Source organism: Molossus molossus, unplaced genomic scaffold (assembly GCF_014108415.1).
Source record: "Molossus molossus isolate mMolMol1 unplaced genomic scaffold, mMolMol1.p scaffold_m16_p_18, whole genome shotgun sequence".
NCBI lineage: Eukaryota > Metazoa > Chordata > Mammalia > Chiroptera > Molossidae > Molossus > Molossus molossus.
Window position 1 is genome coordinate 29,198,056 of NW_023425353.1, and position 143,614 is coordinate 29,341,669.

The window sequence follows — 143,614 nt, forward strand, 5'->3', positions numbered from 1 at the left end:
TCTCTCATTTGTGTTTCTATTTCTCTCGAAAATCAATATAGAAAAAATATTAAAAGAAAAAAAAGAGGATTTGTGGGACAAGCTATAGGCTGCTCCTCTGCAAGTGGTTCCAAGATCATAAATGGTGTTCATCATCTTGTATCACTACTCATTCCAGACAAATCTCACCTGCATATTGAGGTTGCTAATCTAGTGGGGTAACTGGACCTTTGTCCCTGGGATATCTGAGCCTCTGTGTACTGGTCAGACTACACTGGCTGCTGTCACTTAAGACAAATGATAATAGTTGGTTCAAACTATAGAAAAATTAAGAAAGGATTAAAGCTGGGAAGAAAGTTTGGAGATTGAAACATTTTGGGCAATAAGATTTTTAAAAAGCTCCCACAGATTGCTGGGAATGTAGAAGGCCACCTGCGTGTCCAGGCCTGGGTGTACGCTTAGGAAAAAACAGAGAAGACACTAAGCTATCAACCTCTGGATGACTTTGGGGCTCTTCACAAACAAGAAGTGAAGACTAAGGCATAGTTATGAAATGCCTGGCTGAGAATTGAAGGTATGACCCAATACACACATAGAATTTGCATACACTGGGAGATTTTGTTGCACACAATGGGAGATTTTGTTCTTGTTCCAGGAAAAGAATACAAATCTGTAATTTTTTTGTCATATATGTTCACTGAAATCTCTGTCAAATCATTATCTGAGCCCTGGCCAGTTTGGCTCAGTGGTTAGAGCGTCGGACTGCGGTCCGGAGAGACCCGGGTTTGGTTCCCGCTAAGGGCGCGTACTTCGGTTGCAGTTTGTCCCCGGCCCTGGTTGGTTGTGCGGGTGGCAGCCACTCGATGTGTCCCTTCACGTCGATGTTTTTCTCTCTCTCTCTCTCCCTCCCACTCTATCTGAATAAAAAATGGAAAAATGTCCTCGGGTAAGGATAAAAAAAACAAACAAACAAAAATAAAAAATAAATTAAAACTTTCTCAGATAAACAAAAACAGAGAATTTATTGCTAGTAGACCAATTCTATGAGAAGGGCTAAAGGTACTGTTTTAGGCTGAAATGAAAGAATACTAAATAGTACCTTGAATCCACATGAAGAAATAAAAAACACCAGTAAAGGTAATTACAAAGGTAAATATAAAAGTCAGTATTAAGACATTTGTGGTTCGTAACTCCTCTTTTTTTCTATATAATTTAAAGGACAACTACAAAAAACAATGATTATCAATATATTGATGGGCACAAAATGTATAAAGATGTAATTTCTGGTAACAGCAATATAAGTTATTATGGGAGGACAAAGCAATATAGGAGCAATATTTAGTATAATATTGAAATTTGTTGGTATCAACTTGAACTAGACTATTTTATTTTCATTTTTTTTGTAATAAAATTTATTTACTTTGTTACAAAGATATAGACTTATAAATACATCTTTATATGATTGTTATGACAATAATAGTAAAAATAATTTTTATAATTGCTCTAAATTGGTAATATTAAACAATGTTAATTGAACTGTGAAGAAAATATGCTTTATGTCATTTATCTTGTTAAATACAAGTGAACTACTGGTAATGTACTTTTTTTTTTAATCCTCACCTGAGGATATTTTTCCATTTATCTTCAGATAGAGTGGGAGGAAGGGAGGGAGAAAGAGAGAGAGAGAGAAACATCAATGTGAGAGAGACATATCGATTGGTTGACTCCAGCATGACCCCAACCAGAGTCTAAATCAAACTGCAACCAAGGTACATGCCCTTGGCCAGAATCGAACTAGGGACTCCTTGGTCTACAGGCTGATGCTCCAACCACTGAGCCAAATCAGCAAGGGTGGTAATGTACTTTTATTATTATTATTATTATTATTATTTATTTATTTATTTTTGTTACATGTTTCTCCTTTTTCCCCGAATGACACCCTCCTCCCGACCCCCCCCCCCCATACAGCATTGTTGTCTATGTCCACTGATTATGCATATATGCATATAAGTTCTTTGGTTTATCTCTTCCCTCTCCCCAACCCCATCCTCTGAGGTTTGTCAGTATGTACCCTACTTCTATGTCTCTGGGTCTACTTTGTGAACTACACTGTTTTAAAATAGGATGTTAATGTAATTCACAGGCAAGCACAAAGACAATAAATAAAAAACATATAGTTAAATAAAGAAAAGAATCAAAATGATACACTAGAAAATAATCGAACATAAATGAAGATAATAATGTAATGGATAAAATGAAGAATATAAAAGATGTAAGACATATAAAAAATAGCAAAATGGCAGAAGTAAGGCTCTCCTCATCAATTTTTACATTAAATGTAAATGGTTTAAACACTACAATTAAAAAACACATATAAGCAGAATGGGTTTTTTATTTCTGTTGTTTTTTTTTGTTTTGTTAATCCTTACCTGAGGATATTTTTTCATAGATTTTTTTAGATAGAGTGGAAGGAAGGGATGGAGAGAGAGAAACATCAATGTGAGAGAGACACATCAATTGGTTGCCTTCTGCATGACCCTGACCAGGGCCAGGGATCAAACCTGCAACCCAGCTACATGCCCTTGATCAGGAATTGAACCCGAGAACCCTCCAGTCCATGGGCTAAGGCTCTAACTGCTGAGAAAAACTGACTAGGGCCATAATGGATTTTTAAAACTGATCACACTATATGCTGTCTACAGAAAACCCATTTTAGATTCAACAATACAAATAGGTTAAAAGTGAAAAGTTGAAAAAATATTCCACATAAACAATAACCAAAAGAGAGTTGGAGTAACTATACTGATTTCAGACAAAATAGACTTTAATATATAAATTATAATAAGAGACAAATAAGGACATTATATAATGATAAAAGAGTCAATCTGTCAAGAAGATATAACAACTATAAACTCATATGCACCTAACAAAAGAACACCAAAATATATGAAGCAGAAACTGACAAAAATAAAGGGAGTAATAAACTGTTCTACACTAATTCTTGGAAAATTTCACATTTTACTTTCAATAATGGATAGAACTAAAGAAAAGATAAATAACATCCTCCAGGAAGGACCATAGGTTAGGCCACAAAGCAAGTCTCAATACATTTTATTTAAACATTTTTTTATTATTTTTCAGTTACCATTGACATTCAATATCAATTAATTTTAAGACTGAATTCATACAATGTATCTTCTCTGACCACAATTAAATGGAGTTAGAAATTAATAACAGAAGGAAAACTGGAAAATTCACAAATATCTGGGTGTTAAACAACGTGCTCTTAAATAACCAATGGCTCAAAGAAGAACCAAAACTTATGTGATGCAGTGAAAACAGTGCTCAGAGGGAAATGTATACCTGTATGTGCTTACATTAAAGAAGAAAAAATACCTCAAATAATATAATTTTTCAAGGGATTAAAAAATAAATAAATAAATAAAAACTAAATTAAAGCAAGCAGAAGGAAGAAGCCAATGAAGAATAAAAGCAGATAGAAAATTATAAAGATTAGAAAAACATTAGTGATAATCCATAAAATCGAAAGTTAGTTCTTTGAAGAAATAAAAAATGATTGACAAGCGTTTTAGTTAGACTGTGAAAAAAGAGAGAAGACTCAAATTACCAAAAGCAGGAATGGTAGAGACAACATAGCATAGTGGTTAAAAGTCTGGATTGTGGAGTCAGACTGCCAAAAGCAGGAATGAAAATGAGGACATCACTAAAGACCTTACCAAAATTAAAAAGATTATAAGAGGGTACTGTGAATAATTGCACACCAACAAATTTGATAACCTCAATGAAGTGGACAAATTTCTATAAACAAACTACCAAAACTGACTCAAGAAGAAATAGAAACTCTTAACAGACCTATAACAAATAATGAAATCAGTAGTCAAAAGTTCCAACAAGAAAAGTGCAGGACCAGATCGTCTCATTGATGAATTCTACCAAACATTTTTTAAAAATTAAAACTAATATTTCTCATCTTTTCTAAAGAATAGAAGCGGAAACACTTCTCATGGACATCTAAGAAAACTAAAGACCAATATCCCTATGAATACAGATGCAAAAAGCCCTAAAATAGCCCTGGCCGGTTTGGTTCAGCGGTTGGAGCGTCCGCCTGCGGTCCGGAGAGACCCGGGTTCGGTTCCCGCTAAGGGCATGTACCTCGGTTGCAGTTTGTCCCCGGCCCTGGTTGGTCGTGCGGGTGGCGGCCACTCGATGTGTCCCTTTCACATCGATGTTTCCCTCTCTCTCTCTCTCCCTCTCTCTCCCTCCCACTCTATCTGTGCAAAAAATGGAAAAAATGTCCTCGGGTGAGGATTAAAAAAAAAAAAAATTAAAAAAAAAAAAAGCCCTAAAATATATATATATATACTAGCAAATAGATTCTAGCAGCATATTTTAAAAATTATGCAATGCATCCAAGTTGAATTTATCTCAAGAATGCAAGGGTGGTTCAACATATAAAAATTAATAAATGTAATATGCCACATTAATAGAACAAAGGAAAAAACACCTGTTATCATCTCAATTGATGCAGAAAAAGGATTTGACAAAATCCAACGTCCTTTCATGATTTAAAAAATGTTCAACAAAGTAGAAATAGAAGGAAAATTTCTCATCATTATAAGGGCATCTGAAAAACCCACAGTTAACATCATACTTAACGTGAAAGGCTGAATGCTTTCTCTCTAAGATCACGAACAACATGGTAATGTCTGTGCTTATCACTTTTATTTGACATTGTATTAAATGAAAAAAAAAAAAAAGTCACCCAAAATGGTAATACCCCTCAAAGTGATCAACAGACTCAGTTCAATCTCTATCAAAATTCCAACCACTGCCTGGTCAGTGTGGCTCACTGGTTGAACCTTGACCCGTGCACCAAGAAGTCGCCGGTTTGATTCCCAGTCAGGGCACATGCCCAGGTTGTGGGCCCAATCCCCAGTGAGGGGCATGATGTTCTCTCTTATCAATGTTTCTATCTCTCTCTCTCTCTCTTCCTCTCTAAAATCAATAAAGAAAAATATTTCAACCACCTATTTTGCAGAAATGATTGAGCTGATCTTAAAATTCATATATAACTGCAAGGGACCACAAATAGCCAAGCAATCTTGAAAAGGGTACAAAGTTGGAGGACTCATAACTCCCAATTTCAAAAGTTACTACAATGCTACAGTAGTTTTAAAAAGTATGCTATTGGCATAACAATAGACCTAAAGATGAGTGGAACAGAATCTAGAAATAAATCTATACATCAATGGTAAAGATTTTTAATAAGGGTTCCAAGACCCTTTGGAAAGAATAGTCTTTTCCACAAGCAACAATAGGACAACTAGATAACCACATGCAAAAAAATTAAGTTAGATCTTTAACTCATATTATATTAAAAAATTAACTAAAAATGAATCACAGACTTAAACATAAGAGCTAAAACTAGAATAGTTTTATAAGTAAACATAGGGGTTAATTTTCATAACCTTGAATTGGCAATAAATTCTTAGATATAGCACCAAAGCATGAGCAACAAAAGAAAAATAGATAACTTTAACTAGATCAAAATTAAAACTTTTATGTATCAAAGGATAACATTAAAAAAAAAATGAAAACCTATAGAATGGAAAAAAATGTCAAACCATATATTTGATAAGGGATTGATATCTAGAATACATAAAGCATTCCTTCAACTCAACAACAAAAAACCCAATTAAAAAATAGGCAAAAAAAGTTGATTAGACATTTCTCCAAGGAATATATAGAAATGGCCAATACACCTGAAAATATGCTCATCATTAGTTATTAGAGAAATGTTAATCAAAACCATAATAAGATACTACTTCACACCCACAAAGATGGCTATGATTTTTTAAAAGTGAAAAATAACAAGTGTTATCCAGTCAGTGCAGCTCAGTGGTTGAGCATCAACCCATGCACCAAGAGGTCACCAGTTTGATTTCCGGTCAGGACAAATGCCCAGGTTGTGAACCCTATCCCCAGTGGCATACAGGAGGCGGCCAATCGATGTTCTCTCTTATCAATGTTTCTATCTCTCTCTCCCTCTCCCTTTCTCTCTCTAAAATCAGTAAAGAAAAAATATTTTTAAAAATAAATAAACAAAATAAAAGGGCAAAATGGTGAATTTTGTTATATAACTTTTACCACATTAAAAAGTATAGCACCCCGCCTAGGCCAGTTTGGCTCAGCGGTTAGAGTGTCGGCCTGTGGTCCGGAGAGACCCGGGTTCGGTTCCCGCTAAGGGCATGTACCTCGGTTGCAGTTTGTCCCCGGCCCCGGTTGGGTCGTGCGGGTGGCAACCACTCGATGTGTCCCTTTCACGTCGATGTTTCTCTCTCTCTCTCTCCCTCCCACTCTATCTGAACAAAATACAAAAAAATGTCCTTGGGTGAGGATTTAAAAAAAAGTATAGCACCCCAATCTTGCAGGATATTACCCCTATGTTGGCACCTTAATTTTGCTTCTAAGAGGCCAATAGTAGCTTCTAGGCATGCATCCCATGAGCAATCATATTGTGATCATGTGCCCATTGTCATACATCCTTTGCCATTAAGTGAGTCCGTTGGTGGAAGAGATGGTAGGTGGAACCTTAAGAAGATAGGTTACCCTTTGTAAGTTCTCAAATGAGGGTGCTGGCTAAGGCACTATTGGCAGGGAAGGCAACAAGAAGCAGATGCTGGCTGCTAGAAGCTGGGCCTGGATACAATGAACTATTAAGACCTGATGGAATAAGGGTGAGAAACCAACTGTGCATCTTTCAAAAAAAAAAAGACGTTCAAAGCCATAAAAATCATCCTAACTGGGATATCCTAGGGCACTCTAACACTTTTGGGAAGGGGTCACTGGAAAAATGAGATGACTTTCTACCTCTGTTTAAAACCAAAGCCTCCGTTTATAGTGTAATGTGGTCAGCACCTTATGTGCTCTGTCTCCACTGAATCTTTTAGACGCTCTTCAGGATGGATGTCCTCAATGTGCAAATGGAGAAACCCTTGTCTACACGGCCACGCCACTGCACTGTGGTGGGGGTGACCATGAACAGAGAGCTGGCTTTCATGAGGCTTGGAAAATACATGTCAGTTCTCCGGGCAGACATTATTAATCAATCATGGCTTCCTTTCCCATCAAGTCTGGACTCAGCTTTACCATCCTCTGCAAGACAGCCGCTCTTAATCATAATTGGTGCGTAAGATGCAAACTCCTCTGCCATCCCAGCATCACACACCACACTGCCTCCCTCTATCGGACAGAGTCTATCTAAACTGCCATCTCCTGAGTCTGCTTTTCAGCCAATACCAACAGAAAGGCCTAAGTCAATTGAGAAAACAACCCCCCACCCCAGCCCAGCCCAGATGATGTGGTCATTTCTTACCTGGAGCCAGAATGAGGTGTGGCTGTGAAGCCTGGGAAGCAGTGGGTAACCTGAAGACAAAGCAAGGTCAGTGAATGGAAAGAAACAGGCAGGAGGCAGGGTTCCAGCATTTTTCACTTCAGAAGGAAGTAAGTGACTTCCCTAACCGATTGAAAGGGGTACATGACCTCGGCCAGACCCGTCATAATGAATCCTGGGACTTTGGTTGAAATTTTGGGAATGAGGCAGGATGGCTAGGCTGTAGAATGTCCACTTTGTGCTGCTGTGGCCATCTTGTCACATGAAGGGAGCTCCTGGCTGAGAACAGTTTCAACATCAAGTAGAAGCAAGGGATGAGCAAGACAGACTCTTGGTGATTATCGCTTGAGCTCTTGGATGCGGCCATATCTACAGTCAGCTCTCCCTGCTCATTTTTCCCCCCTAAGCAAGTTGGAATTTGGGGGATTTTTTATTGAGGGGAGATCAATTGCCAATAAAATATTCCCAATTAGCCCTGGCCAGTTTGGCTCAGTGGTTAGAGTGTTGGCCTGCGGACCAAAGAGTCCCGGGTTCTATTCTGGCCAAGTGCACGTACCTTGGTTGTGATTTGTCCCCGGCCCCAGAAGGGGTTGTGCGGGTGGCAACCAATCGATGTGTCTCTCTCACATTATTGTTTCTCTCTCTTTCTCTCTCTCTCTCACCCTCCCATTCTGTCTGAAGATAAATGTAAAAATATCCTCGGATGAGGATTAAAAAAAAAATCCTAATTAATAGAATCTATTTGTCTTTCGTAACTGCTCTTTGTTTCAATTATAATTAAACAATATGCACTTTATCTTCTTTGTGGATTGAGCATCCCTTACCTTTGCACAAATGACTACCCCCTTCCCACTTACTGCTGTATACCGACCTACATGCACCTCCTGGGATGTCTGCTCAAACTCCCCAGGGTCTATGAGAGAGCAGCCAGGCGAGCCTCTGTGTGTCCTTTGGAAAACCTCCTCCTTCTAGGACAGGAACTAGTAGGCTTGTTACCCAGTGTTCACTGTGGAGAAATCATGACATAAAATCCTCTTAGAGTGCAGTGCCAGGAAAATGTAGGTCCTATTTTTATCCCCCTTTCACAATGAAAAACAGGGGCCCTGAGAGATAAAGTTTCTTGTCCAAGATCACACAACTAATCTGTGACGGGGCCAGGATTCAAACCCAGGGTGTGCAGCTCCTGGGCTCAATGTCACCCCTGAAGGAGCTTGTCCCTATTCAATAAGTGGAATGACTGTTGTTACTGACAATATTAGTCACTCCAACAAAGTTGATGACATGATGGCCTTCTTATCCCTGACCACTGGTTCTTCCCCATCTTCCAACTACTCCAAACTTACTTTATAAGAAGTCATCTACAGCTGGGTAAGGGGTAAGCAGCCCTGTTAGGGTCCTGTACTCTCAAATGAAGAAAAGTCGCCTGGGACCAGCTCAGAGTTATCTTGTTCTATAGTTATCTCTTTCAATACAATAAGCTTCAGAATCAGCTTATTTTGTACAATAAAAGCTGGTCAATACACACTTTATTACCTGTCTATCTCTGTTCCAGACATTTGCCAATCTTATGTGGGCACTGTAGCTGATAAGAACCTGCCCAGCCAGTGTGGCTCAGGATTGAGCATCATCCCGTGGACTGAGAGGTCCCAGTTCAATTCCTGATCAGGGCACATGCCGGGGTTGCAAGCTCGATCCCGAGAGAGGGGCTTGCAGGAGGCAGCCGAATGATGTTTCTATCTCTCTCTCCCTTCTTCTCTCTCTAAAAAATCAATAAAAACCTATTTTAAAAAAAGAGTAGTGAACCTAGGAGTTAAGAAATGTGGGGATCCCAGGCCTAGCTCTGCCATTAACTATGTACAACGTCAGGTCACTTTTTTCCCTTCTCTGAACCTCACTTTCCACATCTGTGAAATTGGTAGGTATGAGTGGGGTGTCTGACTAGAGGGGTTTTTCCCAAATTTTTTCCAGTCGGCATTTTTTCAGAAGTTAAAGTTAAAAGTATATTTAACTTCAGGACTTCCTGGAAACTTTAGTCGGGTCTTGTGCACTGTGACTCCCGAACAGGGAGAGAGAGCACACCGCAGTCTCCAAACTAACTGCACAAGGAAAACCTTTCCTGGTGCACCGTCTTGGGGGAGTGGCCCTGTGAAACAGAATTTGGGAATAGTTAGATTAGGAGGTCTATAGGAGGAGCCCTTTCAGCTCTGAAAAGTTTTCATTCAAAATCCATGCCCCGGCCAGTTTGGCTCAGCGGTTGGAGCATCTGCCTTCGGACCAGAGAGTCCCAGGTTCAGTTCCCACTAGGGGCACGTACCAAAAAAAAAAAAAAAATTCATTACGTACTTTGACTTAGGGCTCTGAGATGCCAAACGAATCCTGAATCATGACAGAACAAACGATTCTGATCAGTAAAGTTTAGATAGAGTTCAGTTACAATTTATAGAATTCAAGTTGCTGAAAATGAGAATTCTTGAATAAATGGTAATGATCCAATAAACAGAACAAGCAATGGACTTTAAATATGTTGGACAAAAGAGGGAGCTATATGGTAAGCTGACCTTGTTATGAGTTTCCCCTTTGGAGGTTCAAGGACACACAGGTTACCCTTTCTGTATCACCAGTGTCTGGGTTGAATATAAAGTCAGAAACTCATGGCTTGAGGAAAGCGACTTAGAGATTCTGAGTTGTAAAATCAAAATGGCTTTGAACTTTTGGAGAGAGCAAAAGCAAATACCAGTGGGTGTACATGTTATTTGCAGGAAAGCAAAAAAGCAAAATGAGCCTGGCCAGTGTGGCTCAGTGGTTGAGCGTCGACCCATATATCAAGAGGTCGCTGGTTTGATTCCTAGTCAGGGCACATGCCCAGGTTACGGGCTTAATCCTCACTGGGGACACGCAGGAGGCAGCCAGTGGATGTTCTCTCTCATTGATGTTTCTCTCTCTTACTCCCTCTCCCTTCCTTTCTCTCTAAAATCAATAAAGAAAAAATTTTTTTTTTTACAAAGCAGAATGAACTCACAAGCATTTCATTGAACCTGCCCAGGAAGAAATTCCACAGCAGCCCTCATTACTAATTGTAAAAATGTACACAATGCAATTGACATTCTATTCAGGAAAGCTGCTTTATTCTCTTACTTTGATGAGTATAAAAAGTCCCCATAGAAAAGAACTTCATGTATTCATTCTTGACTAAAGTGTTCACTCAAAATGGAATTTTCCCATCATGGGGGTTTTTAAGAGCAGAGTGGTGTAGGACAATAGGCATAGCATGAGAATCAGACATTTACTCGATGAATATGTATTGGGTGGCTGTTCTGTGTTGAGTGTTGGGAACACAGCAGTGAATGAAGGAGACAGAATTCCCTATCCTAATAGAGCTGCCATCCTGGCTCTGTTATAACACTTACCAACCTCATGAGCGTGGGCAAGTCATTTAACCTCTGAGCCTTATTAGCTCATGGTCACAGGATTGCTGGGAAAACTAAATATCAGATTTTGCATGTATAGTGTCAGGCCCCGGGCCTGGTGACTCAGTGCTTCTAGAAACAGCAGGCAGGATTATGGCTCTTGCAGCCTGAGGGGAAGAAGAGCATTCAGATACATTCAGGGAGGCTTTGCACTACAGACAGAGCCTTTTTTTAAAATATACTTTTTATTGACTTTTTTAGAGAGAGAGGAAGGGAGAGAGAGAAACATCGATGTGAGAGAAACATCAATTGGCTGCGTCCTACACGTCCCCTACTGGGGATCCAGCCTGCACGCCGGACATGTGCCCTGACTGTTCTCTGACCAGGACCTCTCAATGGGATGACACTCAATCACTGAGCCACACAGGCCAGGCTACAGACAGAGACTTTAAAGACCAGGATGAGCAGGGGCCATCAGAGAACAATGGCTTACCTCCCCAATGAAAGCCCTGTTTTTGTTCCTTGCCCCTCACTAAATCTCCTACCTTTCCCAGGTTCCCAAGCATGGGCATCTGCTGGGTTGCTGCCTCCTTGGCCCGAGTCCTCCCTGCTAGTCCACATTCTCATACTGGTGGTCAAGTTCCCTGTCAGAAGTTCAGCTCCCACTGCCCTGGTCTTTTGGGTTTCCTACAAGGTCACAGCCATGCCTTCATCCCAGCCTCGGGGCAGGGGATCCATGCCAGGCCCAAAGGCATCCAGAAGGTGTCTCACTCTACCCAAAAGCAATTCACTCAGCACATCTGGAAGTCTGGAGACAGGGGCTCGGCCCAGCCTACCACTGTCTTTGAGCTGCTCACTTCCCGCCTCTGAGTCAGGTTCTCTCCTGTCGATCGAAAGGATTTAATCAGATGACCCTGTGGGCAGTTCCCCAGCTTTGGCATTGTACAAAGCACAGCTATTCCTCTCACAGGATACCTGGCAGAGATTTGGAGTCAGCCAAACTCCAGTTTTCCCAATATTACCTTCACTTTCTGAGCACAGTTTTTCTATCTGCAAAATTGGGTTAATGAGCCCTGCCTTTAAATAAGACTACTGACATAATGCAAAGACCATGGATCTCCAGACAGACTTGTTTGAATACTGGCTTTGCCATTTTTCAAGGAAAATGCTTAGAAAATCTCTCTAGAAGCCTCAGTTTCTTCACCTATGAAATAGGCAGATAGCACATATCTTAAAGCAGGGTAGAGGCGAGGCAAATCATCATCATAGCTGCACATAGTAGATGATCAATAATGGGCAGCTTTTATTATTGTGATTGTTATTTGTTCTAAAATACGTGTTTGATTAAGCTGTGCTCACCGTCTCTGGGTCTTTGACTCTGGGGTTCCTCCTGAGTGTCTAATGGAGCTTCTGTGACTGAAAGCCACATCCAGAGGGATCTCAGCAGCTGCCCCAAATTCCTTTTAGGCTGCAGAGTCCATGGTCTATGCAACTGCTCCTGTTGAAAGGCATGTCCTCAAATACACAACACCCTGGGAGGACAATGAATAGTATACTTAGTTGAAGCCCTCTTCTGGTGCTGGAACTTTCTCTACCCCACCCTCTGCTGAGGGTTCACTTAGCCTGATCTTACTTACCTCCAAAGGTGTGGAACTCACTAACTACAAAGGTGGGTCATCCACCCAGTGCCAGTTAGCTGCATGGCTTACTTGAAAAAATATCACTTAACAGCAACAAAAAGCTTCTCTCATGGGTAAGCCATCTGTGAATCATTGATTCCAAAAAACAATACTGTTTTCTAGTTCACCCTACCCCCCAACTCTGAACTTTGTGTCCACAAAAAAAAAAAAAAAAAATAGAGATTTGACATTTTTCTCTAGAATAACAAAACTGTTAATGTGTCTCTTTCATTCACCCACCCACTAGACATTCCCATAAGGAATCTACTTTAGATGCCCACGAGAATGCATTTACAATTCTAAACATAATAAGCGAGCTTCCAGAGGAGGAGAAGCATTTTATGGGCATAGATAAATCATATCCTTGGCCAAACACCCCCTTCTACTTTCCAGTAGAGATCCCAGAGCAATTTCAGGACACGACTCAGGGGGTAACATTGTTTTCCTTGTGTAGCTTCAGAAACCAAGACACAGAAAATCGAAGGTCACCCAACAAATCAAGAGCAAAGACATGCACTAAATCCCAGGAATCTAAGACCTCCCAGCGTAGTAATTGATCCTCTAAAATAAATGTTTGTCTTGCTAACCAGGGATTAACTGTGGTCCTTACAGAGGGATTCTTGAGGCTCAAAATTATAAACAGGGAAACAGGGCCTGGTAATAAGTTGAGTGATTAATTGGCAGAGAAAGCTTTCAAGGAGAAAAAGGATCAATGAGCTGAAGCAAAATTAAACATTTTTGAGAAAGTTTTCCCACTCCCTTACATTGTTTTAATTCTTCATGCTCAGTGTCTTCATCAAACATTTTTAAAGTGGGTTTTTGTTTCTTCGTTTTTGCCTTTTCAATTATTTTTCTGGAGAGGCTATTTGATCACATCTCTAACTTAGATTATTTCTCAGGCTGAACTGAACTTGACCTTTGCCCAGTGAAACAGAACAGCCTCTTGCTTATCTGAAGTAAATGGGACCAAGAGGCCATGGAATAATCAAAATATAATCAGAAATGGCTGAGATATAGAACATTACGTTTCTCTGCTGAGGAAAGGGACACAGTAAGAATTAGTGTCAAGGTCACAGGACACAGGTGGTGTGACGGCTCTGAGGGAGCCACCTGAGCAGTGGACCAACTCATAGCAGCTTCCTCCTTTGAGCCAACTTGTCACCAGCAATGGGAGAGCCTGGGCTTTGGACTGAGATTGTTAGCTTCCCAACTCTGCCGTGTATATGCTGTGCAACTTCAGCTAATCGAGCAACCTTTCTGAGTCCAGGTTTTCTCAACCAGCTCTTGCTAACCTGGCAAGCTCCATGTGGGTAGGGGCTGTGTCTGTTGTGTTACATAGTGTTTTCTTTAGTGCCTAGTAGAACAGGCACTCAGTACATTCTGCTAAATGAATGAATGAAATAATTGTACCATCACCATTGTTGCAGGATCATTGTGAAGATTAAATGAGAAATTACAAATCAAAGCCTGGGACATTTTAGATGATCATTAAACAGTAGTTCTTACGGTGCCAGACTCTTTCAGTGTCAGGACTCGGAAGGCGTCGGGCGTTACACTGGAGAGCCCCTTGTCCTGCTGTTGAGAAAACTGAGACTCAGTTATGTAGATCTATTTGTTTGTTCATTCATTTAACATATATACCGGAGGTGCCTCCTACATGTTAGGCACTGTACTAGGGATATATCAAGACAGAAAACAATATCTATGCTAATGAAGTTTACGTTCTAGTGGGAGGAGACAGTATAGTACACAGATATGAGAAGGATGATTTGACATGCTAAGAAAGTACAATGAGAATAAGAAAGCGGGTAACTTGATAGAGAGGGTCGGACAATGGTAGTGGGGGCTATGTTAGATGGGGTGACCAGCTAGGGCCTCTCTGTTGGGGTAACAGAGGAACAGAGACCTGAATGACTGGGTGGAGAGCCATACTAAATATGGAAGCAAGAAGGCTCTGGAATACCGCTTCCTCCTTGATTTATTTTAGTGTTGTTCTCATTGGTCTATTTTGAGGGGAGGGGGCATGACTTTTTTTTTTATCCTCACCCAAGGACATTTTGTTTTTCCACTTTTTGTTCAGATAGAGTGGGAGGGGGAGAGAGGATGGGAGAGAGAGAAACATTGATGTGAAAGGGACACATCGAGTGGCTGCCACCCGCACGACCCAACCAGGGCCAGGGACAAATGGCAACCCAGGTACATGCCCTTAGCGGGAACGGAACCCGGGTCTCTCTGGACTGCAGGCCGACGCTCTAACCGCTGAGCCAAACCGGCCAGGGCTTGACTTTTATTTTTATATAATTACAAACTTATTAAAAAGTTCCAAAATAGTACAAGGAACTCTTATCTTCTAGATTCACCAACTGCTTGTGTCTCCATTCTCTTTCTCTGTCTCTCTCTCTCAATACATACATATATATAATATATATATATACATATTTTACACATATACACACATACTTTTCTCAGAACCATTTGAGCATATACACTGCCCCATTTTACCCTACACTTCGGTGTGCATTTCCTAAAATAATAACATTCTCTTACACAACCATGGTCCATATTTTAAAAAGTACTCCAACGATAACCTTTTAAAATTACATATAGTTTTTCAGGTCCAGGATCACATACTGTATTTAGTCCTCCTGTCTCTTTAGTCTCCTTTAATCGGGAAAAATTCCTTAGCCACTCTTTGTCTCTCTTGACCTTAGTATTCCTTAAGCGCATGGGCCAGTCGTTTCATGGGACGTTCCTCTGTGTGGGTTTCCTGATGCTTCCTGAGGAGGAGTCGGGTAGTGCCTTTTTGGCGGGAATGCCACAGAAGTGATGTTGTATCCTTCCCAGGCATTGTAGCAGAAGGCACCTGGTATTGGTCTGTCCCAATATAGGTGATGGTAACTCTGTTGGGTGAAGGTGGTCTCCTCCAGGTTTCTCCACAATAAAGTTACTATTTCTCTTTTGTAACTTACTAAGTCCCTTGTAGGAAGGTACTTTTAAAATATAAATATTCTGTCTCTCAAACTTTCACCCATTAGTTTTAGCATTCATAGATGACTTTCTTACTCCATCTTTCCTTCTATACTTGTTAGTTGGCATTAAGCTACAAGGAAGAGTTTTTCCTTCTCTTTCGTTTATTTATACAATCATTTATTCCTTTATAGCACTATGAATGCATCGGTTTTTACTTTGCTCATAAAGGTTATAATCCACTACTATCAGATTTGTCTTAGACTCGGCCAGTGAGAGCCCCTTTAAACTGGCCCGTATCACCCTGGCTGGTTTGGCTCAGCGGTTAGAGCGTCGGCCTGCGGTCCTGAGAGACCCGGGTTCGGTTCCCGCTAACGGCATGTACCTCGGTTGCAGTTTGTCCCCGGCCCTGGTTAGTCGTGCAGGTGGCAGCCACTCGACGTGTCCCTTTCACGTCGATGTTTCTCTCTCTCTCTCCCTCCCACTCTATCTGAACAAAATATCAAAAAATGTCTTCAGGTGAGGATAAAAAGTAAATTAGTAAATAAAATAAACTGGCCTGTATCTTTCTGACACATCCCATCATTCTTCTAGCATTATCTTACGCTTGCCCTACACTCGCCCTGGAATCAGCAACCTTTTCTCCAAGAAGCCTTATTCCTTTTGGTGTTAAAAGATCATTAGCATCCATGATGTAGGTGCTAGGTGGGGTCCTGCTACCAATGTAGTATTGCTTCTACGCCAGCGGTTCTCAACCTGTGGGTCGCGACCCCTTTGGGGGTCGAACGACCCTTTCACAGGGCTCGCCTAAGACATAACAGTAGCAAAATTACAGTTATGAAGTAGCAACAAAAATAATTTTACGGTTGGGGGTCACTACAACATGACGAACTGTATTAAAGGGTCGTGGCATTAGGAAGGTTGAGAACCACTGTTTTAGGCTCTCAGGGGACAGAGCTAGAAAGCTTCTCAAACTTAATGTGCATGTGAGTCACTGGGGACATTATTAAAGTGCAGATTCCAATTCAGCTGTCAGATTCACCTGCTGGGATAGAGTCATAGCCTCTGCTTTTCTAACAAGCTTCCATGCTGACACTGGTCCACAAGCCACATCTTAAGCATCAAGGACATAGGACAATGGTTCTCAAATTTAGGCATGCATTCAAATCACCTGGAAGATGGGTTAAAATACACATTCCGGGGTTTTCTCTCAAAGCTTCTGATTCAGTAAGTGGGGACTAAGAATGGGCATTTCTAACAAGTTCCCAGGTGACGGTGCTGTTGCTGATCTGGGACCACACCTGCACCTTTTCCTCCCCCTTCTGCTTCCCCCCAGGTGTGTTACCTTTGCCTTTGTCTCCAAGAGCCAAGGGCCCTTCTTTTGCTTCTGTAACTTGTTCCCTGAGCCTACACAGCCCAGCTGCCTCACTTCTACTACTCCTATAACTTTCTAAATAAACTTTCTCTTATAATTGGAAAAAAAATATTAAAGAATTTATACCAAGAATTATAAAATGTATAAAACCATGAACTTGGGAAATAAATAAAACTGGGGATAACCACTCACTTGAACAAAAGAATACTTTATGTGAGGATTTTTGCATCAGGTTCACCTAAGTCATAGTGTCCCGCTAGGGCACTAAAAACATGATTCACTTGACATGTAACACTGCAGAAACAACTAGCCTGGAGAGAGAGGCCAACCAGAGGCCTTCTGCAATGTCCATTCCAACAAAGTGATAATAACTTTGAGATTTTGCTTATCTGCACTATCCCCTCAAGGCCATTGCTCAATAGGAGTGTGCTTGGATTGGACAGCATTCCTGTAACACGATTAACATACTATTTTGATTCTGGCAGATAGTATCCTTTCTTCTAGGAAATGGGGGAAAAATCTCATTGGTGATATTCTGTTGCTCTGAGCACACGAGGGCTGCAAGGCTGCCCAGGGCAAACTGAGCAGAGGCAGGTGTGGCACCTGGGTAATTTTTAGCAACACTCCCAGGCCTGATATTTGATGGCAGCCTGCCATAAAGATGACCTGCCCTTTCTCTGTTATTTGAGCCCTGGGTTTTTCCTGGGCAGGAGCTGACAGTGATGTCATCATCTTGTGATGCTGTTGGGTGACCTTTTTCACTGAGCTGGTTCCACTCATTACTCTTGTACCCTAAAGTTGAAGTGAGAAAAACATTGCCAAGAACTAAGGAGGGGAAGGGTTGAGACTGCAACAGGGAAGTCCCCCGGGCCCCTTCATCTGATTTCCAAATCCTTATCATAAGTTTTTATCTGACTCAACTTCTAGGAGTCCTCAGATTGGAAAAGTCATAAAGGAAAAATGGTGCAAGAAGAGATCAATGAGATTTTTTTTTTTTAATGTTGTAGTAGAATCAGTAAGGCAGAAATTATGAACTCATAAAGAACAGCTTTGATCCTTGTCATAAAGACAGATGAATATTTACAAGTGGCCTTTCATACTAAGGACAAAATACAGAGGCCAGTATGTAGAGCTGGTTTAATTAAGGGAAACAAAGATACACTGAGCTCCTCCTGCACACCAGGCCCTGAGCTAGATCCTATAAGATGTCACTTAATCCTCTGCCCTTCTTCATGAGATGGGCACCGCCACTATCCCCATTTTATGGAGGAGGAAACTGAGGATCAGAGAGGCTGTTTGGTATTCAACCAGGAAGCCCTGGTGCTGGGATATGAACATGAGACTTTTTTATTCAAGTCTGTATTCTTTACCTAGTACATACAATCATTGGCTTTCACATACTATAACCAAGAGTTTTTTAAGAACTCCAAATTTAGACTCTTTTACACAGTAACAGAAGGATCCCAGGCCTTTTCTCCACCACATTTAAACTGACAGGACATTATACACATGACGACACTGAGGTCACGGGCAGGTAGAAGGATCTGCTCAACGAAATGGTAGAATCTGGCCTCAAACCCTGAGAAAAGCTCCAGCCGACCACCAGTCAACTACCGGCACGGGGCGGAGTGCTGACAAAAGCCGTCTTGTCTGGAATGTGGCCTTGTTGACAATCTCATTTTAGTTCAACGGAATATGAACAAAATTAGATGGGCATTTTACCTTACAACTTGCTCCCTAAACAACACATTCTTTTTTCTTTCCTTCTTTTCCCCTGGCAGCAATTGATATTGTTGGGTTGGAGTTTCACAAACTGTTTGGATTTAAGGAAATAAATGACCCAGCCTTTGCTGGCCAACATTAATATCCTGTTTGTTGACTACAAACCAAGAAAAACTGAAGTTGAAAAGCAAAGAGCACAGCACCACCTGGTGTTGACAATTAGGACAAACAAGGTTAGGTGCACTCTCTCCCAAGCACAGATTAGCAGCTCAAGCCCCTTGAGGTAAAACTCCCTACATTTCCCTTCAAGTGAAGAATTGAGGCTCAGAAACGGTGAAAGATTTGACAAAATTCACAAACCATGGGGGAGAGAGCTGAATCTTGAGTGTTTTATTTCCAATTCTGGGCTTTTTCCATGAGACCCAACTGAGAAGAGGAGAGTATAGTCATTATCCTATGAACATGGAGCACCAGCTTATATAGGATCCAATGGCAGCCGGTTTTCACAAGGAACACCCCTTCCTTTGAAAGGAAAATGTTAACTTGCTCCCTAAACAACACAGAAGGGACTGTGCAGCAGCACAAACACACACTGCACAGCTCCGGGGACACAGTGTGAGCAGTGAACTGGAGCTGAGTCAGTCACATGATGGCTCCAAATTAGATTTTGGACTAGATTTGCTTGAATTTACAAGTCTCTTTCACTCCCCTGGCCTGTTCCTCCCCATCTGTGCCAGGAAGGTGCTGGATTACACCTGGACCTCTGAAATCTCTATGATCTATCTGGCCTCTCTCTAATCTCATCTCTACTGCCCTCCCTTGGCTCACTCCTCCAGCCCACTGGTCTCCTGCTGACCCTTCACCAGGCAAAACTGTTCTTGCCTCAGAGCCTCTGCACGGGTTCCAGCTGCCTGAACTAATGCCACTTTGCCAAATCCCCAGAGGGCTGGGTCCCTCCTGCTGTTTCGGTGTTGGCTCAAAAGTGACCTCTTTAGACAAACTCCCTCTGAGCTTCTCTGATGTGTCCTGCCCCCCTGTCAACTTACCCTCCATTTCCTTCTGAGCACGTAGTATTGCGTTCTGTTTCTTTTGTTCAGTCCTCTGTTAACAGAGCCTACACTCAATAGACATTTGAAAGTTTTTGACTGGATTAAATTATTTCATGATCCTCCTGAAAACTATGTGGGGAGAGAACGAGTGCGGATAATTGGAATAAGATCAATGAATGACCTTAGCAAACTTAACTGGCCTCCCAATACTGCCTCCACTTCCGTGACTTCTGAACCGAGACTTCGTGATGTGCCAGTAACATTCCAGGCACCGTCCTAGGTGTCCTTCCAGCTGAACCTAGGGCATAAGTAACTTGCCCAATGGGTACGTGGCACAGTGGGGATTTGAAGCCAGGTTTACCTGACTACACCACATTTCCAGAATCTAATGGTCAGTTTGCAACCCAAGGGCAACAAACTCTAGGGGTCCTGTCAACACCCAGAGCCCAGATCCCCACAGTACTGTAGACGGGTGCCAAGAAAACAATTCCTCTGGAGTAATCAATCCCAGAAACCGCAGTGGGGCATGTTGCTTCCACATCCAGGAAGCTTCTAGAAGCAGACAAGAAAATAAGAATCTACATGATCCAGCTATTAAAAGTGAGCAATGGATCTAAAAGGAATTTAAAACACTTGACCTTGGCCTCCTCATTTCTTGGTGTTAATTTTCCATTTAAATTGATAACTAGTTATCTACATTTGTCACATACTGCTATTCTCAAGTATACGGTAATGGGGACAAGTAAGTGAGAAAAGCAAAAAAAAGTGGAAAGCATTGTCCCATTGTGGGAGGACATTACAAGTACCTGGAAAACAATGTGCAAAGTTCACCTTTGACAGCACCATTTGCACTAATATATACAATGGAGTATTATTCAGCCATGAGAAAGAAGGAAATCCTGCCATTTGCAATAACATAGATGAAACCTGAGGGCATTATGCTAAGTAAAATAAGTCAGACGGAGACAAATACTGTATGATATCACATGTAGAATCTGAATTTTTTTTTTTAAAGAGAGGAAGTCCAACTCTTAGAAACACAGTAGGGGGGGGCAGTGAGGAAGAGGTTGGTAAAAGGATACAAACCTTCAAGATGAATAAGGTCTGAGGATCTAATGTAAAAAACATAGTGATTGCCCTGGCCGGTTTGGCTCAGCGGTTGGAGCGTCGGCCTGCGGTACAGAGAGACCCAGGTTCGGTTCCCGCTAAGGGCATGTACCTCGGTTGCAGTTTGTCCCCGGCCTTGGTTGGTCGTGCGGGTGGCAGCCACTCGATGTGCCCCTTCACATCGATGTTTCTCTCTCTCTCTTCCTCTCTCTCCCTCCCGCTCTATCTGAACAAAAAATGGAAAAATGTCCTCGGTTGAGGATTAAAAAAAAAAAACAGTGATTATAGTTGACAACACTATATTATACCAGTTGCCATTTGGTGAGAACTTAAATGCGCTCTCTCTCTCTCTCTCTCTCTCTCTCTCTCTCTCTCTCTCTCACACACACACACACACACACGCACACACACACAGTATGTGAGTTGATGAATGTATTAACTAGATTAGATGGTTAGATGGTGGGAATCTTTTCATAATGTATATCAAATCACCACAATGTGTACTTTAAATATCTTACACTTTTGTCAATTATACCTCAATGAAGCTGGGGAAAAAAAAGTACCATTTACCCCTTATATCCACATTGTTGTTGCTGGTTTTCTCACAGCTTAATTACTCAGTTATTCAGCATTTACTAAGGACAAACTCTTGGCCAGGCTCCATGCCAGGGGCTGTGAATACTGTACCTGTTCATAAGCAGCAACTTGTCTGGAGTTCAGTGCTATTGATTCACACCATGCAAGTATCCTGCCCTCAATGGCTCCCAGGACCCCAATACCTACTCTCAGCCTCCCCTCCTGTGTTGCAGGTTCCCCAGCCTAGACCCCCCAAGCCTCCACCCTCAGAGGATTCCAGCTACCATCAGGCCCAGTCAACTTAACAAATCTAAACTCTATTCACACGGATTACCTCTCAAGGTGCTCCAGGGCCTCCTACTAGATTCCAGAGCAATGGCTTTCAGTCACTGTGCTTCCACTATGAGGTGTGTTCCAAGAAATGTGTTACTAATAATCAAATACCTACAAGTTAGCCTTACATAACAGGCATTCTTTATCTCCAGCTCCCATCCATCTTTTTCTCCAGCTCCCTTTGGAGAGCTACCCCTCTCCAAACTCAGACCATATGGCTCAATGGAAATAATCTTGCTCTTAGTTCCAGAATGGGCATGTGGCCCATCAGAGCCCGACAGTCACATGGCTATAATGACTATAGACATGAACTGGCACATGAACCAGTCAAGGACAGAGACCATTACAGCTGGCAGACAGATAGACTGAAAAATCAGGCAGGGCTAGCCCAAGGGTGAAATCCACATAATTCAGCAGAGCAGAGTTACAGAAACATCAAGCCTCTTGATCCTGCCAGGATGGCTCCCGGAATTTTCAGTTACTTTCCTGGTCCAAGGCAGGTGAGCATTGCTCACAGCTGGCAAATGCTCACACAATAGAACATTCCTCTCCTTCTGACTTCAGGCTGAAAGCAGTGTGGGCAACACAGGTAATATTATACGTAATAAAAGGTGTGTGAAACCAATTTCATAGTGTGCAGAAAGATACTTCTAATTTGGGAAGATCTTCAAAAATCACTATTTGAAATTTGTGAAAATTGTCTATTTGTAGGGAATGATTTTAGTCTTAACTTAGGATGCTCAAATTACTTGGGTTTCAATTTGGGCACATTTCATCTTAAAGATGGATGGGTGTTGTCCTACACCTTGCCCGTCCATCTTCCTCTGTGGAAGACAAGGACTATTCATAACCATCTCTTTCAGGAAACCAGCAAGACAGAAATCCAGGCACGGCATCTGCTTCAGAGGCTTCCAAAGGAAAGATGGTCAAAAGGATCCTCTTGCCCTGTGTGACACCACATTGCAGAAACCACGTCACCAGCTCTAATGACCACTGGCTATCCAGGTGGACAGAGCTCAGTACTGTGCAGCCTCAAAGTCCAAGGGATAGTTCCCAGGGACCCTCTGATTGCTTAACCCCTGACGGAAAGACCCCTACAGACCTGCAGAGAAAGCCTTGACGCAGAGGACTGTGGCAGGACACTACTTGAGCTGCCCCTGTTGTGGACTGAGTCCCAGCTCCAACCCTCCACAGCAGGTAGCCCGAGCTCCAAAAGGGCTCACAAAACCCCCTCCTTTCTATTGGTAATACAGGTTTTTCTGCAGTTAATCCTTTATTGCCCATGTCCCTGTACCTCAGCAGCCAAGAATTAAGTGGATGCTTGTATGCTGCAGCTGAGTTTTTTGTTTTTTTTTAATCCTCACCCGAGGACATTTTTCCAATTTTGTTCAGATAGAGCGGGAGGGAAAGAGAGGGAAAGAGAAACATCGACATGAAAGGGACACATCGAGTGGCCGCCACACACACAACCCAACCAGGGCTGGGGACAAACTGCAACCGAGGTATATGCCCTTAGTTGGAACCAAACCCAGGTCTCTCCAGACCACAGGCCAATGCTCCAACTGCTGAGCCAAACTGACCAAGGCACAGTTGAGTTTTATATGCACATGAAGGTAACTGTTAAATTTTAAGACCATGGTTTGAGAAACGTGTGTAAACAGTCCTCGCAGCCAAAAGTTCTAGAGGATGTCAGGTCAAGGCTGTGGTGGACATCAGGAGCCATAGCCAGGGTCTCCACAGCACGCCTCCACACCACACACACACAGAGTCTGACAGATTCACATCCTATTGCCTTGTACTAGCTATGTGACCACACACACACGAGTCTGACAGATTCACATCTTATTGCCTTGTACTAGCTATGTGACCACATGCAAGCAACCGAAGCTCTTTGAGCTTCGGTTTCTTGTAACATTTCTGTTTAAAAAAAAAAAAAAGTTGTAAGGATTAAACAGGAATATGTATACAAATTGCTTTTGCCTAGTGCACTTTGTTCGACAAATGATGGTAATTATCATTGTGTATCATCATCATCATCTAAGCAAGAGTCCTACTCAGAAAGGATGATCCAAAGGATTGACCACTTGCTACCATCCGAACAAGTCATGTTTTACAATAGTGAACAGGATGCTATAAAACAGGTCACCTTCTGGGACTACTAAAGCCTAAAAACAAAGTGTGGAGGGAGCAGAAGTGAAGGGAGGTTCTCTCCTGTCTACTCACATTAGATAGAACCCTGTCAGCTCGCCCACACTTGTTTTTCCCTTCTCCTTTAACTTGCAGGGACAGGTACAATAACTAATGAACACAAAACCTTCCTCATGTCTACCGAAAGCATTTTTGCACATGGCTTAACATAGTGTGCATGTTAGCACATCATGCCGGATGATGAATTAACACACACACACTCGCCATACTTATAGACAAACCATCCACATACCAAACTTTCTGTATTTCAAAATGGTACGACCTACTTAATGAAGGATGTCAAGTTCTAAACCCGGTCTTAATCAAGGTTTAGAGATTGTAACACATATGTATACGTTCCCCTTTATTTTTGAGCATTAAGTGCTGACTGACTGAAGCTAGAAATAAAAATAGCTCTGCTTTTTTAGCCACTTTGTTTTATTGTGCCGCCAAGACAGGTTGTTTTAGCCCTCCCATCATTAATGGCCTATGATCCAAGAATGGAAAAATGGTTTCTTTGAGTCACAAAATATGTGTAGCATTGGTAGATATGACAAAGCTGAACCACACAGGTATATAACCACTGAAGTTTAACCTTGGAAATAAATCAGGCCAGACAGAAGTAACAGAAATTATATTTCATCCTTCACCGCAACGTTAATGTTTACAATGACCTATCACCTCCCCTACCCCCTTCTGATTTGGGTGCTCTTGTGTCTTACGGCATCCTATAAATGCGTTACTCTAGCAGCACTAATCACACTGTCCTGCAATTACTGGTTTAAACAACTGCCTTCCCAGAAGACTTGAGGGAAAGCAGCACAGTACTCAACCTGGTGCCTCAAACATAGTAGATGTATTACATGCGTACAAATGCAGTGAATGTAAGATGTGTGCTTACTTTAAAGAATTCACAAGAGACTGCATTTTTTTAAAAATCAAAAAAGAAAACATCAAATTTAATTTTAAAAATCAGAAATTGTCTGAAAAAAAATGAATGGAACAATCAACTCCTAAAAAAAGAGGGCTGCATCTTGGTGGTCACATTTATAAGGAGGGTTGGAGAAAAATAAAAATGCCATTTAGCTTAAGAACTTGTGAGTTATGTGCAAATCAACTCATTTCAGGAGTGGAAGAATCCTTGGCCATTTCTTAATGTCAAAATTCACGCAGGTTTCTCTTTGAACATCTTCTGCATTTAAAGACGCAATCACATAAAGTCTCCTCATTTCCACACAGAATAAATTCTTTGTTTCAGCCAACTCTCAACGGAGGGGCAACTAGCACCACACCATCTCCCCGGACAAAGAGCATTGGAATATTCCGCTTTGTTGACTGGAAAAGGAAGAAATAAAAAGAATACATTTATATAAATAGGTAGTATTTTTTTGTTTTGTTTTTCACAAGAGAAATTTGAAACAATAAACCACACATAGATTCATCATAATACAAACTGATTTAAAAAACTGATCACTTACCTTTGTAGCACAAAAAAACAATCTATTAACTGTTTACTTTTCCTGGATATCAGTAACTGGGGCAGAGACTGGACTATCCACCAATATCTACTCTCTTCCTGGCACACAGCTAGACTATATTTCTCATACTCCCTTCCAACCAGATTTAGCCATGAGATTAAGTTTTAACTAATGAGAAATAAACAGACATGACCGACTTATCCATAAACTTACTATAAATTTCCCTCTATGGTCTTCCTCCCACTGCTGGAGAACCCACAGGATGGCAGAACCCTAAGACAGAGGAAGCCTGGGCCCCTAACTGAGCATCTGGAAAAAAGCTATTGCTGCTGACCTAAAACCCCACTCAGGATGGTTATGTGGGGAGAAATAAAATTCTATTGTGCTGAGTCATTACATATTGCTACTGCACTCATGCATATGAAATGGATACCTTAGGGTATTAGCCTAAGTGTCAAGCCTTAGGCAGTAATTAAACAGATATGGAATGTTTGAAATCCTCTTATGCCTTGGCAAACACATGGTCCAACTGTCTGCAATGACTTGGAGAGTAGCCAAAGGACCTCCCAAACCTATAGGTTCTGGGGGAAGGTTGGAAGTCAAATGTTGGTAGGTGTTGGTGTTAACCTGATGCACTCAGCAAAGAGTATAAGAAAGAGATGAGCTCAGGAAAGAACTAGCTGGTTTTCAAGCCGAGATGACAAGAAATAGAATTCAAAGGGTCAGAAAAGCCAAACTATAGACATAAGCAGGAAAAAAAGCTTTAAGGAACTAAGCCCAGTAAAACAAACTCAGCTCTGAGACAAAGATCAGATTAAGGGTATTGTCTTTCCATCTAAACTCACTTTAGCAAATGGTCTCAAGGTAGTGAACATTAATTTGAGGGACAGAAATACAGGTGAGACAGTAAATAAATAAAGGCATCTACAAGCTACATCTAGGAAAGAACACTGACTGGGGATAGTAGCCCACAGAATTGCTTGGAAGTAACCATACTGGAAACATGAAGTTCTTAATTTTCAAAGAAACTGCACTGCCAAAGAAACTATAGCCTGGCTAAAAAAAGCCTTTGACTATTTGAATCTTCCAGCATAAGCAAGAAGTTGGCTGTGAAAGCTCGGCACCCCAATTTAGGGTTTCCAGATTTAGCCAACAAAAATACAAGTCACTGGTTGCAGTTTGTCCCCGCCCTGCTTGGGTCGTGCGGGTGGCAGCCACTCGATGTGTACCTTTCATGTTTCTCTCTCTCTCCTTCCTCTCCCTCCCTCCCACTCTATCTGAATAAAAAATGAAAAAAAAACAAAAACTGTCCTCAGATGAGGATAAAAAAAAAAATACAAGTCACCCACCCTAGCCGGTATGGCTCAGTGGTTAAAGTGTCAACCTGAGCACTGAAGGGTTGTGGATTAGATTCCTAGCCAAGGGCACATACCTGGGTTGCAGGTTCAATCCCCGGCTCCAGTCAGGGCACATATGGGAGGCAACCAATCAATGTGTCTCTCTCACATCGATGTTTCTCTCTCTCTCCCCCTGCCCCCACCCTCTCCCTCCCTCCCACTCTCTCTAAAAAATTCAATGAAAAAATATCCTCAGGTGAGGATTAACAAAATAAATAAACAGGTCATCCAATTAAATTTGAATTCTAGATAAAAAAGAATTGTTTTAGTATAAGTATGTCCCAAATATTGCATGAAACATACTTAACCTAACCAAGGGATTTCTTCTACTACTGGGACAGAGAACAGACATACCTCCCCAGGGGATTGTCAATGCTAAGGATCAGTAACTGCTCTATGTTCCCATTCTTTTGTTTGTTTGTTTGTTTGTTTGTTTGTTTGTTTTTTGTGGTACGTTCCCCTAGCAGGAACCAAACCCAGGACTCCCTGGTCCGAAGGCCAACGCTCAACCGCTGAGCCAAACTGGCCAGGGCTGTTCCCATCCTTTCCTTTACTAAAAGGGAGTTTTTATGGTGAATATTTTGTCCCTGCTCTGCTTTGGTGGATGTGGGAGAGCAATGGAAAGTAATTCATCCTTTATAATTTATAGTAATTGGTACCACAAGTGACCACATGTAGATCTGAAAACTCCAAATCATGTGGTGATCCCAGACTCTGAGCTGGATGTCCCTGCTTGCCTTTTCTGGGGTAGAGGTGAGTGTGTTCTGTGTGTGGGAAACAAGGTTCTGTAATACCCATTCTTGTTGGTCTTCATCGCAACTAATCGATCAAATTCACAAAATTCCATATAACCATGCTAATACCAGTATACAGAGCTTCACAAAAGGAAAGCACAATATGCCAGCCAGGCAGCATACCCAGTGGGAGCTGTTACAACATTCCAAGGACTCTTCTCTAGCTACCCAAATGACAGCTCACTTACCAGGTGGGTGAAGGAGCCACCCTGGCATAACTGCCCTAAGCTCCACAGAGGAAGCAGTATCTCTTATAACAGACACACAAATGTAGCTTCATAGTTACTAAGGAGGGCCACATGCCATTACAAGTATCACATCACATTCAGGGAAGCCTAAAGCTACGAGTTAACAGTATTTAGAGCTCATTAATAGTTCTTCCAGTTCACATACAGTTTACCAACCAGGAACCATTTTCACCATGAGCAATATTTCCTAGTAAAACAGCTGACATTCCACTTTTATCAGGTTTCTAAAGAAAGAAAATTGATAAGGAAATGCATGATCATTTTTCCATGGAGATAATATTTTTTAAATCCTTTGCTCACAGGTATACAGAGATGTTTGGTTGCTCAAGGGGCAGACTATGGCAGAAATTGCTAGCTATTCATAAAAATTCTTTTTTCTTTCCTTCTTGGGTACACAATTAAAATATATTTCCCAGGCTCCCTTGCATATTGCTGAGTTCTGGCCTAAGAACGTGAGAAGAACCCTGGCCAGTTTGGCTCAGCAGTTAGAGCGCCGGCCTGTGGTCCAGAGAGATCCGGGTGCGGTTCCTGCTAGGGGCACGTACCTCGGTTGTGGTTTGTCCCTGGTCCTGGTTGGGTCGTGCGGGTGGCAGCCACTCGATGTGTCCCTTTCTTTTTTTATTTTATCCTCACCCGAGGACATTTTTCCATTTTTTGTTCAGATAGAGTGGGAGGGAGAGAGAGAGAGAGAAACATCGATGTGAAAGGGACACATCGAGTGGCTGCCACCCGCACGACCAACCAGGGCCGGGCACAAACTGCAACCGAGGTACGTGCCCTTAGCGGGAACCGAACCTGGGTCTCTCTGGACCGCGGGCCGACGCTCCAACCGCTGAGCCAAACCGGCCAGGGCTCGATGTGTCCCTTTCATGTCAATGTTTCTCTCTCTCTCCCTCTCTCTCCCCCTCCCACACTACCTGAACAAAAAATGGAAAATGTCCTTGGGTGAGGATAAAAAACAACTGTATATTCTATATTTCATCACATTTAAGACATCATCATTTGTAAACTTCTGTTCAACTAAAAAAGGGAAAAAATGCTAATTAAACTATGACACAATTCCTTCTTATATCATCTGTGAGATACAAGTCCATTTTAAAAATGCTAAAATGTAAGAAAAAGAAATTACGTCTTAGAATTGGTACATTATGATTATGTCCATGTTAACTTAAAAAAATGAGCAGCAAGAAAGACTAAAAGGAGATATAGGAAAATATTTTCAGTGGATCCTTCTGGTTGGTATGATGGAAATTTTTTATTTTCCTTGCATTGTTTTTGTCTATAAATTTCTAAAGTCTTTTAATGAATACACATTCCTTTTATGCTCAGAAAAGAATACATTTTTTTTAAGTGCAAGAGATTTAAAAATTCTGAACTTCTTTCCATTGAGACCGGCAGTCTATGTGATATGTTTCAACATAAAAGGAGTTACCTTTTTTTATGGGAAAACAACTTCCCACACCAAGGTAGATGTTCAGGGAGCTTTTAAGATATCACCTAACAGGAAAAGGTTCTACTGATGAGATCTTCTCTGTTCTGAGCAGAGAAGATTGTGACTGTTACATTTTGATAACAGTTGGAGCTTTAATTTGCTCCAGATGTCTTACAAGGTGAGGTTCCTATTTTTGTCTCTGAAGCCCTACTATCATGACCTGCCACCATGACCACCCACCCTTTATCTACAAAGGATTTTCTAAAACATTTTGGCTTTGAGAGCTCTTAGAGCTTTGCCTAACAACTGAGAATCATGTTTTAGCAGTCAGAGCAGGATGTGGGGTCTTGTCTCAGCCAAGTAGAAAATATACTTTCATAGAGATAGCAATGCAGATTAGCTTTAACCCAGGCCTAGTTCACTGGGCTGTTAGAGTTAAATATGATGTATTTATAAAATGGGGTGAACAGTGCTCAACACACAGCAGGCATTCAACAAAGATTAGTCCTCGAACCTTTCCCACTTCTACTTGTCTACTATTAGAATAAGTTTACGTTATGATAAAACACTGTCTCATATCCAGTATATACTCTCTAAAATACTTTCCTAATTGTTCACCTTCAAGGTACCTGAAAGTATTCTGCACACTAGGCACTTTACAAATTAAATTTTAAAGTCCACGGTGGCAGGGACCAACCATGGCCTGCCAGATCCTATAGATTTTTGTAATAATCTCTTTATTCAGTCTACCCATGTTAGCGCAGCTATTGCTGAGCTATCCAGAAGAATTTAGTGCTACCCTAATAACTTCAAGATTTCACTGTCCACCAATTCCATCATCAATTACTCCACTCCCTAATACAAAGAGCCCTGCAGGCTTTGAAGCCAGTTAGGCCAAGGTTTGAAATCCCTACCATATTTATTCCTAGCTAAACTTGGTTTCCTCAGCTAAAAAATGGAAATAACACCACTGACCTCAGTGTTACTGGGAGAGTAAATGTGATAAAACATGCAAGGCTTTGGCGCACAGCACTTATTTAAAACATAGCAATTTCCTTCCCCCACCCCCCTCTATTCTCTTTCTGAATAAGCAAATGTGTTCTCTCAACCTTTTTTTTGTTCTGTGACAAAGTATTCCCTCCAAATTGAATTTGTGTGTGTGTGTGTGTTTCCCCTAATATTATTTTGTACAGAATCAGAACTAGAGATTTTTACTATGAATGGAATCTAAGGCCTCTCATTTTTCAGTTGAGGAAGCTACATAGAGAGGCTAACTGACCTACTGGTGCAAACCATGACACCATCAAATCTTGGAAAAAAGACATAGTACTGATATGCTCAAATAAAATTAATAAAAAGGCAAAATGTTAACAGCCTAATAAAACTGGTTAGCAAGTTATACACCAGAAGTTGAAACTTAATTCTTAGAACACTGTGATTTTTCATCTATTCATGCTATTTCCACTTCCCAGTTAATTTTAAAACTTAACTAATAACATGTACTTCATCTCTCTAACAAGACTACACTTCATTATCTCTATTCCGTCCCCTATTGCATACTCCTCTAAAACCTAACCATATACTTATCACCTACAGATAACAAGGCACTATGAGGAATAGAATGAATAATATCCTGGTCTCTGCCATCAAGTAGTTCCCAAGATGAAAAGGAATATACAAATGAAAATGTAAATAAGATCAGTGACAGCTCAGAGTGTCAAGGGTTAGAAGATCCAACCAGAAGAGGAAATGACCAAAGGAGGAAAGGTCAAGATGGTCAGAGAAAGTGTCACAGAAGAGCCCTGGCCAGTTTGGCTCAGCGGTTAGAGCATCGGCCTGCGGTCCGGAGAGACCCGGGTTCGGTTCCCGCTAAGGGCATGTACCTCGGTTGCAGTTTGTCCCCGGCCCTGGTTGGTCGTGCGGGTGGCAGCCACTTGATGTGTCCCTTCACATCGATGTTTCTCTCTCTCTCTCCCTTCCACTCTATCTGTACAAAAAATGGAAAAATATCCTCGGGTGAGGATAAAAAAAAAAAAAAAAAGTGTCACAGAAGAGATAGGGATGAGCTGGTAGGAAAGAGACAAGACATTCCAGTGAGGTAAAATATTATGGGAAAAGACAGAAGCAGAACTATATAGAGCACACTCTGAAGTCAGTGAGAAGACCTACTTGACTAGAGTCATCAGAATGAAAACTGGAAAGTTATAACCACACCGCGGAGGGTCTTAACCTAGCCTGAATGTGTGCTTTGCTCTATAGGCTACAGAAAGCCTTAAAAGTTTCTAAGCATGACTGTGACAAAGAAAAGCAGTGTTTGAGGATAACCACTTTGGCAGTCAGTCATACATGGGCTAGAATGAAGGTGGGCATGAAGAAAAGTGCCTGAGCTAAGGTCATGGCAATGGAAAAGAAAAGCATAAAACATAAACTAACATGAAGGGAGAATCAGCTAAATTAGTTACTGATCAGTGGGAGTGAAAAGGAATTCTTAGATTTATGGTCTAAATAACAGAAAAATCATAAACAGAAATATGGAATTTTTGAAGGTAAAGAACACCAAGAGTTTAGTTTTAGATTTACTAAGTTTAAGCAAACATCCAAAGTGGAAAAACCTTTAATAAGAATATTGGAAATGAGACTGAAGCTCAGCAAAGGAAAGAAACGGAAGATAGATTTATCCGTAATCACAATGGTCACCTATTACACCACACCACCAGCTTTCCATGCACCAAATTCAGTGCACCCTATAATAATCCTGGGAGGCAAACACAGGAATTACCATTTTACAAAGGGGTTCCCCACCCTGGCTGGTGTGGCTTGGTTGGGTGTCATCCAGTGCACCAAAAGGTTGCCAATTCAATTCCTGGTCATGACACATGCCCAGGTTGCAATTTGCAGGCTCAATCACCAGTAGGGGGCGTGCAGGAGGCTGCCGATAGATGTTTTGTTCTCACACAGATGTTTCTTTCTCTCCCTCTGATATCTTTCCTCTAAAAAAAAAAAAAATCAATAAACCATTCTAATACACACATACACAGAGAGGGGGTCCCTGAGGCTTAGAAAGTTTCTATAATTTGCCCAAGTGTCACCTAACTCATCATCAGGAGCCAGGATTTCACCCAGATCTATTAAGAGCCTAAACTTTTATGCTGTACTAATTACTGTTACAGACTCATGGCTTATAACATATAATAGTTACTAATGACATCTCTGGGGGGGGGGGGGGGGATGAAGATTTAAAAAAAAAATAAAGCCCATGTTCAGAGAGAGAAAGAAAACTAGCAAAGGAGTCAGGAGGGGTTGAAGACAAGAGGAAAGCCATGATTAAAGCACAACTACAAAACCAACAAAGGCTAACATTTAAACACTTACTATGTACCTGTTGCTAATGCAAAGGTTCTTCAAGTAACCTCTCGGTGAATCTTCAATAGCTGTATTAATTGGGTCCTATTACTATGCCCACTTTATAGACAAGGAAAATTAGTCACAGATAATTTGGTACAACTATATAGCTGGTCAAGATTTGAATCCAGGTTTAAGCCACTATTCTCTAGGAGGGCCAGAAACTGGCTTCCCAATACTTAAGACTTAAAGACAAATGTGATTTTCTTTTTTTATATTTGAAGAATAAAATGTGTCAACATCTGGAAGATCTGCATAACAAAGTGAACTAACATATTCCAAATGACCAGTCCTTGACGTTATAAAATTATGCATGTGTCAAAGATCCACTAGAAGTGGAAGGTAGACCAATGAATTTGCATATAACAAGAGTATGAAAAGTTCATTAACAGGGTTTCAGATTCCACACTGCAATTAACCTTTAAAAAACCACCACTCTTGCTCTGGCCAGTTTGGTTGAGCAGTTAGAGCATCGGCCTGCAGTCCAGAGAGACCCAGGTTCGGTTCCCGCTAAGGGCACGTGCCTTGGTTGCAGTTTGTCCCTGGCCCTGGTTGGATTGTGCAGGTGGCAACCACTCGATGTGTCCCTTTCATGTCAATATCTTTCTCACTCTCTCCCTCCCACTCTATCTGAACAAAAAATGGAAAAATGTCCGCAGGTGAGGATAAAAAAAAAAAAACCACCACTCTTGAATTGGGGTATAGCATCAAAGGCAAATAACCACAAAAAAATACTCATCCCTTTTCCAACTATCTATATGTGTGAGGTCCAATTTTCTTCCATTATATCAAAACATATTAAATGCAGAAAAGTGTTATGAGAAGCTAGATGTCATTAATTAAGCCATGCAATAAAGAGACTTGCAAAAATGTGAAACAAAGACTCTTCTCACTAAATATTTTGTTTTAGAAAATAGTTATTGTTCATAAAACTGTTACTTATATTAATAGGTTTATTTTTTAATGAGTTAATGTATTTTTAAAATTTCCAAATTTTAGTTTTTACTAAGTATTGCTAGATCAAATCCACATCAAACAAAAGAACATTATCCAGTATGACTGTTACATATTAGCACACAGGCATCTTACACGGTCACATTTCATTGAATCCTGGCAACTGTATGAGGTAAGTAATAGTATTCCTGCTTACCAATGAGGAAATTAAGCCTGCAAATTAATTCCCTTGCCCGAAGTACCCCAGGTAAGAAGTGGCCAAGCCAATACTGGAAACAGGCCTGTGTGACTCCAAAACTTTACTTTTAATTGCTACATTCTACTGAATCCACGAGTAGGTGTCAAAACACAACAGACTTTCCATAAACAAGCGTTAAGCTGTTGAATGTTAAGAACAATTAGCATTTTAAAAGCAATGAATAGAATTGCATGACTTACTTTATATATCTCTTCATATGTTTCTTCATCAATTTCTATAGTAGTCACTGTTTCTTCCACATCTCCCAATATCATATTTAAATGTTGATCATAAGCCTGAAGTGGGAGGGTGAGGGACCAAGAAACTTAATTAAGAAACAATGAACAGGACTTACAATATGCAAATGACTCAATTAAAAGTAACACAGGCTGGTGTGACTCAGTGGTTAAGTGTCCAAAAGGTCGCCAATTTGATTCTCGGTCAGGGCACATGCCCAGGTTGTGGGCCTGATCCCCAGAGAGGGCATGCAGGAGGCAGCCATTGATGTTCTCTCTCATCGATGTTTCTCTCTCTCTCCCTCTAAAAAATCAATAAAGAAAAAAATATTTAAAAAAGTAACCCAGAATACTTATCCCACTAACTTCTACACACAAATAAAAAATAATCTTGCTGGTCCTAGCCAGTGTGGCTCAGTTGGTTGGGCATTGTTCCATGCACTGAAAGGTTGCCAGTTCGATTCCTAGTCAGGACACATGCCCTGGTTGCAGGCTCAACCCCCAGTAAGGGGTGTGCAAGAGGCAGACAATCAATATTCTGCTCTCGCATCGATGTTTGTTTCTCTCTCTCTCTTTCTCCCCCCCCCACCGCCTCCCTTCCTCTCCGTCTAAAAAGCAATTTAAAAATCTTTTTAAAAAAAACCTATCCTGCTGTATAAATATACTTTCCTTTTTTTTTTTATCCTCAGCCAGGGACATTTTCCCCTTTTTTTTTTTTTGTTCAGACACAGTGGGGGGTGGGGGGTGGGGAGCAAGAGAAACATGGAGTGGCTGCCTCCCACATGACCCCAACCAGGGCCGGGGATGAACTGCAACCGAGGTATGTGCCCTTGACCGGAATTAAACCCGCACCTCATTGGTCCACAGGCAGATGCTCTAACTGCTGAGCCAAACTGGTCAGGGCAATATACTGTTTCTTTACAAATAATTTCCAACAATAACTGAATTGATCTGATAAAAATACAAAACTGTTTAAATGGCCAAAACTGAATTTATTCAAAATAACTTGAAATTATTTTGAGTGGTCATCTTACTTGTTATCTAAGGCACTTTACATCATTTATAATAATTATGAAAAATAGCAAATTTATCACTTTTCAGTAGACTCTTTCAATTCCATCTGTAACAGTGTGACAAGAAAAACACAGTAAAGGAAATAAAATTATTTGTTTAATTGCTAAGATGATGGCATTATAGTCTCCTAAAGGCATAAGGCACTATCATTCAATCCTCCCTATCCTAAACTAAACACCATAAGGTAATATAAGTAAAATGACATTCTGCCCATTTATAACCTAGCCAGAACTGTGTTTGGCACCTGTTGGCTCAATCAATAAATGCTCCAACTCAGATATTCAGGATGTCCTCAATCCAAGCTCCAAAGCTCATGAACCTCCAGGGGCCTTATTCAGAACCCACTTATGCTTACTTTTAACAAAGTGTTAAATGGTTCACCAACTCACATCAAAATAAAAGTGGTCAATGAGCCACATGGGGAGCTGCTGGCAGAACACACTAAAAAAAAACCTAGAGCAAAAAAAAAATCTATATTGGAGAAAACAAACAAAAGGTTGGGGGCCATTCAGTATAGAGGCAATTGAATCTATATAGAGAACTGAAGACACTTCCAAGAGTTAAGGCAACATGTCTGTCCCAGGGTGTCTCTCCATGTGCCACTGACTGGCCCATGTGATTAAGTTCAATTCCGTTTTTCTTGGCAAAGTTGCCACTATTCCATTTCCTGGGGTTCCTTTTCCCTTAAGGCTAACTGATATATTAAGACTACTGTCTCCCTAGGCCCCTACTTCCTTTCCAAGAATAGCAGGTTCTTTATCTTTAGGTTTTATGGGAGGTAGAATCATAGTACTTAGGGTGAGGCTGAAGTCAGACTGCCTAGGTTCATATTCTGGTCCTCCCTTTACTGGCTGTATCAATTTACGCAAGTAACTTCACCTTTCTGAGCCTGAGTTTCTTCAACTACAAAACAGGGATATTTAGTATCTACCCTCATAGGGTTGTTATAAAGATTAAATGAGATATGTATTATCTACAAAACACTTAGCACAATGCTCAATAAATTTTAGTCATTTTTAATCACTTTAGGGTAGAATGGCAGTAAAGGAAAACAATACACTCTGGAAAATAACATGTTATTAAGAAGAAGCAAAACTTTCAGTTACTCTCTTTATGAATAAATGTGACCACTTCAAGGGACTAATCCTATAGAAATACTTGCAGATACAAAGAAATATGTACAAACATGCTTACAGCAGCATTATTTATAGTAACATAAAATGGAAAACAATCTAAATATCACTACCAAATAAAGAATTCTATGTAGTCATTAAAAATAAAGAATTTATATTCAGTCATGATCAGTGATTTCTAAGAAAGATTAAGTGAAGGAAAAGGTACTCAAAAATATGTGTAGCAAGATCCCATGTTTTAGGGATGGCATATATAGTGCAAATATATGCATACAGACATATATATAAATATATACATGAAAAGATCTGAGAAACTCTAGACCCAATTTTTAACAGTGGTTATTAATAGACAAAATGGAATGTCACCTTTTACTCTATGTATTTCTGTGTTAAGTTTTTTCACAAGGAAACACAAATTGCCCGGGTGGTGTGGTTCAGTGGATTGGGAATCGTCCCATGGACTGAGAGGTCCCTATTCCATTCCTGGTCAGGGCACATGCCCAGGTTGTGGGCTCGATCCCCAGTAGGGGGCATGCAGGAGGCAGCCAATTAATGTTTCTCTCTCCCATTGATGTTTGTATCTCTCTCTCTAAAAAAAAATCAATAAAAATATTTTTTAAAAAACAAATTTATATATATATCAGTAATTTAAAGAACATTTAAATAAGAATGAAGAAATGTTATTTGCAAATAAACAGAACGAAAAAAATGACAGAAATGAACATATCTAATAAACATATCACTCTAATAAACATATCATTTCTGTTAAGAGAAAGAAATGTTAAAAATATGAATAAAATACACTTGTATTTGACTTACAGAAATATGGGTGACCTTCCACCTCGCTCTCCTCTACATTCAAAATGCTCTTCCACAGTGGACAGTTTTTACACTTCAAGGGAGTGAGAGAAGGGAGGTATGACAAGGAAATAATCTGATTTCAAGGTAATTTAATAAATGTACTTACATGTAATCTACCTCGAAGCTCTCTGTCATTTCTCATTTTCACATAAATTCGCTCATCCAGGCTGAGCCTGATAAGATCCAGGGGCTCTTCTACAGTGTTGGTAGTTTGTTGCTGATAAAAGAAGCAGGCTTAGTAATCTAGTTACTAGAGAGAATGCAGCACTCAAATTAATGCTATGCTGTGTGATGTGGGCAAATAACATAACTCCTCTATGTCTTAAGTTTCATAACTTGTAAAATGTGGATCACAATAGTGCTTACCTAATACCATTGTTGTGAGGCTTACATGACATATATAAACGCTTAAAACGGTACCTGGCACAAAGTAAGTGCTATACAAATGAGACCTGAAACATACATACACAGGGAGGAGTTATACAGCAATATAATCACGACTGTACTCAGTTCCTCAAAATCCCAACTGCCTGACCCAATTTCAAGGTATAAGGAGTCACTCTCAGTGACGTAAACCTTATCTCAAATATCATTCAATAATTTGAAAAGTATTCACTTAATGACTACTACACAGTAGTCACAGTGCTAATCAGAGATGAAGGTCTGAGGGAAGACTATGAGTTCAGTACAGGGCAGGCTGAATTTAGGGTGCCAAATGGCCATAAAAATAATATATTCAGCCCTGGCTGGTTTGGCTCAGCAGTTAGAGCACGGGCCCTCAGACTGAAGTGTCTCAGGTGTGATTCTGGTCAAGGGCACGTACCTCGGTTGCAATTTGGTCCCCAGCCCTGGTGAGGGTTGTGCGGGAGGTGGCTGATCGATTTGTCTCTCTCACATCAATGTTTCTCTCTCTCTCCCTCCCTCCCACTCTATCTGAAGATAAATGGAAATATGTCCTCAGGTGAGGATTTAAAAATAGTAGTAATAATAATATATTCAACAGGCAGTATAGAATACTGGCTGAAAGCCATGGTTTCGGAATCAGACAGTGTGGGTCAACTCCTGACTCTGACACTTATGAATTGAGATTAAAAATTATGCCACCTCAGCCCTGACCTGGTGCTCAGTTGATTAGAGCAAAGTCCAACACGCCAAGGTTGAGGGTTTGATTTCCGATCAGGGTACATACAAGAATAAACTAGTAAATGCAAGAGTAAGTGGAACAACAAATCAATGTTTCTCTCTAAAATCAATAAATAAATATTTGAAAAAACATTATGCCATCTCTAATTCTCAGTTTCCCTGTCATAAAACGAGGAAGCCAAAATCTTCCTTCATGATTCTTATGAGGATTAAATTAACTAACATACTGTATAGCCCTGGCCAGTGTGTGGTTCTGTTGGTTGAGCATGATCCTGTGCACCAAAAGGTCGCTAGTTCAATTCCCAGTCAGGGCACATGCCAAAATTGTGGGTTCCATCCCTAGTTGGGGTGCATATGGGAGGCAGGTGATCAATGTTTCTCTCTCTCCTTTACTCTATCTCTAAAATCAATAAAAACATATTTTTAAAAAATTAGCTAATATATTTAAAATACTATCTGGCAAACAGAAAGTACTTATAAAATGGTTGTCATTGTTTCTGTTAAAGAACCATTGGAAACAGGTCTCGGAGAGATCAGGGCTAGGATGACTTGGGGTCATCTACATGGAAGAGATGGTTGAAGCCAGGAGAGTTGATAAAATTACTCAAGGAGAGCTTCTTCATGAGCATACGAGGCCAATGGAGGAAGGTGACCGAATATTACAGGCCCTACAGCCTTAAATGGCTAGATGAGAGGAGAAAAACATCCTGAGCTCAATTGCTCCCCAACCCTAGTTCAACAGGTGTTTGTTAAGAACCAACTAACCAATTAGATTACAATGATACAGAAGTCAGTCCCTGCCTTCAAGGAGCTCATTCTAGTCAAGAGAGGCATATAATTATAATACTATAAGATATAAGAATCTACACATGACAGAGGCCTACTTTAGCCTCAGTCTGGGATGCCCGCTGTCTACCCTTTTCATCCTGTAGCTTTAAATACTGCGTTTCCAAAGAGACCTCCCAGGTCAGCCAATTCATTCATTCACTCAATCAATGTGTTGAGTGTTTCCAGCACTGTTTTAAACTCCGAGGACAGAATAATGAAAACAAAACAAAACTCCTACTCTTAAGAAATTACATTGGGGAGCAGGGGGCAGGAGACAGACATTAAACAAAACTTATACTTGATATGAACAAGTAACATGCTATGAAGAAAATAGAGAGACTGAGGAGAGTAGGCTCGTTCATGTAGGTGACCAAAGGAGGTGAGGTTTCAGTAGACGTCGTGGCCTGATCCACGACACCTGCGGAAGAGTATTTTGGGAAGGAGGAGGAGCAGCTGAGAGAGCCCGTAGGCCTCGGTTCCCTGCACACGGCTCCTTGCTTGTTTCTCGCACACCACATCACAGTTCCTATATAGCGCACATATCAATGTTTACTTTTAATCCGTCCTCCCCCGCAATACAAGCTCCAACTAGGGGCAGTGATCACGTCATGTCGATGCCGGTGTCCCCGGTGCTTTATAACGGTGTCTAACCATAGAAAGCTGATGTTCACTAAGTATTTGTTGAATGAGTAACAATAGTTGCGCTCAGTAGTGATAAAAAGTCCTGAACTTTATTATCACGCTTTCTATCAAAATTCCGACAGCTCCGTGAAGCAAGCCAAGATCATTCCCCTTCTATGAAGTTGATACTCAGAGAAAGGAAATGACGAGCGGGCGAAGTTAACTAGTTTTCCGGCGGATTTCTAAGAAGACGACTTCAAGGCCCGAGGCAAAATTCAAGCCCGTAACGACCCGGAGAGAGGCGGCATGATAGGCTCCCTTCCCGTTAGCTTGGAGGAAGCAGCCCTGGTACGCAAAGCCGTCCAGGGCTGGACATGAGAAAGCCACGCTGGAGCGAGTCCCTCAGAAGACACTCACCTGGTCCACGTCGTCCGCCATGTTTCAAACCCTGCGCCCTTTCTCGCCTCTCGCGATATCACTCGAGCCCCCTCCAGGCTCCGGAAACGCGAGGCCGCTAAGCACCGGAAGTAGAAAGTAGTCTGTTTTGCCCCTCCTGGCTTCCATTGGTCTCTGGGGCGGAGCTTCATCTTGGGGCGTGCACTTGGGGCGTGCACTTGGGGCGTGGCCATGCCTCTTCCCACCTTGGGGCGGGATCCGCGCTCGAGCTTCTCGCCGCTTGGTGCGTCACTTGCGAAGCGAGTCTTGCCCGAGCAAGATGCCTCGGAAGCCGGCCGCCGGCAAGGGTCCCCGGGGACGCGAACCACGCGGCCGGAAGGCCAAGGGTGAGGAGAAGGAGGCAGGTGAGAGTGAGGCCAAGCTGGGCTGGGGGGAGGGAGATGCTGGAGAAGAGCCGGAAGCAGGCCTCGGTGCGGGGTTTGCGGAGCGGGCAGGCCGGCCCCCTGGAGGGGGGGCGTGGAGGCCCCCTGGAGGGGGGGCGTGGAGGCTGCTCCGCGCAGGTCTGCGCTGGGGCGACGACGTTACCGGAGGCTGGTGGTTGTCCTGCTACCTGGGTCCTCCTCGACGTCGCCCCGCCTTTGTCCTCATGCGAGGAGTGATGCGCCCCGAGCAGTTGCCTGAAACTCAACCGAACCACGAGCTCCCCTGCGTAGCCTCATTTTTGCTCCCTGTTTGCGAACAGGTTAAAGTCCAACCTACTGGTAGAGGCAAGGGCTGAACAGGGAAAAGGCATTGCAGTTATTTTGTGTCCCCAGAAGACAGTGGGTTAGGACATGGAGTGCTGTATGCTGACTCCCAGAATAATATCGTCAGCGAAATCGCACCCCAAGTTCCAGATTTGGGTCCAACCTGACTTCACGTGGATATTAAGTAGGCTTCGTGTGTTTGTCATGGGCAAAGCAGAACTCTTGGTTTTCTTCTTTCCACGTGTCTCTTCCCCGCTTTTTCCCTTCTCAATAAATGATGCCTTCACCTACCAGCTACAACAAACGCCCCTTTTTCCTTAAACGCAAACAGCCGGTCCGCCAGCAAGTCCTGTCAGTTCAACCTCAGAGCTGCATCTCAGATCTCGCCACTTCTCTTTGTTTCCGTGGCCACAGCCTCTTCCCAAGCCATCACTTCTCGGTTGAACGACTGTAGTTGCTGCTTTACTGGCCTCTGTATTTCCCTTCCTCCTCCTGGAATAGTTCACCCAGCAGCCCAGGTGATCTTGAAAGGAAAAATCAGATCATTACATGCTCCTACTTCAAACCTCCATGGCTTCCCATGGCTCTTGGCATAAAATCCAAATTCCTCATCATGGTTTACAAGACCTTACATGATTTGGGTATTGATGCCTCCTCTCCTGTTGTCTCCTACCACTCTTTTCTTTGACAGGTACTCTCCTTACTGGCCTTTCCATTTCAACATGCCATGTTATTTCTTATCTCGAACCTTTGTCTTTGAGGTTCCTTCTGCCTAAAATGTTCTTCTATGGCTCTTGCCATGGCTGATCTTTTACTCCTTCAGGTCTCAACTCAGGCACTTCTTGAGTGCCCTAAAGTGGCTTTCACAGCCTCTGTCACATCTGTAATGATCTTAATTTACTTGCTTTCTTTTTAATTGCCTAGCTTACTAAAATTTAAGCTTCGTGAAAGCATCTTATTTTTTACTGTATTCTCTCTTGTCTTCCCCCCGCATATACTAAGTGTTCAATAAATATTTTTAATAATTGCAAAAATACATGCTGTAGGGATTCCTGAAAAAACTAATAGATTAGACCAGGTAACCAGTTAGGGCCTCCTATGACACAAGATTCAACAATTCTGTGATTCTGTATATATTATTACGTTTTTCATCTATTAGGAAATTGTCATGCTAACAATTTCTAAACTTAAAAGGTGATTTACTTCACAATACAATGAGTTTCATTTAATTGATTTACTCATTCAAATAACATTTGAATATTTTTGAAGTACCAACTGTGTGGTATACATGAGCTAAGTGATGTGAGAGATTGAGATTTCTTGGAGAAGCTTATAGTATTGCAGTGTTGACATTTACAGAAATATCCAAGGCAGAGTGCAATATCATGGGAGACGGTGCAGGGCTTTGTGGCTTCCAAAGGAATAATCAAGTTTGATGGAAAATGTTCTCTGAAGGAGTTGTTTGATCTGTGACTTTAGGATGGGTAGGTAATAATATTTCAGCAAGAGGCTGAGAGGGGGTTGGTATTCTAGTCAGAGGGAACATATTCTGAATATGTGACAATTCCAAAATTAAAGTTTTAATCTGATGGAACTGCCACCTGTTTGGGTAGCATTTCTTCCAGCTAAACACTTTACCTGGGCACCAGCTTGGTATATCTCCAACACTCACTCGTTATATGCACTTGGTAAATTATTTTGGACAAATAATTTAGCCTTTTTGAATCTGGTCTGTGAAACATAATACTACCTTGCAGGGAGATGTGGTTTTTCAGTGAGATAGCATATAAAGTTCCTGGCATGGTCCATGTTAGGTAGTCAATTGGGCTAGCTCATATCAGTTCAGTCTAAATGCAGGTAAGGTACCCAAGTTTAACTCAAACTGTTAGCCAGAGGAGCTAGCAATAAGTTCCCAAAGCAGTTTTTTTGGATCTGAAGAGCTAGAGTCTTTGCTGTGGTTAGGTGGAGGAACAAGTGTGGTTTGGGCTGCAGGTGATACTAATTTGGTGACTTGTTTCTAACAGCACAATAGTGTAGATTTTAACAGCACCTCAGTGCATGTAATGAAATTATAATAATGAACAGGACAGGCAAGGTTCTTGCTTTCATGATGCGTATAACCTTTGTGGAGGGGTAGGTAGGACAAACAATAAGTTAAAAATAAATTCACATGGTGATAAGAGTTATGAAGAAAGTAAAACAGGTTACTGTTATAAAACTGACATGAGGCCCTGGCCGGTTTGGCTCAGCAGTTAGAGCAGAGCATCGGCCCTCGGACCAAAGGATCACAGGTTCCATATCGGTCAAGGGCACATACCTTGGCTGCGGTTCGGTCCCCAGTCCTGGTTGGGATTGTGCGGGAGGCAACCAATTGATGTGTCTCTCTCACCCTCCCACTCTATCTGAAAATCAATGGAAAACTGTCCTCAGGTGAGGATTAAAAAATAAAACTGACATGAAACTGGGAAGAAGCAGCTAAATCAGAATCAGTGGTTAGGGAAGGCTTCTGTGAAGTGACATTTTGAGCCAGTTACTGAACGTCCTGAAGGAGCCGTTCATAGGAAGTTCGGGGGGAGGGGGAAATCCAAGCAGAGGGAACATTTAAAGAAGGGAATGAGTTTGGACAGTTAGCTGGAACGGTGAGGTGAGAGAGGTGGCCAGAGCCCTTTGTTTGGAGACCAAGATAAGGAGCAGATGTTCTTATTAAATCTCAGTAGGTAGCCAAGCAAACCACAGTGGTAATTCCTGCCCTGCTGAAATAACATTGAGCTCGAGGAGGCTAATTATCCATATTCGATAGCCCTAGATCATGGAAAGGCCTGGAAGATAGCCTCCTAGATTCTCTGGGACCAAAAAACACGGCAAAGAATAAAGAAAAAAATCATCTCTATTTCTACCATCCAGAAATAACCACCACTAAATAATGATATATTTCCTTCTAGTCTGTGTTGTTTTGTATAGGAGAAACTGCACTGTAAAATCAACTTTGTGGGCTAAACATTTTATTCTAAATCATTTTTTCTTTGTCTTAAAAGATGACTGAGTTATATTTCACTGTGTGACCATATTGGAATTAATAATCATCTCATGATCATTTGGATTTTTAAAATTTTTTGATACTATGAACATTCTCATTCAGTTTTTTGTCCCCCCACCCCCCTTTTAACTCTCTCTACCTCTTTCTTCAAAGCACAAATACATATAACTGTGCCACTTAAACAACCAAGTAAGTTTGGTGAGAAAGAAACTGTGCCTCTGCAGTTCCCCCCAGCTGCATTTTTAGATCAGTAAAAATAAAGTATTTTGCATCTTTGCTCATTAATAGAGGGCTAAAGACCGTTGTAAGACACAATATCCTGATTTTAAGGGCACCCTATTCAAACTATCAAGTTATAAACCTTTAAGCAGCTTCTTGCCTTGGAATAAGAAATCTGTTTCTTGATTCTAAATAACTAATTTCAAAATATATTGTGTTTCCATTGAAATGTTTATTTTTATTTTTATTTTTTTTATCCTCACCCGAGGACATTTTTGCATTTATCTTCAGATAGAGCGGGAGGGAGAGAGGGAGAAAGAAACATCAATGTGAGAGAAACACATCAACTGGCTGCCACCCACACAACCCCAACCGAGGCCAGGGACAAACTACAACTGAGGTACGTGCCTTTAGTGGGAACCAAACCTGGTCTCTGGACCGCAGGCCGACGCTATAACCGCTGAGCCAAAGCGCCAGGGCCCATTGAAATGTTTAAACATTTATACATGGAAATGCATAAATTCCTTCTATAAAACATGTGAAAGAAACAGAACTGAATAAGTGCTTTTTATCTAGCATTAAAACAAATGCCCCTATAACGTAAAATTTATTAAAATTAAGTTATGGCTTTATTTAGATCAAAGGGGAGTCTTCTTCCTATACAAAAGTATATTCTTGGGGAATATAAATACCCCAAGGGAGTCAGCAAGACAAACCATAAGTGAAAGGAATGGCTTCATATGATATTTTAGGTAAATACTGCATCTCCTTTGGAACCTCAGTACAAGCTAGAGTATTTTTCTTTTCCAAAATTAGTTGAAGTAGAGTCATGCAAAGGCAAGAAAATGATTTATTTTCATGAATAGATTATTTTCTAAAGAAAATAGAAAAAAATCCTCTTCTGCCAAATTACTTTAATTATTTACTCATAAAAATATTTATATGTTATAAACAGACCATCGTTTCAGATAGCCTGATTTAACTAAAACCAACAGCTAAACTAAAAAATATAAAACTAACTAAAAAAAATAAAAATTCATTTATATTTCCCTTAAACAAAAAAATATATATTATTTTAAGGAAGTAGAGGTAATTACTATTATCTTATTCCATCCCTAAGTTTGCTGAGATGGTTGGTATACCAAGTGCCATTTGGGTTAGACTGGAAAGTTTTTATAAAGTATGTGTTTTGAGCAGAGTTTTATTTTGAAGAATGGCGGAAATACATACTAATAGAAATAAGATAAAACTTGGTTGTGTTTATGAACTCGAAATATTTCACTTAGTAAGAACGGATTATCCTTATAATAAATAGTCTTGGCAGATAGTAAATAAGCCAGGGATTAATCAGTAGATTGATGTATTTTTCTTATTGGATTTAAGCAGAAATTTAAGATTTGGAAGTTAGATTTTGAGTCATATGGTGGCCTCTCTGTAGTCGTAGGAGGAGTAGAATAAAATGCCAGTAAAGGAAAGTGGTTTTTACTGTGAACACAGAGCATAGACTGGACTGTAGGTAGGAAGAGGCTGAAAGCTGATTGTTGACCGAACATGGCACGGTGAACTGGTGATGGAGATGTGTTTTGGAGGGAGGTTACAGAAGAGGAGTTTTCATGACCCTGCCCATGAAACCACTCTGCATCCACTTTTCCTATTGTCCCTTACCTGTTGCATGTGGTCATCTAGATGTCCTTGAAGATGAGAAACCCCCAAAGAAGAGTCTGCTCTCAAAGGTCTCACAAGGAAAGAGGAGGAGAGGCTGCAATGATCCTGGGGGCCCAGCAGATGGTCCGGCAAAAAAGAAAGTGGCCAAGGTGACTGTTAAATCGAAAAACCTCAAAGTTAAAAAGGATGAAGCCTTCAGTGATGGGGAAGATTTCAGGTGAGAAGTCCTGATTGTTCGTATCAGAGAATTGTGACCAATAAAACCTGCTCTTTTTGCTTGTCACTAGGATCCATGGAAAAGATTGGATTTTAAACTCTTCTTTGTAGAGCTCAGACTACTTGTAAGACCTAGAAAGAATCTTAGCGATTATGTACTTTACCTCCCAAACTTTTCAGGTGAGAACAATGACAGCTTGCAGAAAGTAATTTATTTGTGGCAAAAACCAGGATGAGATCAAGGTCTTCTGACTCCTGGTCCTATGTTCTTTCTACTACACAAAGATATTACATATAAAAAATATTTACCTGCCATTCCATCTTTTTCTCATACTGCTGTACTCTAGCATACTCTACTCCTGTCCAGCTGGACTTCTGGTCAATCACTTGACACATGCTTATCTCTTTGCTATCTCTGAGTTGTGCTCACATTCTCCTTCTACCTGAAATGTTTTCGTCTACCCTAAAGATACAGATCAGAAGCCATCTACAGACTTTTCAACTTAGGATGGGTTTGTTGGGAAGCGACCTCTTCAGTTGAGGAAGATCTGTATTACGCATTAGCAACCATTTGGTCTTAAACTGATATGTAGCTAACTACGTGTCTGTGTAGTTATCTACTTAACTAGCTAGATGTCCAAGTTTAAGTGGCTATTTATGGCATAACTGTATATAGTCACATCCCCACTTATCTTTAAGTTAGACTTCAGCTTCAGTCTTCTTGCCTCATTTCTTTCTTTTTTTTTTACACCATATGAAGGTAGAATGGACTACCTCAGTAGCTTCTGAGGCTAATACATTTCTGTCACCACAATTACTTTAGCAAACCTAGTTCCCCTCACTTCTGCAACATCATGCAGAGTTAGTGATCAAGTTTGCACACATCATATTTTTTAAAGAGGGAAGGGGGTAAGAGAATCTTCTGAGTTGGCCGGTAGTAGGATCAACAAATGTGAATTCCCTTCTCTCTTTTCTGGCGTCCAGCTGTATATACACAGATGTCACAGCTTTTACTTTTGGAACTCACATTTTTATTGTGGTTTCTTCTAGTTTTTCCTAATTCATTTCCAGACATGGCTATGTTTTCCTTCACCCAGTTCTAGGCTATAGTTTTATAGTATTTTCTGTTTTAACAGCACGTCTAGTATTAGACTGATGATCGGAGCACATCTTGAGAACTTGAGACTCATGTCGATGGAGGAAATGAGGCTTATAGCTCACAAATGATCTTTAAATAGTTGCAGCAGATTTTTCAATAAATAGGAGGAGTCCTTAAAGCTCCATTTAGTTTAAATGTGATACTAGGATGTTTGCGCCTTCTTTATCTTCCTTTCTCTGGGCTTTACATAGAGACTTTACAAGTGTGTGCAAGAAGGCACACCATCCAGAGAGAGAGTCTGCTGTGGACAAAGACAGCCATGAAGGAGACAATGAGGAAGAAAGTGAAGATGATTGGGAAGAGGTAGAAGGTAAAGCATCTTTCTTTGTTTTCAGAACTGTCTGATCCTATTTTTCTGTCTGATTCTGTTGGGAGTCATGTAACTGATTGCAGTCCTGTTGTTTTCTTTTGACACTAATGAGATCAAAGATAAGCTTGCAGTAGGGACTTGCTTTTGATATGAAACATTCAACACCAGGTTACTAGAGCAGGGAGTATATTCTCTTCCTTTGCTGGCTGTCAGTGGAGGGAGTAAATTATGAAATAGAGAGACAATCACTCATAGAAAGAGCAGAGGCTTTTAAAGAAAAAGTTCAGGCCCTGGCCAGTTTGGCTCAGCAGTTGGAGCATCAGCCCGTGGACCAAAGAGTCGCAGGTTGCATTCCAGTCAAGGGCACGTACCTCGGTTAAAGTTTGGTCCCCAACCCTGGTGAGGTTCTGTGAGAGCCAATTGATATGTCTCTGTCACGTTGATGTTTCTCTCTCTCTCTTCCTCCCTCCCACCCACTCTGTATGAAAATACATGGAAAAATATCCTCGGGTGAGGATTTGAAAAATGAAAAAGAAAAAGGTCAGGCTTTGAAAGAGTTAGACCTGGGGTCAGAGCCCAGCTTTGCCAATTCATATAGCTATGTGAGCAAGTGATTCCACCTGTCTGAGCCACTGTTTTGCATTGTTAACATTCAGTAAACACTGAATGCTTACTATAAGCAGCGCACAGTCTAGGCTCTGGGATTGTTGAGGGGGTGGGAGTTGCAAATATAATGGGCCTAGTGTATCATATGCTCACAGTAAATAGGAGCTAATGTTATCATCCCTGAATCCTGCTGCCTAGTGTGACTTTTTCCTAGCTATCTATTTTTAAATGTCCAGACCTACAAGAAAGTTGAAAATGTAGTACATGTACTCTTTTTTTGCTTTTGTTTTGATCTTCACCTGAGGATATGCTTTTATTGATTTTTAGAGAGCAAGGAAGGGAGGGAGGGGGAGAGAGAGAAACATCCATATGAAAGTGAAACATTGATCAGTTGCCTCCTACACGTGCCCTGACAAGGGATCAAACCCACAACCTGGATGTGTGTTCTGACTAGGAGTTGAATCCACGACCTTTCAGTGTAGTACATATACTCTTCATCTAGATCACTGATTTTAACATTTTACCATATTAAATGTATCTTTTAGTCAATATGCCTTGTGGAAGCATAACATTCTGACACTTCACTTCTAAATACCGCACCATGTATTTCCTCAGGTTAAGACATTCTCCTGCATTATAAAATACCATTATTATACCTAAGGAAATGAAAAATAAATCCCCTGTTGATATAAAAATATCCTTTTTAGCTGTTCTTTTTGCCTTTTTTTCTAATCCAGGATCTATTCATAGTGTAAGCCTTATATTAGTTATCTCTTTTCTCTTTTATTCTAGAACGGTACCCCCCCACCCACCTTTTTTTGTTTTGTCTTTGATAGTAGTGCCTTTTTTGAAGAGTCCTGACCTCTTGTTTTATAGTGTCTCAGGTTCTGGCTCTGTCTGATAAATAATCAGGTATCTCATGGTGTTGTTACAGTTATTTCAGTATCCCATGTATTTCTTATAAATTGTAAATTAAATTCAAAGACTTCATTGAATTTAGATTAAAATTTTTTTTTTTTTTTTTGGCAAGCATGCTGCATACTTCATATCACATCCATTAAGAGACACCTAGCCCTGGCCGGTTTGGCTCAGCGGTTATAACATTGGCCCGCTGACCAGAGAGTCCCGGTCTTGGTTCCCACTAAAGGCACGGACCTTGGTTGCAGTTAGTCCCCGGCCCTAGTTGGGCTCGTGTGGATGGCAACCACTCGGTATGTCTCTCTCACATTGATGTTTCTCTCTCTCCCTCTTTCTCACTATGTCTGAAGATAAATGCAAAACTGTCCTTGGGTGAGGATAAAAAAAAGAGAGAGAGACACCTAATATCAGGTTGTCCAACTAATGATGCTAAGTAAGATGGTACTGCCAGATTGTGCCAATGTAAACATACATTTCCCTTTGTAATTAACTATCTCTAGGGTTGTACTCTGATTCTGAGTGAATATCTTATTCCCCAATAATTTTTTTACTTAATGGTTTTAACATGCGTTAATGATCTTGACTGGATCAAAAAATATTACATTGAAGATTCCAAAATAGTAATAATCTGATTCTGTCATCTTATATATATTTATTAGCTGACTAATTTGTAAAGGAATTCTATTTACCTGTATTTAGCAAATGTCTAATCTTACCTCCCTTTCAGGAATTGTATTTATTTAGTCATATTCTGATGGACTTAGAGATTTTTCTTAATTACATATTATTACCAGTTATCATCATAATACTTTTTGAGCTTCAGATTGTCCCAGATTTGGCTAGTGGAAGCCCCTTTAAGCTAGCTACCCTCCTGTGTCTTTTTGACATGACCTGATTAATTTTTAGAATATTTATGTTTTCTGGCACAAGGTGTTCCAGATTTACTTTATACTTTCCTTGCTCTAGACCTGAAATCAACATTTTTTTCTCCAAAAAGCCCTGGTTCATTTTAGTGGGGACTGGTGTAGAGAAAGTAAAATCTTGGATTAGGGGTGTTCATTGCTAATTGGGTGTTGTTGCTTCTAGGCCCAAAGCTTCTTTAAATGATCTCTTTGCTAATGAAGTTCACAGTTAGATCCAGTTCAGCAAATTCAGTTTATTTCAGCTGGTGTTTACAAGCCATGTGTAGGGATAAAGTGATTAAAAAGATGCATTTCTTGTCATTACAAATTTACAGCTAAGACACAAATACCTAAATCATCACTATATATCAAGAAAATTGTGTTAAGTAGTAATAAAAAGATAGAAAATTGCCCCGGCCAGTTTGGCTCAGCAGTTAGAGTGTCGGCCCACGCACCAGAGAGACCCAGGTTCAGTTCCTGCTAAGGGCATGTACCTCAGTTGCAGTTTGTCCTGGCCCTGGTTGGCATAGTGTGGGTGGCAACCACTCAATATGTCTCTCTCACATCAATGTTTCTCTCTCTTCCTCCCTCTTTCCCTCTCCTGCTCTATCTGAAGATAAATGCAAAAATGTCCTCAGGTGAGGATTAAAAAAAATTTTTTTAAAGATAGAAAATTGTTTTCATTTGGCTTTTTTAAAAAGTAGGTTATACTAAAACACACCCGAGTTTCAGCTCCTTGATAGAAAGGGTCTGTATCTAACTTAAGTCAATATCTTTATGTCTTAGTTTACTCCTCTTCTATCAGGACAACTATTCTGGGTTTCTGTATGAGTTAAACAAGACAAATAAATGTAGCATGCTTAGCACAATGGGTTTTATTTTTTTAGGTACTAAGAGCCTAGAAGGAGTAGTTAAACCTCTGAGAGTTGTCCACCTCACATCCATTACACACTTCTTTCCCAACAGAACCTTGATTTTGTTCAATATAGTACCTATTATTGTAATTACTATTATTGATTTTTTTCTTTTTTAATTACTGTTGATAGAACTTAGTGAGCCCATGCCAGATGATATGGGAGAAAATGCAGCCTTCTCTCAATCTCTTCTGCCTGTGAAACCAGTGGAGATAGAGATTGAAACACCGGAGCAGGCGAAAGCAAGAGAAAGAAGGTAATATTAGGCACTTGTTTCTAGATTCCTGTCACATATAATTGGCAACAGCTGCTACTTAATGGAAACAGAGAAACACACAGGAGACCAGGGCTGAGTATCTAAGTGGTCGGGGACCTTGGGTGAGAGAACCCTGGGCTCACCTTTAGACTTGAATGAGAAACCTTTGTGTCCTGGCTGGGGCAGGAGATGGGGAGAGAAAACTCCGATGTATTGAACAACTTCTGTGTACCAAGGTTATCCATTATCTTACTAAATCTTTAGAACAGTATGTGAATGAGGAGCCAAAGGCTCAGAGAGATGAAATATAATTTCAGGAGTCACTCAGCCAGTAAGTGAATGAGCCACGATCTAAATCCCTGTCAGGCTGATTCGCATGCAAGTCATGCTTTTTCCTCCACGTCACTGTGCAGGACTTGAAGCAGTGCCCCACTATGGTAGAGGGCCCCCATTTTATCCCAGTATCCCCAGTACCTCTGTAGCTTCTGGTGGCTTGGGAATATGGAGCACAATGCCTGGTAGTTAATGGGTTCCATTGTGTGGTATTAGCCATGCCAAAGGAAGATAGAAAGTCATTCACGAGCAGTGAGTTTTCATAAAGATGCATGAGACACAGACATTAAAGAGATTTGACATTAGAATAGTGTAATACAAGTGAGTGTACATTAATTAAATATAAAGGCGATGGTTGCTAAGGTGGAAATCAATAGTTGGAAGGTCAGGCAGTCAGAGAAGACTTCCTGGAGGAGGTGAGTGACTCAGGTACATGAGGCATGATTTTTTGCAGATTGAGAGGAAGTCAGTCTGGGTAGAGAATGTCCTAAGCTAGGATTTGTAGGTGAGAAGGAGCAGAAAATAGGTAGCTTTTTAAAAATCTACTTGAGTCCGGCTACTGTGGCTCAGTGGTTGAGCGTCGACCCATGCACCAAGAAGTTGCTGGTTCTGTTCCCGGTCAGGACACATGCCCAGGTTGTGGGCCCAATCCCCAGTGGGGGGCGTGCAGAAGGTAGCCAGTCAGTGGTCTCTTTCATCAATGTTTCTCTCTCTCACTCCCTCTTTCTCTGAAATCAATAAAGGAAAAAAAAATTTTTTAATCTACTTGAGTAGCACAGCCTTGTGCAGGAAAAAAAGGAGAGTGATTCACAAGCCATTAGAAATAAAAGAAATTGGGGGAATGGAGTCAGGTTTCAATTTCCCAGTTCATTCTTGGATTTTTCAATATGCATTGCAGTGAAAAAATACAGATGGAGTTTGAGACAGCTCTTCGGAGGCTAATGAAACGTTTCAGTAAAGAAGTCCAGGAGGGCACACATAAGGTAAGGGCAGGGAGTGAAGGGAGAGGATAATATTCCTCTTTGTCAAGGCAGAGTGTGATGGCGGAAAGAACTTGGGTTCTCAGTCAGTTAACCCTAGGTCTTATTTCTGCCTCTCCTACTCACTGTGTGACTTTGGCAAATTTCTTACTCTCTGAGGCTTAGTTTCCTCATCTTTGAAGTAGGGGTTAATAATAGTGTCTTCCTCAGAGGGTGGTTGTGAGGTTTAAGCCTATATTATATGTAAGGTATGGAGCAGGGGCTAAATAAAAGATACTCTCCATCTCTTCTTTTAACTGTTTAATAACATTAATTCTGATCTTAAGTAAAGTTGCTGGCTTTTGACTTCAGCTGATAGTTATTGAACATGTATTATGGACCTATCAAGGTTGTTTTTTTTTTTAATCCTCACCCGAGGACATTTTTCAATATTTTGTTCAGATAGAGTGGGAGGGAGGGAGAGAGAGAGAAACATCAACATGAAAGGGACACATCGAGTGGTTGCCACCCACACGACCCAACCAGGGCTGGGGATAAACTGCAACTGAGGTACGTGCCCCTAGCGGGAACCGAACCCGGGTCTCTTCGGACCACAGGCTGACGCTCCAACTGCTGAGCCAAACTGGCCCAGGCGACCTAGCAAGGTTCTTGACATGGTGGGAGAGGGACTTGTATAAAGCTTATTTCTTTCTTCTCATTAAGGGGTTTCTAATCTCACAGATGGAATAAAAAAGACTTCAAAACAGAGAAACTCAAGACTTAGAAGAAAGAAAGAGATCAGTGTAGATTTGAGTAACTGAGGAAGGCTTTATTTAGGAGAAAGGATGACATGTTGAGAGGGGAGAGGACAGCATCTGGGAAGAGTGCTCTCTCCGAATTATGAAGGGGATGGTGGTACAACCAATTTGCCCGCATCTTGGAGTATATGTGTGTTGGAGACCAGACAAGAGTGAGGGAAGGGAGGACTTTAATTTTTCCTCTAATAGGTGGCGAGCAGCCAGAGAAGGTAGTGATGGGGTGGATGGAAGAGACACTCTGCCATGGATGGAACAGCCACAGAAATCTAGAGGTAAAATGTGCACACAGCAAAGACAGGAGATGAGACAGGAACTGGAACAAGGCCCACCTCACAGCAACCTTGGGGAGTAAATGAGATAGCAGTGTTTCTTTTACCTTCTGATGTTGGAGATGAAAGGAAGAGACCAAGATTTGTAGCTTAAATGAGGGGAGAAGGGCAGTGCCATTGACTGAAATAAGGAGGCTATAAGTGGGAAGGAAGGAAGACCAGTTTTGAAGTGAAAGTGATACATAGCTATGTATGAGAGAAGGGGAATATGGTCACATGATCATTTCAGTAGGTTGAGGAAGGGTGGGATTGGAGGTAGGTGTGGGACAGGTGTGGGATCTGAGGTAGAGGAGGTGGGTTCAAGCACACGTGGAAATGCAGACAGCAGTGCAGTGAGCCTCATGCTATCCCCCAACCTTGACAGGTACTGGCCTGTGAGCAGCATTGCTATTCTTTCCCCGGACTCACTTTTCCTCCTGAGCAAACCGCAGACATTGTAGCATTTTATTCATAGTTCCTTCAGTGTATGTCTCTAAAACAGGGCCTCTTAGAAGAAAAGAAGTTTGTGTTTTGAAGCTTTGCGATTCATGATTCTTTGCAGGAATGAGTATCTAGATAGAAGAAGAGAGGGTGAAAGACAAAATCTTGGAAAATGGCTAATGTTAATATTTTTACTTTTTTGTATTTAGAAATGGCCACATGCCCTGGCCTGTGTGGCTCAGTTGGTTGAGAGTACTCCAGTGTACCAAAAGGTCGCCGGTTCAATTTCCAATCAGGGCACATGCCCAGGTTGTGGGTTCGATCCCCGGTAAAGGTTCATACGGGAGGAAATCAATGTTTCTCTTTCTCTCTCTCTTCCTCTGTCTCTGAAATAAATAAAAACATATTTTTAAAAAAAGAAATGGCAACAAATATTTCCTGCCCACAAAATGTTTTTTAATTTGGCAGCAAAAACCACTCTAGTTTTCAGTTTTCCTTTTTCTCTTTCTTCCCAGGTTCACCTTCTGTGCCTGTTAGCAAATGGCTTCTATCGAAATAGCATCTGTAACCAGCCCGATCTGCAGGCCATTAGCCTCTCCATCATCCCAACTCACTTTACCACAGTGCTTCCTCAAGATGTGGATATCTGCTACCTTTCAAACCTGATGAAATGGTATGGCCTTCTGGCCTGTGTTGCACCACCTTGGTGTAGGATCTGTGTGTTTCTCAGAGGTTGGGTGCAGATCACTTCCACAGATATCTCCCAAGGTGATCCTGTATGCCAAGCAGTAGGCAAAGCACTGAAGATAGAGAAATGTCAGGCATGATCTCTGTCCTGGAAGAGCTCCTAGGTTGGTCGGGGTGATAAATACACCCCCAGGTAATTAGAGCAGTGTGACCGTTGCTCTGGAAGCAGTGTGCTGGATGCTGCAGGCACACAGAGCCAGGGCACTTATCTCCACTGGGGGGTCTCAGAAGGTTCCTGAGGGAGGTCAAGTCTGAATTGGGTCGTCAGTGATGAGTAGGAGTTAGCCAGAGGGGATGGGAAGAGTAGAACAAAGGCAGGCGAGGTTCACAATTTTCTTTCCAGAATCCCCCTTCTGCTTTTCTTGGCTATAAAGAACAGAGTTCCTCTTTGCTCTGACCTCTCACACAACGGAATGCCCGGCTTCTCTCCAGGTTCATTGGAACATTTACAGTAAACCCTGACCTTTCCATCAGTGAGCAAGACAGCCTACAGACTACATTGGAAAGGAGATTTGCGATTTACTCTGCACGAGATGATGAAGAATTGGTTCACGTAAGTGATTCTTCCTGGCAGCACTATTTTTATTAGTACTGTTAGCAAATGATGATGGCATTCGTGTGCCAGATACTATTCCAGGTGTTTTACATGTATTTCCTTATTCAGATCTTATAAATAATAGGTTCTAAAGCTCAAAGAGGCTAAGTAACTTTCTTAGGGTCACTCTGTTGGCAAGCATTGGAATCAGGTTTGGGACCAGTGTGTGAGCTGAAGGCCTACACTCTTTCTATTTCTTGGTGTCCTGGTATGTTAAAGCATTGAATTTTTGGTTAGGTGCCCTAGAATTGTTTCCATTAACTATTTAGAAATTGTGTTGGGAAATTCCAGGGAAATGTTTCAAATTGGCTGCCAAGATACTTAAGAAAATGTTTCCATACCTTCCAGTTTGGGTGATGGCTTTGGCAGGCAGCCATGCAATGAGGAGAGTTATATCTACCAAAAGGAGTCCTGGGGAAGAGCTTTTTTGTGTAGACAGGCTTTATCAAATGCTTGAAAATACCCTTAGGTAAGACTGTCTCAATAAGACAAAAACAGAGGTAGATATATGGTTTTATCCCTGGGAGATTCCTGTGAATACATACACTTGTACCTGAGCTTCAGATTCCCTGTTTGTTTAGGGAAAAACACGAGACATTTTGTATATTTAGAGGCTTAAGTGACTGGCAACTTTACCTCTCTTCTGATTTGGCTTGATAAAGTCTGAGATACCTAGCACAGCCAGTAATGCTACAATATCACCACCCAGAGGAAAACATTAATATTTGAGTATTGTCTTCCCAGACTTTGTTCCTCTGTATTTGTATACATATTTGTTTTTGCTTGTGGGGTTTTTATAAAGCAAAAAATATATAGGTTTTATTTTTTCTTTTAAGGTGAACAATTCAGTGATATATAGTGTATTCAGAGTTTTGTGCAAAAACCACTGTGTTTCTAAAACATTTTTGTTACCCCAAAAGGAAATCCTGTACCCATTAAACAGTTTCTGCTTATTCTCCCTCCTCCCATCTCCTCATGTACCTGGCAACCACCAATGTGCATTCTGTTTAATGATTTACATATTCTGGATATTTCATATAAGAGAAGTCATGCAACATGTGACATTTTGTGTCTGGTTTCTTTCACTTAGTATGTTTTCAAGGATCTATGTTTGTAGATTGTATCATCACTTCATTCCTTTATATAGCTGACTAATATTTCTTTATAAGGAAAGATCACATTTTATTTATTCATCAATTGATGGACATTTGGGTTGTTTACACCTTTTGGCTATTATGAAAAGTATTGCTATATACATGTGTCCATATATTTATTTGAATACTTGTTTTTAGTTCTTTTGGGTATATACCTGGGAGTCAAGTTGCTGCGTCACGTGGTAATTGTATGTTGAACGATTTGAGGAATTGCCAAATATTTCCACAGCATCTGCACATTTTACATGTCCAAGGGTTTCAGTTTCTCCAAAACCTCACCAATACTTGTTATTTTTCATATTTTTTATTATAGTCATCCGAATCGGTATGAAACAGTCTCTCATTGTGACTTTGCTTTGCATTTCCCTGGTAACTAATAATGGTTAGCGTATTTTCATGTGGGTATTGTCCATTTGCATATCTTTTTTTGGGAAATATCTGTTCAAGTCCTTTACTCATATTTTAATTGGGTTCTTTGTCTTTTTGTTACTGACTTATAAAAGTTCTTGATGTATTTTGGATACTAGACACCAATCAGATGTATGCTTTGCAAATATTTTCTCTCATTATATAGGTTGTTTTCGCATTTTCTGGATAAAGTCCTTTGATGTAGAAAAGTTTTAATCTTGAAAAAATCCAATTTTTCTATTTTTCTTTTGTTCTTTATACTTGTGTATACATTTTTGGTGGGACACCCTATATTTAGGTCTTTCATTCATTTTAAGTTAATGTTTGTATGTGATGTGCGGTAATGTTCAACATGATTCTTTTTTGCATGTGAGTATACAGTTGTCTCAGCATTATTTGTTAAAGGACTATTGTTTCAACTATTTGTCATATTATTTTCACTACTTGTTGAAGAGACAAGTTTTTTGATGGGGTTTGAATGGTCTTGGCACCTTGTCAAAAATCCATTGGCCATAGGTGTATGGGTTAACTTATGGCCCCTTAACTTTATTCCATTGGTCTACATGTCTATCCTTATGCCAGCACCACAGTTTTGAATATTATAGCTTTGTGGTAAGTTTTGAAACCAGGAGGAGTGAGTACAATTTTGTTCTTCATTTACAATGTTGTTTTGGCCAGGGACGAACCGCAACCGAGGTACGTGCCCTTGACCAGAATCGAACCCACAATTCATCGGTCTGCGGGCCAACGCTCTAAACACTGATCCAAACCAGCTAGGGCTCATTTCTGTTTTTAAAAAGCCATTGGAATTTTGATAGGGATTGCATTGAATCTATAGATTGATTTGGGTAGCATTGCCATGAAGACAGTATTATATCTTCCAATCACAAACATGTATATATTTCTTTTTATTTGTGTTTTTAATTTCTTTAAGCTGTGTTTTGTACTTTTCAGTGTACATATCTATCATCTCCTTGAATAAATGTTTTGCTAAGTTTTGGTTTTTTTGGTGCTCTTGTAAATGGTATTTTCTTAACTTCCTTTCTAGACTGTTCATAGCAAGTGAATGAGAACACAGCTGATTTTTTTGTGTTCAACTTTTATTTTTTGTTATTGATCTGAGAGAATGAGAGAGAGAGAGACATTGATTTGTTCCACTTATTTATGCATTCATTGGTTGTTTCCTTTTGTGCCCTGACCAGGTATTGAACCCACAACCTTGGCATATTGGGACAGTGCTCTAACCAACTGAGCTACTGGCCAAGACATTTTTTTTTCTATATTGATTTTTAGAGAGAGGAACAGAGAGAGAGAGAGAAACATCGATGAGAGAGAACATTGATTGGTAACCTCCAGCATGCCCCCTGACTGGGGATTGGGCCCACAACCTGGGCATGTGCCCTGACTAGGAATTGAACCAGGGACTTCTTGGTACGGGGGTCGATGCTCAACCACTGAGCCACACCGGCCGGGCCCTTAATTCTTTTCTTAGGATAAATGTATTATCCTTTTTCATTATAGATATTTTTACTGATTCTCCGGGCCCTGCAGCTCCCAACGCGACTGGTATTGTCCCTACAGCCACTTCCTCTAAAGTTATCAGCAGCCAAGGTGAGATTCTTGGGGCTTCTGGAGAAAAGGGTAGTTGGTCAGAGAGAAGTAAGAAATGATCAGACTTTTAAAAGATTGGTCATTAGACTGTTCTTAAGGGTCGGCATTCATGGAGCATGGGTTCCTTTGAACCTGCTTTGCACATACACTGTGTTGGCAAGATTGAACACACAAGTGAATTATCTAGCAACTTGATCTTTGTGTATGCAGAAGGGCCTGTGAAAGGTCTCAGCTCCTTGGTGCTATAGTTTCTGTTCTGTAAAACAGTAGAATGATACCTGTCCTCATCAGCATTGTGGAGTGATGATGGGTGAAGGACTCTCAGTTCTGCAGTCATCTAAGAAGGAGGCTGAACACTATACTCACTGGGGTGTTGGCATTGTTTAACACTTGATGGTCCAGAAATTGAATTTAATATTTTCTATATTCTTTTTTTTTATCCTCACCCGAGGTCATTTTTCCATTTTTTGTTCAGGTAGAGTGGGAGGGGGAGAGAGGAAGAGAGAGAGAGAGAGAAAGAAACATCGACATGGAAGGGACACATCGAGTGGCTGCCACCCGCACGATCAACCAGGGCCGGGGACAAACTGCAACCGAGGTACACGCCCTTAACGGGAACCGAACCTGGGTCTCTCTGGACCGCAGGCCGACGACGCTCTAACCGCTGAGCCAAACCAGTCAGGGAAATTTCTGTATTCTTAATGCCATAACTTTATTAAGTCCATCAGTATTTGTTTGCAAAATGCATTATGTGCAAGGTGGGTATTATTGTTGCTGATAAAAATGAGGCTCAGAGGTTACATAATTTACCTAACTCATATAACACGAGAAATAACTTTGAATTCAGGTTTGTCTGTTTGCACATCCTGTGCTCTTTTCCCTGTGCCACACTTCAGAGTAAAGAGGATTATATTGTATTTTAGTGAATACTTTCCTACTACCCAAAAGGATAGCCAATTGATCACTGTCTAAGCTAGAGACATCTTGTGTACACTGGTAGTCTTGCCAGCAACTTAGCCTTGTTAGATTACAAGGTCTTTATCCTATTATTAGCAAAAAAAAAAAAAAATTTCTATTTTGTTTAAGGGAAAGAAACCTAAAGAGAGATCCCCAGAGGGTCCTGGAGGCTCGTCAGAAACTTCCAGCCAAGTCTCAGAAAACCAAACCAAACCAAAGACCAGCAGAAAAAACAGAAAAGAGGACACTTCTTCTAAGGGCACCAGCCGTCCAAATGCCAAAGGGAAGAGGAGCAAGGCAGCAGCCATCGGGAAGAAAGGGAGAGAGCCCTCCTCCAGCGGGGAAGAAGAGGGCAAGGCAGAAGAGCAGGCTGAGGAAACCCAGAGATATATGCGTGGTCGGAAGCGGCAGGTGGCCACCAGGGTGTCTTACAAAGAGGAGAGTGGGAGTGACAAGGCCAGCAGTGGCTCTGACTTTGAGCTCTCCAGTGCGGAAGCCCGTCATTCATCTGATGAGGATTCTGAGCCTGGCCTTCCAAGGCAGAGGAGGGCCCTGGCCCCTCAGAGGACAAAGGCAGGGTCCAAAAATGAATCCAGGACCCAGTGTGGAAGTCACTCTAAGCACCCTGGCTTTCCAGCAGCATCCACAAGTTCTTCAAGCAGTAAGAGTAAGAGAGGCAAGAAAATGTCCAGTGATGGTGAGGGGCCAGAAGAAAGGAAAGCAGCTGGTATAGACCAGTGGCTAGAGGTGTTCTGTGAGCGGGAGGAAAAGTGGGTATGTGTGGACTGCGTGCATGGTGTGGTGGGCCAGGCTTTGACATGTTACAGATACGCCACCAAGCCCATGACCTACGTGGTGGGCATTGACAATGATGGCTGGGTCCGGGATGTCACCCAGAGGTATGACCAAGCCTGGATGACAGCGACTCGCAAGTGCCGAGTTGATGCCAAGTGGTGGGCAGAAACCTTAAGACCCTACCAGAGCCCATTGGTGGAAAGGGAAAAGAAAGAAGACTTGGAGGTAAGGCTTTGGCTGCCACGGGCTCAAGACCCATTTGAGTTGTTAAAATTATTCCCATATTTGAGCATTTTATGTTTGCCCAGCCCTGTGTTGGGTATTTTTAGTGTTTATCTCATTATATAGTGTTATCACAACACTATAAAGCTGGGGTTATTACTGCCTTAATTTTACCAGTTAAGAATTTAGGATCCAAGAAATTAGTATTTGAACATAGGTCTTTCTGGCTTTGAAGCCTGTATACTTTTTGTTATTGTCCGGTTATAAATTTGGAGCTTTAAAATGATTTATGCAAGTGAAAAAGAAAAAACTTACTAATATAATTGTTGCCTCCCCACCCCCACCCGAACCTCTTTTCTGGTCATACGCACTCAAACAAGCACATACACAAACAACCCTCTATAGATCTAGAACATTCACCTCCTGAAAGGAAGGAACTGAGGATGAGGAAATGCCTTCAGTCTGTTAAGACACACTGGGAAGCCAACTTCTAAGCTGAAAGAGGTGTGTGTCGCTGGGTTTTAGGAGGAGGGCCTGAGCTGCCTGTGCACGCACAGCAGTTGGGTTTGATTGGGCTCTTTCAGCATGTCCACATGGGAATATGCCCGGTTTTGCTGAAGAATTATTCTCAGTTCCTCAGATGGGTGAAGCATGGGTTTATTTAGCATTCTCTGTATCGGTGCAGTTCATCCTGTACTGAGAGTTTTCTCTGGAGGTGTTCCTGGTTCATTTTACTGAAAAATGGCAGAGTAGATGGGAATTGTGACTGACCTAATAAAGTCTTTGTACTGGAAGCTAACCATATGGAGGGCCTATCCTACTTCTGGCTACTCTGCTTTGCCTGTTCTCACTAATATATTGGAGGGGTTTCAAGAACTTCTAAGGGACAGCTTAGGAGACCTTGGTGAATAGGATATTAATTACAGCAGTGGACTTGTCCACTGAAAAATCAGATTCCTTTTAAAGAAGTTCTAAGAGAATGTGTATTCAATTATTGTAGACTAAAAAAAGTCACAGGATATAAACAATTCATTTTGGTTTCCTGTGAGCAGTCAAGAAGTAGAAAAGTGATGTCACTTTGAGATAAGACCTCTTTCCTGAAGAAAGCTGTTTTTGTTTCTTGAAGCTCCTTAATAGAGTGGGCATTCAACTGCTAGGGCTGTCTGAGGAATAGGTTAGATGACTTTGCAAAGTTGCCATGAGCCACAGAATTACTTGATTCTTCATAGCTTTTGATTGAATCTAAATCCTACTTAACACCAGAGCTACAAAGACAATATTACAGTCATTGGTGCTCATGAAACCTCTGCTCTTCCATCTGTTGTTTGAACAAGTGGTCTGAGGATTGCCCACATCAAATCTCACTTCCTCTTCTATACCTGCTCAACATTGTCTCTGTGGCCTTTGCAGTTTCAGGCAAAGCACCTGGACCAGCCTTTGCCCACTGTCATTGGCACATACAAGAACCACCCTCTGTATGCCTTGAAGAGGCATCTACTGAAATACGAGGCCCTCTATCCTGAGACGGCCTCAATCATTGGATATTGTCGTGGAGAAGCTGTCTATTCCAGGTGCGTGAGGCAGGCTGGTGCCCTGGTGGGCTTCCTGATGACCTGGGATTATCAACCTCCTTCTGGGTCGAGGGGCTGGTAATGTCATTATCTCATTTGTCAAACAGGATTGGCTGTATAGTGGGTGCATGTGCTGTTGAGTAGGGGGATATGTAGAAGAGATTAAAGCTTGGAGATTAAAACAAGAAATAAAAGATAAACAGGAGAGGAAATGTTATAGGGGAAAATAAAAAGTAGAACAATTAAGGTTTAGGGCAATATAAACACACCCCTCAAATATAAGTTAAAAACATAGAAAAGGAAGAAAGGATTTTGTAATGAAAGTTAAAGTGATTGGATATTTTTAATGGTCACAGCTTCAGTTTGGGAAGATGAAAAAATTCTGGAGATGGGTGGTGGTGATGGTTGCACAACAATGCGAGAGTGCTCAATGCCACTAAAAGTGATTGTGATGATTATTTTTATGTTGTATATATGTTATCCACAATAAAAAGAAACTACCAAAGAAGGGGTGAAGGGAATAAGAGTAGAAAATAAATGTAAAATATATACAAAATTAAAACTGAAAATATTTTAATATAAATTTAAAGTGAAGGGGAAAAAAAATAGAAGCAGAACTTTTAAGAAATAGCAGTAGAGCTTTTTGGCCAGAACCTCTGTCTTCCAGTAATTCGCCAAAATAACTAACACAAAGGGAAAGAGGAGAGGCACTCACTGTATGTTCTCTAAGCCTTTTAGACAACACAGAGTTCCTTTGGCCACATACATGTAAATCTACAAGAAAGATTGTTGTGGACATAAAGGGAATGGACACTGTTCAAAAAGGAATGCCCCACAAATGTTACCATGGCAAAACTGGAAGAGTCTACAGTGTCACCCAGCATGTTGTGAACAAACAAGTTAAGGGCAAGATTCTTGCCAAGAGAATGAATGTAGTATTGAGTATATTAAGCACTCTAAGAGCCAAACTAGCTTCCTGAAACATCTGAAGGAAAAGGATCAGGAAAAGGAAGAAACCAAAGAGAAAGGCACCTGAATTCAACTGAAGCATCAGCCTGCTCCACCCAGAGAAGCGCTCTTTGTGAGAACCACTAGAAAGGAGCCTGAGCTGCTGGAACCCATTCCCTGTGAATTCATGGCATGATCCATGTGAAAGAAAAAAACCTCTGTACTGATAAAAATGTTTCTCTTAATTGAGTAGAAGTATGGTGTCCCTTCCCCCCACTAAAAATAAAGAAAACTTTGTGTGCTAAAAAAAGAAATAGCTGTAGAACAAAAACAAAAGATATGATTTTTTTAAAACATTGAAAATACAAGATTAAAAAATAGGGGATGTTCTTAAGAAGTGGGAAAAGAAAGAGGAAAAAAACGAAAATACAGAGAAATTCACATGATTAGATGGTTTGAGTCCTCTGACTAGGGACTACTTCCTGCATGTTAGTCCTGCAGGGAGTCATCCTGGACCCTCTGTTCAGGGTCTGTGTTGGAAAGTAGAATTGCAAGACTTGGATGCTGCTCTCAACCTCTGGAAGGAGAAGGAAGCCAGAGGATCTCTCTTCGTAATCACAGGCTGCCAGGAATTTGTTTCATGTGCATGAATCTTAATTCCATGGTAATTTATTGACGTAATTATAATTTTCATGTAGTCGTCTTTAGGATTCACCACACCTCTGGACACTCATCCCTCACCCCATGGTATTTAGCAGCAGACCAGACCCTGGGCAGGCACTTGCTCAGTGGTGAGGAAATGTGCCTTCGTTGCTGTAACTTTTACCTCCTCCCCTACAGGCTGTGAAGGGACTCTCCCTGTTGGAGAGGTGAGTGTATGGCACAAAGCCAAACACAGAGGCAGTAGCTCTATTTAGATTAGGGTTTATAAGTGGACTCACACACCCACCAAGACAGGAAGTCCACGTTTACTGTTTGCCTGAGGCAGACCCCCTGGTTGCCTCAGGAGCAGAGTCTGAGAAAAGAGTATCACAGGCTGTGCTCTTCCTCCGAGGAGGTCTTAGGAGCACCTGAGTCTTCAGGGTTCCTGCCCATACTCTGCTCCATCAGACAGGATGTGAACTGAGTTACTCCTTTGTCTCCCCCTGTTGGCTCTGATAGGGATTGTGTGCATACTCTGCACTCCAGGGACACATGGCTGAAACAAGGAAGAGTGGTGAAGCTTGGAGAAGTGCCCTACAAGGTAACTGGAGCTGGGTGGGTGCCCTGAGGACGGTGGGGAGGCTCAGGACCAAGGCTGAGTGGAACCGATGAGAGCAGAGGAGGGGACTAAGGGCTGTCAAGTACATGCCCAGGATGGGAACCCAGGTCTGACTTTTCTAGCTTGAGAAGGATGAGAGGAGGAGAAAAGCATTTAAATGAAGTCTAACTTTAATGAGGAATTTGTAAAAGATGGATCTTCCAGAGCATGCAAGAAATCTAAGCAAAAAAGTACCATCATTCCCTGGTATGTGCTCAAAGGCTGTGTAGATTAGGACTGTGTTATTGAGTTCCAAGAGGCCAAAGCCCTGCTTGATGTAGACGCATTCATCAGTTATCAGTGTCCCGCTTGGTAATGTACCATGTATTTTGCTCTAAATATTCTCCACTTAGTCTCAACAACCATAGCAGTTAGTATTATGCCCATTTTACACATGACAATAGCAGTAGTATGATGATGCCCATTTTACACATGACAATAGCAGTTAGTATGATGATGCCCATTTTACACATGACAATAGCAGTTAGTATGATGATGCCCATTTTACACATGACAATAGCAGTTAGTATGATGATGCCCATTTTACACATGACAATAGCAGTTAGTATTATGATGCCCATTTTACACATGACAAAATGGAAGCTCAGGAAAGGGAATTACTTGTATAAGGCCTTACAGTTAGGAAAATGGAAGTGCCCAGACAACAATCCCAGGTCCTGCCTCTACTCCATTGTTATTTCTCTCTCACTGTGCTGCTGTACCAAGTCAGGTCAGCTGCCCACAAGAAATACAGATTCAGTACAGTACCACGAAGGTTTGTCACAGGACGCATGGCCCTGTTCAACCAGGGGAGGACAATGACCAGTCACAGAGACACATCTGTTCTTTTTTGCCAGATCCCAAAAGGAGCCCTTTCGGTTGTGAGACTCTGGGGAACTTGTTGGGGAGTGGAGAGGCCTTAGTTTGGTAGGAGAGGGCTGTTGGCGTTGGGAGCAGGTTACTGCCCAAAGCAGGCTTGAGTGCATTATACTGTCTGCTGGGACCTAGAGGACGCTGGGATTTCCCATAGACCCTCACCTTTTTTTTATGCTCTTTATTCAAATAACCAATCTCTTCACTCTGGAATGGCCCTGTCTGGTTGAAATACAGGGTGAGCCACAAACTTAAATTTTTAGTAGCCATATTGAAGGCTTAAAAAAAGAAACAGGATTCTAACATAATTAATTATTTTAGAAAATATTTGAAATATTGTCATTTCAACATGGAATATTTTGGAATGTTAATGAGATATTTTACATTTTTTTTATAATAGGGCTTTGAAATCTAGTCTTTCATTTTCAGTCCACTTCAGTTGCCCGGTCGGTGTGGTTCAGTGGTTGAGCATCGATCCATGCACCAAGAGGTTGTGGGCCCAATCCCCAGTCAAAGGGGGGGCATGCAGGAGGCAGCCAATCAATGTTTTCTCTCATCAGTGTTTCTGTCTCTCTTTCCCTCTTCCTTCCTCTCAAAAATAAATAAAGAAAACATAACTCTGGCTGGTTCGGCTCAGCAGTTGGAGTGTCAGCCCACAGACCAAAGAGTCATGGGTTGGATTCTGATCAAGGGCACATACCTCAATTGTCCCCAGCCCCGGTCGTAGTTGTGAGGGAGTCAACCAATCAATGTGTCTCTATCACATCGATGTTTCTCTCTCTCTCTCTCTTTCTCCCTCTCCCTCTCCCCCTCCTTCCCTCTCCCTCTGACTGAAGATAAATGGGAAGATATCCTCCAATGAGGATTTAAAAAATAATAATAAATAGCCCTAGCCAGTTTGGCTCAGTGGTTAGAGTGTCAGCCCTCAGACCAGAGGGTCATGGGTTCGATTCCCAGTCAAGGACACATACCTGGGTTGCAAGTTCAATCCCCAGCACCAGTTGGGGTCATGTGGGAGGCAACCAATCGATGTGTCTCTTCGCATCGATGTTTCTCTCTCTCTCTCTCTCTCTCTCTCTCTTTCCCCCCTCCCTTCCACTCTCTCTAAAAATCAATAGAAAAATATCCTCTGATAAGGATTAACCAAAATGAATTAATGAAAAAAGTTATATTCAATACATTTCAGTTGTGACTGGCCACATTTCAAATGTCTGATGCCTATCAGCACAGTTCTATCATAACCCTAAATCTCAAGTCCTTTTGTTCTGAAACCTACTGTCCCAGCTCCAACTCCTGCCTTATTTTCTCGCTTGGATCACAGCCACCTTTAGCCCTTAAGTTCATTTTCAATATCGCTGTCATAGGATCTTCCTGAAACACAGAGTTGCATATGACACCTCCTGGGTAGCTCACCCTCACCCCACCTAGAGTCGCATGTGGTACAGAACCTGTGCTGCTCTGGTGCCCACTTCCTCTCTAGCCACATTTCCTCCTCCATGCCAGATGACTTCTGCAGTCCCCGGATACTCATGGTCCCAAGTGCCTTTCTCCCCAGCCCTGTCACTTGACCAATCCTTCTTTCGCTCTTTCAGATTCAGCTGAGATGGGGCCTGTTCTGAACAGCTTGTCTTACTCTCTCCTCAGGGCTGGTGATGAGTCCTGCCCCTGGGCACCATTCTACCTTGCACTCTGCACACTGAATTGTAGTCTTCTCCATCTTCCCACAGGAGCCTCTGCTCCTTAAGAACAAAGACTACCACTTCTCTGCCTCTAATGACTGGTGCCACGGTGTGGTCTGTGATAGATGCTCATAGGGTCTTTATGTAACAGCACTGGATGAATGGCTTCCCGAGTAAGGGACTGTCAGCCCCACAGGGGTGACAGAGGTGGAGTGCCCAGTTACCATGACAGAAATGCCCAGTAGAATAGTGGTCAACAGTCTGCAGCTCACGGGTCACGTCCAACCTGGGTCCTGTTTTGGTGGGGCCGTTAGTCTCAGAATGGCTTTTACTTTTTTTGTGGATTGTAAAAAGAAATAAAAAAGATGCAACAGAAGCTGTATGTGACCCTATAGAAACAGTTTGCCAACCCCTGCAGTAGAGGCGGCCCAGGCCCAGGAGCCGATCCTTAGCCCATGCCTGTGCCACTCCTCCTCGTAGAAGTTACACCACCTCTTCCTTCTTGCAAGATCTCCACTCCTTTTACCCCTTCACTCCCCAGTGAAAAATTTGGTGTTGGCCACTAGACCTCTGTAGGGGTGTGTGCTCGGGGCCCCACACTGTCAGTGCCTTTCCGGGTACGTGGCACAGTTAGTTTTCTGGAGTTAAATCCTGGCCCTGTCATTCACCTGGTCATGGGATCTTAAGTGGCATCATTTCAGTTCCAGTTTCCCTTTCAGTGATGAAAGTATAAAACAAAGTATAGTAATCCCCCCTTACCATGTTTTCACTTTCTGCTCTTTCGGTTACCCGCAATCAACCACAGTCTGAAAATATTAAATATAGAGCACTGAGAACAGTGCCTGGGACGGCGAGCAGTCTGTAGATGTTAGCCGGTGGTACTAGTAACGGTACTAGCAGTCATAAAGGGAACAGAAAGCACACCCATCAGGTTGGTTTTGTAACAGGTACAAAGCATTGAGCACAATGCCTGTTACAGTAAACACTCAGGAAGTAGCCTTTGCTGTAAACTGGCTGTTCCCTCTGGTGTAGATGGTGAAAGGCTATTCCAACCGGGCCCGGAAAGCCCGCCTTGCTGAGCCCCAGCTGCAGGACCATAATGACCTGGGCCTCTTTGGCAAGTGGCAGACAGAGGAGTACCAGCCACCTGTGGCTGTGGATGGCAAGGTAAGGGCAATGCTCAGTGGGGTCAGGACCAGGCTGCTTTATTCTGCCACTGACCAGACCTGGCATGCCACCCTCTGCAGGTCCCCCGGAATGAATTTGGGAATGTGTACCTCTTCATGCCCAGAATGATGCCTATTGGCTGTGTCCAGATGCATCTGCCCAACCTGCAACGCGTCGCTCGTAAGCTGGGCATCGACTGTGTCCAGGCCATCACCGGCTTTGATTTTCATAATGGATACTCCCATCCTGTGTGCGTGAGGGGCCTTCCACGGAGGCTGCAAGGAGGGGCAGGAAGGTCACAGTGAAGTGGGTGGGAAATTAATGTGTTGGTGGAGGGTGAAGCCCAGTGGCTCTTACTTTCCAGGTTTTACTCTAAATTTTCAAATTCAGCCTTAATACTTTTCCTTCTACTTTTACACTTTGATATTTTTACTCTGGTTTCCATCCAGAGGCAGCAAAACCAGTGAAGCCAGCATCCTAATAACGTTAGTTTAAAACACTGTTTTCTGGGAGTGGTCACAGGTGACCTAAAGGGGTCAGCATCCTCCTGGTTGGTGACCTCTGTCCTCATGTGGTAGGGGCAGGCAAGGGCTCTCATCCCACCTCTTAGGCAGGGCCTGGAGAAGAAGCAGTGCCAGTGTCCATAGGCTTTCCCTCTGCATGAGTGGTATCTGTTAGCTGCTGGGGCCAGGACTGCAGACCAGCTGACTCAGGAAATCCTTTGGTGCCTATGGTCCTCCACAACGGGAGGAGGAGAGGCCGGAGCAGGAATCGGGCTCAAGAACAAACCACCCATGTTGTATCCCCACAGAACTGACGGGTACATAGTCTGCGAGGAATACAAAGATGTGCTCCTGACTGCCTGGGAAAATGAGCAGGCACTCATTGAAAAGAAGGAGAAGGAGGTGAGCAGACTGGCCAGGGTTGGCCTGGAGGGGGGGGGGGGGGTGGAAGTACTTGAGATGGGAAAGCAGAGTGGTAGGGGAAAGCAAGCACACAGGGCGGGCAGGTGCCTCACTTGCAGCAACTATTAAAGGAGAGTCTGGCCCAGCCACTGTGGCTCAGTGGATTGAATGCCATCCCATGGATGAGAGATCCTGGTTCAATTCCCAGTTAGGGCACATGCCCAGGTTGCCTGCTCGATCCCCAATAAGGGTCGTGCAGGAGGCAGCCAGTTGATGTTTCTCACATCAGTGTTTCTATCTCTCCCTCTCTGTCTAAAAAAAGTAAGTAACAATATTTTTTTAAAAGTCTGTGTACTTTGAAGCTCTTTTTGGCTTCCTGACTCCATCAAAGGCACCCTAGGGAGCTAGCACTGGAAAAAACGGTCCTGCCTCCACCTCAAAATCCACTATCTGCCTGGATCCCAGCTCCAGGGACAACTGCCCTGCTGCTGACACCTGCCTCTGTTAAAAGAAATTGTCTATGACCCAGGTCTGGAGAACCTCCTATCCTAAAAATTGTAGCATTGGAAACAATTAAAAAGAGGCTTTTGTTTTTTGGGGTTTTTTTTAATCCTCACCCAACGACATTTTTGCATTTATCTTTCAGATAGAGCAGGAGGGAGAGAGGGAGGAAGAGAGAAACATCGATGTGAGAGAGACACATCGAGTGGCTGCCACCCACACGACCCCAGCTGGGGCCGGGGACAAACTGCAACCAAGTACGTGCCCTTAGTGGGAACCAAACCCTGGACTCTCCGGTCCAAGGGCCGATGCTCTAACCGCTGAGCCAGACCGGCCAGGGCGAGGCTTTCATTTTTTATGCCTTTCACGCCTTTTATAAATTACTCCAATTTTAAAACCGAGACTTGGTGTAGTTAAGAAACTTTTTGTAACCAAAATGGTGTGTGTGTGTGTGTGTGTGTGTTCACAGGTTCCATTTTGATATTTTTCCTGAAAATGGCAGTGCTCACCATTTTATGTTTACCTGTTTCATTTTTTGCTGTAGAAAAGGGAGAAGCGGGCTCTAGGAAACTGGAAGCTGCTGGTTAAAGGACTGCTCATCAGGGAGAGGCTGAAGCTTCGCTATGGGGCCAAGGTCAGTGTGGGCCCTTTGTAAAGAAGACAAGCCTGGAGTGGGGAAGGGGGGACTCAGAAATCACTGGCTCACATTCTGCCCCGACATCAAATCATAGATTGATCAATTTTATGTTTTGATCAAGCCCTGTTTCCCAAGCCCTGTGTCCTTACCTTGTTGGGAAAGGTGTTCCTGGAGTCAGCCTCAGCTGCCTCTTCTGGCCCCCAGCCCTGCCCCATCCTCTGTTGTGCTCCTGTCTGCACAAGTGAGGAAGTGCCTGCTCTGGTGCTAAACCCACAGAGAAAGAGAGGAGTTCTCTATTTCTGTGTTTCACCCACCACTCAGCCTTGTGGGGCTCCCAGTGCCTGTGATCATCCCTCAGGACAGGCATACTCTCGCACCTGCCATGTGGCAGGCCACCTGGGGAAACGGGTGCAAATTTGCATGCAGGCCCCAGACAATTATATGGTGTGTTCAGTACTGCAGACAGCAGAAACATGCTCGGAGCAGCTGTCACCACACCATTCTGACCTCACATGCTGCCTATTTGCCTCGAAAACATATTTTTGTCATGCTTCTCCCTCAAATCCTTTCAGTGACCCCTTCACCTGGCTTCATGTCTGGCTGGTTCCTTCCCACCTCTGTGCTTTCCCCCTCTGCATCCTGCTCCCCGCCCCGGCTGGCTCAGACTCAGGGAGTGCCTCCTCAGAGCACTGAGCACTTTTGTTCCGAAATGAAATAATACATGCAAAGCACCGTCCGTAGTAATCTCCTAGATCTGATTGTACACTCCTTAAGGGCAGTTTCCTGCCTAGACATCTTGGCATTCCTTCATCACATAAGTTACCAGTACCTGCTTGGAGGAGTCCTCGGTCTGAGGAAGACAGAAGGCAGGCCTTAGTTTTCCCCCAGCCCCACGCGGTCCCCTTGTCCTCCCAGAGCCACACAACTCCAGGCAGGCTGTCGCTGGAATCCTTACCACCTTGGGATGGTGCTTCCACATACCTATTTGGTCACTGACCTATTTCCCTGCACTGCCCCCACCTCTCCAGAGTGAGGCAGTAGCTCCCCACACAGCAGGAGGTGGACTCTCTTCTGATGAAGAGGAAGGAACCAGCTCTCAAGCAGAAGCAGCAAGGATCCTGGCTGCTTCCTGGCCCCAAAACCGAGAGGCTAAAGAAGAGCAGAAGCTGAAGTGCCCTAAGAAAACCAAAAGGGAAAAGGCGGCAACTTCCCACCTGTTCCCATTTGAGAGGTTATGATGTGAGTGGCCACCTCATGATAGGATCTGCCCCATGGCCTGACACCTGCTGCAGGGGCTGCCCAGCCCCTGAGGCAGTGGTGTCTCCACTAAGAAGGCAAACAAGCAGTATGAGCTACAAACAAGGATCCAGGGGACAGGAGGGTCCAATTGGCAGATCTGGTCTGGCCCCAGTCCTTGTCAGATTCACTCAGTATAGGGCCTTTAATCCCACACCCTATGCCTTGAGCTATGGAATACTTCCCATCCTACACATAGACCTGGTTCTTCCCATCTTTGGAAACATGAGTCAATTTTTTATAGAAACCACTGGGAAATTTTCGCATGGTGGTGCATTAGGAATGTACCAGTCCTTTTTTCCAGGCAGATTCTTCATCTGTCAGACACTTGTGCTCTTGCCTCTCTTGCAGACTTCAGACCCTCTCTGCAGGCCACTCATTTCCCTCAGTTAGGTTTACTAATAGTGCCTCATGCTGCCTCTTTATGGTATGGGAAGCACAGGTCATCTCAGATTGTCGTCTTGTTGGGATCTACTTTTCAAAGTTACATTTTATGATGGCAGAAGACTAGAATTTAGAATTAAGAGCCAAAATCAGGAAGAACAAAAAGGGAAAACACTAACTCAGAATTAAAGAAATATTACTAAAAGTGGATCAGTGTTAAACTAGAATTTCTTTGTTACTGGATAAATTTTATAAGGTTGTATATACTGTAGATATTTAGGAGAAATAACGTTTTGAGAAAAATAAACCATTTATCCTAAAGACTCAGCTCTATATTTTCTTTCATTGTACATCAGCTAAGAAAACACAGTAACAATGACTTGTATACATGTTGAAACTACATTAAAGATAAGATTTTGTTTTCATGTAGGCTAGGAACTTATTAAACACATGGAATTTTTTCTATGTTTAAGCAAGGAGGTATTATATCTTTGACAAGAGCCATTAAAAATTACAATCAGCCCTGGCCAGTATGGTTCAGTGGTTAGAGCGTCGGCCTGCAGTCCAGAGAGACCGGGTTCGGTTTCCGCTAAGGGCACGTACCTCGGTTGCAGTTTGTTCCCGGCCCTGGTTGGTCGTGAAGGTGGCAGCCACTCGATGTGTCCCTTTCACATCGATGTTTCTACCTCCCTCCCTCCCTCCCACTGTATCTGAACAAAAAATGGAAAAATGTCCTCAGGTGAGGATAAAAAAAAAAATTACAATCAGCCCGGCCAGTATGGCTCAGTGGTTGGGCATCAACCCATGCACCAAGAAGTCGCTGGCTCGATTCCTGGTCAGGGCACATGCTCAGGTTGGGGGCCTGATCCCCAGTGCGGGGCACGCAGGAGGTGGCCAGTCTGTTCTCTCTTATCGATGTTTCCATCTCTCTATCCCTCTCCCTTTCTAACTCTCTCTAATATCAATAAAGACAAAGAAATTTTTTATTTTTTTCTAAGTTTCAATCAGTTTTATCCAAGGGAAACAAAACACTTGAGGTGTGACTCATATGCACAAAAGCCTGGTTGGGAGGCTCTTGTTGAGAAACAAACAGGGGTTGCCATGGAAACTGCAAAGCTTCTCACTTCCTGCACCAGATCCCATCCTCTACTAGAGGTAAGCAACTTGTGTTCTGGGAATTCAGTCCAGCATTACCATGTCTCTGCAGAAATAACTTGTTTTCCAGGCAGATGCCAGCTCCTAGGCATTATGGAAGTTAAATAAAACTTTCAGTTTTGAGAAATACAACAATGTTTTGGAAAGTTATCACTCACCTGCTTCAAATCTTGTAACATAAAAACTATTCATATTGCTAACTTCAGAGTGGACGATTAGCAGCAGTCCATTGCTTCAGAATAGGAGGCAAAAAGAATGAAAAGTTCATGTGTCACATGTGTTTGGCATTTCATGGGCTCTTCCAGTTAGTCCTCACAGCAGACTTGTGGTGTAGAATGGCATTGTCCCCATTTTACAGATGAGGAAACAGGTTCAGAGACTATTGATTTTCCCAATATCACACAGCCAGTCAGTGGCCAGCTTGGGACTGGAATTCAGGTCTATGCCAATCCAAAGCCAATGATGCCCTTTGCACTATATTGGCCTGTGGCCCTGTCCCATGTCTTCTAGCACATTCTGAAGATGGGTGAAGTATGAGTCATTTACTTTAAAACCATCCAAAACAGCCCTGGCCGGTTTGGCTCAGCAGTTAGAGCGTCAGCCTGCGGTCCAGAGAGATCCGGGTTCGGTTCCCGCTAAGGGCATGTACCTCGGTTGCAGTTTGTCCCCGGCCCTGGTTGGTCGTGCGGGTGGCAGCCACTCGATGTGTCCCTTTCACATCGATGTTTCTCTCTTTCTCTCTCTTCCTCTCTCCCTCCCACTCTACCTGAACAAAAAATGGAAAAAATGTCCTCGAGTGAGGATTAAAAAAAAAAAAAAAACATCCAAAACAAAGTAGGCTTTGGTGTTTTAAGACTTCTAAGTGCTAGAAATATTGAATTGCCCTTGAAATCTATTTTAACCACTAAAAACAACTTAGAACTCAGTCTAAGATTTGTTTTGTTTGTCCTGAATTTTACAGCTGAATTAAGATAGAAATTTCAGAAAGAATACAAAAACAACAAAAGGGATAATGGCAAAGTCCTATAAAAGATAGTTAGAAATTTATTTTGATTTTTCTATCAAAAATACAAAGATAATACAATTTCATGATAAAGAACACTTGAAATTGGCAGTAATTTAAAATCTATACAGACCAAATCCCAAGGATTTTATATGGGCAGTAAAACCTTGATGTAAAGGACTAATTCAGGTGAGGAGGTATCTGTTAAAGCCCAAAGTCCATTATATAATAAAGTACGTTTTCCAAATACATGTGTTAAAAAATGACAAATTAGCCTGGCCAGTGTGGCTCACTGGTTGAGCATCAACCCATGCACCAAGAGGTCACCAGTTCGATTCCCGGTCAGGGCACATGCCCAGGTTGTGGGCCCAATCCCCAGTGGGGGGCATGCGGGAGGTGGTCAGTCAGTATTCTCTCTCAATGTTTCTCTCTCCCTTCCTCTGTAAAAATCAATAAAGAAAAAAAAATTTTTTAATTGTCAAATTACTTTACCTGTTTTTATGTAGATGTTTGTGTAATTAAAATTAAGTATGTTTGAAAAGTTTAATGTCACAGAAAAGTTTTCTATATGTATTACTGTAATTTTAAATCTATACTGAATAGGCCTAGTAAATGCATATATTCACCAATCACCGCAAGTAAATGCACACAGCTAGGGCGAGGCGTGGCGCACGTCAGAATTTCTATTAGCTGTCAGAACATTAGCTGGCATACGTTGGGACACCAGAACCAATTACTGAAAGTGATGTGGTGTGATAACATGCTAATCATTCGCTGAACATTTACAGGCAGTGACTCTTGGATTTAAACATGTAGACTATGGTTATAGGTATGTTGTACTGATTAATATCAGCAAAATTACCAATGTTTTTTCCAACATATGGCCTATTTGCTAAAATCTGTTAAAAATAACTGAATAAAAAACAACTTGTTGATTTAATTATAAGCAAATTAACAGGGTGTTAATTGTCACATGATATACAGACTGGAAATTTTGCCTGTTAAATCCAAAGTTCGTTAAATCAAGGGTTTACTGTACTGTATTTTCCAAAAGCATCCTTTGAAGGTTAGAGAATCACTGAAACTGCTCATGATGAATAGCAGTGAACTATTTCAGTCCTAAAACTCATAAGTCATCTCTGAGGCCAGCTGTCTTTACCATGAAGAATGTCTTTGTAACACAGATATAACAGGACTAAGGGAGAGACTATTAGATCACTATTTTCAGAAGTTCTGACCCCCTATTCAACTACCAAATACTTGCTAAAGCAGCCACTCCCAGCAAGGCAGAACAGTTTCCAAGTAGTGAAAAGATAAAAGATACACAAAGAATCTTCTAGGACATCAAGGTTACGACATACTTTCTTTCAAATGGTGTGAGAGTAGTTGAGAAACTTAGGAAATATGTGGATTAAGCTTGGGTAGATTTTATTTTGGAGGAGCAAAGTAGTAGACACTTAGCAGATAAAACAAATCATAGAAGCAGCCACTGGAGGCCCGGCCACCTGTCAAAAGTACTCCCACGATGAAGGGAATGAGGCTAGACAAGAGCATTCAAATCTATAGCAAGCCTGAGGCCTCTAAGTCTTGATTTTGGCTTGGGGGGGGGGGGGGTCACTATGAAGGAGCACCAGATAATGAAGCTTCCAACCTTTTCCTTGAATGGTTGGCTAAAAACTCAAAACTCTTCAAGTACATAGATAGTGTCTGATGCCAGAGGACTAAAAAGGAAATGCTTTACTCTGTAGAGATTCCCCAACTCCTCCCAGAGGGAAAACAAATCCTTTTCTAACACTTGTTTCAAAAGCATCTTAAAGCTTCCCAGTGACCCAGAATACTGACAGTGGTACTTTTTTTTTTAAACCAGGTTAGTGAGCCCCATTTAACACATCTGTGCTCAGAATTAACTTCAACTAACAGATTAAAGGGTATCTTTTTCTGTAACAGTCTGAAATGTTAGTCATTTAGGAGGTTTTCTGTTTTGCTTTTTAAATCTTATTTCAAAGAATTCCCTCTTATGGTAGGAGGGTTCACGTGAAGTGAAGCCAACAACAACTCAGGCCTTTGGAGATCTACACACTAAAAATCATCTGCCAAACCATAAAAAGAGTGTAAAGCCCAAAAAAGTCCAATTTCCCTCATGTCCAGTAGATTTTCTCTTTTTGAAGTCTCAAATCAATTGTTACATCCACAAATGGTTTATGGTGCCGCTGCTTTGCAGGGTATGGGCTTAGTGTGTCTTGGCAATCCAGTACCGATTAGAGACAACCGATGAAGGTGGCCTTTTAGTATCAAGGGCACAGCTAGTGGTTGTGGCAGAGCCCTGGCATTCCTCTCGAAGGATGAGGGGCAGGACGGGGTAAGGCAGCAGGTCTCTTGAATGTCACCTCCTTGACATCTGAAGACATCAGCTAAGTGAAGCATGCGAACCAGCCACACACAGTCCCAAGAAAAGGGAAGGAAACAAGTAGGAGAATGCTTGTCATACTGCCAGGTAAGTGCTGCCTCTGCCCATCAAAGCTGCTCACTGACAAGAAAAGGGGTGGAGAGACGTTAACATGAACACCAAACCCGACATAAGTGCACACTGCCAAGTCTGGCCCCTTGAAGAGTGGAGCAGGTGCAGAATCCAAAACCAATGCGGGCCCATGCTCTGGTGTGGAGCAGGGTCAGGGGTGGGGGCGTGACCTGGATCCTGAAGCTCAAATGGGTGTCAGGTGGATGCCAGGGCCAGTTTCACTCCAGCTTTTTGGCTGGCACCCGTGTCCGGGCAATGATGATGGGCACCAGGGCCAGGCAGGCAATGAAGAGGGCCCACAGGGGCCGATAGAAGAGCCAGCCAGCAGCCACGGTCAGCAGGGTCAATGAGGTGGCCACGCAGAAGGCAAAGGCCTTCAGGCCAATGTTGACCAGATCTCGGAAGACAGGAAACCAGTCCACTGTGGGGAAAAGAAAAGCAGTAAGGCTTCCGAGGACACCATGTTGCACATCTCAAAGTCAGCAGATGCTTCCTATCTCTAGACAAGGATGGGCCCTTGATGCCAGGTGAGTAAGGGGAGGAGAGGATCAGTGGTGGAAGGTAAATAACCTAGAGAGGGCTAGAAGATCCAGAAAGGGAGGAGACCGCCCTCCTGAGCTGCACGGCTGGGCACACAGAGCCACCTGCTGCACTGCTCCAGGGGAGGAGGAATGTGCCAGTGTTTTGTAAGCTTTAAACTGTATGTTGAAATCAATCTGAGGCCAATATAAAGACATCTGACTAGCCCTGGCTGGTTTGGCTCAGCAGTTGGAGCGTTGGCCTACGGTCCAGAGAGACATGGGTTCGGTTCCCACTAAGGGCATGTGCCTTGGTTGCAGTTTGTCCCCGGCCCTGGTTGGGTCATGCAAGAGGCAGCCACTCAATGTGTCCCTTTCACATTGATGTCTCTCTCCCTCTCCCCCTTCTCTCTCTCTCTCTCTCTCTCTCTCTCTCCTCTCCTCTCTCTCTCTCTCTCCCCCTCTGCCTCCCTCCCTCCCTCCCTCCCTCCCTCCCTCCCTCCCTCCTGCTCTATCTGAACAAAATATTGAAAAATGTCCTCGGGTGAAGATTTTTTAAAAAGACATTTGACTGTAACAGTGGCAAGTACTATTTGCTGCATACTCAGGAGACTGGGTGAACCCTTCTGTGGGTACCTATTTGGGCCCCTCAGCCATTCCTGGAAGTGTCTGTTCATTCACGCTGAGGGAAACAAATTAGCCTCAGTTGGGCCCTGCCTCAAGGATCTCAGAGGCTACTGGGCCAATATGAAATCTAGGACCCAGATAAATCCATCTGGAATTACCCTGTCCTTGGCCTGTCTAGCGTCCTCAGGACGGAATCCTATGGCTGCTATCCACTGGGGGAATCTTCACTCAGTTCCCAGGAGGCCCCAGTAGTCTGGTGCCATTGGGTTTGCAGAGCAAGCCCTGGTGCCCTGCCCTGACTACAGGATCCTGCAGGCCACCGCAGGGCTCGTGTTTGTCCACTCTCAGGGAGCACCCCTATCCGGCCCTCATAATGAGCAGAGTTCACGTTTTCGAGCGTTGACCATGTGTCAGGCACTACATGCACCATCTCATCAAACCCTCAGGCCCACCCCCTGTAAGGCCAGTACTGTTTTTTTTAATCCTCACCCAAGGATACTTTTTATTGGTTTGAGAGAAACATCAATCAGTTGTCTCCCATATACGTCCCAACTGGGGATCGAACCCACAACCTAGGTTATGTGCCCTGACCAGATATCAAACCCCAAACCTTTTGGTGTATGGGACAATGCTCCAACCAACCAAACCACCTGGCCAGGGCAAGGTCAGTACTATCCTTCACCTCATTTTACCCACAAGGCCACTAAGGCCCAGGGAGTTCAACTTGCCCAAAGTCCTACAGCTAGAAAGCACCAGAGGCAGGACTTAAACTCAAGACTGTCTGAGCCCAGAACCTGAGCTCTAAGCCATTGCTCTGAGCCTTGAAAGGACAGGGACCTTTGTCCTATTCTTTGTGTGGTCTCCAGGGCTTAGAACAATGTCTTGCACACATCAGGTGCTCAGTAAATTCTTAATGAATGCTTTTGTGCTGCAGGTTCCTGAATCACTCCCCCTGCACTTTGGCTCTCTCCATGCTCTGAAGTCTACTCTGAGTCTGGAACGTCAGCATTGCAGATGTGGAGAGAATCAGGATCACAGGCAGTCAAGAGTCAAAGAAGGGCCCTCTAAGATACACTCCAACCTCCTCATCTTGACAATAGGACAAGTCTCCAAGGGGAAATGGCCAATCCAGGTCACCCAAACACGATGGACTTAGTGCAAAGGAAAAAGATGGAGGGTTCTGTTCAAATGCAGATCTCTCCTGAATGGTACCCAAGATGCGGTTGGCTTTTCTGAGCACAATTCAGCTCTCCCAAGAAAACCTCAGAGAAGTGTCCTTCCCCTCCCTGCATCTGTTTCCCATCTGTAAAATGAAGAAGGTGGCCCTCCCAGCTCTGATAGTCTGCGATATGCACCCAGACCTCGTCCCAACTGGAACGGGTAAGTGGGGGAAGAGGTTTCTGTTGGGGCCCAGAGAAGGCTGAACAGAATCATCTGACTGGACAGGGACACACTGGGGTAAAGGCTCAGATGGAAAGTCCTCCAGAGCATTGCAACAGTCTACACCCTGCCCTTTCTCAATCAGCCTGGGTGCAACTCCTGAGCCAGGCTGGGTCACTTGAGCAACTGCTGGGCTCACTGGTGCCAATCTCAGGCTATGGGAGCAGGATGGCCCAAGGGTCCAGAACTCTGATATAACAAGATTTCAGGTCCGGCTCACTGCCAGGGCTGGCCAGCCTCCTCGCCATGGCTGTTCAGTCGCGGAACGAAGGAAGGAATGAGCAAGTGAATGAGCCAGTGGACAGATGGGTGAAGTAGATCCAGACCCCCCAGACCACAGAGGCTACACCAGCCTCCCAGGATTGGCATCCACTCTGCCCTCACCCCCTGAAAATACCTTGTCTCTCGAACGTGCCTACCTTTGTTTATTCATCCCAAGCTATGGAGTGGGGACTCATGCCCAGGCCCGGCCCCAGGTTGCATACCGTCAGGCCAGAAAGGCTGACAGATGGTGTGAGTTTCTGGCTAACAGATGGTGTGAGTAGCATGGAGGAGGCACAGGGAGGCTACAGGAGGGCGGGCAAGACCCCCCCACCCCCATCTCTCCTCACCTACCCAGGGTATAGAGGATCCGCGTCATGAGGTTGAGGCCCATAAACATGGCCATCCAGCCAGCAGCCCGCAGGCCCCATGTCTTCATAGAGTTGCTCTTTTGTTCTCTAAGAAACACCTCCTGCAGGACAAGGTGGAGGAGTAGGGTGTTAAATCTCACATCTGAGGGGGTCACCAGCCTACCCAACTGGCAGGGCAGGTGGCTGAGGGGGCCATGCCAACACAGGAGACTGGACATTTCTGAACAAACCAGAGGAAGACAGGGGCACACCTCCCACCCAGGTCTAAGCGCCTCCCCAGCCTAGCTCAGCAGAGCGAGGTGCACACAGATCACTGTGGAAGGTATGGGCCCTCATCACAGCCCACCTCCCCCGAGAGTCCTTGGTCCACCACCTCACCTGGAATAAACCTGATCCTCCCTCATACTACAGTGGTACCTTTCTGGGGTCACTTATCAACAAACATGACAGTGGGGACGTCTGAGTGTGCCTGCAGGCGCTATGAGAAATGCTTCTGGTAGGGAATTGAACTTAATCTTGGTCACTGCTCATGGCATCTGGGACACCTCTCTCCTGGCTTCCCTCCTACTTCTGCTCCTTCTCGGTCTGCCGGGCACTCCTTCCCTCTAAATGCTGGGATTCTCTAGCTGCTTCGGTCTACACTCTCCACCCGGGAAATCCACCTTATGTCGGCGCCCCTCCAGTCGGCTGCAGCCCTGGCACCTTTCTGAGCCTCACCCCTGTCGCTCCCATGGCCTATGTGACATCTCCACTTCATGTCTTGGCGCATCTGACACTGACACTGGAGTTTCCACTCCAACCTGTTCTCTGTCATCTCCATCTCGGCAAATGGTACCATCCACCCACCTGCACAAGCCAAAACCTGGGTGTCAAATTTGGCTTGTTCCTCAGCTCACCACCCCCATCCAGGTCAACACTGGGTCCACATGTCCTCAAATCCTCTCACCACCATCACCTCCTCGCACTAGAACCTCTGCAGTAGCCTCCTCCCCACTGGCCTCCCTGCTCCTGCCACCCCCACCTTCTCCATGCAGCAACTGCCGAGACCCTGCCACCTGTGCCCCAGCCCCACTGGTTGCTTGTTGGAGACCAGGTCGAGCGTCCTCCTGCCTCGGGGGCTTTGCACATGCAGTTGCTCAGCTGAGAGGATGTTTTCCCACAGGTACACCTGGCCAGCTCCTATACATTCTTCCAGTCTTGGCTTAAATACCATTTCTTCAGAGAGCCTACCTCGTCATTATCTATAGTAATAACAATGTCATAGCTAACATTTATCAGTCACGGTCCTAAGTGCCTTACAAGTGTTACTTAATCCTCAAAATAACTTGATGAGGTAAGTACACTCATCTCCATTTTATAGATGAAGAAACTGAGGTTCTCAGAGGATAATTAACATGCCCAGGATCTCACCCCAAGCAGTTAACTAAGCTATAAGCATAGGGCAGGGTTCATGTCTGTTTTGTCCCTACGTTCCTGGTGCTTAGTATGTTGAATGGAAAATCTTCACAACAACTAAATAAAGTAGAAAAAATTGCAATAATCATTTTAAATTTCCATTTTACAGAGTGGGGCAACAGATTGGGAGGATAATCAATCAGCTCAAGGTCCTGAAGACAGCAGAAGGCAGAGCAGGGCTTGAGATGGGGCCATCTCCAGTGTCCACACTGCACTCCTATCCCCAGGGCTGAAACCTGGACAGCCTGACTCACAGGGTTTGGGTTTCTCAGGGTCCCAGGCTGCCTTCTTGGCTCAGGGCCTTCTCTCCCTACTTGACAGAGACCCCAGACCCTGTGCTGGAGGCCCACGGTGACCAGGAAGCTCCTGCCCATCTGCAGTCAGAGCCTTCCCTCCTAGGGAGTTGTCTAAGCCATGAGCCCATCCCTCCTCTCTGGGGGCAGCTCTGAGACCTGGGCCTCTACCTGTAGGAGGATGGAAGCCTGGGGACAGGGTTGGAGCTCTGGGGCAGAAAGGCCTGAACAGGGCTTTCTAATTTTAGAAACTCCCCAGGGGGCCCTGAGAGATGCTGGAGGAAAGGGTGACTCATGCCCTGCCAGGCTGGGAGGTGGCAGCCCCACCCTGAGGTTGGCAACCCGCTCCTGGGCTACAGCCCAACCATACTCTAGTCCTGGCTAGAGAAGGCCGGGCCCATGCCACACCCCTGGGCGTGCAGTTGCTCAGCTGAGGGCTAAAGTGAGGGGGCTGACACTGAGGGCCTAAACCCTGACACCTGCCCACTGCCTTCACCCTCTCAAACCCTTCAGGATACAAACCCAGCAATCCTATTCAAAAGCAAGCACAGAACCACAAGTGATACACTGTGTTCACCAACAACGAAAAAGCTCTTTCTGTTACAGAGATGGATTTCCTGCTTGAAGAAGAGTGGCTAACTTTTAAGGCATGCAATTGAACTAACTGGTACATCTCTGTCCCCCTCTTTTTGGGAGAGGCATGACCCTCCCTCTTCCTTCTACATATGGGAACAGGGGTGCCCACCCTCACCTGGTCCTGGGACTCTGCAGCTCAAATCCCTTCACCACCCACCTAATGCTCTTGAAGCAGCACCCCTCACATGGGGCCCCTGCCTGCTCAGTAGACTTCTTCCCCTGACCCCTCTCTCTGGGCAGTGGCAACACACTCCTTATGCCCCAACAAGGTGAACTCTGACCTGCCTGGACTACTTCCGGCACTGACCCATTCTCTTCACTTGGCACTCCGCAGAAATGTTACTGAGGGACATTCCTTGACCACTGTCCAAGCAAATTTCCTATTATTATGCCCATTCATCTCAGAGCAATCCCTCTGCCCTTCATAACACTCAGCGCAAGGTGCTCTTACATATTTTACTAATGAATCTCTCTCTCCCATAAGACTGGAAACTTGTGAAGGAACCTGTTTTGCCCACTGTTCTATCCTTAGTGCCCAGCACAGTCTGGCACACGGGGAGATGCTTACTCCTATTTCTTTTTCTTGCCTTGTTGCACTGGCTATGAGCTATAGCAGTAGGTGCTTATTTAATAACCTTACTAAAGTCTCAGGGAGGGAGATACCAGTCCCTCCATCACAGAGGTGGGCAGCAGCAACTCACCTCTGGTGAGAAGTCCCCATGGTGCAGGAGAAGTAAGGTGTCCCCAGACTTAGTGGAATACGGAACTAGTTGGTCACCCCGCTGCCGGGCAATCACAGTGACCTGGTCAGGGAATTTAGTGTTAGAGCTGAGGGTGCAGTCCCAGCACCCCTCTGCACTGTGTGCTAGAGAAGTGAGACCCATGCCATCCCGCATCCTGAGCCTCTCTCCACACACTGGCCTGGGGTACAGCAGCTCCCAGAGCGCCTGCTAAGCTGCTTCATTTGAAGCTCCAGGCAGGATCCTGGACAGAAGCAGGGGCTGGGCTGGGGGTGGGACTATAGATGACTGGAGCAGGAATTTGAGATAAAGTATTGAGAGCAAATATTGGGGGCTAGCAGAGGAGGGGCTGCATGTCATTAGAAGAACACTTGTTGGGCATAACTGTGAGATCCCCTAGAACTACAATTCATTTTTTTTCTCTTGATTTTTTTTTTCTTTATTGATTTTGGAGAGAGAGGAAGGAGAGAGAAATGGAAACATCGATGAGAGAGAACATCAACTGGCCACCTCCTTCATGCCTCCCCACTGGGGATCAGGCCCACAACCTGGGCATGTACCCTGACCAGGAATCGAACCGGCAACCTCTGGGTGCATGGGTCGATGTTCAACCAGAGCCACACCGGCTGGGCAGAACTACAGTTCCTAACCTGTGGTCTACTGATATCCATGGGTGGCTTCAGGGGACACAGACCTCTGACGGTGCTCAAAGGCATGCCTAACTGCGAACATGAGCACATGGACACAGTTCCCAGAGGGGGCGTCTAAAGCAACACTCATGACATTCTCCACTGTGTCCATGCCCAGGAAGAGTAGGAAGCCCTGCCGTAGTCTACCCGGAGAAGCTACATTACCACATGAGCTGGGCCCAGGTCAGGGTCGTCACTGCTCAGCCCCGAATAGGAAAAGGACACTCGCAGGTCTCCGACCTGGGGGGTGGAAGAGAAGTGGGGTGAGTGAGGACAGGAGCAGTCAGCCTGGGTCTGGGGCCATGGTTTTGTCAAACCCTCCACTTACCCTCTTTTCCCACCTCCACAGCTTTACCCAGGTGGCTCCACCGCCTAGAGTGCCCCTCCCCTTCAGTTTCATTTGGCCAAGTGCAGCTGTGGACTCCACTAAACCAAATCAGAATCTTTTTTTTTTTTTTTAATCCTCACCTGAGGACATTTTTCCATTTTTTGTTGAGACAGAGTGGGAGGGAGAGAGAGGAAGAGAGAGAGAGAGAGAAACATTGACATGAAAGGGACACATCGAGTGGCTGCCACCTGCACGACCAACCAGGGCCGGGGACAAACTGCAACCGAGGTACGTGCCCTTAGCAGGAACCAAACACGGGTCTCTCTGGACCACAGGCCAACGCTCTAACTGCTGAGCCAAACCGGCCAGGGCCCAAATCAGAATCTTAAGCAAGAATTTAACTGCTGTGTACTGTTGGGAGATGGTACTTCAAGAACCCCGATCTATGCTATCTAAACAGCCCAAGCTCCCTGTGCACCTCCGGATATTTGGGGTTTTCACTGTGGTAGAAATAGTCTCCCCGGCGAATGATGTCCACGTGTGGGTCCTCCAGCTTGGACAGACTCAGTGGCTTGAAGTTGTCAACTTTATCGATGAGGCCTGAGAGAAACAGGGTTATTAGAGAGTGGCGTGCGACTTGAAACATCCCTGATCCCCTCAGCTTGACATCCTTCCCATCACACCCTCACACAGCCCTGCCAAGTTGCCCCCTCCTGGCTCATCGTGGGAGGTGGCCTTTGCACGCATGACCCCCACCCAGAGTGCCTTTCTTTAGCACCATCACTTCCACAGCTGTTCTTTGTCAGCCCCATTTCAGCCTCCATCCACCTCAGGAAGACTTCCTTTCCCTTCTCTCAGTGCAGTCAGACCACAGCTCTGGGAATGGGCTTAGCTCCGTGCCCATTCCACCTTGGGTCAGGTTATCCATGTCCCAGCCTGGCTCCCATGCTGCACGGAGACCAGTTGAGGCCAGGGCTGGCTGGCACAGCAGACACTAGCTGAGTAACAGGGAAGATGGCAGACAGGCCAAGCCCTGGATCCCGGCCTCTCCTCCCTCACGTCGGTTATTTGGGCCCTCAGTGTCTTCTCTCCCCTCTTCCTGGGTCAAGCACAGGGACAGAGCCCTAGGAATTACTGTGGCCAGCAATACTGCTTTGTCCCTTGAAATCCTCTCTCTGGAATAACTCGGGGGTGGGGGAGGGGAAGGCGGGCAATGAACTACCCACTCCCTGGCACAAGGCTAGATGCCTTATGGGGCTCAGTGGTGGAGCCCAGGGAAAGCCTTGTCTCTACTATGGGATCAAGGGCTGCCTGAGGAAGGCTCTCAGCTTTGCCTGGTCAGAACGGGCACCAGTACTGAAGCAGTGCCTGGCAGTCAACCTCTGGAACAATCTCCGTGTCAGAGGAACCTGCCCAGGGTGGGGGTGTTTTACACGAGTCCCCACCTCCTAAAGATTTGCCTTTCCTGCCCCGCCGGTGCAGCTCAGTGGTTGAGCATTGACCCATGCACCAAAGGTTGCTGGTTCGATTCCCGGTCAGGGCACATGCCCAGGTTGTGGGCCTGATCCCTAGTGGGAGGCATGCAGGAGGTGGCTAATTGATGTTCTCTCTCATCAATGTTTCTCTCTCTCTCCCTAAAATCAATAAAGAAAAAAATTTAAAAAAAGATTTGCCTTCCCTCTGGCCCCCAGCCCAAAATATGATCCTTGGAAAGGTGCTGGCTAATCCCATGCCCAGGGCAGTGGGGCACCAGCTCCTGGGAGTGGCTAAATGGAAGCACAGAGCCTGTGGGTTGGCAATGGCTCACCTGACGGGCCAGAGACTTACCTGCCGAGAGGAAAAACCTGCCAATTTGGACAAAGGGAGCTGTTGCCGTGAATGACTCCACTGCCATTGCACTGTGGGAGAGGGAGGGAGCTGTCAGTGAGGCAGGACACCAGGTGGGAGTTCTTTGAGTCCCTTTGGGTTGTGCTCAGCAGAGTCTCTACCCAGGGGACTCCTGCAAGTCCAGACAGCCCAGGCACTGCAGACACCTTGTCTTTACCAGCAACTCCACCCCCTGGATGTTCGAATCCCCCTTCCCTGGATGATGCATCCTCTTCTGTCTCCTGTCCCCAGAGCTTCATACCCTCTTGCTTAGACCCCTACCAACCTGTCTCACCCTACCCCCAGCCATCAGGTGGACCTTCCATGGACTTCACACCCTCGCTGACCCTTCCCAGCCCCAGGCAGTATCAAAGCCCACTGTGCACATTCAAGGCCCTCACTGGCAGCCCACCCCATGGCTGCACGCAACCCACACTCCAGGCGTGCTCCAGCATTAGGCCTGCTCCGCCTCCATGTCCCTGAGCTAACCTCTCTGCCAAAATCCTACAAAGGCCCAGATCAAATGCCACTGCCCCCTGAAAGCCCTTCCTGATTGTCCTCCCACCCCCGTGGCTGACTGTTAACAAATACTTCCCTGGTACTACACAAGCAAATCCCTTTAGGCACTCAGTCCAGGCCTTATATTCATGACTTGTTTGAGGGTAGCTTGTGTGGGGTGAGGGAAGTTGCATCTTGCCTCTGTGTCCCTGGTTCTCAGCACAGGAGCTATCCTACCCAGCACCCAGCCTTGTGCCCGGGACAGGGTGGTCAACACAGACCAAAGTATGGCCTACATGTCCAACACCTTTAGCAAGGCAGAAGTAGCTCAAGCCCATTACTCAGATGAGAAAGCCAGGCTGGAGACATGCCAGCGGCAGCCAAGGCTGCACTCAGGCCTGGGAGCCCAGCCCTCACCTAGGGTTTTTGTGGCCAATCTCTCGATCGAAGTTTCTGCTGTTGACTATTTCCGACCTCCATTCAGTGTCTGTTATGGGAAAAGGGAACAACTCAGCAACCATGGTAGGAGTAGCCACATGCCCAAGGCACACTTGCCCCTCATCCTCTTATCCAAGCTCGTGACCACTCCAGGGCTCAAGGGGCAACTCCTGGAGCCTCGCTGGATGGATGGGAAAGCAGGGCCCTGAGGACCAGCACCCAGGGATCCCAACACCTGGTTCTGTGCCCTTCTCCACTGCAGGGATGTGCCCAACATCTGTCCACAGGCCTGGGGTGTGGCCCTTGAGAACAAGGACCTGTACTCACTGTAGGAATATTTCCTCTCTGTTTTCACCTGCCCGTCCTCGGTATACTCCCTGCAGGAAAGCACAGTCCCAGAGTCAGCACATCACTCCTGAGGCAGTCCCATCTCTAAGCATCTCCAGCTGGAAGCAACTTGGGGACCCAAACTGCCCAAATGGAGCAGGCCTTGTCTGCACCAGCCCAGAGACAAAGGTGCTCACTCCCTGGCAGACAGCCAGCTCCAGCCCTCAAAGGCCCTAAATGGAGAAGTGTTTTCACATCTGAACTGAAATCTGCCTCTGCCTAGTTACATCAAGGGTCACAGCTCCGCCCTCTGGACTCAGAGATCTGGCTGGACCCTCTGTTCCAGGACAGCCTCATGGAGACCCTCCATAGGTGCCCTTCTCCAGGTTGAGCTGCCCCGGCTCCCCCAATCACCTCTCCATCTCTCAACTCGTAGTCCATGTGGCTCAGGTGGGGCTGACCTCACCCCTAGCTCCAGGTGACCCCACCCTCGCCAATGAGAGCCTCCCCTAACACTTCTGTTAAAACTGATAGGATAGCCCTGGCCGGTTTGGCTCAGCGGTTAGAGCGTCGGCCTGCGGTCCTGAGAGACCCGGGTTTGGTTCCCACTAAGGGCACGTACCTCGGTTGCAGTTTGTCCCCGGCTCTGGTCGGTTGTGCGGGTGGCAGCCACTCGATGTGTTCCTTTCACATCGATGTTTCTCTCTCTCTCTCTGTTCCTCTCTCTCCCTCCCACTCTACCTGAACAAAGAATGGAAAAATGTCCTCGGGTGAGGATAAAAAATAATTAATTAATTAATTAATTAATTAAAAAAGCATCAGCCTACGGTCCAGAGACCCAGGTTCAGTTCCTACTAAGGGAATGTGCCTTGGTGGCGGTTTGTCCCTGACCCTGGTTGGGCCGTGCGGGTGGCAGCCACTCCATGTGTCCCTTTCATGTTGATGTTTCTCTCTCTCTTCCTCTCTTTCCCTCCCGCTCTATCTGAACAAAAGATGAAAAAATGTCCTTGGGTGAAGATAAAAAAAAAAACTGGTAGGTGGACACTAACAAGTTTGCAGGTTAGATTCCCAGTCAGAAACATGGATGGGTTGCCTCTCACACGTTCCACATCCGGGGATCAAACCTGCAACCTAGGTATGTGCCCTGACTGGTAATCGAACCTACAACATTTTGGTGTACAGGATGACCATTCAACCAACTGAGTCACCTGGCCAGGGCTCTCTGATAGGAAGATTTTATACTTTAAATTTCAGAAGTGTCAAAATGAAAGCCACCTGCATTTTATCCTAACATCTGCACCTCCTCTACCCCCAGCTGATTCTCACTCTCTGGTGCCTCACCTGGACTCCTCGGTTTCTACCCACTGGTACATCTCCACGTGCCGCCGCAGCTTCACAGCTGGAATATGGACCCCATAGTTTGGATCAGACAAAAGCTTCAAAAAGAATCAAACAAACCAAAAATAAATAAATAAAGGACAAAATTCACACCAGCCCAAAACGCCTGGCTCGGGAGAAACTAGACTAGAAAAGAAACAGGTATAGAGCACAGGGACCGGATGGAGAACTCTATGGCTGCTTCATGTGGGGGATCGAGTGAAGCTGCCTGTCCCAGATTCTAAATACCCAGTGTCTGTGACATGTGCCGCACAGTACAGGCTCAGACTGCATGGCCAAATGGCATGGTGCCAACAGCACCGTATTTGGTGTTCAAACAGGAGAGGTCCGATAACCAGAATACCTTTGTGGCCTTGCACTAGACACACATGCTAATCATAATCATAATCATAATCATAATCATTAAAACACCTATTTGTAAAGCTCATACCACGTGCCAGGCACTGTGTCAAGATGTTAGCTACTTAATTCCACCAAATCTTCAAAACTGGCCCCCCAATTTGTTACAATTATTCTCCACATTTTACCAATGAAGATGTTGAGACTTAGAAGTGATGAGCTGCTTAGTGATGGGGTCAGTAATCACGCCCACGTATGTCCATCTCCTAGGTCCATGCTTTCAAAATCCTCAACCAAACAATATCTAGTGGTGTGCCCCAAGCCTCCAGTGGGTCAGCAACCATTGCCAAATGTACCTTGGATGTCCGCAGGGCCCCAGTGATATGCACCAACCTCCCCTCGTTCTCCGGAGCCACACTATGGATGCTGTCGGGGGACACCACAAGTGAGAGCCCCTCAGCCAGGGTGGTTGCCGTCTTCAACGCACGGCCCTGTGAGCAAAGGGGAGTGAGGATTTCAACAACTCAGGCATAGCGTGATACAGTGTCTCAGCCTGATAGTGTCCCAGGGCAAGCATGGGCCTCAAAGAGCACTGAGACTGCCCTTCCAATTTTACAATTGGAAAACTAAGGTCTACCAAGGGGCAGCGTTGGGACTAGAACCCAGGATTCCTGCTTTCCCAGGCAGACCTCTTCCCACCACCCCACTGCCCTCATACTAGAGCTAGCTGGTGTTTTATTTGCCCTGTATCCCTTCTCCCATTTTCCTCTGCCTTCTCCTCCCCTCCCCTACTCTCAGTTCATGTAATTTACATGGACCAGTTTATAGTTTAGTACAAATCATGTGACTCAGGCCTAACCAATCAGGACATGTGTATTGGCCACAGGGACTGGTTCAGAGAGGACTGAGACCCAAGCCAGGACACAGAGATCTCTCTACAACTGTTACTAAAATCATTTAGAAGGACCCTGGAATTCCTTTGCCACCATAAAGGAAGAGCCTGCCAAAGACAAATCCACAACAGAGAAACACAGACAAGAGATGGAGAAATGGAGATTCTTGGTGACCCAGCATGAATGCCTGGATCCAACCATGCCTGAAACTGATGCTATTACCAGGATTTCAGGTATGTAAACCTATCCACTCCCTTCCCACTTATTTCAGTTGGTGGTGGTGGGGTGGGGGGGGTGGAGATCACAACAGAAAGAATTCTGATAAATTCAGCATCTCCCTCTCTCTGTTATAAAATCTAGGCCCTTATTACTAAATCCAGCCTCTGCATTCACAGCCTTTGCTCCCTGATGCTACAAGGACCCTCATTCTGCACAGAGAGACCCTGAACATTTTACCTCATTGGTAAAAATTAAGTAGAAGGAGAGTAGAAAGGTCATGAGACCCACAAACATCCCACCCGAGGTCTCACTCAGCCGCTCCAGGAAGCCCGGCTGGGGATCAGTCGTAATTTTGACATGTTCTCTTCTGTTACTTGTATTAGAATACTAAAAAAAAATAAATAAAAATTAGTTTTTTAAAATAAATGTCATTATTTATACTCAATTTTCATTTTTATTATATATGGTAAAAATGCACAGATATTAAATGTATAGTTTTGGTGGATTTTGACAAATGCATACCCTATTTGACCAACATCCTGATCAAGATACAGGTCATGTCTATCACCCCAGAAAGTTTCTTTGTGTTCCTTTCTGGCCAATACTCCTCTCTCTCCATTTCCCAGAGTTAACAACTATTTGTTAATGGGGTAGGTAGTGACATGACATGCCCAGTCCACACTCTGAACCAAATTCTCTATAAAAAGGATGGTGGAGACTTCCTCTGCTCATTCCTCATTACCCACCCTTATACCTCCCCTAGCCTTTCTTCCTTCCCTTCAAAGCCATCTTGATGTTGGTTACATATTGTGTGCTGAATACCTATATAACTACTCAGTGACACAAACCCTCCCAGTCCCAGCACTCTAGGCTCAAAAGTAATGAGAGGTGGGAACAGAGGTTGACACATAGGCCCTGAAAATTACTTGCTGTGCAACTGTAGATAAGTTGCTCTACCTCTCTGATCCTGTTTACTCACTTTTAACATGGAGATGGTAAACAGTACCTGTAACAGGATAGTAGTTACATTGATTAAAAATTCTTGTCACCTCCCTGCTTCACCCCACCAGGGCTTGGCAACTCCTCCCCTAAACATACACCAGGCTACTAGATGAATCAACAAAGACTTGGCAAATACCCAAATTCATCTACATTCCTTGGCAAACGTCAGGTTCCAACATACTCAAGATGGTCTCTGCCCACGAGGATGGACCATTCATGCTAGATTGTGAAAAATATTTTCATGTATTAAGTACCTACTATACACCAGGCACTATTGAAAGTACAACCTCCCTTAAACTTGCCCCCAGGTCTGCTTGACTCCAAAGCCTGCCATTTGCAGCATGTTCCCATGACATAACCTGCCAAGCTGGCTGTGAGACCCGGGCAAGTGCTTTCGGAAATTCCCTATCTGCAAAGTATGGTGGTGCTGGTATGGGGCCAGACAGGAGTCCACCTCTGGGGACAAGTCAGTCTCCTGACTGCCCTCTCCTCTGGCAGACTCTGGGTCTCATGGACCACCTCTGAGGCTTTTCTAGGTGCAGCATTCAAGGCTTCTAGGCCTCCAAGGCAATTCTAACCTGGGGCAGAGTGCACTAGGGCTGTGGGTGACACAAACCCTGCCTCTCAGAGGGTGTGGGAGGCAGAGCAGACCCTTGGGGACAGAGAAGGGGCCTGGAAAGAGGGTGTAACAGGCCAGGAGAGAGTGGGTAGGGCACTCCACCAAAGCAGGGGGTGGGGGAGGGAGTGTCTGGGGCTGGCAGGGTTCCCCAGCTGGCTCCAGAAGCATTTTCACAGAGGAAGGGAGTGGTGAGTCACTAGCTTCTCCCATATACAGCACCCTGGTGGAAAGGGCCACTCGGTTTGTTGAATGAATGTTGGGCTTACGTAGAAAGGGTCCTGAGAAAAGCTGGCTACAGGGAGAAGCCAGCAGCCTTTTTAAAGGAAATCACCTTCCGTCAGTATCTCTCTAACCGAATCCACGCTAGCAGGATGAGCAGCCCAGCAGTAGGGAAATGCTACCTTACAGTCATCCTAACTCCTCCGCTCCCAACAAGGCCTGTGGAGCTCACTGCCAGCGCAGACAACCCTGTGTGTCCCTTGCTGGACAGCTCCACCCAGGCGGTATCGGCTTTCCCACCTTTCCCGCGGGGCTGGCTCCTCTCTGAGGTTTCGTCCAGCGCCGCAAATTTTGAGAACAAGGGCCTAGGCGGTAACTGGGAATGAAGGAGGGGCTGCGGGGAGGTGCCACGCAGAAGTAGATCCCAATGTCCAGGACAACACGTCCTGAGTCTCCCTCCCCACAAATGCACGACCCTAGGCTGCGGTGCACCCATCAATACAGATAAAAGGGGTCCGGAGTCTGGACAGGCTACGAGAATGAACAGACGGACTAGCGGCCAGAAGGCATAGACACAGCAGGCAGAGGGAGCTAGCGGGGCAGCTGCACAGATAAGGGTCAGTCAGACAAGCAAAATGGACCTAGGAGGCCCCGCGGGGAAAAGGAGGCCCCATGACTTGGGGAAGTATGGGTGTGGCCCGACAGACCAGGAGACACTCACATTCGCGACCATGGTGGGACCCGGCTCGCCTCCCCGTCTCGCTCTGCTCAGGTAGGAAAGGGGTTTATGGCCACAATGCGGAGTGCAGTGGCCTCTTGCCTGCCTAAGAGTTGCGAAAGCCTGCGTGAAGCCCAGAACCAGAGTTACAACGTTACCGCCCCGTGGTCTCCACCTTTTCTGCTCATGCGCGCCGCAAGGTCTTTTGGAAAATGTAGTCTGGGTAGGTGCTTTCTCCACGAAATTGCAAAATGTATTGTATATCATTGATGCGCCTGCGCATCGCAAGACTTTTTGGGAAGTGTAGTTCCTACGGCTGGAGGGTTGCCGAGCGGCGCGCGGCCTGCCGGGAAATGTAGTTCTCGGCTGAGGGGTTTTCAGGCTGCGGCTGGGACGGCGCGGAGGCAGGCGCGCGGCGGGCAGGCCTGGAGGGGGCGGGTTCACGCGGGCCCCGGAGCCTCCCGCCCTGCCAGAGGAGAGGTCACGGTGTGAAGCCGCCGCTGTCGCCGCCGCCGCCGCCACCACTACTACTGCGGAGTCTGAGCGCTGGGCTGCAGCCATGGCCTACTGCCGGCAGGAAGGTAGGGAGGGTGAGCTGCCCTGGAAACCGGCCTACGAGGGCCTGCCCACGGTCTGTGCTGCTCCCGCGGGCTTCGGCACCCAGCGACCCCATTGCCGGTGCGGGCATCCCGAGGCAGCGCGGGGCAGCCGCCTCGGGACCTTTGGAGCCGGCGGGGCGGCCGGGTTGCCACCCCCGTTTTGCAGATGAGAAAACCGAGACTGGGAGGAACGAGGCTGTTCCAAGGTCACGGTGAGACTCGAACCCGAAACTCAGAGGGGCCAGTTAGTGGGAGAGTTTATACACTAGACTCGAGCCGGTAAGGGACGCGCTGAGCACGTTTCCTCTGGCTCTCAATAGGGAATGTATTGTCACTAATTATTACTGTCGCTCTTACCACACACCACGTGTTACCATTTGCACGCGCCTTGTAACTGCCCTGAAAAGTTGGCCCTCAAGTTAGGTGTTGTGCTAAAGTGGTAGAAGTACCAACAAGAACATTTATTGAGCCCAACTACATACCAGGCACACAAGGAGCTTCGTAGGGCTTATCGTTGATCTTGCAGCGACCTTTGTAAGTCAGACTCTGTTAAGACCCAGAGTGACTTAGCTAAAGCCACGTGATGGGTAAGTTGTGGAGCTGGGGTTTGAGCCCTGGCAGTCTAGTTCCAGAACTGCACTATCCAATCTGGTTCCCAGTGGATTCCAGGGACCCCTCTCTGCGAAGACACCTCCCACCCCCCACCCTCCACTCCACACACTCATAAAAAGTTGGGGTTGGAGAGTTCAAGAGCCTCCAGGCCTCAGTATCCAAACTTGTAAAATGAGAAAAAAGAAGTTGGTTTTCATTCAGTCAACAGATATTCATGAAGAACCTTCTCTGTCAAAGGTAATGGGGATGGTAGATACATGAGAAGCTACAGAGAGAGTTGGAACTGATCCAGAAATTCTGTGGTGAATAGTCCAGCTCCCTCAGTTTCATTCAGGGAATATGAAGCCCAGAGGAGATGACCTACCCAAGGTCATACATCAAGTTAGAGAACAGCTTAGTCTAAAATGCTAAGCCTTTTTTCTCACCCCACCTTGCTACTAGAATTCTTCCTACTTTCCCGGGTCATAAAGCCATAATACTCACTAATGTTGCTAGTGAGTACTGTTTATGTTGATTAATACTTAACTGTGCCGTGGACAAAAGACTTGTACCCTCACTACTGTGTTAGACAGTAGGCTGCTTGATTTGAATTTTCTTTCTCTGAATCTCTAATTTACTTTATAATTTAGCTAGTAATTGTGAGCCTTTGGGGTATAATGAGTCTGTGCAGATAAATAAAACCCCTCCTGGCCCTTGAGGATTTCTAGGAGTCACAGGTTCTCTGGGAAGTAGAGACAGGCTTCATTTTCCACCACAGTATGGGTCCTTATCTTTTCCTAGTTCAAAGAGCCTTCTCTTTCTTAGTTTAGGGATGAGAATTGAAAGCACTCTATTTTAGGCTTTCCCTAGTTTATATCTTATCCACATCTAGTGTCCCCTAAATCCCCAACTTTTTGTTGTCGTTGTTGTTTTTCAATCCTCACCCAAGGACATTTTTTCATTTTTTGTTCAGATAGAGTGGGAGGGAGAGAGAGAGAAACATCGATGTGAAAGGGACACATCGAGTGGTTGCCTCCCGCACAACCCAACCAGGGCTGGGGACAAACTGCAACCGAGGTACATGCCCTTATTGGGAACCATAGGCTGAGGACCGTAGGCTGAGGCTCTAACCACCAGTGGCCAGGGCAACTTTTTGTTTTTTTTATCCACCAATTTTTTTATGCTTCTCATAGGACTTTGAAAAATGATCACAAACTCCTTGCAATGTAATGGCTTATAGAATCCAACTCCTGCCTGATCTAGCTCCAGCCTGATCTCTAACCACTATGTCACTGCTCAGCCACACTGGCCTTTGGCTGTTCCCTGTGCCTGGTGCATTCTTAAGCTCTTCCCATAGCTGGCTCCTCATCCTTTAAGATTCATCTCAAATATCACCCTGACCCTCGGTGTCTTTCACATCCTAAATTTTCTGAAATTATTTTGTTTATTCTTGTCATTTTATTTCCTATCTGTTTTCTACCACTAAGCTGAGAGAATTAGATGGGCCATATTCCCAGAATCTAGCACACGGCCTGGTACACAAATGGGTGCTCAAGTCTTTATCGAATAAATTTATACATATACTTGCACTCTGTTATTGAATCACTTGCCTATGGGTTCACCACCACCCAGCCTCAGGTTAAAGGCCTTAGCTTGGCATTCAAGGCATTCTGTAACAGGACAGCCTTGCTCTCTGGCCTGCCTACAGTCAGTGCCTCACTGTTCCTTTCTTTAGTTTCCTCCTTTTCTAACGCTGAACCTGTCCTCTTCTGTTCAGTCAGCAAGCATTTATTGAGCACCTGTGACATGCCAGCTACTGCACATATTAGTAGTGAGCACAGGTGACAAAATCATGGCATGGTGGACACTCCTGGGTTGGATATGCTCAAAGATTCTGATGTATAATGATCCCATGCATGTTCCCGTTCCCCTTTCTGGGGAAGGATGAGATCACCCATCCAACAGTGTTGTCTAACATGCTTAATGGTAATAACCATTCTGTCTTCCTGCCCCTCTGTTGCATGTACTAATCCAGAGTTCTATTTCTCCATTTATTTTTTCAACAAACATTGATTACCCACTATGTTCTGGGCACTGTTACAGGCTCTGGGGATACTGCAGTGAATGGAAAAGATAAACCCATGTCCCTAAGGAGCTGACATTTTAGTGAGGGAGATGGGTGGTAAATAAATGTATAACATGTTAGGTGAGGAGAAGTGCTCTGGAGGAAAATAAAGCAGGGTAAGGGAGATGCAGAGTGGTCAAGGAAGGTGGCGTCTGAGCAGACTGTATGAAGATATCTGAGGGAAAATGGTACAGGAGGAGAGAACAGCCTATGCAAAGGCCCAGAGGGACATGTGTGCTTAGTATATTCAGGTAAATGAGAAGGTGCTGGAATGGTGGGAGCAAGGAGTGGAAGATGGGGTCATGGGAGGGATGCAGATCTTTCTAGACATTTGAAGCTAGAGCTAACCTGATTCGATGATGGAGGGGTCAGAAGAAAGGACTCAAGAATGGCCGTACAGAGAGTAGAACTACAGAATTGTCTCCGTATGCAGCTGCTCATCCAGTCCTCTGTTCTCAGCCCCACTCCAAAGTCCTGGTTTCAGAGGCCCCTGCGGCCTTGGATTCCCACACTTACCAGGGTCCTGGGTGGGGACTGATTTTTTTCTAGTTGACTGCCCCTTCTTGTGCACTTTGGGTTCAGCGTTCTCCATTCACTATGTCAGAGAGCACTTTTCTGTCAGCTTTTCCTCTTCTGAAACTTGATTGACATCTCTAGCCTCTGATTCTCTCTTTTCCTGGCCATCTTATTCTGGTCATTTGATGCCATTTGAGCTGGATATCCAGTAAGAGCAGAAACTTGTTTCATTTTCTTTGTTTACCATGGTAGGTAAGGCTGAGTTGGGGGTGCAGGGGCCGGGTCTCTGAGATCCCAACGAAGGTTCCTGATTACCCAACTATTTGGCATTTTTAGGACTGGTTCTCTCTTTCACAGTTAAGTCTGTTAGGAGTAAGTAAGCATTGTCTTTGTATTCACTTTCTTTTTTTTATCCTCACCTGAGGACCTTTTTGCATTTATCTTTAGATAGAGCGGGAGGGAGGGAGGGAGGGAGGAAGAGAGAGAGAAACATCAGTGTGAGAGAGACACATTGACTGGCTACCACACCCACAACCCCAACCCGGGCCAGGGACGAACTGCAACCGAAGTACTTGCCCTTAGTGGGAACCGAACCTGGGACTCTCTGGTCTGCAGGCCGACGCTCTAACCACTGAGCCAAATTGGCCATAGCCTCCTTGTATTCACTTTTAAACATTCCAGGAAGTGAAGGCCTGAAAATATGTATATTTCTTTATAAATCACAACATCACATCTGTCTATCCAGTATAACCTCTCTCTCTCTAAGGAGGGAGGTTCGGGAAGGTGCTTGAGAGGACTCAGCCCTGTGGGAGGGACCTGGAAGATTCTTGGTGGGATTGTGTTGAACCTGTGATTCCCACACCTGTCTCTGTATCACAAGTACCTGTGAAGCCAGTGTGCAGTGTGAACATGCCAGAGAGCTTGATTTCTTTTTTTTTTTATCCTCACCCGAGGATATTTTTCCATTTTTTGTACAGATAGAGTGGGAGGGAGAGAGAGGAAGGGAGAGACAGACAGAAACATCGACGTGAAGGGACACATTGAGTGGCTGCCACCCGCATGACCAACCAGGGCCGGGAACAAACTGCAACCGAAGTACGTGCCCTTAGCGGGAACCGAACCCGGGTCTCTCCAGACCGCAGGCCGACGCTCTAACCGCTGAGCCAAACTGGCCAGGGCCAGAGAGCTTGATTTCACTTTTTCTTTTTTTTTTGCTTTTATCTTCAGATAGAGAGGAAGAGAGAGAGAGAAACATCGATGTGAGAGACACATCGAGTGGTTGCCACCCACATGACCCCAACCAGGGCTGGGGCCAAACTGCAGCTGAGGTACATGCCCTTAGTGGGAACCGAACCTGTGACTCTCTTGTCCACGGGCCAATACTCTAACCACTGAGCCAAACTGGCCAGGGCTTGATTTCACTTTTGTTGGGTGACAGGCCTGGCCTCTGGGCCTTGTTAATTGGTCTGGGTCTAGCTAAGATCTTGGTAAACAAAATTATCAGAGCTGAGCTAAGAAATTTGCTGTCAGCTTATTCTGCTTAGCAATCAGCATTTTTGTAGGTTGCTTTTGAGTGTTTTGAAAACTGGCCAGGTTCACCAAGGTTGTTAGTTACTTTCATGTGCCCTGGCTGCTTGGCCCAAATCCTTTCCCAGGCCACATGGGAAAAGCAGTCTTCTCAGATAAAATGTGAGGTCTGGAGGCAGAGACCAGTTCTGGGCGTGGAGATTTCAGGTGGGCTGGAGGTCCAGTCCCTGTGCATGCTGAGGGTCACCTGTTGTTACTGTTACCTAGTGTGGAAAGGGTGTGAGGCACCAAGGTGCCTTCCCTCTGTCCCCTCAACTGTCCTTTTCCCTGGAGGTGTTGCTGTTTTTTACCGTCACTCCCATGCTTTCATCAAGCCTCTTTCTTAAATGCAGCAGCCCAAGCATGCCCCCCCCCCCCAAATATGAAATAATAAGAGAAAATGCCAGCAGCACTCAGAGAGCCACATTTCTGCAGGCCTGGCCTCTGCTCCCACAGTAGCTAATTCACTCCAGGCCACTAAGGCCTGTCCAAGGGCACACTTGAATGGTTCCTGGAGAAGTCTTAAATGCCAGGCATCTCCCATCCCCTTCTAGATGAGAGGCCCATTATCCCAGATATCCTGGGTCAGAGTGGATAGTTGGTAGGGCTGTAGAATTTATCTTTTCCTTCACCAGGTAGGTACCATTAGCTTAGGAAAAAAACTCCTGTTGATGCACTCAGCAAACATTCATTTACTTAATTCTAAGCTTCTTGATTGGGAATTGGGTCGGTCGGTGTTTATTGTATGGAACATTTATTTCTACCCAAAGCACACAAAGCTGTCAGGATGGTGTCCGAGTCATGCTAAGTACTCTGTCAAGCTGTCATTATTATCCATGCAGGACATCACTCTACCAACTGAGCCATTCTGGTCGGGCAATTGTTTGTTTTGTTTTATTTTTTTTAAGAACCAGCTCTTAGTTTTATTGATCTTTTGTATTATCTTTGTAGTCTCTCTTTTTATTTACTTCTCCAATATTTATTTCCTTCCTTCTGCTAACTTTGGATTTCATGTGTCCTTCCCCACCCCCCCCTAGTTTCTTGAGGTGTAAAGTTAGCTTGTTTATTGTAGTTTCTTGAGGTAGGCATTTATTGCTGTGAACTTTCCTCTTAGAACTGCTTTTGCTGCATCCCTTAAATTTTGTTGTTTACATTTCCATTTTCATTTTTCTCAAGGTATTTTTTTATTTCTCTTTTTTTTTTATTGATTTGAGAGAGACAGAGACATCCATTTATTGTTCCACTTATTTATGCATTCTTTGGTTGCTCTTTGTATGTGCCCTGCCTGGGGATCTAACCGGCAAGCTTGGCATATTGGGACAACACTCTAAGCAACTGAGCTACCCAACCAGGGCTGATTTCTCTTTTGATTTCTTCTTTAAACCATTTGTTGTTCAATAACATGTTGTTTAATCTCTACATATTTGTGAACTTTTTGTTTTCTTCATGTTATTAATTTCAAGTTTTATATTGTTGTGGTCAGAAAAGATACTTGATATGATTTCAGTCCTTTTAAATTTATTAAGACTTGATTTATGGCCTAACATATGATCTGTCTTGGAAAATATTCCATATGCACTTGAGAAGTTGCTTTTGGATGAAATGTTATGTAAATGCCTTTTAAGTCCGTCTGATCTAACGTGTTGTTTAAGGCCATTTTTTTCTTAATTGATTTCTGTCTGAATGATCTGTTCATTGATATAAGTGGGGTATTAAAGTTTCCTATTAATATTAGATTGCTCTTTCTTTCTTTAGGTCTGTTAATATTTGCTTTATATATTAAGGTGCTCCTATGTTAGGTACATAAATAAAGGAATTATTGCTAGGTATGTGTTTATTGCCTTTTGTTAATTGTTTTCTGGCAGTTCTTATAGTTTCTATCTATTCCTTCTCTTGCTCTCTTTTTTTGTGGTTTGATGACTCGTGTGTGTGTGTATGTGGTACATGCCCCTAGTGGGAACCAAACCCAGAACTCTCTGGTCCACAGGCCGACGCTCAACCGCTGAGCCAGACTGACCAGGGCTGATGACTCTTTCTGCAGTGTACTTATATTCTCTTGTAAGGCCAGTTTAGTGGTGAGGAACTCCTTTAGCATTTAGTTGTCTGGAAAACTCTTTATCTCTCCTTTATTTATGAATGATAACTGCTGGTTAGAGTATTTTTGGTTGGAAGTTATTTTTCTTTCAGCACTTTGAATATATCATGCCGGTTGCCAGTTTGATTCCTGATCTGGGCACATGGCCAGGTTGTGGGCCAAATCCCCAGTGGGAGGCATGCAGGAGTCAGTTAGTCGATGTTCTCCCTCATCAATATTTCTGTCTCTCTCTCCTTCTCCCTTCCTCTCTCTCTCTAAAATCAATGAAGAAAAAAATGTAAAAAAAATTATATATAGATAGAGATATAGATATAGATGTCATGCCACTCCCTTCTGGCCTACACAGTTTGCTGAAAAATCTGCTGATTGTCTTATGAGAGTTCTCTTGTACTTAACAAGTTTTTCTCTTACTACTTTTAATCTCTCCTTATCTTTAACTTAACTTGGGACATTTTAATTATAATTTGACTTGGTGTGGGTCACTTTGGGTTCTGTTATTTGGACCTCTCTGGACTTCCTGGATCTGCATACCTATTTCCTTCCTCAAATTAGGGAAGTTTGGGGGTTTGTTTGGTTTGTTTGTTTGTTTTTCTGAGTTTTATCTGTGGGGGGGGGGTTGGCTTGTTTGTCTGTTTTTTAAAAAACATTTTTTTTTTATCCTCACCCAAGGACATTTTTTTGTTCAGATAGAGTGGGAGGGAGAGAGAGAGAGAGAGAGAGACAGACATCGAAGTGAAAGGGACACACCAAGTGGCTGCCACCCGCACAACCAACCAGGGCCGGGGACAAACTGCAACCGAGGTACATGCCCTTAATGGGAACCGAACCCGGGTCTCTGTGGACCGCAGGCCAACGCTTCAACCACTGAGTCAAACCGGTCAGGGCTGTTTGTCTATTTTTAATTTGTAACGTATGTCTTTGTTTCTTCATTTTGCTTGACTCTCTTTGTTGGTTTCTGTGCATTAGATGAAACAACTACTTCTCTCAGCCTTAAAGAAGAGGCTTTGTGTGGGAGATGAACCTTTTTGTTCAACCCTGCCCCAGTTCTTTGTTTTCTCAATCTTAGGTTTATCCAAGCAGCCTATTGAATTTTTTTAAAATTTCTTTATTGATTTTAGAGAGAGAAAGGGAGAGAGAGATAGAAACATCAATGAAAGAGAACATCAATTGGCTGCCTCCTTCATGCCCCTCACTGGGGATCGGGCCCACAACCTGGGCATGTGCTCTAACCGGAAATCAAACCAGTGACCTCTTGGTGCATGGGTTGACACTCAACCACTGAGCCACACTGACCTGGCTCCTATTGTATTTTTATAGCTCCTAGTAGTTAAGGGTGTGCCAAAACTGGCAGTGTCTCAAAAAGGGAAAATCTCAGTACCTAAATTCAGGCTTACTAGAAGCTAGATACTCAGTCATCAACTTTTAAAAGTATGCAAATATTTACAGACCTGTGGGACTATAAACATGTTGTCCCACTAGCTACCAAAGCCAGTCTGTCTGGAGGTGTCCCTTGGGTGGTGGTTGCAAAAATCAGGACTCCAGACAGCTCTTTTCTGGGTGATACTGGCAAGGTGGAGTATAGCAGAGGGAGAGCACCAAGTTGGTATCCATAGCCTACATTTCTTGAAAGCAGCTCCATAAGCTACTGGATGTGTGCTGTACCAGAATTCTGCCTCTCGTGCCAAAATCCAGGATAAGCAAAGAGGCCTCCTTAAGAGAAAAGACTGTAGGTGGTAGGGGAGTACCTTAGTCCACTGCCTATGCAGTGCCTTGGGGGTGGTAGCCTGCCAAGAACAATCTCTTTGATTGCCACATGACCCTGGAATACAAGCCCACTCAGCCACAATAGCCAGGCAATCAAAGGGCTTACCCTGAGTGGCAACCACAAAAACCAGGGCACAGACATGTATAAAATCCCCTTAAAGACACTGGCCCTCTGGAGCATGGCAGAGGGTGAGCTCGAAGATCGCACCACCCTCTGAGGTCTCTGAAAAGGATCACAGTCGGCCTCTGGATTTGTTTGTTTGTTTAATTTTTAAGCCTCACCCGAGGATATTTTTCTATTTATCTTCAGATAGAGTGGGAGGGAGGGAGTGAAGGGGAGGGAGGGAGGGAGGGAGGGAGAGAGAGAGAGAGAGAGAGAGAGAGAGAGAGAGAGAGAGAGAGAGAGAAAGAGAGAAACATCAACACACAAGAGAGACACATCACCTGGTTGCCTCCCACACGATCCTGACCAGGGCTGGGGATGAACCACAACCAAGGTACATGCCCTTGACCAGAATCGAACCTGCGACTTATTGGTCCACAGACTGATGCTCTAACCGTTGAGCCAAACCAGCCAGGGCTCTAGATGTGTTTAATTAGAAACCTGCCCCTCAGGTCTCAGTCATGATGACTAGCTAAAAGGCCTCCTTCATAGAAAGACTGAGTTAAGTCTGCTGCCTCTTGCTGTATTCGGGGGTGGGTAGCATCTATTTAAGAAATCTTTCTCGCCCTGGCCGGTTTGGCTCAGCAGTTAGAGTGCTGGCCCACAGACCAAAAAGTCACAGATTTGATTCTGGTCAAGAGCACGTACCTTAGTTGCAGCTTGGTTCTGGCCCTGGTCAGGGTCGTGCAGGAGGCAGCCAATCGATGTATTTCTCTCACATCACTATTTCTCTCTCTCTCTCTCTCTCTCTCTCTCTCTCTCTCTCTCTCTCTCTCTCTCCCCCTCCCTCTCCCTCTCTCCCTCCCTCCTTCCCTCCCTCCCACTCTATCTGAAGATAAATGGAAAAATATCCTCAGGTAAGGATTAAAAAAAAAAAAAGAACTCTTTCTCCATTAGTTACAGTCCTGTGGGACCCACAGACATAAGCACCACTATCCACCAGAGCTAGGTGATATAGATGTATATGTCCCCTGATGCAATTGCAAAAATCAGGGTGTCAGACAGGATCATGAGGTTTTTTCTGAGTTTGACAGTTTCTGATTATGACAGTTCCATGGGACCAGGAACACAGCTGCCACTGCCACCTACTGGGAGCTAGGTGATCAAGAGGCTCCCCCTAGGTGGCAGCTGCAGAAATTGGGGCATCAGGCATGTAAAAACTCCCCTGTGAGAGAGATTAGTGCTCTGGAATATAGCAGAGGGAGAGCACAAAGATGGTACCCACCAGTCTCCATGCCCAGTGTTCCAGCAGGCTGCTAGAAGTGTGTATCAAGTTAGATGCTTTACCCTGGCCGGTGTGGCTCAGTTGACTGGGTGTCCTCCCATGCCCGGAGAAATTGCCTATTCCATTCCGGGACAGGGCACGAGTCTGGATTGCAGGCTCAATCCCCAGTAAGGGGCTTGCAGGAGGCATCCAATCGATGTTTCTTTAAGTCTGGGTGTGATCGGTTGCTTCTTAATTGAGCCCTGAGGTAGGCCTTATAAGAACAGTTTCTTGTGCCTGGCCAGTTTGGCTCGGTGGTTAGAGCGTAGGCCCTCAGACCAAAGGGTTGTGGGTTTGATTTCCAGTTAAGGACAGGTTGCAGGTTTGATCCCCGGCCTTAGCCAGGGTTGTGTGGGAGGCAACCAATTCATGTGTCTCTCTCACATCGATGCCCCCCTCCCCACTCTAAAAAATCAATGGAAAAATATCCTTGGGTGAGATGAAAGAAAGAAAAAAAGGCAGATTCTCAGATCACTATAGTCGCATGGGTCTTGGGACGCAAGCCCTGTTGGCTTTCAAAGTTAGATGTTGCGGAACTCATCTCTCAAGCCTGTGTCTTAAAAGCTGGGATGTTCAGTGTGGGGTTCCATCTCTTCACTCCTCAAGGAGAAACTCCAAGTTTTGAGTTCCCTCCCTGTTGTGGGTCACCACAGTGGGGTAGAGTTTATGGCGAGATTGTGTCTGGGTCTCTAGGCTTCTCCTGCTTGCTTAGATGTGATTTTCTTCTCATTTGCCAATGCGCAGTTGTCACTCAGCCAGCCTGCATTTTTTTAAAAAGGAAATTGTTCTACATGTACCTACAGACTCAGTGCATCCATGGGAAGGTGAGTTCAGGCGCTTTCTACATCATCATCTTGGACCCTCTTGTTTTTTGGCCTTTTTTTTTTCTGTCCCACATGCTTCACCCATCCACCCCACCCCACCAGCAGGACGGTGAGAGCAGCTTGTGTAGTCAGGTGGGGGTGCTCAGCAGCAGGCATTTCGAGCACCCCTGGCCTAGTAAGCCGTCATCATTCCACAGTGTTATCTGAATGCTGGCTGCTCAAAGAACGCTGGGGAGGAGGGGAGACATGACGAGGAGAGGAGGTGCTCACAGGTTAATGGGAAATAACATGGACAGTCACAGCACCATGGGAGGACTGCTGCTTTCTTTTTTTTAATCCTCACCGGAGGACATTTTTGCACTTGTCTTCAGATGGAGCGGGAAAGAGAGAGAGAAACATCGATGTGAGAGATACACATCAAGTGGTTGCCACCTACACGACCCCAACCAGGGCCCAGAACAAACTGCAACTGAGGTACGTGCCCTTAGCAGGAACTGAACCCGGGCCTCTCTGGTCTGCGGGCCAACACTCCAACCGCTGAGCCAAACTGACCTGGGCAAGGACTGCTTCTTTCTTGATAGGAAGAAGAAAGACTTGTTTCACTAATGGAATGTCAGCAAATTTGGGGACTGAAAGCAGCTGCATTTGGTGGGATGGAGCATCTCATCTCCCACGTGGAGGATACAGGGCAGGGTTTGCTATCATCCTCCTCACCCAAGAACTTGGTGTAGTTTTCATTCCAGCCACAGGCACTCAATAAAAGTGGCTGCTAAACTGTGCATCATGCAGAGTCAGTGACTTGGCCCAGCGAGGGCAGTTCAATGGTCACCTCACTTTGGGTTTCAACTTGGGACAGTCTTCAAACTTCGTTCACTTGACTGTTTTGGGGTTAGGGCTGATTCACTGCTCTAGAGTGAAAGATTTTTTCCTCTGCCCTCCAAACACTAGGGAAGGATCGAATCATATTTGTGACCAAAGAAGACCATGAAACTCCAAGCAATGCAGAACTAGTGGCTGACGATCCCAATGACCCATACGAGGAGCATGGTGAGTGACATGGGGCCTTCCAGGGACCCACAGACATGTACTGAAGGAAAAGTTTAATGTTTAAAGATTTTCTCCCATTTTATCCTTGCCAAGGCTGGGTTTCCAAGTGTGCATCTCAGCCATGGACCATCTTTCAGGACGTGAGTCCATGTCCCTCAGGGGTGCAAGGAGCTGTTTTGGGACCCTCGTTCTGAGGCACTTCCCTGGCCATTGGACTGGAGCCTGAGAGTTTCTCCTTCCTGAAGTCTTCTGCCTCTTTTTCTTCGGAGTTTTTGCATTGGCTTAAGCTGCCAGTTGGATACTTCCCAGTGATTAAATTTGGGGGAGGGTATGAGTGTATTTTAGCAGTTTCAGATAGGTTAAGGTGACGGATCCCCCTGTTCAGTCAAGTTCTCAGACTGAATTCTGCCATGTCTGCAGACTACTAGCAAGCAGGCACCTAAGAGCCACACGCCTTGTTCTCTGAGGTGCTTTCTCCTTGTAGGTTCTCCTTGCAGGAAAAGTTCACTTAACACATAGGGACAGTGTTCTAGCAGCAGGATTCAGCTAACCACTTCCACACAAACTCGGTTAATGGTCACTTGGGCCTAAGGCATCACTCCAAAGACTTTGGACTGTTGGACTCAATTAGGACTTACCCAGCCTGTGGAAGGCAGCTGTGTGTGTTCAGTATTCAGAAATAGTCCAAGTATCGTAAACAGTACTCACTTCACCAGTTTGAAGTCTTTTCTGACATCCATGGTGGTAACTAACAAGCCTTCTAGTGCTAATTGGTGATAACTATGGTTGAAAAACCTTTAGGAGCCACCTGTAGAGTATGGGTTGGAATTTTTCAAATGCTAACTCAAGTGTATAGGCTTAGGTGGGACACTTTCTTTACTACCCTTACTGCTCCAAGGGGTTAGAGGAAAGCTCAATAGGCATTATCTAGCACCCTTTTGGGAACAGGGATTAGTGCAGATGTTATACAAAGTTAGATTTCTGAGAATGACAGCTACAGGAGTAATCTTGAATCACACATAAAGAAAAATAAATCAGCCCTGGCCAGTTTGGCTTAGTGGGTAGTGTCGGCCTGAGGACCGAAGGGTCACGTGTTTGATTCGGTCAAGAGCACATACCTGGGTTTCAGGTTCAGTTCCCAACCCCAGTAGGGATCATGCAGGAGGCAACCAAACGAAGTCTCTCTCTTTCTCTCTCTCTCATCTCTCCCTCCCTGCCACTCTCTCTCTAAAAAAAAAATCAATGGAAAAACATCCTCAGGTGAGGATTAATAAAAATTTTTTTTAATAAATCACATGTAAATTCTAGCCCTTTGCCTGTCATTAGGTCCATGTTTATTAAGCACATTTCTTTAATTGATTGAGACTCTATAGGGCCTGTGGGACAAAGCAGATCTTGTTTTGTCTGCCTCATAGTATTTTTTTTAATATATATATATAATTTTGGTATGTGCCTGTAGTGGGAACCGAACCTGGGACTCTCTGGTCCACAGGCCGACGCTCCGAACTGCTGAGCCAAACTGGCCAGGGCTTAATATGTTTTTATTGATTTTTTTTTTTTAGGGAGAGAGATAGAAACAGTCAGCTGCCTCCTTTACGCCCCACACTGGGGATCGAGTCCAAAAACCGATTATGTGCCCTGACTGGGAATTGAACCAGGACCTCTCAGTCCCTGGAACAACACTCAATCCACTGAGCCACACCAGCAGGGTTGCCTCATAGTTTTGTTTTGTTTTTTTAATCCTCACCCAAGGATATTTTTCAATTTATCTTCAGATAGAGTGGGAGGGAGAGAAAGGTAGAGAGAGCGAGAAACATCGACTGGTTGCCTCCTGCATGACCCCAACCAGGGCAGGGACGAATCACAACTGAGATACATGCCGGAATCAAACCCGTGACTCATTGGTCCATGGGCCGACGCTCTAACCACTGAGCAAAACTGGCCAGGGCGCCTCATAGTATTTTTATGAAAATTAAATGTGTCTGCCCTGAGACTGTGCATTTCTCTCTGGTTCTTGCCTGTCTTTATCATTCCTCTTGTTTTTTCTCCTACCTAGTTATTTACAGTATAGCTGCTTGGACCTAATAGGCATTTGCCTTTGCAACCCCTTCTTGTGAATAATTGTGTGAAGAAGCATATAAAATAGAGAACTCTGGGACCCAGGTTCTGAGCTCTCAATTGCAATATGCTAGTTTTAAAACATGCTGCATCTTGGTTTAATTTAGCATGCCAAAGCTATGGTCAGTATGTTTGCACATGGTGTCTCTGAAGTGCACATTGGTTTCATAGTGTTCTGTGAGGCACTCCTTTGTTCTAGCTCACCTTCCTCTGATAAATAATGATACAAGGACTTCTGCAGACCTGAGCTATTACTTTTTTTGTAATGACTATCTTTTTTTATTATTATTGACTTGAGAGAGAGAGAAACATCGATTTGTTGTTCCACTTATCTATGATCTGTGCATTCATTGGTTGCTTGTATGTTCCCTGACCCAGTATTGAACCCAAAACCATGGCATATCAGCATGACACTCTAACCAACTGAGCTACCCAGCCAGGGTCTGAACCATTACTTTTAATGTTTGTACTATAATCTGTTATTTCTTTTGGAAACTGTGTGCAGGTGTGTTAGCAGTGTTGCGCATCCAGGGGGTGGGTAGCACTTGTAAGCGCTTCCAGCGCTGAGGTGGCCTGCGAAGTTGGGAGAGGTGGTGAGATGTGTAGCACAGAGCATAGGTTCTGGGAATCCTGTGGACCCCACTGAACCCCAGAAATCTTATGTGTAAAGTAGGAGTAGGACTACCCCCTGCAGCGGGTTGCCGAAAGGATTGCATGATTTACCACATATAACTTAATACACGAGAACGTGCATTGCAGCTGTCGCTGGTAACAGTGGCAAACTGCCTGCCAGTTCCCTTTGCTGTCTCCACTGTTAGCCTGAAACAGCAGATTTGTTGATTACTGAAGCTTCCTAAACTAGAATTAAGAGACAGGGTTCAACCTAGGCCTGGGACTTTGGACACTGGCTCAGAGCGCCTGACCTGGCCATTTCCCTAGAGTGGAAATTTATGTGTGATTTCACTAGGCACTTAAGAGTCTTTCTTGAAGAGTGCTCTCAGTCTCTGCAGTCGACTTACGTAAGAGAATTCTATATGAATCTTGTCTCCATGTCTGTCACAAAGCTGAAGATGAGACATCATCTTAAAAGCATTTCAGAAAATTGGGAAATACCGTTTAGATGAGGACAAAGTTCAAAGCTAGAAAAAAGGATAAAATTCAAAAATTAGGGGCCTATAGAATATTGAAATGAAAGTCCACCTGAAACCCCAACCTCTCCCCAACACATACACAATGTTTGGTTAATATGGTTAGTCTCCCACCAAGTTTTTCATTTTTACAAGAATGGAACCACACCCCTCCGATAGGCCACTAGCCTTGTTCTTGTAAAACATGTCTTGGGAACTTTCCCAGTCAGCACAGAGGATCAGCCTAGTTTTACCAGTCCTCACACTGTGTGGCTCCTGAGCCAGGCGCAGAGGGAGAGGGCCTTGAGCAGCGCCTATGGCGGGGAGCAGAGATTGGAAGGAGGAGGTCAAGACCTCAGCTTCTTAAAGTGTTTGGGCTTTAAAAAGGTTCTCATTGACCATCCAAGTGAAAGCTTCTCCTTTGAACTAAATGGATTCTAGTAGATAGTTCTTAGAACACAGCCATAGCATTGGGACTTGGCTTAGACTATAGATCAGTGTTGCACATAGAGAAAGTTGATGGTGGTGGCTTCTCTCCAGCTGAGCCAGGAATGCTGGGTTTGCTCCAGGCATTTGAACCCAGTCTAAGAGGTAGGTCCACAGGCAAGTACCTGCCAGTCAGCAGTTCATACTGTTAACCCCTTAAGTGGCCTGGGAGGACTGGACTTGGTTTTGCTTTTTTTGAAATCTTAGAGAGCATCTCACATTTTCCTTGCCCACCTTCCTGTTCCAGGATTGATCCTGCCAAATGGAGACATTAACTGGAACTGCCCGTGCCTTGGGGGGATGGCCAGTGGCCCCTGTGGGGAACAGTTCAAGTCGGCCTTTTCCTGCTTCCACTATAGCACAGAGGATGTCAAGGGATCAGACTGTGTAGACCAGTTCCGGGCCATGCAGGAATGCATGCAGAAGTACCCCGACCTCTATCCCCAAGACGAGGAGGAGGAGGAGGAGGAAGAGAAGAAGCCAGCAGAACCTTTAGAAAAGACAGCTCCCACTGAGGCCACCGCAACCAAAGTAAAGGAGGGCACAAGCTAATGAAGGCCATGCTGCAGCGCTGGGCTCCAGGCCTTCCACCTCAGAGTGATATGAACCTTTTGCAAAATGCCTTTCTGTCACTCTCCAAGAAAGTGTCTTTCCTCTGTTGTTCTGTGCACTGTAATGTACAAAGTAACTTATTTTGATGATCAGGGGTCTGGCCCCTTGACATATACACTGAAAAAAAAATGGGGTTGTGTGTATGTTTCACATAATTCTATCAGTGACTGTAGCTGTTGAGTTTGTTCTCAGATTACCCTGAATTTTGCCACTTTGGAATAATGTGCTGAATACTCTCAGCAACCAAAAATCATTATCTAGAAGTGTCTCTTGTGAGTGAGTTGATTTATTCTGATTATTATCTCCTTTTCAGTAGATTTTATACCCATTTGGGAAGTGAAATAGAAACAAAAACATCTTCCTTTAAAAATGCTGGAATGGGGCCATTTGTAATACAAGAGACCAGATAATCAGATACTTATTTCTCAAAAACCATCTGAACGTAGAGTATATGAGGAGATGTACTATCCTTCATTTCTGATCATTTTGGTTTCCATTTTTACATTGAGCCCCAGGTTTTCTTTTTAGAAAGTGGAGCTTTGGACCCTCCAATCCACAATCCATTTGTAAATGAAGAAAAAACTGGGTTTTTTTTGCTGTTCTTGTTATTCCAGAAGCCCTGGTTTGGGGCCTGTGTTCACTCTGGCTCTGTCTCAGCCTATTCAGATGCAATATTCTTGAGAGGTGGGGACCTACTTGTTACCAAAGTAGCAGCCAAGAAGGAAATGTGAATTAAAAGGGAAACATGTTTTTTACCTGATTTTGAATGTGTCCTTTTTTCTAATTAAAAATGTTTGGGATGTAAAGGAATATAAATCATGAAAAGTTCAATTGAAATTCCTCTCTGATCAAATTTTCTATGTTGAGTTTGTATCAAGCTGTTTTTGTAAGACAGGTATCATCATAACTATGAGGTGGGGAAGCCTCTCCATCTGAAAATGAACGGAAGCCCTGGCCGGCTTGGCTCAGCAGTTAGAGCGTCGGCCTGTGGACCGGAGAGTCCCGGGTTCGGTTCCCACTAAGGGCACGTCCCTCAGTTGCAGTTTGTCCCCGACCCCAGTTGGGGTTGTGTGGGTGGCAACCACTTGATGTGATCTCTCACATCAATATTCCTCCCTCTCTCTCTCCCTCCCTCCCGCTTTAAAAAAAAAATGAACTGGAGCCCTCGCAGGTTAAGTGACTTGCCCAAGGTGACTGCTAGACAGTTTTCAGGCTGTGATGTAGTAATGCCTCATTGGTCTTGGGTGTATTGGTTCTCTATTGCTGTGTTAAAAATTACCTTAAAACAAAGAAGCTTGAAACAAACATTTATTATCTCACAATTTCTGTTGGTCAGCATTCTAGGTGTGGCTTAGCTAGGTCCTCTTGCTCAGTGTCTCACACTGTGGTCAGGTGTTGGCCAGGGCTGCAGTCATCTCAAGGCTTGACCGGCTTTCCGGAGTCGCTCAGGTGGTTTGGGGCAGGACTCAGTTCCTTGTGCTTTGTTGGCTTGAGGGCCTCAGTTCCTCACTGGCTATTGATCAAAGTCCTCCCACAGCTCCTTGGTCAGCTCACAACGTAGCAGGTGCATTCAGAGAGCAAGGTGAAAGCCAGAGCCTTTTGTAAACTAATCTCAAATGACATTCCCTCGCTTTACCATAGTCAGTCTGTTAGAAGCGAGTCACAGCCCACGCTCGAGAGAAGGAACACAAGGCATGAGAACCGGGAGGTTGCCAACACAAGGTAACAGTACGTTGAAGCTGGAAAGCACAGTTAGAGGTGAGGAATTATTATTCTGAGGTGTTAGGGAGATAGCGAACTGTAGTATCTATAGTTGAAACTTGTTCAAAACAAAGAACCTGGAGCTGCCTAAGTTTGGGAGCTATGACAGCCCTGTGAAGGGCCCTCGAACTTCTCTGTTAAAATTTTTATCACCACCAAGATGTTCCTGATTTGGGAACATGTCATGGATCCCGTTCATTCAATGCACTCAGGAAACCTCTACGGTTCCAAGTGCTAGGGACATAGGAAAGTGAGTCATAGACGGTGCCGCCTGCAGGAAGTCAGCATTTACCAGCAAGTAGAAGGAATGGGTGGGTAGTGCGTGGTGGCACTGGATTCTCAAGGTAGATTGTTTTCTTCCAGCGATGGTCACTCACTTTCAGGCTGACTTTGCCCGAGTCCACCTGATTAGACAAGATCCCATCATTTTCCACTCTTCAGTAGGAAAACAACTTGGCGATAAGAAGCGCCACTGCACAGGCAGAGGAGAGTAGGTGGAAATTATGCTTTAGAATGAGGAGTTTGAGCCTGGCCAGTTTGGCTCAGCAGTTAGAGTGCTGGCCCGCGGACCAGAGAGTCCCGGGTTCAGTTCCCACTGAGAGCACGTACCTCGGTTGCAGTTTGTCCCCGGCCCTGGTTGGGGTCGTGTGGGTGGCAGCCACTTGATGTGTCTCTCTCACATCAATGTTTCTTTCTCTCTTCCCTCTTCTCTCTTTCCTGCTCTATCTGATGATAAATGCAAAAATGTCCTCAGATGAAGAAAAAAAGAAAGAGGTTTGAATAATTCCTTTATTTTACTTAACAATATTTTTATTTATTCTTCAATAATTTTTAAAAATTACAGTTGATATACAATATTATATTAGTTTCAGGTGTGCAACAGAGTGATTAGACACTAATATAACTTACAGAGTGATCACCCTGATAACTCTAGTGCTCATCTGACACCATACATAGTTATTATATAATTGACTGTATGCTCTGTGCTGTACTTTACATGCCTGTGATTGTTTTTATAATTGTCAATTTGTACATCTTAATCCCTTTCTCTTTCTGACCCATTCCCATCTGAGAAACATCAAAATGCTCCCTGTATCTATGAGTTGGTTTCTATTTTGTTTATTTTGTTTTTTAGTTTCCACATGTAAGTGAAATTATCTGTCTTTCTCTGTCTGACATGTCACTTAGCATAATACCTTCTAGGTCCATCCATCTTGTCCCAGATGACAAGATTTCATTCTTTTTTATGGCTAAGTAATATTCTATTGTATACATATACCGTCTTTTCTTTATCTGTTTGTGTATCTGTGGAAACTAGTCTTTTGATCAGAGCATTTAAACCATTTACATTTAAAGGAATTATTGATGGGTATGCCAGCTGGGTGGGGAGAGGGCCAATGCACAAACAATGGCTTCTGCCTAGGAGAAAGCTGCGCCTCCAGCCCTCGCTCTGAAGCCAGGCAGTGCAGTTCCTCCCTCCATGTGCCTGGCGCTTTTCAAGCTCCTGCCCCAGTGCTGGAGCTCGGAGCAAGTGATTTGTCAGAGAGTACATCCGGGTACCAGCTCCTTAAGGGGAACCTGGGACTCTCACCCAGCCACATACCCTGCCTGTTTTCACAGCCAGAAGTTACAGGGGTTTTTCTTCCTGGCACTGAGACCCTGGAGGGAGGACCTATGCAGCCTTAATGTCCCGCCACCATTGTTTCTTTAACCCCCACTGTTTCTTAACTGCCACACTGTGAGTGTGAGGCCTGCCCCTTCTGCATCTCCAACCCTCCTACCAGTATCTATATGGATTCCTCTGAACATCCTTAATTATATAGACTTCTGTTTAGCTAGTCTTCAGGTTCTCAAGAGGGGTTGTTCTATAGTTGTAATTTTTTTAATGTGTTAATCCTCACCCAAATATACTTTTCCATTGATTTTTAGAGAGAGTGGGAGGGAGGAGGGAGGGAGGCAGGGAGAGAGAAACATCTGTATGAGAGAAACACATGGATTGGTTGCCCCCCACATGACCCCAACCAGGGCCAGGGATCAAATATACAACCCAGATACATGCCCTTGTCCAGAACCAAACCCATGACCCTTCAGTCCACGGGCCGATGCTCTAACCGCCGAGCAAAACTGGCCAGGGCTATAGTTATAATTTTGATGTAGTACAGGGGAAGGTGGGCACAGCATTTACCTACTTTGCTGTCTTGATAAAAAGTTCTTCCTTGCAGTTATTTGTGAAGAAAATCACATCCTTTGTCCTTTAGTTTTGTTTTGGAATTTGCTGATTGCATCCTGTGGTGTCATTTCACATGTTCCTCTGTCCCTTACATTTCCTATAAACTGGTAGCTATGGGAAGCTTTTATTTATTTTTGTTTGTTTGTTTTAGTGCCCGTAGCGAGAACCGAACCCAGGACTCTGGTCTGCAGGCCGAGGCTCCCACCGCTGAGCCAAACCGGCCAGGGCAAAAATTTTTTAAATAAATAAAAGTGCACATGGCCAGACCCCACTCTAAAAATGTATTCAGTAGAACTGATGTGCATGCTGGGAGTCTCAGACTTTCCTCAAATTCCCTAGGTGGGTCTATTTGCCTCATGTTTGGTTGCCAACTCATTCAACTCTGCCAGTAGCCACAAGTCAACCTCTGTCACAGCAAGTATCAGAGACAGAGGCTAAGGTTCTGATCTCCAGTGCTGGGCAGTGGGGGTGGTCACTGCAGGAAGAGGCATTAGCTGTCGTCTGCAGGTTAACTGGGACTCACGGTGGGAACTTTTGGGGAACCCCAGGGCCTGTGCCTCCGTCCTCTAACCCAGGTTAAGGAAATGTTTTCTTTGTTTTCACTCTTCACCCAAAGACATGTTTTCATTGATTTTAGAAAGGGAGAGAGAGAGAAACATCGATGTGAGAGAGAAACATTGATCAGTTGCCTCCCGTACTGATCAGGGATCAAACCTGCAACCTTTTGGTGCACAGGACTACCCTCCAACCAATGGAGCGACACCCACCAGAGCTAGGGAAACTTTTTTTTTTCATTTATTGATTTGAGAGAGAGGAAGGGAGCAGAGAGAGAGAGAATCATCAATGAGAGAAAACATCGATTGGCTGCCTCCTGCCTGACCCCAACTGGGGATCAGGTCCACAACCTGGGCATGTGCCCTGACCGGGAATTGAACCGGTGACCACTTGGTGCATGGGTCAGTTGATGCTCAGCCACTGAGCCACACCGGCAGGGCTAGGGAAACTTCCTAAGTGGTCAGGACCTACCCTGGCCTTGAGGGTATATGTCGAGGAGGAGCAACATTCTCTCCCTGCTGTGGCTCCCGAGGACAAATGTGCTGTCCACAGGGTGGGTGACTTCACCCCAGCCTGTGGGCCACAAGCTGCTGACAGTGCCCCCTTCTGGGCGGCTGAGACAGGCAGGCCTGGGACACAGGCCCGGAGCCTGTGCTCTTACTTCTCTGCTGATATTCCCCCTCTCGCACTCCCCAGGACCAGCTGTCCCCTGAACTGCTGAGACATTGCACTGGGAACAGCCAGCACCTCACTGCTGTAGCACACAGCACTCGGTGATCTTTCTGTTGTCTACACCGTCACTTCACTACCCTGTTCTAAGCCCACCCATGACTCCCGTCACACTTAAGATCCACAGCTTGGCCCTGGCCAGTTTGGCTCAGCAGTTAAGAGTGTCAGCCTATAGACCGAAGGATCACGGGTTTGATTCTCAGTCAAAGGCACGAACCTGGGTCACAGGTTCAATCCCCGGACCAGTCAGAGTCATTCAGGAGGCAACCACTAGATGTCTCTCACATAGATGTCTCTCTCTCTCTCTCTCTCTCTCTCTCTCCACCCGCTACCCACCTCCTTCCCTTCCACTCTAACTAAAAATTAATGGGAAAATACTTATGCTGCATAATGGCTCCTGCAAGAAGGGTGGAGAGAAGGGTGTTCTGCCATCAATAACATAGTGACCAGAGAATACACCATCAACATTCATAATGGCATCCATGGAGTGGGTTTCAAGAAGCATGCCCCTTGGGCCCTCAGAGAAATCCAGAAATTTACCATAAAGGAGATGGAAATTCCAGGTATGTGCTTTGACACCAGGTTCAATAAAGCTGTCTGGGCCACAGGAATAAGAAATGTCCCATACAGTATCCTGGTACAGATGTCCAGAAAATGTAATGAGGAAAATTCACCCAAGAAGCTCTATATGTTAGTCACCTATGTACCTGTAACCACTTTCAAAAATCTACTGTTAGCCTGGCCAGTGTGGCTCAGTGATTGAGCACCAGGAGGGCACCTGTTCAATTCCCGATCAGGGCACATGCCCAAATTGTGGGTTAAATTCTCAGTGGGGGGCATGCAGGAGGTGACCAATTGATGTTCTCTCTCATTGATGTTTCTGTCTCTCTCTCTCTAAAATCAATAAAGAAAAAAAATGGTTTTTAACCCATAAATAGTTGATGTGGATGAGAACTAACTGCTAATTGTTGAATACAGAGAATACACCAAGAACTGGAAAACAAAAACAAGATCCACAATCCTTATAATGGTTGACAAGGCCCCCTGGAGTCTGGCCCATACTTACTTCTCCCATCGCATCTTCATTCCTTTTTTTTTTTTTTTTACATTTATCTTCAGATAGAGCGGGAGGAAGAAAGGGGAGAAGAGAGAGAAAAACATCAACGCAAGAGACAGTGAATGGTTGCCGCCCACACGACCCCAACCAGGGCAGGGACAAACTGCAAGCGAGGTACGTACCCTTAGCGGGAACTGAACCTGGGACTCTGGTCCGCAGGCCGATGCTCTAACTGCTGAACCAAACTGGCCAGGGCCACATCTTTATTCTTTTCTCTTTCCTCCCCAGCCACACTGGCCTTTCTGCTGGTCCTGGAACAGGCGGTCTCATTCCTACCTCAGGGTCTTTGCATTTGCTACAGCATCCTCCAGCAAATCTCTTCCAGCTCCTGCAGGACCCATCACTCACATTTCCATGGAAAACTCGCCTCCAAGAAGCCTTCCCTGACCACCTTGTGTAACCTAGCACCACTCTATCCTCTCATCCTACTTTACTTTTCTTTATAGCAATAATTATCATTTGAAGTTATATTGTTGACTTGTTTGTCTCTTCCTTTCGTTTGTGGATACTTTCAAGGGAGGGGCTTCAATCATCTTAGTCACCAGAATATCCCAAGTGACAAGCACAGGTGCTCAATAAATATCTGTAGAGTAAATTGATAGATGGAGGGGTAGGTTCATAGATAAAAACAGCATTGTCTCAGTCCTGCCTCTACACACACACATACATGCACACACACGCACATATGCACACATGTGCGTGCACACCTTACGGGACCAGGTACACCACATGGGAATGTACTTCAAGGGAACAGGGAGGTTTGAGGCCTCACACTGGACAACTGGATTTCAAGTCAAACACTGGCTTTTATGGACAATTATTTTATTGATCAGTAAGGGACCCCACTGAGGACAGATAGGCTGGAATGAAAAACGCAGGTGAGTCCTGGGGGAAAGGAAGTTGCTGCTGGACACTTGCCAGGAAGCTGGACTTCCCAAGTCTCTCTGTTCTGCTCCTGAGACCCCAGACTGGAGGCTCCCTGGGCTACTACAGCCGGCTTCTTTCAGTTTCAAGAAGCCTCCCAGTTTGTGTGGTGGCCGCCAACAATGACCCAGGGCAAAACCCCATCTGGTAGCCGGGGGTGGGGGGCTGCTAGGGCCACTCAGGTCCTCTCTTTGGTCTTGAATCCTACTTGGCTCACAGAGGGCAGACTTTCTACTCTAGAGGATTGAACAGAGGAGCTTCAGGTTTTCCGCCAGGCCAGCTTCAGCTCTGGGATGTTCAGAGCAGCCTCTCATTTGAAACCTCAGTTTCTGAGGCTCCTTGACCATGGTTGTTCAGCATGGAAGGAGGCTCCTGGCTGAGGAAGGCTGTCATCGCCAGCGATGGGCAGTGGGGGTCACTGAAAGAAGAGGCATTAGCTGTCTTAGGCCGTTAAACGTTTGTCCTCTGGAGTGCCTCAACCAGCAAGCTTCCATGGGGTCAGCCTCTTGCCACATGCTCCCATCGCTGAGTTTTGGAGCTGGAGCAACTGGGGTCTTTGTCCAACTCTTCCACAGGACGACGTCTCTTCAGTGCTCGTCTGGGGACTGACTTCTCTGCTTCCACCTTTGCTGGGGTGACCAAAGGGCCACCCCTGCGGCCTGGTGGTCACCAACCAGGCAGTATGTCTCCCCATGCCAGCCCACCGGGGTTCCTCCGCACCTTCAGTGGGGACATGGCCGTGACCAGGTGTAGGAGGGAAGGTGGGAGCCAGTGTTGCTGGAAGCAAAGTGAGAACTGACCAGTTCCTTGTGCTGTAAACGGTCCTGCCGGGACGTTTCCTCTCATGTCCCACCCAGGCTCTTGCCTGCTAATCTGCTTGGCACCCAGAACCCAGACACAGCCTTGGCCCATCACTGCTGTGAGTCCCCTCGAGAAGGGGTGTTGGCTGCAAAGCAATTCTGTGGGGCCTCGGGCAGCAGCAGGAGGCCAGAAACTCTTCCTTATTCCCAGGGAAAACAGAAGCCAGAGTAGTTGTAATCAGGATCTCCTCCATCTCTTTGACGACAGAAAAAGATTTCTCACAGCCCCTTACTTCTGAAGCTTTAAGGAAATGCCTTCCAAGTTTGGGGAAGAAAATAATATAAATCAGTTTCAGAACCCGTCCCACCTTGGCAACTTCCCTCAGGCCTGAGTCATGCTGCTTTTTTCAACCACACTGAATTCTAGTTTCCCGGTACTTTTATCTAGATCAGAAAAAGGCCAAACACTGAGGCAGAGTGACCAGGAGGTTTAGAGCCAGATTCTGGGTACCAAGTCTAGGCTTCATCAACCCAACCTTCTGGGATACTGTTTCCTCGGCCCTCAGTCTCAGCATCACTTCCCTTTCCTTGGCTCTTTTGTTCTCCCCCAGGGTTAACCCCACCCTTAGCCCCAGTACTCTGCCGTTCAGCCTGGGGTGTGTCTCGGGGGCCTCGTGGATGTCTACACGACAGCACAGTGAAGGTGACTGCGTTTGAAAGAGAAGTTTATGAGCAGCACTCAACAATTCTTCCTTAAAATTCTCCATTTATCACTTGCCAACAAAAGTGCACTTGGCTTTTGCCAAGAGGCCAAACTGTAAAGGGTCTGAATGGAAGTGTTTTGCCTCCCAAAGGGGAAGTTACATTGATAAAGATGAGAACCTTTCTGAACACTTGCCCAATAACACTGCACTTGTCTTCAGTAGTGAGCAGGAACACTGTGGATCTCTGAGGGGGGCCCAGGCCACTGGTGTTACGTACGGCTAGGGTAGTTCTTAGGTGTGATGGACGAGCCCAAAAGGGTCATGTGGCAGCCAGGTGGGATTGTGTGTACAGATGTCCCAGGGGACAGAGGACACGTTGCCATGAATGTACAAGATCCAGTTCATCGTCTCTCTCAGGCAACCAGACAGATGGGTATCTGGTAGAGAACTGGTAGGGAAGGTTCCCTGGAACATCATGTTTCCCTAGTTACCCTGCCATGGAAACTGTGAGGTCATCACTACCAAGTGAGGTTACATACAGAATCTGTGACTTGAGACTCTCGAGGTTTCGTGGAGAGCAGGCTGGAGGCAGAGAGGCGCCCTGCCTGTGCCCTCACACCTCGCCCTCTGCACCCATGCCCTGTAGCCAAGTGGCCACTCCCCGTGGAGCATGCCTGTGGGCTGGCAGAGCGCCAGGGACCACAAAAGGCAAGAGAAAGTCCATTTTGAGATTAGCGTGAAAAGCAATCTTAACCTAAGACAGCTAGGTTTATGGCACTACCCTAGTATCCAACTTGGTGGTGGGCCTGCAGGACAAGTGAGATGTGTCCGTAGGGAGGAGAGGGAAGACATTTCAGCTGAGAAGAGTAAAAGCAAAAACAAGCTCTTCTTGACCTTGTCCGGCCTCCAATGTCAATCCATAGAACCGTCATGTTTTAGAACTAAAGACTCAGAAAACCGAGGTTGCACAGGTAGTGGGGAGGTGTTCTGCTCAAAAGACAGGCTTCATGTTGGGGCTCTGGATTATCGCTGATGAGAATGTAAGGATAAGCTCATCACATTACAAAGTGACACTGGGAGAGATGTTAAAGGTACTCAAAGGCAAAGTGAAGGTCCTGAATGACTTCACAGAGTGGGGATGATGGACCCATTTTTTTAAAAAAATATTTTTTTCTTCATTGATTTGAGAGAGGAGGGGAGAGGGAGAGAGATAGAAATATCGATGAGCGAGAACATCAACTGACCACCTCCTGTATGCCCCCCACTGGGGATTTGGCCCACAACCTGGGCATGTGCCCTGACTGGGGATCCAACCGGCGACCTCTTGTGCAGGGGTCAACACTCAATCACTGAGCCACATGGGCCGGGCAATGGGCCCCTTTTAATACAAAATTAAAAACAAATTCATGATAAAATGACATAATACAAAATGACAACCCAATCAACACACTCCTCTCCCCCTCCAAAAGGAAAATTATGACAATACCACCACTATGAAAGGATAAGATGTGGGCGCAGAAGCAGCCCAGGTGAAAAGCAAGGTCAACACTGTAAAGAGGCGTAATTAAAAGATAATTTGGGCCCCGCCAGTGTGGCTCAGTTGATTGGAGTGTCATACTGTCATACTCAGTTTGTGGGTTTAATCTCTTGTCAGGGCACTTGCAAGAGACAACTGATCGATGTCTCTCTCTCCCCCCCCTTCTCTAAAATAATAAACAAATAAATAAATAAATACTGCATCTGTACTTCATGGCATTCACCATATTTATCTTTTACATTTATTTGTGTGAATATCTTATTAATGTCTGACTCCCTTAATAGGCTATAAGCATTATAAGGGCTGTGACTGCATGTATTTTCTTCATAAATTTTTCTGGTTCCACAAGGATATACATATGTTCAAACTCATCGAACTGGGCGCATTAAATATGTGCAGTGTTTTGTACGTCAATTATACCTCAATAAAGCTGTGGAAAAATATTTATCCTTGAAAGACTTACTCAGTAGCTGGCACATCTTAAAGGCTTCAGAATATTTTTGGATAGATACATACATAAATGGAAAAATTAAAGGCTGAAAGACTGAAAATGACATTATTTAGATGAGTAGGAAAGAAATGCAGGGAAATAGGTTCTGCAGACTCCGGGAGCACAGAAATAATCCCAAGCAGGGTGGCCTGGCTCAGAGCTTCTCGGACATGGCCAGGCTGGGGACAACTGAGAGAAGCTACTGGATTCTCAGAGGAGAGCAAACAAGTAGAAAATTCCTTTCTTGCCTTCATGATTGCATGAAGTAACTAGTCATACTATAAATGGGTAAGATTGTTATGTGGGATAATAAGAAATAATGTTGTGACTTTGAGAACTAAAAATTTTAGAAAATTTTGGAAATATTAATCTTTTGTCAATTATATGCCCTACAGGTATCTTTTCCTAGCTTGCGACTTATTTTTTACTATGTTTATTAAATATGTTTCCAACTTTTAAAATTTATATTATAGAAAATATGAAATATAAATTAAAACAGGAAATAGTAGCCCTGGCCAGTTTTGCTCAGTGTTTAGAGCATCAGCCCACGAACCAAAGAGTCCTGGGTATGATTCCGATCAAGGGCACGTACCTCGGTTGCAGTTCGTCCCCGGCCCTGGTCGGGGTCATGCGGGAGGCAACCAGTCGATGTGCCTCTTTTACATCGATGTTTCTCTCTTTCCCCATCTTTCCTTCTCTCCCCCTCCCACCCACTCTATCTGAAGAAAAAATGGAAAAATATCCTTGGATGAGAATTAAAACAAAAACAGAAAATAGTATAGTATCAGAAAGAAATTGAACTCTATCTTTACACTTAACCTAACCCTAAAATTTAATCCTTACCTTCACCCTAACCTAAACCTGACACTGAGTCTAATCCTAACCCCAATTCTAATCATATAATTAAACATGAATTTAAACATAACTATTACCCAAATCCTAAACCTAATGTTAATTTAGCACTAAAATTAACACCATAATTTTTTAACTCTAACTCTAACGCAAATCCTACACATAACCCTAAACCTAACTTTACTTTGAACCCTAAAATTAACCCTAATTCTAACTCTAACCTTGAACCAAAACATAATCTAACCCTGGCCGGTTTGGCTCAGCGGTTGGAGCATCGGCCCGTGGACCAGAGAGTCTCAGGTTCAGTTCCCACTAAGGTCACATACCTCGGTTGCAGTTTGTCCCTGGCCCTGGTTGGGGTCGTGTGGGTGGTAACCAGTCAATATGTGTCTTTTACATCAATGTTTCTCTCTCTTCCTCCCCCTGTATCTGAAGATGAATGCAAAAATGTCCCCAGGTGAGGATAAAAAATATAATCCAAAACTTTAACCTGACCCTAACCTTAACACTAACCCTAATACTAACATAAACACCAAACACTAAACCTAAATTCTAACCATAACAGTAATTCTAAACCTAAACCTAGACATACTTCTAACCCTAACATAAACCTATAACCTTGATCCTAAATCTAAACTAACTCTAAACCAAACCCTAAATCTAACCCTAATAATAGACTTAACCTAAACCTAAACTAAACTAAACCCTAACTCTAAATTTACACATAACTATAATCTAAACCTTAACACCAAATTTAACCCTAACTCTCTCTCTAAACTGAAATTTAAATATAAATATAACCCTAATCCTAACTTGACATTAAATCTAATTCCAACCCTAACTCTAACCCAAAACTTCAACCTAACCCTATCCCTACCCCTAAACCTGACCCTAAACAAACCCCTTAACCTACCCTATCCCTATACCTACCCATAACTCTAAAATCACACATAACGATACACCAAACCCTATCCCTAACCCTAACCTAAATCCTAACCCCTAACCTAAACTTAACTCTAACCATAATTCTAAGTTTAACACTAAAACTAACCCCTAACCTTAACCCTAACCTTTAATCTAACTCTAAACCTAACCATTTTCTTAACCCTAAATTTAACAATAATCATAACCCTAAATCTAACGCTAACCTGAACTCTAGTTCTAATCAATAACCCTAACTTTAAAACTACCTCTAATTATATGCCTATACCTAACCCCAATCTTCACCTTAATTCTAACCCTAAACCTAAACCTGTCTGTAACCTTTACTTCACCCTAACAGGAAGCCTAAACCTAAACCAAATCCTAATCATAACCCTAAACCTAAATAAACCTAACCTAAACCTAACCTTAATACTAAATATAACCCTAAATTATGTATACCATAATCCTATCTGTAAACCTAACTTTAAGCTTAAACCTAGACCAAACCCTAATCCTAAACCTAACTTTAAAAATAACCCAAAATGTAATACTAATCCTGATACTAATCACCAAAACCTTAAACCCGAACCCTAATCCTAACTTTTACTTTGAACCTAAACCTAACCATAACTTTTATCCTAACCTTAAAACTAACCCTAAACCTAAATCTAACCATAAATGTACATTTAACCTAACCCTAAAACTGTCACCCTAACCCTGATAATAAATAAATCTAACCTTACCCTTAACCCCAAATTTAACACTAATCTTAACCCTAATCAGCATTTGGTGTTCTGACAATTTTTTATTTAGCCACTGCAATAGGTGTGTGGTTCTCTCATTGTGGTTTTAATTTGCATTTCTTTATTTAATAATGATATGGAACATCTTTTCATGTGCTTTTTTGCCATCTGCTTATCCTCTTTAGTGAAATGTCTATTCATCTCTTTTGCCCATTTGCTAACTGGGTTGTTTACCATATCTTTAAATGAATATCTTTTTTTAAAACTTTTAAAAAATCAGTCCAGTGACTTAAGAAGTCATTAAGTAGAATTTTCAAGTCTTTCTAGGCAATATATATATAGCATTTGAACATAATTACATAATGTGCTGAGCAGAAGAGTTCTCATATTCCTTCTGTACTCATAGTGTGCTACTAATTCTGTATGACAGCAAAAAAGTTTCAAATACCTTCACTTAGAATGTTATGTAGACTGTATGCATATATATTACATAACCACCATAATGTTTCTAAGCTTTTTTATTTAAAATAAGTTGATTTGTATAAATGTTTCAGAATGATTTTGTGGAATATTAATCAAAATTTCCTATTTGTATAAAACAGTATAGATTCCAATTCATATGCATCAGTAAATTGATAATCTTATTTCTCTGATGTTCTTTACAAAACTTATCACTTTATGAAATAGTTATTGAGACCCTCATAAACCATTGTTAAGAGCTATGGAGAGAAAGAGAAACTAAAAAAAAAAATCCCATTTACCATCGCAGCAAAAAAATTAAGATACTTAGGAATAAAATTAACCAAAGAAATAAAGGACCTATTCGCAGAAAACTACAGGTCATTGAAAAAAAGAAATAGAGGAAGATATGAAAAAGTGGAAGCAGCCCTGGCCGGTTTGGCTCAGCGGTTAGAGCGTTGGCCTGCAGTCCTGAGAGACCCGGGTTCGGTTCCTGCTAAGGGCACATAACTCAATTGCAGTTTGTCCCTGTCCCTGGTTGGTGTCATGTGGGTGGCAACCACTCGATGTGTGTGTCTCTCTCTCTTCCTCTCTCTCCCTCCCACTCTATCTGAACAAAAAATGGAAAAATGTCCTCAGGTGAGGATAAAAAAAAAAAAAAAGTGGAAGCACATACCTTGTTCATGGATTGGAAGAATTAACATCATTAAAATGTCCATATTACCCAAAGCAATCTATAGATTCAGTGCAATCTCCATCAAAATACCAACGACATACTTCACAGAACAAGAACAAATACTTCAAAAGTTCATATGGAGCCAAAAAAGACCTCGAATAGCCACAGCAATCTTGAAAAAGAAGAACAAAGTTGGAGGGACCACATTACCAGATTTCAAGTTATACTACAAAGCCACTGTAATCAAAACAGCCTGGTACTGGCACAAGAACAGGCATATAGACCAGTGGAACAGAACGGAGAATCCAGAAATAGACCCAAGGCAATATGCTCAATTAATATTTGACAAAGGGGGCAAGAGCATACAGTGGAGTCAAGACAGCCTCTTTAATAAATGGTGTTGGGAAAATTGGACAGCTACATGCAAAAAAATGAAACTAGACCATCAACTTACACCATACACAAGAATAAACTCAAAATGGATAAAAGACTTAAATGTGACTCATAAATCCATAAAAATCCTAGAAAAAACTGTAGGCAACAAAATTTCAGACATCATACGCAGCAGAATTTTCACTGATAAATCACCTAAGGCAACAGAAACAAAGGAGAAAATGGACACATGGGACTATATCAAACTCAAAAGCTTCTGCACAGCAAAAGACACAATCATTAAAATGAAAAAGCAACCCACTGTATGAGAGAGCATAACTGCCAATGATATATCAGATAAGGGGTTAATTTCCAATATATATAGAGTGCTCACACAACTCAACAAAAGGAAGACAAAGAACCCAATTAAAAAATGGGCAGAGGAACTAAAGAGACACCTCTCCAAAAGGACATACAAATGGCTAGGAGACATATGAAGAAATGCTCAACATCACTAATCATCAGAGAGATGCAAATTAAAACAACAATGAGGTATCACCTCACATCTGTCAGAATGGCCGCCATCAACAAATCATCAAACAACAAGTGTTGGCGAGGGTGTGGAGAAAAGGGGACTCTAGTACACTGCTGGTGGGAATGCAGACTGGTGCAGCCACTATGGAAAACAATATGGTGTTACCTCAAAAAATTAAAAATTGAACTTCCATTTGACCCAGTGATCCTGCTTCTAGGAATATACCCTAAGAAGCCTGAAACACCAATCAGAAAGAATATATGTACCCCCATGTTCATAGCAGCACTATTTACAATAGCTAAGATCTGGAAACAGCCCAAGTGTCCATTAGTAGACAAATGAATAAAAAAGCTGTGGTACTGCCCTGGCCGATTTGGCTCAGCAGTTAGATCGTCAGCCTGCGGTCCTGAGAGACCCGGGTTCGGTTCCCGCTAAGGGCACGTACGGTTGCAGTTTGTCCCTAGCCCTGGTTGGTCGTGCGGGTGGCAGCCACTCGATGTGTCCCTTTCACATTGATGTTTCTCTCTCTCTCTCTCTTCCTCTCTCTCCCTCCCACTCTATCTGAACAAAAAGTGGAAAAATGTCCTCGGCTAAGAATTAAAAAAAAAAAGCTGTGGTACATATACACAATGGAGTACTATGCAGCTGTAAGAAAGAAAGATCTCTTATCCTTTGAGATGACATGGAGGGACCTGGAAAGTATTATCTTAAGCGAAACAAGCCAAACAGAGAAAGACAAGTATCATATGATCTCACTTATTTGTGGAATATAATGAACATAACAGTCTGAGGAATGGGGTAGTTCCAGAGACGTGGAAGTGGGGTACAATCCCCAGAAGAGGGGGTGGTGGGGTAGAGATAAACCACAGAACTTATACGCATGTATGCATGAACAATGGACATGGTCAACAAAGCTGGGGACAGGGTGGGGAGGGAGGGGGAAGGGAGTATCAGTAGGGGAAAAAGGAGTAACATCTGTAACAAAAAATAAATTAATTTTAAAAAAAGAGCTATAGAGAAAATCTAGGATGCATAACAATAGAAATATTTTTCATCTGTATGTGAATTTTTCCCTTACCTTTTTGTCTACTTTAACTTCTGAATTTGCTTTTTAATTTTACCTAGAAATCCTTATTGGAAACTATTTTCTGTTTTACACATTAAGAAGGAACAGAGAAATAAACATATGTTAACTACAGCTGTGACTTGAGATAATTTGGGCTTAATATGGTTAGAGAAGAAAGATTTTATGTAACTGTATCTCTTTAGATCCTGTTTGGGCTTATTATTCTATATTCTACATTCTTGCACAAGGGAAATTAGAGGGTTAGTTATTTGTGATGGGGAAAAATGATATAATTTGTTGTGAAAATATACTGTATTTTTTAAATATTTAAGAAGATTTAGAATAACTATAGGAAAGATACTTTCAAATATAAATATGATAGAATTAGCCTCATAGATGTTAAAAACCCCTTCTGAAAATTAGCATATAAAATTATTTGGAAAACTAAAAAAATTGATCTATACACATTGTGTATTAAAGCCATTTTTATTTAATGTTTCTCTGCTCATTACTTAGGTTTGCACATATACATAGTGACCTCCATGTGGTGGAGGATTCAGTCGGACAATTGAGATTCTATTCCCTGACCGTAGGGGAGCCTGTTACTATCTATGAGCCCATGGTATCATTCCACAGTAGGGAATCTGAAGGATAATGAACATCAAGTTATTAGAACACAGAGATGGGTTTGGTTTTTATTTTATTTTAGTCCAAAGCATTATTAGTCTAATGAGAAAGACAAGAAGGGGGAGGTATTATAGAGATATGTGGAGTTGACTTTCCTGAAATTTATTTTATAGCAATATTTTAAAGGAATCTGGCTTATGTAAAAGATATTGTGGGAAAAAAGAAGTAGGGGTGATATGGCGTAATAGTGGATGTTTTGCTATTTAGAAAAAGAAACAGACCCCATTAAGAGGCGGAGATTATAAGTCAAATACATTAGATTTGCTAAATTCCCCTTCTCTCCCCCCCCCCCCATGACTCAGACAAGAATATTAGCTACCAGATCCTAAGAAATTCTCATATCATCTAATCAGCACCTGTCCTGTCTCTCCAAGCAAGTCCTATCTCTGTCAGCATCCCAGCTTCATCACCAAACACTGTCAAGAACTGACAAAAGTCTGAAAGTTTACTCTTCTTGGAAACTAAGGAGTTAGACTTCCACAGTTCCCTGGATACTGGCAGAAGATATGAGACTCCTGGGTCAAAGATTAAGGACTTGATTACTCCTGGCATAGCAAACATCAGGATCTTCATATTTGCATCGGTTCCCCTTGACTCACAACTCCTACTGGGAGCAGTCCATGTTGATGCTCTGCACACAGTGGGTCTGCAGTCCAGCTGAGAAATCTTAAGTTTAGGAAACCTGAGTCTTTTGTAATGGACTGTAAATAAACCTGCCCGATGCTTATTTTTATTATATTGGACGGTAAACAAAACTGCCCTCTGCTCTGGAGGGAGACACTCTCTGTTTTACAACAAAGGCCTCAGTCCTCTATTTGTAAAACAAGCAGAATGAGAGCACCATGTAGAACTGTCTCCCAACAATGGATTCATTATTCTGATGGCTGCAATAATTTAATGTGTATATACATATGTCAAAACTCATCATTTTTTCACTTTAAGTATGCTTAGTTTATTGTATGTCAATTTCACCTCAATACAATGGGAGGGGAAAAAGTCTTGCTCCTCAAATATGTTGTTGGGACCAACAGCCTCACTACCATCAGAGTGCTTTTCGGAAAAGCAGAATTTCAGGCCTCATTCCAGAGCTTTGAATCACAAACTGTGTTTTAATAAGATTCCCCAGTATTTAGTTTCTAAACTTTTAATTTTGAAAAAGTTTTAGACTTACAGAAAAGTTGTACAAATAATACACAGAACTCCCCCTTCACCCAGCTTCCCCTAATTAACATCCTACATCACCACAATACAATCACTGAAATCAGGAAATTCACATGTATACAATAGTGTTAACTAATCTACAGGCCTTATATGAATTTTGTTAGTTTTCCACCTAATATCCTTTTTTTTGGTCCAGGAGTCAATTAGGATTCCACACTGCATTTAATTTTCATGTCTCCTTAGTCTTCTCTAATCTGCAGTTCCTCAGATCTTAACACTTTATATATATATTATATATATATATATATATATATATATATACATACATACATATATACACACATATATATAGAATTTTTTTTATCCTCACCTGAGGATATTTTTCTATTTCAGATAGAGTGGAAGGGAGGGAGGGAGGGAAGGAGGGGGGGGGAGAGAGAGAGAGAGAGAGAGTGAGAAACATCAATGTGAGAGAGACACATTGACTGGCTGCCTCCCACACAACCCCACCAGGGCTGGGACAAACTGCAACCGAGTTATGTGCTCTTGCCTGAATCAAACCTGTGACTCATTGGTCCGTGGGCCGATGCTCTAACCACTGAGCAAAACCGGCCAGGGCTGATCTTAATACTTTTATTTATTTATAATCCTCACCTGAGGACTTTTTTTTTTTTTTTGCATTTGTCTTCAGATAGAGCTCATGGGAGAGAGGGAGGAAGAGAGAGGGAGAAACATCAATGTGAGAGAGAGACATCAAGTGGTTGCCACCCACACAACCCCAACTAACAGGGGCTGTGGACAAACTACAACCGAGGTACGTGCCCTTAGCGGGCACCAAACCCGGGTCTGCGGGCCGACACTCTAACCGCTGAACCAAACCAGCCAGGGCTGATCTTAACACTTTTGAAGAATATTGGCAGTTATTTTATAGAATGTCCTTCAATATGTGTTGGCCTGATATTTTCTTGTGATTAAGTTAAGGTTCTGATTTTTTAAAAATCCTCATCCAGGGATACGTTTTTTTCATTGATTTTTAGAGCGAGAGGAAGAGAGAGAGAGAGAGATTGGTTGTCTCCCACACACTGCATGGGCCGGCACTCTAACCACTGAGCAACACTGGATGATTCTTGCCTTTAACAATCATTCCCGTACTATTTGCCTAATCATGGCAATTTTTGTATTTCCATTATTTCTTTACATTTATTCATTGGAATTCTACTTCAAGGAAAAGCTGTCTCTTATCCTCCATTTATTACTCAATTATTTATATCAGTACTGGTCACCTCTTGCCCCACTTCACATCCTCTTGGCCCACCTTTTTATTCTAGCTGTTGTAGCAATAAACACCCAGGTGTAACCTGACAGCGTCTTCCCTTTCAACATCGTTTCCGAGCTGAGATTTCTCTGCCTCCCAGCTCAGAACACTCATTTGAACCCACGCTGTCATTTTCACCCACATTCAGACCCGGAAGTGCTAGAGAGTTGATACCCTGTGGTGTAACTTTTAAACAGTGGGAATGGGAGCCAGTGTATGAATACAGCCTCTTCTGTTCCTTGAGTGAACAATTTTGAGGTCTGCTCTTCACAGTTCCTTGGAGAGTCTCCTGTATCATGAAACCTCAGTGGCTCCAGCAGTGATCATTTCAGTAACATGTCCTTGGGTTGGGTTTTCCTCCTGCGTGTTTCATTCTACCTATCTGTTCTTCAGAATCATTTTCCACAATGTATTACCTGCACATAAGAAGTTGTCTCAGTGGGAGTGGGGAAAGAGAACAAGCAAAGATTGTGTAATTATCAGTTGTTAAATATTTTGACTCCCACCCCACCCCCGTACATGACTAAGACCCTATAGAAACGTTCACATGTACAAAGAAGACGTGTACAAGAATATTCATAACAGCAGAATAGAAACAAAAGGTACAAAACCCAAATGTCTATCAAAAAGAGAATGGACTATGCAGATTTTGTTATTTTTACGTCAGTGACAATGAATGAACTACATCCATCAAGACAGATGATTCTCTTAAACAAAATGTTCAGCAAAAAAAATTTGCAGATGAATAATAAAGTCTGAACCCAGACACATATAGTTCAGCAATATATTGCTTGAAGTTACATGTATATGTGTTAAAATGATAAAGAAAACAAAATAAATTATCATTTAGGACATGATTATTTGAGGTGAGGGGAGGCAGAGGGGCCCATTGGGGAAGAACACACAGGGCTCCATTGCCATTAATATTTTATTCTTAAGCTGGTACATGAGGGTTTATTTATTATCATTATTCCATATACTTCACATTTACTTTATATATATATATGTGCATATACATATATATATATTTTTTTTAATCCTCACTCGAGGACATTTTTCCATTTTTTGTTCAGGTAGAGTGGGAGGGAGAGAGAGGAAGGGAGAGAGAGAGAGAGAAACATCGATGTGAAAGGGACACATCGAGTGGCTGCCACCCGCACGACCAACCAGGGGCAGGCACAAACTGCAACCAAGGCACGCGCCCTTAGCAGGAACCGAACCCGGGTCTCTCTGGACCTCAGGCCGATGCTCTAACTGTTGAGCCAAACCAGCCAGGGCTACTTTATATTTTTAAGATAAGTAAAATATTTTATCATGAAAAGTTTTAGATTTGATATTAAGAAGAGGTTGCTTTTATTAAAGATGACTGTGAAATTCTTTCAGTGCCCTAACCAAGTCATTCCAGAATGAACTGAGGAGAAGGTGTGGCCCTTGCTGAGGAAATTCCGAGGCTTTGATTCTACTTTGTCCTACTAATGTGATTGAACTGCCCATAACAGGACTGTCCCTGGGAGACAAGGCCTTGATTTAACACCTCTTTCTCTTAAACGTTCTTTCTTTTATTAGTCACTGGATAGATTAGGTGTGAAAATTAGAGGCTTTAAAAAAAAAAAAGTCACATATGCAACTATCCAGATAACTACAGATCGTTTTGTTTGTATGATAAAAAGATACCACTAACCATATGCTTTCATTCATATGTGAAATGTAAAGCTGAAAGCAACAAATGAACAAGACAAACAGACAGACAAAATTCATGGACACAACAACAGTATGATGGTTACCAGAGGGAAACGGGGGCAGGGCGGTGGTAAAGGGTAAAGGGGGTCAAATGTATGATGATGGAAAGAGATTGGACTTTGGATGGTAAACACATAATGCAATATACAGATGACATATTATAGAATTGTGCACTTGAAACCTATACAATTTTATTAACCAATGTCACTCCAATACATTTAATTTTTAAAATTCAAGGTGTGTAATTTAAAGAAAAAGGTGCCCCTAAGGACCTTGTTACTAAGTGTGGTGAAACAGCATCAGCACCGGTTGGGAGCTTGTTGGAAATGCAGACCCTACACCCCACCTCAGACCTACTGATTCAGAGTCAGATTTTTCTTAAGATCTCCAGTGACTGCTGTGTACATTGCAGTTTGAGAGGTCCAGGAGTCCTACGGCTTCACCTCCAGAAAGCAGCATCCAGCACCAGGAGAGGGGCAGCGCGTGGAAATTCCTCAGTTGAACTGTAACAGATCTGCTTCTTTCATGGCCCTCTCTTTGTTGGCCCGAATATTTACAAGTAGAGACTTTATTTATGTATGCCTCTCTCCTCTTTCCGACTGTGCTAGGTGGTGGCACTCTCATCTATTCAATAAAAACTTACAGAACTTCTCTTAAGTACTGAGGATAGTGAGTAGGATGACATGGCTCCAGATCTCAAGGAGCTTACAGTCTAACAGGATACAGATACCAAATGAGCAATTACAAGTTTGATGAATGTTAGAAAGACAAACAGGATTTAATGGGAAAAGAGCTGGAGATGGAGAGTCAAAGGAAACTTTTCCGGAGAAAGTGTTGTTTAAGCTTATGTGAAAGCACATGTAGGTGAGGTGTGGGTGAACTGGGAGATTGTTCGAAGCACAAAGAATACCACCTATGAACGGAGTTTTTTGGACATTTATGTTTGTATTTCCAATGCCTTGCACTGTTCTTGGCATACAATAAGTGTTTGCTGAATCAATAAGTGTTCTGTCATGTTTCAAACATCTACTCTCTGGCACTGGAGATGGTGGAAGCTTTATTTTTCTGTTCAAAGGAAATAAGATCCCTTAAGGGGGAAATGAGAAGGAAGAGAGAAAGCTGACTGTTGTGCAAATTGCTAAATTGGAACTGTGAGTGGGAATGAAAAATTGATTTACATGAATTTTTCTCCCTGAAGCAACTTGACAATTTATTCTGTTCTGGAGAATTTTCAGTTTTTGGCTTTTAAAACCAAGCTGTTTCTTATTCTAAATTTCTTGGCCTGCTGTGAAACTAGCATTTAGTGTCTTTTACAGCATACTCTGATTAGGTCATGGAAATTCACAGCTAGATCAAACTGGAAAACAGCTAGATCAAACACAGCTAAATCAAAATGGAAAATTTTAGACTTTCACTGCCCATTTTACTTTGTGCATAGCATTGGAAGGTTTTATAAAACATTGACTTTTAAATCTTTTTTTTTTTCAAAAGAAATATTATCAAATGATCATAATAATTGCCATCATTTATTGAACACTAACTATGTGCATTACATAGCAAAATCCTCATGTTAACTCTATGAGAGACTAAGTTAAGTAAAATGAAAATTGCCAAATATTAGCAATTTCATATGGTTCAACTTAATATTATCTTCAGACTCTTAGACTCTTATAAACAGAGAATCCCTGATAGCCATAGCTTTATTCCAAATTTTAGCTACTGAATTTTCTTTATAGACAAAGAGATTCTGAGAGAGTTATAGCTCATTAATAACACCAACCCAACGGGTCCCCCCTACCCTGCCCTTGGCGGCAGTGCTGTGTGTGTCCACTTCTATTATGGTTGTTGACCCATTGTGTTGTGGTGGTTTACAATCCATGTCCCCTGCTAGATTGAGTTCTTTGAGGGTGGAGGTTTTGTCTGTTTTGCTCATTTTTGTATCTTTGTGCCTAGAGTGTGTGAAAAATATTTGTTGCCTTGAAACCTTAACAAAATTTCTGTGGAAACTAAATAAATCCTATTGATTTGTTACCAGGCAACCTAAAGTAATCAGTCACTCCACTGGGGTTTTGCGATTTAGAATCAGTCAGAGCAGTGCTGCATTTGGCATTCTTGAGCTCCTAGGAATTTATCTATGAACAATGATACAGAAATTGTCTTCCACCCCACCCCAGAGAAAGGTCGAAGGTGCTCTCTAACCTCCCTCACCTCCATTAGGTATTTACCTAAATAGCACCCTATTAAACACAAGCCATCTCTTAAACACCTTCTGTTTGTTTTTTCCTGTAGCATGTAGCATCATGTAACATACCTTATATCTTGCTTATTTCTTTTGCATACTGTCTTTCCCATGCTACTAGAGTGTAAGCTCACACACAATTTTTCACATAGGCACAGAATTAATAGATAAATGTTTTAATATGGAATTAAAGGGACAGGCATTTGGGGTTATGTGCCACGATTTTCTCTTCAGCTTCCACTTGACATCGTGACTTAATTTGGATCTTACTTGCCTATTCAAGAACCCACATCCCCGAGGTCTCTAACCCACTGTATGAATAATTACAGGGTGCCCCACACTTGCCCCTACACTTGGCCTCACAGTCACTGACCCTATTCCCCTGCCCCCTGCTCCTGAGGGCGATCCTTCGAGGACTAAAGAGATGGGGTTTTCCTGCTTCAGTGCCTTGGGGATGGGGCGGATGGGAGAGTCAAGCCTGGGGCAGTGGAGGGGGAGAAAGGCGTGCCTATAAATTTTAGGCCTCAGGCCTGCAGCCCACCCGGGAGGCTGGGCAGCCGGGTGAGGGGTCACTGCAGGGGACTTCGCTGGGCGGCCCGAGGCTGAAGCAGAATACCCCTTCATCTCGCGGCCCCGCCCCTTCACCTCGCCGCCCCCTCCTCTCTTTGGGAAGCTTGGGGGCGGGGTTTGTTTACTCCTTGCACGCACCGCCGACCCGGCCAATCGGTGGAGAGAGGCGCCTTACGTTACTCATCCCACAGGCCAATCGTCGCTCACCGTGCTGCTCCGCCGCCAAAGCTCGCGCGGGGGAAGCGGGGCAGTGGCTGGGCCGGGTGCGGGCGGACCGAGCCGCCAGCGATTTCGCCTGCAGCGGCTGCCGCTGCTCGGCACGCGGGGCGCGCCCTGACCCTTCCTCTTTGGGCAGCTCGAGGGCGCGCGCACGGTCGGCGTCCTGGGGCCTCGAACTCCGGGGCCTTGACTGGACAGGCCGCGGATCTCCCACCCCTGCCCCGAGTGTGAGACCGCCGGGACCGGGCCGCCGCCAAGCACGGGTGCCCCAGGCTCGCAAGAACGCCCTGCGTGGCCACCTCGTCCTCTGCAGCCAAGCGGGGGTAAGGTATGGGGCGAGGGCGTCGGCACCTATGCAGAGGGCCTCTAGACCCAGTCGGGCGTGCTTCTGGGCAGGTTTCCCTCCCTGCGCCTCGGGGCCCCTTGTCACCCGAGTCCTATCTGTTTATAACCACGCATCCTTCCAGGCCCGGCCACACACACTGCAAATTGTGGGGAGGCAGTGTCCCTGAGTCACGCCTCGTAGAGGAGAGGAAGGGCTGCTTTCTACGTTCTCTGTCTTCCCAGGGGAGAAGGATGGCTTCTAAGTCCCGTTTTCTGACTTTTCCTCCTGTCATGACCCACATGCCTCCATCTGTCTCTGCTAGGTGTATGTAAGAGTTCCAAAGTGTTGTGTCTTGCGATGAACCTCATATCCCCCATAAAGGAACTTTTCTCCAAAGTCGAGGATCACTTTTTGGGCCCAGACTCCTTTGAGAAATTCCAGAGAGCCATGAAAATATGAAGGTTTTTGTAGGATCTCGCAGAGAAACAGTTCAGCTAAGTGGATGAGCGCTTTGCCTCTGGCACCAACTTGTGTTATCTAACATTGTGTGGTCTCAGTTTCTTCATCTCTAAAATAGTAGTAACTGCCTATTCGGGGTGTTGGCGGGTGTTGCAGGGTGTTACGAAGAGTAAATGGACTAATCTGTGGAACGCATTTGGAACAAAGCTCACAACATACTAAGTGCCAAGCATGAGTTAGGCATTTTTATTATTGACTACGATTGAATGCTGGTTCAGAAAAGTTCCCTGTACTGTTTCTCTTTTTCTATTGAAACAGTTAACAGGCTCATCCGTTTCCATATTCACTGCTGAAGCTCCCTTTAAGCCTTTGAATACTTCTCTCTTCCTTATTCTATCTCAAAGGGCTCAGGCTCCCTATCCCACTTATTTGCTCTCTTTTTATTAAGTCAGTAGCTCATTCTCTTCCTCCCCCAAACCTTCTTTTTTGTTTTGTTTTGTTTTGTTTTGTTTTTTCATTTGACTTCTACAGCGTAATTTTTTCTGGGCCACTTTTTTTCCCCTCTTAATGGCTTGAAATCATCTTCACTTGATAAATATAATCGACGTTATTCATCTGTTCTCTATACAGTGTATTCATGACCTGTCTGTTCAAAATTAAATATAAAATAATTTAGTTGATCTGATAGTGCATGTTGCTTTTCCATTTCATTGATTGGGGTATAATTTAGCTAAACCTTGATCATTATCCTATTACTATAATAAATTTTTAATAGCTGTGTCCATTTTCAAGTAGCACCAAGGAGAAAAATCAAATGCCTAGAGCCTGGATTCTCTCATACTTGTGTACTGGCTCTCGATGTGTGTTATTTGTTAGAACATCTTGTGCCTGTATCTTGAGTCTAATGGTAGACATGGTGTCTCTGTAGTGCTGTTCTGGCAGGACAATTGCAATTTCAGCAATGTGGTACTTATGTTTGTTAATAAAGGCTCAAGACTTATTAAACTCTTAATGTTTTAGTTCTCTTTATTTCTAGTGATTTAAGAAAGAAAACAGCTTTTTGAAGTGTGTAATACTTTAATGACCATTTTGTGATCATGTAACTTTCCCTCCAACTCTTGTAAATGTGTATAGTCCACTAGCACCTTCAAGTTTTTCCTTTGCTGCCAAAATTCATAACTGTCTGAGCTATGTCCTCTCAATACAACTTGAAATTGAATGTAGAAAGCACTTGTGGATGAAAAGCATACATTAAAACACACCCTATGGATTCAAAGATTGTTTTTTATAACTAGGAATTGAGATGTGAATATACATTTGCTTTTTTTTTTTTTTAACATGATAGAAAGACTGGCTTTGTTTTCTTGCTGTTGATAATTTGTTTTAGAAATAATACATGAGAGTTATTTATAGTTACATAGCATTTCACCATTTAAAAGGCCCTTTTAGGTATATGAAAGTTTTCGGAACATGATGAGGAGATGGACTAAATCAGAATTAAATTCATGGCAAAGGTAGTGAATTAGATTGTTTCTTGGTCTGTCAGTCTTAACAGTTAACCAGGAACAAAGAATGGAAAGGGAAAGTTTAAGATGAAGGTTTTTTGTTGTTATTGTTGTTAATCCTCACCCAAGGATATTTTTTCCATTGATTTTAAGAGAGAGTGGAAGGGAGGAAGGGAGGAAGTGATAGAGAGAGGGAGAGAGAGAGACAGAGACATCACTGTGAGAGAGACACATAGATTGGTTGCCTTTCTGCCAGGATCAAACCTGCAACCCAGGTACATGCCCTTGACCAGGAATCGAACCTGTGACCCTTTGGTGTAAGGTCCAACACTCTATCTACTGAACCACACCGGTCAGGGCAAGATGAAGTTTTAAAAGCAGAGGAGGGAAATTTCGAATTTGACCATTAAATATTAGGTATTGAGTAGTACATTCGCATCTTATTTTTTATCTTTAAACTTAGGTATATATTTTTTTTCTACATTGATTTTACAGAGAGTGGAAGGCAGAGGGAAAGACAGAAACATCAATGAGAGAGAACATCGATGGGCCGCCTCCTGCATGCCCCACACTGGGGATTTGACCCACAACCTGGGCATGTGCCCTGGCTGGGAATGGAACCAGCGACCTCTTGGTGCATGGGTTGACACTCAGCCAGAGCCACACCAGCCAGGCCTAGGCATATTTTTTTAAAAGTTAAAAAATAAGCCATACAATCTATGAATTTACTCAGTTTATATGGTCACTTGGCAAACTTGACTCTTTTTAACTGTCATATTTAAACTCTTATTTCAATGTGTATAATAATGGATCTCAGAAGAAACTAGAAAGCATAGAGTTGAGAGTTTTTTTAGATCATAGGATTTTAAGTTGTAATGAATTTTAAAGATTATCTTTATTATTTTTGAGAGCAAAAGCAAGTTTTATTTAGGTAGCGAAAAAGGAAGAGGCCAGGATTCCAGTTCCTGGAGGATGAGGGGTAAGCCTGGGAGTGACTGCGCCGCCCACTGCTCCCCTGGTTGCAAGTTTCACAGGGCACTGCTGCGAGAGAATCGAAAGTACATGTCCAAGTGGATGCCGGTGAACTCATGAGTTAGTTGCTAAACATTTTTTTTAAATATTTTTTCTTCATTGATTTTTTTTTATTCTTTTTTTTTTATCCTCACGAGGACATTTTTCGATATTTTGTTCAGATAGAGTGGGAGGGAGAGAGAGAGAAACATCGACGTAAAAGGGGCCGGGGACAAACTGCAACCGAGGTACATGCCCCTAGTGGGAACCGAACCTGGGTCTCTCCGGACTGCAGGCTGACACTCTAACCGCTGAGCCAAACTGGCCAGGGCGATTTTTTTTTAAAGAGAGAAAAAGGGAGCGGGAGAGATAGAAACATCCATGAGACTGAACATCGATTGGCCGCCTCTTGCATGCCCCCCACGGGGGATCAGGCCCACATTCTGGGCATGTGTCCTGACCAGGAATTGAACCAGCGACCATGGGTCGACGCTCAACCACTGAGCCACATTGGCCAGGCTACTAAAGATTTTTAAATATACTTGCCTCTGTATCCTTGACCTTTCCATTTTACTCTGGGGTATATGACTCTAGGGATGGTGCATGAGTAGATTTTTGAACCCTTGGACATTTTTTGCAAAATTATATGTGTTTGCATATTATTTTTCTGGAGAGAAGAGTCATAGTTTCATACTTTCTCAGGTGAAGATATTTGGGCAACTCTGATTTTTATAAAATTATTTCTTTTGCTGAACTGAAAGTTCTATCGTCACTGGTTCTAGTACTCTCTTCTGTATGTGGGTTTTCAAATATTTGCTGATAACTTATGTTCCACTGACTCTTCTTCTCTAGACATAACCTTCTCAGTCTTTAACTTCTAATGATTTTGTTGTTTTGATTTGAGCCTCTTCACAATACTGATGGCTTATTTATGGGTTTATTTAAATTCATCGATATTCTTAAAAGTATGGTTCCCAAGATTAGATATTAACCAGTAGAGAAGACCATAAGTTACCTCTCTGGTTTTAAGGCATGCTCTTTAAGATTAAGAGTAGACTTGCTGCTATGAACAAAAGGAGTTCTATGGAAAATAACCTCACAGAGTAATCTGATCATAAATTCCTAACTGGGCAGGTCATGGTGAGTAGTAATGCTCCAGACCTATAACTTCTTTAATGAAAGGTTTTCATCCAGCCCTGTCCATTGTTTTTGTGTATATAGGTCAACACACCTTTGAAATATCAGCAATAAATCTCCTTGAAGGGGGTATTAACCTTTAAGAGAGCACATAATCTTTTTTTTTTAATCCTCACCCGAGGAGGATATTTTTCTATTTATCTTCAAATAGAGTGGGTGGGGGGAAGAGAGACAGAGAAACATGAATGTGAGAGGGACACAGGGCCGGGGACAAACTGAGGTATGTGCCCTTGATCAGAATCGAACCCACGACTCATTGGTCCGTGGGCCAACACTAACCACTGAGCCAAACCAGCCAGGGGGAGAGCACATAATCTTAACTATCCTACGCACCTCCGTGTCATCTTCCTTACTCTCCCCCTTAATTTCAAATGCATGAAAGAAGCTGCAAAACTGTTATTCTCCAGAGCATTTGAGATCTTGTTCCTCAGCATATGTTGTAAATTTGGCTCAAATAAACTCTTACAAAAATTCTCTACAGGTTTGGACATTCTTACGTTGACACTTCTTTGGCAACCACATCACACTGTCAATTCATAAGTAATGTCCTGTATAAGAAGACCAACTCTGAGACTAGCCTGCCTGGGTTAAATCCTGGCTCTACAGTTTATTAGCCGGATGACCTTGAGTAAATTATGTAAACATTTTGGGATTCAGTCTTCTCATCTGTAAAATGGGGTTAATAATGGCACCCCATTTTAGGGCTGTTACAAAGAATAAATGAACACAGACATGTAAAGTATTTAGAATGGTCCCTGACATTTAAATGCTATTTATGTTGCCTATTATTGATTTTGTAATCAGCTAAAATTCTTGGGTTGTTTTGTCCATGCTCTCCCACGTCTTTAATACAGCATTATTATTATTATTATTATTACTATTATTATTATTATTCCTCACCAGAGGACATTGTTGCATTTATCTTCAGATATAGTGGGAGGGAGAGAGGAGGGAAGAGAGAGAGAAACATCGATGTGAGAGAGGCACATCAACTGGTTGCCACCTGCACGACCTCAACCGGGGCCGGGGACAAACTGTAACTGAGGTACGTGCCCTTAGGGGGAACCGAACCCGGGACTCTCTGGTCTGCAGGCCAATACTCTTAACTGCTAAGCTAAACTGGCCAGGGCAATACAGTATTATTTTGGTAGGGTTTTACATTTATCTGTATTCAATTTTATCTTGTCAGATTGGTTCCAACCTGTTGACTTTGGTGATGTAAAAACATCCAAACCTGTAAAGAATTTTTGTAATAATTTATTTGAGCCAAACAGAAGATATACTTACAAGCAAGATCTCAAGACTGAGAAAAATGCTTCCCAGAATGGCAGTTTGCAGCTTCTTTTAGGCATTTGGAATTAAGGAAAGAGGAAAGGAAAAAAGATTACATGAAGGTGGAAGAAAGCAAGGTGGGGATTAGATTACAAAATAGTCAAGATTATGTACTCTCTTGCCCTGGCCAGTTTGGCTCAGTGGTTTGTCCCTGGATGGGTCGTGTGGGTGGCAACCACTCGATGTGTCCCTTTCACGTCAATGTTTCTCTCTCTCTCTTCCTCCCACGCTATCTGAACAAAAAATGGAAAAATGTCCTTGGGTAAAGATAAAGAAAGAAAAAAGATTATGTACTCTCTTTTTTTTATCCTCACCCGAGGACATTTTTCCATTTTTTGTTCAGATAGAGTGGGAGGGAGGGAGAGAGAGAGAGAAACATCGACATGAAAAGGACACAGTGAGTGGTTGCCACCTGCACGACCCATCCAGGGCCGGGGACAAACTGCAACCGAGGTACATGCCCTTAGCAGGAACCGAACCCGGGTCTCTCCGGACCACAGGCTAACGCACTAACCGCTGAGCCAAACTGGGCAAGGCTGTACTCTCTTGAGGGTGGTTTCTTGAGGGGTCTGAAAACAGGCATTTCAAAGGTGTATTAACCTGGGTGCACAGAAACAATAGACAAGGCTTGCTTAAATCAAAGATAAATCTTTTACTAAAGAAGTTATATGCCTAGGAGGTGACTGCTCACTGTGACCTGCCCAATTAGGAATTTATGATTAGATCACTTTGTGAGGTTACTTTCCACAGAACCCCTTTTTTATTCAAAACTTAAAAACAAAATCCTGATTTTGTCATCCAATAAATAGGCTTATTTATTTGTCCATAGATTTGATAAACTATAGGTTCGATAGTGCTGACATTGCCTTCATGTGAAACTTACTAAAATGTTGACTAGACAGGACTAAGAGCTAGAGTCCTCTCTTAACACTGATCAAAAAAACACACAGCTCATTAATTCTTTGGTTCAAGTCTTCAGCCAATTTGAAATCCTGCTAATTTATTATTATCCATCTCAGGTATTTCCAAGTTTTCACAAGGAATATGTAAGGAATTTTAACAATTTCCTTCCTAAAACCCAGATACTTTTCTATACTTCATTTAAAAAATCCTGTCAATTCAAAAACTGTCAGGGAAAGAGCATGAGCCTGTCATTACTCATCTTTAATGAAACTACTGGTTTCCAGGGGTATATGTTGGTTATTACTTTTTCTGTGTTCACAAACTTCTCTCAGTAATCATTCCAGAATTTTGTCTAGAGTTACATTTAATTTCACTGATCAATTGTTGGCAGCATCCCCTTTCTCTTTTTTTGAACAACAGCACTATATTTTCCTGTTTCAGTCTTCTAGCAACTTCTCTTATTCCCCATAGTTGCTGAACAATTGCCAGCAGCTGCGTGGACATTTCATTTAGATCTCTATACCTTGCTGAAATTTACCTAGAACAGTTAGGGATTCTCTTAAATTTTCTCATCCATATTGAGCTTTGGTTTCCATTAATTCGTTGCTTAAATTTATCAAATGTCCATTTTGGGCAGGATACCAATGCTTGTTTCACCCCATCCTGTCTAAGGAAAATTTATCTTGGTAGAGATGCCGGAAGCAAAAAGGTGACCACATGTGTTTTGCTTCATTCCTGCTGTTGTTAACATTAACAGTAGCCTGGCCGCCAGTCCTTCTTTCTGGACTATAGTAATAACTTCTCATTGACCTTCCTCTTCCAGTCTTTTTCTGTCTCCAATCCTTTAAGCATTGCAGCCAGAGTCACATTTTTATTTTTATTTGTTTATTCATTCATTTATTTATTTAATCCTCCCCCAAGGACACTTTTCCATTTTTGTTCAGGTAGAGTGGGAGGGAGAGAGAGGAAGAGAGAGAGAGAGAAACATCAACGTGAAAGGGACACATCGAGTAGCTGCCTCCCGCACAACCCCAACGGGGGCCGGGGACAGACTGCAACCGAGGTACGTGCCCTTAGTAGGAACCAAACCCGGGTCTCTCTGGACTGCAGGCCCACGTTCTAACCACTGAGCAAAACCGGCCAGGGCTATTTTTATTTATTTTTTTAAATATGCTTTTATTGATTTTGTAGAGAGAAGAAAGGCGAGAGAGAGAGAGAGAAACATCCATGTGAGAGAGAAATAAGGATTAGTTGCATCCCGCACCTGCCCTGACTGGGGCTGGGGATTGAACCTGCAACCCAGGTATGTGCCCTTGACCAGGAATTGAACCTGCAACCCTTTGGTTTGTGGGCCATGCTTTAACCACTGAGCCAAACCAGCCAGGGCTCTAATTAGATTTTTATTTCAGGTACTTTCCACCTCCCTTATTCTGTTTTCTGTTTATTATCCTTTTTTCTTTTGTTAATCTTCACCTGAGGATATTTTTTCATTAATTTTTAGGTAGAGTGGAAAGGAGGGAGAGAGGGAGAGAGAGAGAAACCTCCCTCACATTGACTGGTTGCCTTTTGAAGGATCCCACTCCAACTGGGGCTGGGGATTGAACCTGCAACCCAGATATGTGCCATTGACCAGGAATCGAGCCCAAAACCCTTCTGTTCTCAGGCTGATGCTCTAACCGCTGAGCCAAACCAGCCAGAGCTGTTTATTATCCTTTTAAATTCAAGTCCTCTCTTCCCCTTTTACCTTTCTTATTTCTTTCTTTTTTTTTTTTTTTTTACAAAAGAAACTTATCTTGAAAATTACAAAACTTGTGCCATGACCCCACCCAGCTCTATTTCCACCAATCTAAGCTCTGTGTGGAGTGAGTGAGAGAAGGAGGTGGGGAGACAGGGAGGGAGACATTGTGGTGGCAGGGGAAAGGAGTAGGTGGCTACTGAGAAACTCATGCCACCTTGGGTCTGGGCTTCACTGCCTTTACTCCTCCACACCACAAGAGTGACCAGGAATGGGATGAGGCAGATGGGAGCTATGGCCAGGAGCACGTCCTCTGGGGGATCTGAGAAGGTGGGCTGCACCAGGGAGCAAGTGGCAAAGTGGGTCAGGTGAGTCTCAAAGATGAACTCTTCTGCCAGTTCATTGGGGAAGCCCAGGCCAAAGTATTCTGCATTCTTTTCCAAGCAATCCTGCAGGTAGCTATAAGGCCTGGTCATTTTGGCCCAGTCACACCCGTCTTCTTTGATAGAGTCCATATAACCCTTATAGTCTTGCCAGCAATGTAAAATGTTCCCGTGGTACTCGTCCATTGTTTTCCCCGTGGGCACTTCTGACTCTAAGCTATCTGGGGTGGTAAAAATCTGAGCCAGGGTCTCCTGGGGCTTCAGGATAGTTTCTGACTCCACACTTCCCGGGGTCGTAAAAATCTGAGCCAGGGACTCCTGGGGCTTCAGGATAGCTCCCAAGACCTCTCTGCTGGGCCCCCGCCTGTTTTTTCCAAGTGGGAAGCAGCTCGCATGTTGCCTTTACGGAGGTGGGGCCCGGGACAGTCTGAAGGACTGCGCTGTCTGCACCCCTTCCTTGTTCTTAAGGGAGGATATGAACTATCAGCCAGATAGTAGGCATGGAGAGATGGGTAGCTCCCCACCAGCAGGTCTTTGTGTGAGTCACTCGGCAGACAGACATGGAGGGCTTACTGTCTTATAGACACTGTGTGAGACAGAGTTGACAAAGGGCTATGACACACCCCTAGCTCTCAAAGAATTGTAAGTGCAGGGAAAAAATAGGGGAAAGTAGTTTAGAGAAGCCAACAATCTTTTTCTTTTTTAGTATTAAAAAGCACAATAAGTTTATTTAACATTCCCTTTTACAACAACTATTCCGTTATTGAAGAATGAGTTTGTTAAGGTGACTAATTCAGTTTCATTTAAGTAAAATCAAATTGTAAAATAACCAACCTATAACTGGGAAAATAATAAGTATTTCAAAATTGCTAAAATAAAATGTTTAATCAGAACTGGAAGCACTAACTTCTCTTTTACAGTACATTCCACTTGAGAGTGGACAATTCAAAATCCAATGTACTCCATTGTAAAATTCTTTGAATTACATTAAAAGTTTTTTTGTGTTTTATTTTATTTTTTTTTATATTTTGTTCAGATAGAGTGGGAGGGAAAGAAAGAGAGAGAAACATCGACGTGAAAGGGATACACGTGAAAGGGATACATCGAGTGGTTGCCACCCACACAACCAACCAGGGCCGGGGACAAACTGCATCCGAGGTACATGCCCATAGCGGGAACTGAACCCAGCTCTCTGGACCGCAGGCCGATGCTCTAACCGCTGAGCCAAACCGGCCAGGGCTGAATTACATTAAAAGATTTAAAAGTTACTTTCATTAAAAATTCTATGTATTTCTTGAGTGAGAT

General features: G+C 43.7%; 5 protein-coding genes and 1 non-coding gene across 11 annotated transcripts in view; 2 read left to right on the plus strand and 4 right to left on the minus strand.

Moving 5' to 3' along the window:
• Positions 1-24,814: 24,814 nt before the first annotated feature.
• Positions 24,815-40,182, minus strand: LSM3 (LSM3 homolog, U6 small nuclear RNA and mRNA degradation associated). Its single transcript, XM_036267047.1, has 4 exons — positions 40,052-40,182; positions 37,149-37,259; positions 33,939-34,034; positions 24,815-25,130 (listed from the first exon to the last, which is right to left on the minus strand). The coding sequence occupies exons 1-4, from the start codon at positions 40,070-40,072 to the stop codon at positions 25,050-25,052; spliced, it is 309 nt and encodes a 102-aa protein (XP_036122940.1). The 5' UTR covers positions 40,073-40,182; the 3' UTR covers positions 24,815-25,049.
• Positions 40,183-40,304: 122 nt separating this feature from the next.
• XPC (XPC complex subunit, DNA damage recognition and repair factor) lies at positions 40,305-71,864 on the plus strand. Of its 4 annotated transcripts, none has more exons than XM_036266103.1 (16): positions 40,305-40,434; positions 45,719-45,914; positions 47,264-47,382; positions 50,855-50,978; positions 52,210-52,294; positions 54,353-54,510; positions 55,017-55,137; positions 58,263-58,352; positions 59,439-60,329; positions 61,737-61,897; positions 64,007-64,088; positions 67,730-67,864; positions 67,945-68,114; positions 68,676-68,769; positions 69,815-69,904; positions 70,936-71,864. In XM_036266103.1, the coding sequence occupies exons 1-16, from the start codon at positions 40,350-40,352 to the stop codon at positions 71,143-71,145; spliced, it is 2,811 nt and encodes a 936-aa protein (XP_036121996.1). In that variant the 5' UTR covers positions 40,305-40,349; the 3' UTR covers positions 71,146-71,864. The 4 variants fall into 4 exon arrangements, with proteins under 4 accessions (XP_036121996.1, XP_036121998.1, XP_036121997.1 ...); XM_036266104.1 differs by lacking the exon at positions 40,305-40,434 and adding an exon at positions 45,985-46,093 and having other exon boundaries at positions 45,730-45,846; XM_036266105.1 differs by lacking the exons at positions 68,676-68,769; positions 69,815-69,904; positions 70,936-71,864 and having other exon boundaries at positions 67,922-68,104.
• LOC118633641 lies at positions 46,662-46,794 on the minus strand. The gene has a single exon (XR_004960201.1). It is a non-coding gene; the product is annotated as a small nucleolar RNA SNORA66 (small nucleolar RNA).
• Positions 71,865-74,275: 2,411 nt separating the features above from the next.
• On the minus strand, positions 74,276-92,307 carry TMEM43 (transmembrane protein 43). Its single transcript, XM_036266108.1, has 12 exons — positions 92,161-92,307; positions 89,837-89,986; positions 88,844-88,978; positions 88,092-88,186; positions 86,751-86,800; positions 86,403-86,472; positions 85,449-85,519; positions 84,100-84,221; positions 83,459-83,533; positions 82,566-82,667; positions 79,464-79,581; positions 74,276-76,684 (listed from the first exon to the last, which is right to left on the minus strand). The coding sequence occupies exons 1-12, from the start codon at positions 92,170-92,172 to the stop codon at positions 76,482-76,484; spliced, it is 1,203 nt and encodes a 400-aa protein (XP_036122001.1). The 5' UTR covers positions 92,173-92,307; the 3' UTR covers positions 74,276-76,481.
• Positions 89,544-109,809, plus strand: CHCHD4 (coiled-coil-helix-coiled-coil-helix domain containing 4). Of its 3 annotated transcripts, none has more exons than XM_036266110.1 (3): positions 89,544-89,613; positions 104,613-104,711; positions 108,690-109,809. In XM_036266110.1, exons 1-3 carry the CDS (start codon positions 89,580-89,582, stop codon positions 108,992-108,994), a joined length of 438 nt encoding a protein of 145 aa, XP_036122003.1. In that variant the 5' UTR covers positions 89,544-89,579; the 3' UTR covers positions 108,995-109,809. The 3 variants fall into 3 exon arrangements, with proteins under 3 accessions (XP_036122003.1, XP_036122004.1, XP_036122002.1); XM_036266111.1 differs by lacking the exon at positions 89,544-89,613 and adding an exon at positions 92,638-92,738; XM_036266109.1 differs by lacking the exon at positions 89,544-89,613 and adding an exon at positions 92,905-92,968.
• Positions 109,810-134,102: 24,293 nt separating this feature from the next.
• The window catches only part of LOC118633541 (receptor activity-modifying protein 2-like), a 10,243-nt gene continuing 731 nt past the window's right edge, over positions 134,103-143,614 (minus strand). Inside the window, exons 2-4 of the mRNA XM_036267463.1 lie at positions 142,594-142,673; positions 142,144-142,530; positions 134,103-134,209 (exon numbers count right to left, since the gene is read on the minus strand). Coding sequence (XP_036123356.1) covers positions 134,103-134,209; positions 142,144-142,530; positions 142,594-142,673 — 574 coding nt within the window. The remainder of the gene's footprint in view (positions 134,210-142,143; positions 142,531-142,593; positions 142,674-143,614) is intronic.

Bases quoted from the DNA above. Each gene is read 5' to 3' on its own strand.
- LSM3 (XM_036267047.1), bottom strand. From the start codon at position 40,072: ATGGCGGACGACGTGGACCAG. The intron at 34,035-37,148 runs GTAAGTACATTT...CTCCCACTTCAG, and splicing joins AGCTTCGAGGTAGATTACAT to GCTTATGATCAACATTTAAA. The intron at 25,131-33,938 runs GTAAGTCATGCA...TTCCTTTTCCAG, and splicing joins CATATGAAGAGATATATAAA to TCAACAAAGCGGAATATTCC.
- XPC (XM_036266103.1), top strand. From the start codon at position 40,350: ATGCCTCGGAAGCCGGCCGCCGGCAAGGGTCCCCGGGGACGCGAACCA. The intron at 60,330-61,736 runs GTAAGGCTTTGG...TGGCCTTTGCAG, and splicing joins AAAAGAAAGAAGACTTGGAG to TTTCAGGCAAAGCACCTGGA. The intron at 61,898-64,006 runs GTGCGTGAGGCA...TGGCTCTGATAG, and splicing joins GGAGAAGCTGTCTATTCCAG to GGATTGTGTGCATACTCTGC.
- TMEM43 (XM_036266108.1), bottom strand. The intron at 88,187-88,843 runs GTACATTTGGCA...TTCTTTTTGAAG, and splicing joins GGGCCCTGCGGACATCCAAG to CTTTTGTCTGATCCAAACTA. The intron at 79,582-82,565 runs GTGAGTTGCTGC...CTTGTCCTGCAG, and splicing joins ATGGGGACTTCTCACCAGAG to GAGGTGTTTCTTAGAGAACA.
- CHCHD4 (XM_036266109.1), top strand. From the start codon at position 92,923: ATGAGAAAACCGAGACTGGGAGGAACGAGGCTGTTCCAAGGTCACG. The intron at 92,969-104,612 runs GTGAGACTCGAA...TCCAAACACTAG, and splicing joins GAGGCTGTTCCAAGGTCACG to GGAAGGATCGAATCATATTT. The intron at 104,712-108,689 runs GTGAGTGACATG...TTCCTGTTCCAG, and splicing joins TGACCCATACGAGGAGCATG to GATTGATCCTGCCAAATGGA.